Source organism: Capricornis sumatraensis, chromosome 12, assembly GCF_032405125.1.
Source record: "Capricornis sumatraensis isolate serow.1 chromosome 12, serow.2, whole genome shotgun sequence".
Classification (NCBI taxonomy): Eukaryota; Metazoa; Chordata; class Mammalia; order Artiodactyla; family Bovidae; genus Capricornis; species Capricornis sumatraensis.
In genome coordinates, this window is record NC_091080.1 from 31,276,548 (window position 1) to 31,405,905 (window position 129,358).

The window sequence follows — 129,358 nt, forward strand, 5'->3', positions numbered from 1 at the left end:
GGGCTATTTGATCGTGTCACAAGAAATGCTCCAAAAGCGTCCTCTTAACCAGCAGAGGGGAGGTACCTGCTGTGTCAAGTTGGGCAGGTTTCCCTCTGCCCCTGGGCCAGCCCAGGAGCGGCTGCCAGCCAAGCATCCGCGAACTCGGGCAGGCTGCACACCGCTGTATGTATATTTGCTCTTGTTGATCTACCGCACTCAAACCAATTGGCATCCTCTTACTCATCACATTGCATTCAGCACTGGGGATCTTTGCACACAGCCCCATGCGCGCCCAGGGCTGCGTGTATGGGGGGCCCAGGGCCGGGAGTGATCTCCCTACACCCAGCCGTTTCCTCTTGGCCCCGTGCGCTCCCAGGAGTCCAGCCCGGAGGCAGGGGGGAAATACCACTTCCTTTTATTACCAAACTCAGAGCGCTTTCTTGGAATAACTTCAGCTGCCTCTTCCACAGCTCCTGGGTGCAGCTCACTAGGGGAGAAAAGTATTTTCCGGGCCACATGACTTGCATTTTCAAGAAGGTGTAAGAGAATTCCGTGCTTCCTGCAGCTTTGTTCTCCTTGGGACCAACGGCTTGGTTTCTGGACGAACTGACTGCAGGAACTCACCAGGAACAGGGCTCATCCGTATTTTATATGGGGCAGAACAGTTGGCAACTAAGACAAAATTCAGGCGTCTCAGACTACCCGCCGTTCCTCAGGAGGATTAAGAGAAAGACATACAGGACAGTGGGGTAATCTGGGTGGCGTCCCGCTCTGTTGGGCAGCCCTGCTTCCCTTCCCACCCCTCACCCCCCACTCCTCCCCGCCCAGAGACAGGAAGGAGGCGACCTCATTCCCCATAGGAGGAACAGCTCCACCAGCCACTAATCCTGGCAACACCTCCTGCTGCAAGTACGCAAGTATGTGCGGAGTGTCCACGCTGAGGATGGATTCAAGTCAGTTTGGTAAAACTCTGGGTCCCAGCTTAATCCACTCCCTCTGCTGTATGTGCCCTCGGGAGGAAGAGGGGGTCACAGGGGCCTGCACCCCATGAGGGCATTTGGGAACACACGCCATTGGCTCAAGGTCACTGAGGACTCTGCCTCTTCATGGGTTGCCTCCAATCACCCCTCCTCCCCTGTTAAAACTGCCATCGCTGCCCCAGAACTCCAGATTCTTCCTCTGCTTCTGCCCTCGTTTAGTCCTCTGAGAAACTACTTGTTTGCTTCCATTTCTGAAACATGCTCGAGGTGGTCGATTCCCAGCTGTGTCTGGGTTGGCTTCTTATCTCCCATGTGCTCGAAAAAGCATCTAACTTGACCTCCAAGAAATGCCATTTAAATCAGAGCGCCAACAAGGAAGGCCAACAAGGGCCTCGGGCCCCAAAGCCACGCAGGAGTCTGTGCAGATGAGCCTGGTGGGTCTGTGATCACTCAAATCCTGCTTCCTTACCTGTGGCTTCCGTGTTTCCGGATAGGATCTGCCAGGAGCCATATATGCCTGCCCACCCCTTCACATTTCCTCTACTGGGCACTGTAAATGGATTTCCATCTATCTCTTTGAGCACCAGATTTTAAAAGGTTATTTTTTTTTTTTTTTACCATTTTGGGTGGAAATTCTCCCCAAAGGTCATTTATCTTTCTGTTATTTTTTTCAAATATGAGTTACTACTCATAGTTGAACTTGAACTTTTCCTTGGTGGTATGGGACCATGATCTGCTTCTGTGCTGTAGCTATGAACAGCTGTCAGCCTCGTATGTCCCAAGTGCTTCTGAATAGTCCATCCTGTTACACCATGAGCTATGGGAAATCTGAAATACTTTACCGTAAAATCATTTTCCTTCTCCTAAATGGTCACTCAGACCTAGAACACAGCCAGAAAAAGGAGGCTCGGCCAGATTGGGCTGCAAAGGTAGGAAGTTTAGACTTTGTCCTGTGGACGGTGGAGAACGCCAGTTTTGAAGCAGAGGACTAACACGGTTACATTTTGTGATTTAGAAACAGTCTGGGCAGGCCTGAGAACTCAGAGGTGGGGGCGGGGATTACAGGGTTACAAGGAGCAGAGAAAATGAATAGCAGAGTGGGATTAACAGCAGAGGAGGCCCTCGGGCTCCATCATCAAGAGATCACAGCAGGTGACACAAGAGGGGACCTGATGACATTTCCAGTTTGGCAGAGAGGAGGGGGAACAGGGCGGGGCGGGGGAGGGCAGTTCTGGGGATGGGGATGGTTGGATTCACCCTCATTCCCAGAGATTCTAAGGGACCAGTGAAACTACAGGGACGTGAGCCATGCTCCCAGCCTAGAGAATCAAATCCAAAATCCTCTTTCTGGTACCTTCCTCCTTCCTCACACCTGAGCCCTTGGTCCACACCCCCCTCCCCATCTAATCCTCCTTATCCTTTAAGTCCTGCCTCTCAGGGGAGTCGTCTCCGCCCAGCCTGGGGCTCTCCCTTATCTGAGTTCCAGTATCACTGAAGCCAACACCACAGACTTGGCAGGTATTACTGGGGAACCAGTCTGCTCCCAACACTGAAATTGCTCTCAGCTAAGTCAGTACTGAGCCAAGCATGCACTCAGCACCAGGAAACATGTAAGCTCCTGGAAGGCAAGGTCCTTACATCTTATCTGCCCACAGATGTAAGGAGGTGATGAACAAACATCAGATGTTAAATAAATACTGAGCTGGACTGCGTGCTGCAGTCCTTGGGTTCGCAAAGAATTGGACCTGACTGAGCGACTGAACTGAACTGAGCTGGACTACAGACAGATGGGAATGTGCTCTGTACCTGCACTGTCATGGAGTTTTTTGTTCCCCTCATCACGATACAAAGGCAAACTCCATTCAGTTCAGTTCAGTTCAGTCGCTCAGTCACGTCCGACTCTTTGCGACCCCATGGACTGAAGCACGCCAGGCCCCCTGTCTATCATCAACTCCCAGAGTTCACTCAGACTCATGTCCATCAGGTCGGTGATGCCATCCAGCCATCTCATCCTCTGTCGTCCCCTTCTCCTCCCGCCTTCACTCTATTAGCATTCTCCTTCAAACTCCTGCCTACTCCATCTAGAATCACTGGTCTTCACATGTCTCCCTGCACTAAAATATTTTTAGCCTCCTGCCTGTACAAATTTTATCAGCAACTTTACAAAATAAAATGCATCCTGTAACATGGAAACATACACGTTACCATAGTAAAAGAGAGAGCCCATGGGAATTTGTTGTATGATTCAGGGAACTCAAACTGGGGCTCTGTAACAACCTAGAGGGGTGGGATGGTTTGGGAAGTTCAAGAGGGAGGGGACATAGGTCTACCTATGGCTGATTTTTTTCCAGTGGTCATGTATGGATGTGAGAGTTGGACTGTGAAGAAAGCTGAGCGCCGAAGAATTGATGCTTTTGAAGTGTGGTGTTGGAGAAGACTCTTGAGAGTCCCTTGGACTGCAAGGAGATCCAACCAGTCCATTCTGAAGGAGATCAGTCCTGGGTGTTCTTTGGAAGAAATGATGCTCAAGCTGAAACTCCAGTACTTTGGCCACCTCAAGCGAAGAGTTGACTCATTGGAAAAGACTTTGATGCTGGGAGGGATTGGGGGCAGGAGGAGAAGGGGACAACAGAGGATGAGATGGCTGGATGGCATCACTGACTCGATGGACATGAGTCTGAGTGAACTCCGGGAGTTGGTGATGGACAGGGAGGCCTGGCGTGCTGCGATTCATGGGGTCGCAAAGAGTCGGACACGACTGAGTGACTGAACTGAACTGATGGCTGATTCATGTAGATGTGTGGCAGAAACCAACACAGTATTGTAAAGCAATTACCCTTAAATTAAAAATAAATAAATTTAGTTATATTCAAGAATGCATCTCTTTTCTGTATAAAAAGGAAAACCCCTTGGTGTCCAAACAAGCCTATTTTTATGAGAGGCCTGGGCCCACAGGCAGATGGGCAGCTCGTGTTTCCATGATCCTCTGGGACAAAGGACCCCGCTTGGAGGAGGTGCGTCTGGCTCACCTATTTCAGCCCTCACCAAGATTACCAGCTCCACCCAGGGGAGGTTTCTCAGAAAGAACATTGGGCCAGTCCTCCCAAGGCTGGCAGAGGAGCCAGGATCCCATGACGGGACAGGACAGAACCTGACACTAAGCTGCACACTGGGAATCAGTGGCCTGGAAGTTTCCCATACACGGCAGAGGCCGAACAGGAACATAGGAAGGTGAGTCGGCACCCGACTTTTAAGTGCTTCATGCAAAGGAAGACAGACACTTTCTGCCCTCGGGAGTTTATTACCAAGTTAGGAGAGAAGACCAGAGCGGACGGCACTCAAGTAGAAAGAAACACTCCGACTTGAGGAGCCGGGGATGAAGGAAGACTTGCAAAGGGTGAGGTGTCAGCTCACATGGGGAACTGGCCATTCCCAGACTGAAACAACACTGCGTGACTATTATACTAGCTTATGTGCAGGACTTCCCAGGGAGTTCTTCATGCTAAAGAACCTGCCTGCCAATACAGGAGATGCGGGTTCGATCCCTGGGTGAGGAAGATCCCTTGGAGGAGAGCATGGCGACCCACTCCAGTATTCTTGCCTGGAGAATCCCATGGACAGAGGAGCCTGGTGGTCTATGGACAGAAGAGGCTATGGGGTCCCAAAGAGTCAGACGTGACTGAAGGGACTTAGCACATGAGCAGGATATGAAACAAAACCCACAAAACACCACCTCAAAGCTCACTGGAGGGAATGCTCTTCAACAAAACTGCATGTGGCTGAACAGCCCAGAGTGAAAAAAAAAATCACTGTAGTTCTATAAAGAGACTGGATGGAGCCCAAAAGAGAAACACTGAGATGATATCAAAGAGCCAAAACCAACCTTTCGACTCCACAGTTAGTCACATGTTACCTTCAACTTGCTTGGCTGCCCTCCTTATCTGGGGCCAATGCTGCTCACTTCTAAGGTCCTACTGACTCCAGGTCCGTCTCCTTGGAGCTGAACAAGGATGAGATACAACACACCAGCCTGCCTGGCCACGCTCTGATTCCTGACCACTAACCTGGAGAAGCCTTGGTGCCCCCAGCAGTCAAGCTCCATCTCCCTGGTCCTCCTCCTCACTCTCCTCCCTGCTTCTCAGACCTCCATCCCACCCAGCACCCTCCACCCCCAAGGATAAGCCCACTCCTGCTCCCCAAAACAAAGGATCAGAAAAGAACTTGCAAACATCTCAACCACCCACCCACCTACTTAGAGCCTTCCCTCCAGTCAATCCTAAAGGAAATCAACCCTGAATATTCATTGGAAGGACTGACGCTGAAGCCAATCCTTTGGCCACCTGATGCAAAGAGCCGACTCTTTGGAAATGACTCTGATGCTGGGAAAGATTGGGGCAGGAGGAGAAGGGGACGACAGAGGATGAGATGGTTGGAGAGCATCACTAACTCAATGGAAATCAGTTTGAGCAAACTCAGGGAGACAGTGAAGGACAGGGAAGCCTGGTGTGCTGCAGTCCATGGGGTTGCAAAGAGCCGGACATGACTGAGCGACCAAAAGCAACTCTTCTCACTGTCCCCGAGGTCAGTCACCAGGTACCCACAGCTCCTGGTTGTCCTCCTACCCACTGGCGACTCCACTGCAGAGTTCTTCACAAGAGACTAGTCCTCAAACCTCTGAGGGCTGGAGTGGCTCCCAGCTCAGACCTTGGATCCCTTCCCAGTCTATACTACTTGGTGATTTCATTTAGCACAGCAGAAATACCACCTGTAGCCAGGAACTCCCAAACTACACACGTACAGACCTAAGAGCTTAACCAGTTTCTCCTGTTGGATATTCCATATGCATTCAAACATTAACTTGTCTATAACTGAGCTGTCTAAACAGAAAAAAAGGTCACCTGCCATTCCAGTTCAACAGGGATCAAGCCATCAGCTACTGCAGTTGCAAAGCCTCCCAAGAGAGCACACTAACGGGAATTCAGAATGGAGAAAAACAGGAAACATTCCGTGCTTTGGTCCTGAGATAGTTAAGATGCATATCTAGGGAAAAATTTCAATGACTCCCTGTGTGTGTCCAGTTCTTTGTGATCCCATGGACTATAGCCCTCCAGGCTCCTCTGTCCTTGGGATTCTGCAGGCAAGAACACTGGAGTGAGCTGCCATGCCCTCCCCTCCAGGGAGTCTTCCTGGCCCAGGGATGGAACCCGCACCTCTTACATCTCCTGCGCTGGCAGGCAGATTCTTTACCACTAGCGCCACCTGGGAATTCTAGATCGGTGCACCATCTCAGACAAGGGAAAGCACTAAAATCATTAACTTGAGAAGTCTGTTCTTTGTGATATGCCGTGATCTTTCTATGTTTGATTACACGTTTGTTTGTTTTTCCCAGCAAAAAAATTCATACATGTACCCTGGTTCCTCCCTTGCCTCTTTGGAACAGTTTCTCAGAGCAATCTGGAGACTGTCTCCTGGTCTACAGAATTCAATATGGTCCCTGAATAACACTGAAATTCGGTGCTCTAGTGGGTCGCATTTTTTTTAGTTCTCAGGCCGCTTCCCTGCTTCTTCCAGTCCTTCCCACCTTAGTAAAAGGCAACTCTTCCTTCCACTCACGCAGGAAAAAAAAAATCCTGGCTTCATCCTTGCTGGGAATTGTCTCTTCCTTTCAAACTCACATATCCTGTCAATTCTATCTCAAATACATCCAGCATCCAACCACTTCTCAGTACCCCCATGACGACATGGTCCAGGCCACTAGCACATCTCACCTGCATTATTAATACAATCGTAGGGACCTCTTGGTCTCTCCTCTTACCTCCTAAAGTCTATTCGTGAAACAAACGCCAGAGGAACCTTCTTAAAGGGGACATCAGAGGATGCTATGTCACTTCAGTCATGTCCAACTCTTTGCGACACTGTAGCCCGCCAGGCTCCTCTGTCCATGGGATTCTCCAGGCAAGAATAACAGGAGTGGGTTGCCATTCCCTTGATGAGGTTCCCCTAAAAGCCCTGCAGGGGGTTTCCACATATTTACAAGAAAGGAGAAACCTAAAATCCTTTTAGTCAGCCTATCCTCACACCCCTCTCTCCTCAGCCAAGACCAGTTTTGAGATGTGGCTGGTCCTGGACCAAAGCAAGGCCGGCTCCTGCCCAGGGCCTTTGTCCCTGACTGCTGCTGCTGGCTTACAAATGTGCTGTGCTGTGCTTAGTCGCGCAGTCGTGTCCGACTCTTTGCAACCCCACGGACTATGGCCTGCCGGGCTTCTCTGTCCATGAGATTCTCCAGGGAAGAATACTGGAGTGGGTTCCCATGCCCTCCTCCAGGGGATCGTCCCGACCCAGGGATCAAACCCACATCTCCTGCATTGCAGGCTGATTCTTTATCAGCTGAGCCACTCGGGAATCCCAAGAATACTGGAGTGGGTAGCCTATCCCTTCTCCAGCGGATCTCCCCGGCCCAGGAGTTGAACCGGGGTCTCCTGCACTGCAGGTGGATTCTTTACCAGCTCAGCTACCAGGGAAGCCCAAACCCAACAGCCTGCAACCAGCTGACTCACATCCTCGCCTTCTAATGTCCCTGCTCAAAGGTCACCTTCTCAGGGGCTTCCCCAGTCCCCTTGGGTACAATTTCAAACATTCCCACTTCCTATGGTCCTTTCCTACTTATTTTTCTCCAGAGGACTCAACTACTGCCTGATATAACAACATATATTTTACAGACTTCTTTACTTGTCTCCCTAGTTAGGATATAAGTTTCACAAGGGTGGGAATTGTCTGTTTTCTTCCCTCAGCACTGTATTCCCAGCACAAAAACAGTGCGTCTATTTTAAAGTTTCTCAGTAACTATTTGTTGAGTGAATTACAGAGAGTACTAAAAACAGCTTACTTTATTTGCTTGCTACCAAACACTGACTGCTAAACTTTCAGACAGTCAACATTCAGAAAGTGCCCCATGCAAAGCTGGCTCTCTCCTTCACTCACCCATTCCTTTCCCCTCCAAGCCAGCAGTCTAAGCTCAGACATTACTATTAGAAAAAAAATAACAAGTGCCCAACACAGTCATTTGCCCCTGACTCCTGCAAATCAAGGCTTAACTGTAGTTTCAACCCCTCTCAAAAAGGTGACCTATAAAAGAGCCAATCTGAAACTTCCTAATCAAAATTAGTGAGGTCACCTGCAAGATAAAGAGGGGATTCCCTGCACAGGAACAGAGACAGAGAGGTAGAGAAGTGACAGCACTGACGCCCCTGTGGACGAAGCCGGGGGGAGAAGGGGAGGGTGGAATGAATGGGAGATTGGGACCAACAGATATACACGACCATGCGTAAAACAGGTAGTTAGTAGGAAGCTGCTGTATGGCGCAGGGAGCTCAGCTCAGTGCTCTGTGACAACCCAGAGCGGGTGGGCGTGGGGAGTGGGAAGAAGGCTCAAGAGGGAGGGGATATATGTATACACATAGCTGACTCGCGCTGTTGTATAGCAGAAACACATTTTAAAACAATTATACTCTAACTGGAAAAAAAAAAGACCTCATTTTAGAGCAAATATTCTTAAAATATCCCTGCCCCCCAAAAGATGTCCTAGTCCCAAATAATCCCCTCTTTTTTGTGCTAATACCTTCACTGCCCACCCGTCCACCTGTAAGAGCCTTCCGTTTTATTTGTCTGCTCCTTGGAGGGCACTGCCAGTGCTGGGTGAGATGCTGCCAAACCCTCGTGCTCCTGCTCAGTCGCGGCTAACTCTCTGCGACCCCATGGATCATGGTCGTGCCAGGCTCCTCCGTCCATGGGATTCTCCAGGCAAGCATACTGGAGTGGGCTGCCATTTCCTTCTCCGGGGGATCTTCCCAACCCAGGGATCAAACCCGAGTCTCTTGTGTCTCCTGCATGGGCAGGTGGATTCTTTACCACTGCGCCACCTGGGAAGCCCAGTACCAAGCAAGATAGACTTTAAAGCAAAGACTGCTATCAGAAAAAAAGGGACATTTTATAATTATAAAAGTCAATCTGCCAGGAAGATAGAAAAGTTATAAACATATGCATCTAATAACAGAATACAAATATAGATGAACCAAGAACTGACAGAAATGGAAAGAAAGATAATTCAACAGTATCAGCTGGATACTTCAATATCCACTGTTAATAATGGACCAAAAAAACTAGGCAGAATATCAAGCAGAAAATGTGTGATACTGTTGTCTTATAATAAGACATACGTATTTGGTCTCCATTCCCTTTCTGGTACAGAGGTCCTAAAACTCTTGGAATTTCCAAAGTAAGTGCTAGAAAAATGATAAGGGTGTCTTTTGTCACAGCTAGAGAGGTGACTTCTAAAAGATCCAAGGATAGGGGATGGTTGCCAGGGGAACCAAGAGGTGATTACAGGGTTCAAACATTTAGTCTCACCGAACACTCTGGGGAGGGTGGAGTGGCTGGAGATCAAGTTCAACCACTGACAGCCAATGATTTAAGCATTCGTGCCTCCATAACAACCCAAGGACTGGTTTTCCAGACTTTCCAGGCTGGTGACCACATGAAGACTTGGGGAGAATGGCATGACCAGAGACCACGGAAGCTCTGTGGCCCTTCCCACATGATATGCCGAATGCACCTCTGTCTTCCTGCAGTTCCTGAGTTGCATCCTTTTGTAACACACTGCTAACCTTGTAGATAAATGTTTCTGAGTTGTGGGCCCGCTTAGCAAATGAAACCCAAAGAAGAACAGGTGACAGCCTGGACTTATGACTGGTGTCTGAAGTGGAAGGGCAAAGGCGCCCGTCTTGCAGGACTGAGCCTCTAACCCACAGCAGCTGATGCTCTCTCCAGATAGACACTATCCCAAATGCGTTGAATTGTAGGACACCCACTGGTGCCCGGGAACTGTTTGGTGTAGGAGGAAGAAAACATGCACTGAAATTGGTATCAGACCCACAAGAGAGAAAACATGAAGAACTAACATACCTCCAGAACCCTCCTCCCAACAACAGGATAATATTCATTCTTTTCAGGTACACATGGAACAGTCTCTAGGCTTCACCACATGCTAGGCCATAAAACAAACCTCAGTTCACTTAAAATAACAGAAATGACACTAAGTATGATCTCTGACAACAATGGAATCAGAAATCAGTAACAGAAAGAATTTGGGGACATTTACAAATACATGGAAATTAAACAACACACTCCGAAATAACCAAAGGGTCAAAGAAGAAATCATCAGGAGATTAGGAAATATTTTGAGATGAATGAAAATGAAGACACAACACACGATAAGACAAAACATATGGGATGCAGGTAAGGCAGTGCTTAGAGAGAAACTTAGAGCTGTGAACTTCTCCATTAAGAGAGAAGGATCTCAACTCAATCATCTAAATTTCTGCCTAAGATACTGGAAAAGAAAGACGAAACCTAAAGCAAGCTGAAGGGAGGTGTATCAGTGTCCTATGAGGGAACAAAATACCACACACTGAGTATTAGAAATTTCATCTCTCACAGCTCTTGAGGCTAGAAGTCAAGATTTTCCTTTTTGGGACTCTGAAGAAGCTCTTCCACATCCCTCTCCTACCTCCTGGTGGATGCTGGCAAGCTTTAGCATTTCTTGGTTTATGGAAGCATCACTCCAATCTGTCTCTGTAACCACACGGCCTCCTCTTCTCTGTGTGTTCACATGGTGTCCTTATACCAACATCAGTGACTGGACTCAGGGCCCACTATAATGCAGTAGGGGGGCCCTCCCTGCTGGCTCAGATGGTAAAGAATCTGCCTGCAATGCAGGAGACGTGGGTTCGATTCCAGGTTGGGAAGATACCCTGGAAAAGGAAATGGCAACCCACTGCAGTATTCTTGCCTGGAGAATCCCACAGACAGAGGAGCCTGGCGGGCTACAGTGTGTGGAGTCACAAAGAGTCGGACACAACTGAGTGACTAAGCACACACACCCATAATGCAGTAGGACCTCATTTTAATTTAACTGATCAGATCTGCAGAAGATCCTATTTCCATGTAATATCACATTCACAGGTACCAGGACTCAAGACTTCAACATGTCTGTTAGAGAACACAGTTCAACACACTCAAAAGAAAATAAAAAAGGTTAGAGTGGAATAGCAAAAGACAGAATAGAAAAATAGAGGAAATTGTCAAAACCAAAAGCTGACTCTTTGAAAAGACCAACAGAATTGACAAAGCTTTAGCTAGAATGATCTATGAAAAAAAGACAGAAGACTAAAATGATTAGAATTAGAAATGAAAGATGATTATTACTTCTCTTACAGAAATAAAGATTATAAAGGAACACCAAGAAACAGCTTTTTGTTGTTGTTCAGTCACTAAGTTGTGTTCGACTGTTTGCAATCCCATGGACTGTGGCGTGTGAGGCTCCTCTGTCCTTCACTATCTCCCAGAGTTAGCTCAAACTCATGTCCATTGAGTCAGTGATGCTATCTAGCCATCTCTCTGTTGTCCCCTTCTCCTCCTGCCCTCAATCTTTCCCAGCATCAGGGTCTTTTCCAATGAGTCAGTTCTTTGCATCAGGTGGCCAAAGGATGGGAGCTTCAGCATCAATCCTTTCAATGACTGTTTTGATCTCCTTGCTGTCCAAGGGATGCTCAAGAGTCTTCTCCAATACCACAGTTCAAAAGCATCAATTCTTCAGCACTCAGCCTTCTTTGTGGTTCAACTCTCACATCCATACATGACCACTGGAAAAACCAGAGCATCAACTATATGAACCTTTGTCGGCAAAGTGCTGTCTCTACTTTGCAATACACTGTCTAGGTTTGTCATAGCTTTCCTTCCAAGAAGCAAGCATCTTTTAATTTCACAGCTGCAGTCACCATCCACAGTGATTTTGGAGCCCAAGAAATGAAAATCTGTCACTGCTTCTACTTTTTCCCCTTCTATTTGCCATGGAGTGATGAGAGCAGATGCCATGATCTTAGTTTCTTTTTAATATTTTCAAGCCAGCTTTTTCACCAAGAACAACTATATACCAACAAATTAGACAGCTTAAATGAAATGGACAAATTCCTAAGAAGACACAAACTACCAAAACTGACTCAAGAAACAGATACTCTGAACCAACCTGTAACAAGATACTCAATTAGGAATAATAAAAAATTTCCCCAAAAAGAAAGCTCAAGTTCAGACGGCTTCAAAATTCAATTCCACCAAACACTGGTAAGAAGCGAGCACTTCTCAACTCATTCTGAGACCAGTATTACCCTGATATCAAAACCAGAAAAGACATGATGAGGAAACAAGAAAACAAGAGAAATGAGAAAAAAAATCTAGCATCTCTCATGAATATGGACACAAAATTCCTGTACAAAATAGCAGGTAACCAAATCCAGCAACACAAAAAAAAAGGGCTACAGGCCACGACCACGTAGGATTTGTCCCAGGAATCCAAGTTTGGCTTAACATTCAGAAATGAATTAATGTAATACCCCATTTGGAGCAGGAAACGGCAACCCACTCCAGTATTCTTGCCTAGGAAGTTCCATGAAGTGAGGAGCCTGGCAGGCTACGGTCCATGGGGTTGCAGACACAACTTGGTGACCAAACAACAATACATCATATCAACAGAATAAAAAGTAAAAGACACATGGTCACCTCAATAGACACTGAGAAAACATCTGACCAAATCCAAAATCTTTTCATATAAAAACACTCAAGAAATCAGGAGGTAGAGGGAACTTCCTCAACCTGATAAAGAGCATGAAAAACCCACAGCTAACATCCTACTTCATGGTGAAAGGCTGAAAGCTTTCCCCCTGAGATCAGGAAGAAGACAAAGACTCCATCTATACAAAATGTTCACAACAGGAAAATCTATAGAGACAGAAAGTAGAGTAGAAGTTGCTCAGGCACAGGGGTTGTTGGGGAGATGGGGGGTGATAGCTAGCCTGGGCAGGATTTCTTTCTCAAGTGATGAAAATGTCCCCAAATTGATTGTGAAGATGTTTGCACATACCTGGGAATTTCATGGTATGTGAATTATATCTCAATCAAGCTTTTTTTTTTTTTTAATGTAGTAGCTGCTACTGCTAAGTCACTTCAGTTGTGTCCGACTCTGTGTGACCCCATAGACGGCAGCCCACCAGGCTCCCCCGTCCCTGGGATTCTCCAGGCAAGAACACTGGAGTGGGTTGCCATTTCCTTCTCCAATGCATGAAAGTGAAAAGTGAAAGGGAAGTCGCTGAGTCGTGTCCGACTCTTCGCGACCCCATGGACTGCAGTCCACCAGGCTCCTCCATCCATGGGATTTTCCAGGCAAGAGTACTGCAGTGGGGTGCCATCGCCTTCTCCGTTTAATGTAGTAGAGTGACCATTAAAATAAGAATTAGAGAGGATATGCCTTTCACATTCATGGAAGCCTAAACAAAAAAGGTTTCGGGAGCGTGATGAGGCAACAGAAATGGACAGACTGCAGAAACACACAAAGCTCACCAAGTCTTTCAAGGAGAATGGATAAACCGTGCTACCTTCCCAACAGCACACTGCACTGCCGTGGAGCTTAGAAACACAGCATTCTTCTGAGACAAGCTAGCCCCAGAAAACTAAACACACTTTAAAATCATTTTGGCAAAGCTCAGAAATAAGCAAGCGACTAAATAATATATCGTTCAGGCATTCATACATGTGATAAGACCCCCCCCCAAAAAAAAAGCTGGGTTACAAGAAGCACAAAATTGAGGATGGTAGTTGCCTCTGTAGCGGGTATTTCTCCGGGTGACACAAGAAGACAAGGAGGGAATAGCTGAGTTCCCTCAATGCCAAGAAGCCACGGCTTTGATAATTCTCCTGTTCTTGGGTCAGGTGCTCTCCGGTTTATTATGCTTTATAACTATCTACGTATGTGTGCACGTTTATATATCAATGTCTTTTACATTCAATAAACTAATAATAATAAAGGGAAGGTGTCAAAGTGAGTGGAGGCGTGGAAACAAGCAAGTACAGAGGATTCTTCCTCAAAGGCTGAGGAAGAGGAGAGAGAGAAGTAGTCCAACAGGCAACGGGAGGCACGAGGCAAGGAGACTTCAGGGTGAAGGCAGACGCACGGCTTTATAAGGCTGAAGGAGAGAAGCCTGCAGAGAGAGGGAAAGACTAGAGGCGAAGAGAAGACCAAGCAAGCCCTGATCAGACCAACAGAGGCTCCAGAGCCAGCAGAGAGGAGGGAAGATGGGAGGACCTTGAAAATGAAGGTGGGCTTCCTGAGACGAGGGATGGGCAAGTGAGCTCCACAAAATCTGGAGGGAAGGCGCAGAGAGACGGGCAGAAAGTTGAAGAAAATCACACGCGGTGGTGTCAGTTTTCTCCAGGTAAGAAGTGCGGTCATTTGTTGAGAATAAGGGAAGACGGACTGAGCAGAGGGCTCGCTGCCGGTGGCAAAGGCTTGAAAGACTGACTCACAGGTTGACTAATAAGACAAAGGCATTTGCAGTCACCATCGAGATTAGAAGCAAATTGTCAGGGGCACTGGCCACGCGGTTGCCTGAATTTCCGTGGCAATTCTGTGGCTCCGGTGAGGAGCAGAGAGGGCAGTCTGTATGCTGATGCTGGAGCAAGAGGATGGAGGGGCAAGAAAGTCCAGCATGCCAGTGAAAGAATTATTCAAACTAAACCAAGAGTCTGTCAGGACAGAGAAAGAAAGGTCAGAGACTCGATAATGGTAATAATAACAACAGACCCATTGATGGACAGCTTTTAAAACGGTTTTTAAAAGGATATCTATAATGTTGGTACCACTGGGTTTAGAGGGAAAAAAATGAAGAGATTGGGATAAAATATGACAAAGACATTAAATGCCGGTTCTCTTCGAATTGCAAGAAAGTATGTCTTAATTCTAAAAACCAACAGCTAGTGCAGCAAAAGCAAACAAAAGAAGTTTACCAACAGACTTATGACAGTCATCCTGTTAAAAAAGAAACGACACAACCCTTAGGGAGTCACCTGCGCTTAACCCTACATCAGCAAACAAGACATAATATGTAACCTAACTGCACCTTCAGTCTCTTCTGGGAACATCATGACCTTCAACCAGTCAAGTCTGCAACTAGCTGGGCAGCACTAGGCGGGTAATCTGCCTGACAGACCCCTGCTTTCCCCAATAGGAGGGTGACCTGACCTGAAACAATCGTCTCTTTGCTAGAAAAACTAATTTGCTCTGTCTCTCCTATGCCTATAACGTCCTCCACTTCGTAAAGCTCCTTGGAGCCCCTTTCTTTCTGTGAAGATAGGAGGATGACTGATTCGTGAATAATTAAATAAAGCCAATTAGATTTTTTTTTTTTAATTTGGCTGCACCAAGTTTTACTTGCAGCATGTGAACTCCTGTTTGCAGCATGTGGGGTCCCTGAGAAGGGACGGAACCCAGGCCCTCTGTATTGCTGCTGCTACTGCTGTTAAGTCGCTTCAGTCGTGTCCAGCTCTGTGCGACCCCATAGACGGCAGCCCACCGGGCTCCCCCGTCCCTGGGATTCTCCAGGCAAGAACACTGGAGCGGGTTGCCATTTCCTTCTCCAATGCATGAGAGTGAAAAGTGAAAGTGAAGTCACTCAGACGTGTCTGACTCTGTGCGACCCCATGGACTGCAGCCCACCAGGCTCCTCCGTCCATGGGATTTTCCAGGCAAGAGTACTGGAGTGGGGTGCCATCGCCTCCTCTGGCCCTCTGTACTCGGAGCCCAGAATCTTAACCACTGGAACACCAGGGAATTCCCCATCAATTAGATCTTTACTCCAGTTCAGTCAGTTCAGTCGCTCAGTCGTGTCCGACTCTTTGCAACCCCATGAATCACAGCACAACAGGCCTCCCTGTCCATCACCATCTCCCAGAGTTCACTAAGACTCACATCCATCGAGTCCGTGATGCCATCCAGCCATCTCATCCTCTGTCGTCCCCTTCTCTTCCTGCCTCCAACCCCTCCCAGCATCAGAGTCTTTTCCAATGAGTCAACTCTTCGCATGAGGTGGCCAAAGTACTGGAGTTTCAGCTTTAGCATCACTCCTTCCAAAGAAATCCCAGGGCTTATCTGCTTGAGAATGGACTGGTTGGATCTCCTTGCAGTTCAAGGGACTCTCAAGAGTCTTCTCCAACACCACACTTCAAAAGCATCAATTCTTTGGCACTCAGCTTTCTTCACAGTCCAACTCTCACATCCATACATGACTACTGGAAAAACCATAGCCTTGACTAGATGGACCTTAGTTGGCAAAGTAATGTCTCTGCTTTTGAATATACTATCTAGGTTGATCGTAACTTTTCTTCCAAGAAGTAAGCGTCTTTTAATTTCATAGCTGCAGTCACCATCTGCAGTGATTTTGGAGCCCCCAAAAATAAAGTCTGACACTGTTTCCACTGTTTCCCCATCTATTTCCCATGAAGTGATGGGACCAGATGCCATGATCTTTGTTTTCTGAATGTTGAGCTTTAAGCCAACTTTTTCACTCTCCTCTTTCTTTCATCAAGAGGCTTTTTAGCTCCTCTTCACTTTCTGCCATAAGGGTGGTGTCATCTGCATATCTGAAGTTATTGATATTTATCCTGGAAATCTTGATTCCAGCTTGTGCTTCTTCCAGCCCAGCGTTTCTCATGATGTACTCTGCACAGAAGTTAAATAAGCAGGGTGACAATATACAGCCTTGACATACTCCTTTTCCTATTTGGAACCAGTCTGTTGTTCCATGTCCAGTTCTAACAGTTGCTTCCTGACCTGCATACAGATTTCTCAAGAGGCAGGTCAGGTGGTCTGGTATGCCCATCTCTTCCAGAATTTTCCATGGTTTATTGTGATCCACACAGTCAAAGGCTTTGGCATAGTCAATAAAGCAGAAATAGATGTTTTTCTGGAACTCTCTTGCTTTTTCCATGATCCAGCAGATGCTGGCGATTTGATCTGTGGTTCCTCTGCCTTTTCTAAAACCAGCTTGAATATCTGGAAGCTCATGGTTCACGTGTTGCTGAAGACTGGCTTGGAGAATTTTAAGCATTACTTTGCTAGCATGTGAAATGAGTGCAATTGTGCGGTAGTTTGAGCATTCTTTGGCATTGCCTTTCTTTGGGATTGGAATGAAAACTGACCTTTTCCAGTCCTGTGGCCACTGCTGAGTTTTCCAAATTCGCTGGCATATTGAGGGCAGCACTTTCACAGCATCATCTTTCAGGATGCCATCACCTCCACTAGCTTTGTTCGTAGTGATGCTTTCTAAGGCCCACTTGACTTCACATTCCAGGATGTCTGGCTCTAGGTGAGTGATCACACCATAGTGATTATCTTGGTTGTACAGATCTTTTTTGTACAGTTCTTCTGTGTATTCCTGCCACCTCTTCTTAATATCTTCTGCTTCTGTTAGGTCCATACCATTTGTGTCCTTTATCGAGCCTATCTTTGCATGAAATGTTCCCTTGGTATCTCTAATTTTCTTGAAGAGATCTCTAGTCTTTCCCATTCCATTGTTTTCCTCTACTTCTTTGCACTGATCACTGAAGAAGGCGTTCTTATCGCTTCTTGCTATTCTTTGGAACTCTGCATTCAGATGCTTATATCTTTCCTTTTCTCCTTTGCTTTTCACCTCTCTTCTTTTCACAGCTATTTGTAAGGCCTCCCCAACCAGCATTTTGCTTTTTTGCATTTCTTTTCCATGGGGATGGTCTTGATCCCTGTCTCCTGTACAATGTCACAAACCTCATTCCATAGTTCATCAGGCACTCTTATCTATCAGATCTAGTCCTTTAAATCTATTTCTCACTTCCACTGTATAATCATAAGGGATTTGATTTACGTCATACCTGAATGGTCTAGCGGTTTTCCCTACTGTCTTCAATTTGAGTCTGAATTGGGCAATAAGGAGTTCATGATCTGAGCCACAGTCAGCTCCTGGTCTTGTTTTTGTTGACTGTATAGAGCTTCTCCATCTTTGGCTGCAAATAATATAATCAATCTGATTTCGGTGTTGACCATCTGGTGATGTCCATGTGTAGAGTCTTCTCTTGTGTTGTTGGATGAATTTTTTTTTTTTTTTAAGAATCCTGAGAGTGGCAGGAATAGAAGTAAATTGCTCCTTTTGGTCTTTATCTTCCAGATTTTTGTTATAGAGGTAAATTACTTTTATAATAGCAATTTCCCAATGAATTTTAAATGTTTCTAATGCCCGATGCTGGGGGTGGCTTTTAGTTTGGGGAGGAACCCGGCTTTCAACAGTTACAAGATTCAGGCACCATGGATTTCACAATTCCTGGTGTTTTAAAACTCTTATTTGCAGTGTTAGTTACATCACAATAAAAGAGTCACTCTCTGCTCTGCCCTCTACTTTTATCTCATCAACCTTTGATCCACTCAGATTTTCTCCTTTAACCTAATTAAGAAAAAAAAAGTCACAAACATTCCCGAATTCCACTTGGCAGGGATTCCAACTCTACAGATAGAAATAACACTGCACACACCTGATCTCGGATATGCCCTCGCTATCTACACTATGCTATCAGTGAACAGTGCTCATGTCACTGGCCCATCCCCATGCTTGCAATGGAGAAGAGAATGCATGTCAGATAAGCACACATTTATAAAGCCAGCACGCTCACACCCCTGTAATGTAGTCCCCAGTTACTAGAGTACCAAATGTGCTCTGTGTTGGGGCTGTCAGCATAACCACCGGCCTCTGACATTAGGACCCTCAGGAGTGTAGAGGCCACAAAAAAAGGGACAAACAGTCATCTCCCAGTTCCCCTTTAGGCTCTTCAGCCACCTGCGGTCTGGATGGTGCAGGTCATTGTCCAAGGCCGCTAGCAAGGTTCCAACAGCTCCACTCCCTTGAGGAGTGTCTCAAGACTGTTGTCCTATGCTCAAACTCTCCAATCTTGGGCATAAAGTCCGAACCCCTCATCTGAAAAACCGGGCCTTCTATAATCACTTTCCAAGCCACTCACAGCCTCCCAAATACATCCTTCCAGTCCTGTCCTTGGGCCTTTGTACATGCTAGTCTCCACTGGCAACATCCTTCCTTCCAGTCCACTGTGAGTCCAGCCAATGCCCACTCCTCCTCCAAGACCTCACCACTGCCTCTGGAGTACTTTCTGCACCCCTCCCTCCCAAGAGAGGCTGGTCACCCTTGTCTGTGCAACCTACACGGTAAGGACACCTCTGGCCCAGCACCTATGACTGCCGGCTCCAAGAGCACGGGGAGGACCTCTGTTCATCTCTGCATCCCTCTACTCGGCCCCCACAAGTGAACAGAAGGTGCTCCAGTGTTTGTGGACTGAAGGCCAATGGCCAGGTCACAGGCCACCTCCTATTCAGGAAGGGTCACTGCTGCCCCACAGGGAGGCCTCTAGGGAAAAGAACAGAGGAGGGGATCATGGTCTAATTCTTTATTCAATAGCCACTGTGGTGCACCTACTATGTGCTGTGCAGAGTGGTTTTTAGATGATTCTAACCTGTTACCTACTTTCAAGAAGCACAGAGTTGCAAAGGAAAGCTCTGTTTCAAAACCATATTGCAAAGAAAAGTTTGATAAAAGGCATGTGGTATACAACCAATTGTCAAGTAAGTTTGGAAGAAAATATATATCTGAGAAGGCAAGAAAGGCCAAGCTGAGTGGGACTCAATCCCAGATCTGGCCCTTACCAGCCACAGGACTTCCAGTGAGGTACCTAACTTCTCTCTGCCTCAGTTTCCCCGTTTGTAAAGATGATGAACACTGACCTCGTGTTCTACCTCTTCCCTCACCTCCCTCTGCTCCAGCCACTCTGGCTTTCTTATTGCTCCTCAGACATTCAGGTCACTCCTAACTTAGAAGCTTGACACCCCCTGGTTCTTCAACCTAGAACACCTTCCCCCAAATCAGAATCATTTGGGTCTCCACGCAAATGGCACCTCCTCCAGGAAGAACTCCCCAATCACCTGCTTAAAAGAGGCCCTCCACTTCCATGCCATCCTAATGCCGCTCCCCTGATTCATCTATTTCACCACACCTCTTAGCATCAGAAAAACACTATTTGTTTACTCTTCATAGGAACATTCATGACTCATGGGTTTCCCTGGTGGTTCAGACAACAATGTGGGGAGACTGAGTTCAATCCCCTGGAGAAGGAAATGGCAACCCATTCCAGCATTCTTGCCTGGAGAATTCCATGAGCAGAGGAGCCTGGTGAGCTACAGTCCATGGGGTTGCAAACAGTCAGACACGACTGAGCAATTACATACACACACACAACTCATGGGAACAGGTCAACATACCAATATTGTCAGGAATTTGGAAGAAATTGATTCTAACCCTCAAGGATGACTTTGAGGGGTTCAAGACTTTAATGAGGAAAGTAACTGCAGATGTGCTGGAAAAGCAAGCATGAGTGAGTGAGTGAAAGTCACTCAGTTGTGTCCGACTCTTTGCGACCCCATGGACTATACAGCCATGGAATTCTCCAGGGCAGAATACTGGAGTGTGTAGCCTTTCCCTTCTCCAGGGGATCTTCCCAACACAGGGACTGAACCCAGGTCTCCCGCATTGCAGGTGGATTCTTTACCAGCTGAGCCACAAGGGAAGCCCAAGAATACTGGAGTGGGTAGCCTATCCCTTCTCCAGGGGATCTTCCTGACCCAGGAATCAAACCAGGGTCTCCTGCACTGCAGGCGGATTCTTTACCAAGTGAGCTACCAGGGAAAAGCAAGTGAAGGAGAATTAAAGGGGAGCCTGAAGAAGTGACTGAATTGCTGCAATCTTATGATACACTTTCATGGAAGAGGAGGTGCTTCTTTATGGATGAACGAAGACTGTGATTTGCTCACAGATGGAATCTACTCCCAGTATAGATGCTGTGAAGACCCGCTGAAATGACAAAAAAGGATTCAGAATGTTACATAAACTTTATCAAACTAGTTGATCAAGTCGTGGCAGGATTTGAGAGGACTGACTCCAATTTTGAAAGTTCTCCTGTCGGTAAAATGCTATCAAACAGAGAAATCGTTCATAAAAGGAAGAGTCAATCAGTGTGGCAAACTTCACTGTTGTCTTATTTTAAGAAATTGCCACAGCAACCCCCAACCTTCAGCAAACACCACCCTGATTGGTCAGCATTCATTAATGATGAGGTATTGACCAAAAAAAAAAAAAAAAAAACTGCTCAGACTGAGAGCTGTGAGTTAAGTTTCATGTGGGCCTACAATGAGATAGCTCTGAGGAATTGCTGCACAGTGCGGGGAGTCAGTATATATATATGATTTTAGGGACGGGGGATACATGCAGTTAAGCATACATCTTTCAAGAAGGTTGCCTGCTGCCAGTCACAAGGAGCAGAGGTCTCCACTAATGATTTTAGTGTTTTCCTAGGTATGAGAAGATCCAAGAAACTGGGCTCATAAAATCTCCTGAAAGTATCTAACTATCTGAAGGCCTGTTCTGCTAGTTTTCTGAGAGCACAGAGTACCTCATTCCTGATCTCTGCCCTGAGCTCTTTGCAGGGTGTGCTGAAGGGCAACGGTTGCAGGGGCCAGTGACTTCATACATGTAGAATCATGTGGCGAGTGACAATTCTTAGCTGGTAGTGGCAAGACCCTCCACTGGCAAAAAGGTTATGACTCATTGAAGGTTCAGATGATGGTTTTTTAGCAATCAAGTTATTTTTAAACTAGGATGTGAACTTTTTTTAGACATAATACTATTGTACATTTTGTTGTTGTTGTTGAGTAGCTCAGTTGTGTCCAACTCTTTGCGACCCCATGAACGGCAGCACGCCAGGCCTCCCCGTCCCTCACCATCTCCCAGAGCTTGCTCAAACTCATGTCCATTGAGTTGGTGATGCCATCCAACCATCTCATCCTCTGCAATCCCCTTTTCCTCCTGCCTTCAATCTTTCCCAGCATCAGGGTCTTTTCCAACGAGTCAGCTCTTCGCATCAGGTGGCCAAAGGATTGGTGCTTCAGCATCAGTTCTTCCAAAGAATATTCAGCACTGATTTTCTTCAGAATGGACTGGTCTGATCTCCTTGCAGTCCAAGGAACTCTCAAGAGTCTTCTCCAACACCACAGTTCAAAAGCATCAATTCTTTGGCGTTCAGCCTTCTTTACAGATGACAGCATGGTGTAAACATAACTTTTATATGTACTGGGAAACCAAACAAAGCCTGTTTGCTTTACTGTGGTGGTTTGGAACTGAGGCCACAGTATCTCTAAGGTATGCTTGTACTGAAACAAACTGTCAAATAAATGGTGAAGACAAGAAAATACCTACATCAAAAGGTTTTATGAGGATTAAATGAGCGTGTACAGAGAGGAATAGAAAGTGCTTCAACACAGTGCTCAGCACATAGGAAGCTCAATAATGTTGGCTGGCAGCATTATCAGTGGAATTCAGAAGAGGGTGAGGCATGGTATGAACAGAGACAGTTACAGAGTTTCAAGAAGAGGCAGGTCTCGAGCTTGACCTGGAAAGATAAGGACTTTTTTTACTGGACAGAGCGGTGCAGGCACCCTAAGTGTTCTAAGTCTCCTCTCCTCTACGAGTTGCCCCTCCCCCACAGACGCTCTCCCCGCTCCTCCATTAAATGCAGAGTCATCCCAGTAAGAATCAACTATTGAGCAGCCTCTCTCTGCCCATCCATAGTCCATTTTTCCTTCCTTTCTACACAACCAGGGCCTAGATGAATTTCACCCCCTAAGGGAGTGCAATAATGCTGTCCAATGAATTTCAGCAATCTGTAGGAAAGGCACAGTCTACTCTTCATATCAGCAACCCTGGCCTAGGCATCTATCCTGGGCTTCCCCGGTGGCTCAGCAGTAAAGAATCTGCCTGCAACGCAGGAGATGCAGGAGACTTGGGTTCGATCCCTGGGTCAGGAAGATCCCCTGGAGGAGGAAATGGGAACCCACTCCAGTATTCCTGCCTGGAGAATCTCTTGGACAAGGGAGCCTAGGGCGGGGCTACAGTCCATAGGGTTGTAGAGAGTTGGACAGGACTGAAGTGACTAAGCACAGGTATCTATCCTAGAGAAATACTCAAAGGTCAGCATGAAAAATCACATACAACAATGTCTACTACAGCATGATTTGTGAGAGAGAAAAAACAGAAGCAATCAGAATGTCTACCCATGGGAAAAGAAGAAATACACTATGGAGCATCCATACTACACAGAGGTGAAACTAAGTTACACGGACACTTATGTGCTAACATGAAACAATCTCCAAAATACACTGTTAAACTGGAACACACACACACACACTATGTGATCTCCTTTAGGTAAAACACACACACACACACACACACACACACACACACTATATGATCTCCTTTAGGTAAAACCTTCCCTGGTGGCTCAGATGGTGAAGAATTCTCCTGCAATGCCTGAGACCCAGGTTCAGATCCCCGGGTGGGAAAACCCCCTGGAGAAGGGAATGGCCACCTACTCCAGTATTCTTTCCTGGAGAATTCCATGGACAGAGGAGCCTGGCAGTCTACAGTCAGTCCATAGGGTCACAAAGAACTGGACACAACTAAGCAATTAATACTAACAAATATTCTAAAACTGTTAGGGGAAGCACACTGATTGAAACCACCCACCTTGGCCAGGTACCATAGTAACTATTTGCATGAGTTGTTTTATGACAGGAGATCCTGATAAGCAATAGGGAACTAATAAGCCACCAACAACAGGAAGAGTTCAGGAAAGGTCTAAAGGAGACACTGCGTGTCCGTCCACTTCCTAGAATCCCTCTCGCTAGCATCCATCTTGGCTGAGCGATGCGTGCAACACCAGGAAAGACTCTGAATTAGAATGATTGGTCAAAGACCACCCAGAAACTAATCCCATCACCGTAAAACCCAAGACTGTGAGCCACATGGCAGAGCAGTTCTCCTGGGTTTCCTTACCCTACTGCTCTCCACCCGGGTGCCCTTTCCCAATAAAATCTCTTGCTTTGTCAGCACATGTGTCTCCTCAGACAATTCATTTCCGAGCGTTAGACAAGAGCCCAGTTTCGGGCCCTGGAAGGGGTCCCTCTTCCTGCAACAAAACCACATACACAAGAACCTAAAAGATTTCTCTGGAGATATAGGTATGCATTAACATAACAGATATATGAACACCACTGCATTTCCTTTTCCAAAACTGTGCCTGAGAAATGATAAGTTTTCAGTAAGTATTTGCTGAATGAATGAAGATCTGTGAATATGAGCAGAAAAACATTGGAAAATAGATTTGCTTTTCGTGCTAAATATTTGTGTCCTGTTTTTAAGAGACCACACTAAAATTACTTGCATAATTTAAATGAACTCAAAATAGTTCTTCAAAAGCAAACGACAACAACAAAACACCACCGCAGGACCCGGATAGACCATGAAGGGGTCGACGCATCAATTCTTGAGGACCTTTTCAGGACAGCTAATTTACTCGAACTAGGCAATTAGGGATCCTACAGAACAAGTCAGCTCTCACTTTACCTCTCCAGCATCAAACTCAACATCCGACGAACAGAAAAGTGTTGGGTTTTAAACTGTTACTGAAAACCAGTTAATAGCACGCCCTTTCTAAAGGGTGTTCTCTAACAAACCACGCGCCGAGGAGCCTCCCCCGCGCACACCACGCGCCGAGCGCAGCAAGGATGGTAGATGAGCGCCGAAGGTCCTCCAGGCAGGTGTGCGCACACAGCACCCGGGGAAGGTAACTCACTCTCCGACTGGCCTTTTCGCGATCTATAATCGGTCTCTCCTCCTCTGGCTTCATCTCGCGGAGGAACTAATTTCTTCTGTGATTCAGCCCGGAGCCCAAGGTCACCTGGTCAGGGGACAAGAAGCGCGGTGTTAAAACCCAGGGAGAGGAGGAGCGCCCCGTGGGTGGCATCCTCGTGGTTCGGTTCTAACCTAATCCGGCACCTGCATTTCAGAGGAGGAATCTGCAGCTCGACCCCCACCGGCTAATTCAAACTTGCGCGCCACTCCCCCTGGCCCTGGGGGGAGCCTGGATGAGAGCTTGAGGGGAGGGTGGGCCGGAGACCCTCACCCACACCCGGAGACCCTCACCCACACTCGGAGACGGGCCTGTCGGTGCCCGAGTGTACTCGGCCGAGCTGAACCCAGGCGGGGCGGGCCCGTCCCCCCTCACCGATCTCCGCTACCTCCTGGACCGGTGCGCTCTGGCCTCGGTCTGTCTTCAGCCTTGGGCGTGTGCCAAGGGAAAGAAGGAGCCAGGGCGAGCCGCGTAGACCCGAGCCGGAGATGCAGATCCCCAGGCTCGCCCACTGCCGGCCGGGAAGGTGCGGCGTGGCGGGGGTCACAGTCGGGTCCGCTCTGCGCAACTCCCTCTGGGGCTCCGCGCCTGACTCCAGGGCGCCGCGGATCAGAAACGCTGCAGCTGCTGCGGTTGTGAACTCCGCACCTGGAAAATCGATCCCAGACGAGCAAGAGCCTCCCATTGGTTTTCCACCAGCGGCGGGACTCTAGAATAGGGGCTGGGGCACCCGAGCGGGGGCTTCGGTGGGGGAGGGGGCCGAGGGCGGGTGCACCGACTGTCCATCACAGGCCACGCCCCCCTATGCCCAACTCCCCCCACGGCTCCGCCCACGAGGGGGCCGGGACCCAGGGCGCCACGCGGAAAATTTGTCCACTCCCCTGGAGATTCTATTGGCTGGAGGGCCGTGGGAAGCTACTACCGGCAACCAATTGAGGTGCACAGTCGGCCCCGTGTGGGCGGGCGGAGTGTCGCAAGGTTCCTCAGGAGCCAATAGAGAAGAGGAACGACGAAACGCTTCCTGAGTTCGAGGGTCGGCGGAAGATGGCGGCTGCTGAAAAGGGCTGGTGCTTGTGTGAGTTATTGAGGTGAGGAGCAGGTGGTGTGGGCTCGCAGGCGTTTTCGGTACTGAAATGCTACGTATCTGCCCAGTGTGACTAATGTGTGTGGGCAGGGGCTTTCCTTGTCATTAATTTGAGCTATTTTCTCAAGGCCAGTGAGCATTCCCTTTGGGGTCTTGTGGATACACGAGCAGGTTGAGTTGAAGACCCGGTTTACCGCATTTACTTTCACTGCCTCACTGCTGTCTGAGAGCTCGCTTTCCCTTTGCTTTAGCTTTTCCTTTCTCTTGCTTTCGCTCCAGTTAGTCTGTTATAAATTATTCATATTCGTTCCTCATTTTCCTTTATGATTGAGCCACAAATTCATTCTCCATTCTGTCATGCTCTTTGGTGAAGAAACCGGATCTTCTGTTGTCTTAGTTTGCCGTCTTTCACTCATCCAAACTATCATTGTTAACATATGTCATTTTAATGTCAAGTTTATGTTGAGTCCTCGTCTTGATTTTCCTTTGATTTCTTTTCTGATTGATGGAAATGTAGTTATATATTTTCTGTGTGCTGTGCTTAGTTGCTCAGTCGTGTCCGAGTCTCTGCGAGCCCGCCAGCCTCCTCTGTCCTTGGGGATCCTCCGGGCAAGAATACTGGAGTGGGTTGCCATGCCCTCCTCCAGGGGATCTTCCCAACACAGGGATCCTACCCAGGTCTCCCGCATTGCAGGCGGATTCTTTACTGGCTGAGCCACCAGAGAAGCTACCTTTTTGTCTTTATTGTATAGATAATATATTGTGGGGTTTCTTTTGGTAGTAAAGTTAGGAAATAGATGTGCAAAAAATAAGTCTTCAGAAATGCTACAATCCAGAAATAACTATTGATAACATTTTGGTGAAAAACTCCCAAACCTTTTCTCCACGTTTGTTGTTGTAATACTACTGTATTTTGTATGTGTTGACTTACACTAATAAAACAGAAGACCTAGTATATTCTATCTACACAGCTCTTTTAACGCCTATGTATTTCTGTTCAGGTTGAAAATTTATCATTAATATGATAGCATCCTGAATAGCAGTGTATATGTATTCTCTCCAGAATTCAGGTATTATTTCTTTTTCACTTTTGTCCCCCCTACTTCAAATTCTGTAATGATTATTTAAAACATTCCAACAAGAAAGTCTATTTTCAGAGCCTTCATATTCTTCTCTGCTATTTGAAATATGCTTAACTCCCTGCTTTGCACATGATAATGACTAAATAAAAATTTGCTGAATGGAATGGCTCACTGTTGATTATACTTACCTTTTTAAAGTCTTGTGCTTGAATATGAATAAATATTTAATGACACTTTTTTTTTAATGACACATTTTAGTTATATTTAAACAAATTCTGTGTAGGTAGTTTTGATGTACAAGTACGGTAGGATGTTTGATAAATTTCTTAATAGAACCTGTATGTGTGTCTTTGAAACTAACAGATTGAAAACAAAAGAACTGGGTTAACTTTAGTGATTAATATGATTCTTTTCTGATTGTAAGTTGGATAGTTCGGTTTGAAAATCCTATCACATTTATTTTCCCACTTAAGTCATTTGAAGAAAATGTCATGGAAATCTTTGGATTCTGAGTCAGCAACATTTTAAATTAAACAGCTTCTTGTCTTGTCCTGGGAAAGGAAAGCTAACTAGTTAAGATAATATTGCTTTCCTGAACTGACATATTCCAAACGTTGTGGCCAGTCTTACCACTTCTGTCAAACTTTTGTCCATTCTTCCCAGCAGTGGTTCTTAAATTGTGGTTCATTGTGGCTCGTAGGCACCTGAGAGTCCCTAAGACCCTTTCAGCGACTCCTCTGGGTAAAAATTATTTTTATATAATGTTAAGATATAATGTTTAGAGGACACAGTTTCTGTTTTGTTGACATTTGCACTGATAGTGCAAAAGTCTTGGTGGATAAAACCACTACTTAGCGCAAATCAAGGCAGTGTTCTCAAACCGTACTAGCAGTCATTGTGTTTTTCATCTCCATGCGCTTGATAAAGCCAGTTTTTCTTTAAAATGTCCTTAATGAAGCAGTAAAAAGTATTAATTTTGTTAAATCTTGAGTACATACCTTTCTAATATTCTATATGACAAAATGGATTGAACACATAAAGCACTTCTCCATACTAGAGTGAAATAGTTGTCTTAAGGAAAACCTCTTGTATGACTGTCTACGTCGCAAAGTGAAATAGACATACTTTTTAGAGGACACAGTTCTTGTTTGGAAGAACAACTGACAGACAAACCATGATTCCTTTGACTCGGCATTTAGTAGGTATTTTCTGGAAGATGAAGGAATTGATTCTTGCTTCAAAGAAAACAAGTGACTGGGACTCCATGGCGGTCCAGCTGTGAGGACTCCGCACCTCCACTTTCTGGGAGTGTTCAGGGATCCTCAGGCTGCATGGCAGCTAAGAAAAAAATAATAAGTAACAGGTTCAGAAACATTTAGGGAAGCAGTGGTTTCAGGGGCATATAAACAGATCAGACATGGCACTCAGAATAGAACTGGAGACATCTAAGTTTCCTCTTCCCTCAAAACTTGTTCTACTTGAGGTGAAGTGAGAGGAGAAAAATGATTTAGTATCTCACCAAACTTTGAACTGTGGAATATTCAGCATTTGGAAGACATATTGCTTTGGATTACATGTTGTCATCTTGTGGTCAGATGCCATTCCCAGTCATATCTTGTTTAGGTTAATAATTAAATTTATTTTAATCCTTTAATACATATACTGAATTAGGAGAAAGATGGATCGACATTGATTTTTACTGCTGATTAAAAAGAAAAAGTACATTGACTTGCCAGCACTCTGTGGAATTAAAGGGGACTTGCACTTTTGTACATTGACTTGCCAGCGTGCTGTGGAATTAAAGGGGACTTGCACTTTTGACATTAGATATTCTGTAGCATTAGAATTTTAATAGCTGTGTATTTTGTTAGACTCATAAGCTATAAAATTTTCTTTCTTTGCTACTAATATATAAAACAGTTATGTGAAACTAGACTTCAATTTGTAGCCTCTCATTTTTTCCTATTATTCTTTTGATTTATTTATTTTTAATTGAAGGATAGTTGCTTTACAATGTTGTATTGGTTTCTGCCATACGTGAATCAGCCATCCGTGTACATGTGTCCCCTCCCGCTTGAACCTCCCTTCCACTTCCCACCCCATTGCACCCCCTAGGTTGTCACAGAGCACCAGGTTGAGCTCCCTGCATCATACAGCAAATTCCCACTGGTTGTCTATTTTACATAGGTAACATATATGTTTCACTGCTGCTGCTGCTAAGTCACATCAGTCGTGTCTAACTCTGTGCAACCCCATAGAAGGCAGCCCACCAGGCTCCCCCGTCCCTGGGATTCTCCAGGCAAGAACACTGGAGTGGGTTGCCATTTCTGTCTCCAATATATGTTTCACTGCTCTCTCAATTCGTCCTACCCTCTCCTTCCCGTGCTGTGTTCACAAGTCTGTTCTGTATGTCTTTGTCTCTATTGCTGCCCTGCACATAGGTTCATCAGGACCATTTTTTAATGACATGATATCCATTTTCACCATTCCCCTCTCGTTTCAGGTTTTTTTATTCATTAATCTTCCCCTGGCTATTTGTATGTGGAACTTTGTGTGTGTGTTTACTTATTATTGTCCTTTGGAGACTCCGACTGCTGCTACAGAGAAAGAAAAAATCAGCGTCATCTAGCAAAACTGGGAAACATCAAACGGTGATTGCATTTTTCCATCCATACTGCAATGCTGGCGGAGGAGGAGAAAGAGTGTTATGGTGTGCCTTAAGGGCTCTACAGAAAAAGTAGGTATGCATCTTCCTTAGCTAATTTGGTATATTATTACTGTTTTTAAAAAATCATTACCCAGAATGTGTCTTTTCTGGTACCTTATTCCTAGCCAGGGATTCCTTTTGTAAACTGTTCTTTAGCAAGGAAACACTTCTTTCATATGCCGACCTATCTTTTAAGATCCTGTTGAAGGGCTTCCCTGGTGGGCTAGAGGTTGAGAATCTGCCTGCCAGTGCAGGGGTCACAGGTTCAGCCCGTGGTCGGGGAAGCTCTCACGTGCTGTGTGAACTAAGCCCTGTGTGCCGCAGCTTACTGAGCCAGTGCTCCAGAGCCCCCATGCCACAAGTGCTGAAGCCCACGTGCCTGCAGCCAGTGTTGTGCAGCAAGAGAAGCCACTGCTATAAGAAGCCCGCTCACCACAAGGAAGAGTAGCACCCCCCACTAGCCGCAGCAAGAGGAAGCCCGTGTGCAGCACCTAAGGCCCAGTGGAACCAAAACTACGTGAATAAATAAATCTTTTTTTTTTAATATCCCATTGAATTTTACCTTTACCACTGATACAATAAAGAAACAGAAAGTATCTGCCCTTTTATGGCGTAATTTAGTGGGGATAACTGGTCACCTTGGGAGAGTATGTGGAAGAGATTGAATAATAAACAGAAATTGACCAAATACTATGAAGCGTTTAATACTTTAAATCCGAATACCTTTAGTCTGTGGTGATACACAGCAAATATTCTCTATGAAAGCATCTGATTCTGATTTTCATATCATTACCAGTTGGATAGTCTTAAGTAAGGTACCATGTTATTTAATAGAAAGAATTTGGTTTTACACATCTTTTAATGTTTTAGGCTTCCTTCTCCCCACTCCAGTCCCACAAGAAAAAGCAAAGCAAAACACAGGTTCCATTATTGTTTTATCATATAAGGAAGACTGTTATCTCTCCATAGTGACCCTACTTCCTGGCACATGCCCTTCATTCAGTTTCAGAGTCCTCATGAGTAATGCCCTCAGCTCTCTGTTTCTCCACTGTAAGCCCCATCTTGGCTTCTCGCCACCATTTCTGTGTGTCCTCTGCCATCTCCCATAAATCCCTAAATGCAGAGAATTTTCTTAAATCCTGTTATTGATCCCCACCTCCTTGAAGCCTTCCCTCCTCTGGCCCATGCTCTTCTTCTCGGGACAGTGTGCATTAGCCTTGTCTCTGGATTGCTGAACTCAGCGCAGTGGTCAAGTGTCACGAGATGTGTATGCGTACTCCCCAGCAGCCCTGTTACTCCTCCAGCTCACTAACAAACAAAAAACTCCAAATAATGAGTACGACATGGAAGATACTTTTACATCTTTCTCTTGCCACTTTTTGTCTCTCATCCCTCCCCACCCCCCTCACACATACTTTGCTCCAGCCTACTGAACTCGGGGCACATACCTTTATAAGATTCCTTGCCTTTTCATCTAGTGTTCCTATTTTTTCCTGAAACAACCTGTTTCTCCTTAGTTAATTCCTACAAATCTTTCCTGACTCGACACAAGATCCAGGACACTGGATTTTCAATCAGTCTCCCCATTCTCTCTATGACTCAGAGAATAGTTGTAAACACAACCAGAGTGCGGCCAAAGTGTTAAAATCACAAGAGGGTATTTTTCTATATTTTCATTATATATAATTGTGATGCAGGCTCAAGGCCCAGCTTTTAAAACCTTTGTGCATTTCTCAGAATAAAACCCTGAGTAAATGTTACATGGCAGCCTGGATGGGAGCAGAGTTTGGGGGAGAATGGATACATGTGTTTGTATGGCTGAGTCCCTTCACTGTTCACTTGAGACTGTCACAACAGTTAATTAGCTATACCCAAGTACAAAATGAAAAGTTAAAAATAAATAAATACATGATGAGACACACACAGAAAATCCCTGAGTAATGCTTTAGCATTTATGATCCTATTTAAAGATACTGTGCTGTGCTGTGCCCAGTCACTCAGTCATGTCTGACTTGGCAGCCTCATGGACTGTAGGCTCCTCTTTCAATGGGGATTCTCTAGGCAAGAATACTGGAGTGGGTTGCCATGCCCTCCTCAAAGATACTTTTAGTGAAGGTTAACTCTTGTTTATGAATATTTTATTAATATTTCACTACCGGCTCAGTGGTAAAGAATCCTCTTGACAATGCAGGAGATGTGGGTTTGATTCCTGGTTCAGGAAGATCCCCTGGAGAAGGAAATAGCAGCCCACTCCAGTATTTGCTTGGAAAATTTCGTGGACAGGGGAGCCTGGCAGGCTCTAGTCCTTGGGGTCGCAGAGAGTTCAACATGACTGAGCACAGGCTAAATCACCATTTTAATACTGAGAAAGTTGTCGAAATAACATTTTTGAACATTTCTTAAGAATGAAAATGCCTCGTTTATAAATGGGCTATTTTGCTGATGTCTGCTATATGCAAAACTCTTAGTAGAGGGAATAGCAAAGAACTAGAAGTTTCCTTTGGAAGACTAACGTTTTCGTTGTAGGGCAGTGAAAGACCCAGGTAGAGTGGAGTCATAAAATCAGTGGAAAACATTTTTTTTAGTCTGAAAATAAGCTTCTTTATGATCATGAGAAAAATGATGATCTATAATGCTTTGCTGTTTTCACCTAACCTACTGAAATTCTTACCTTATTTTAGGTATCCAGAAGCACTTTATGTTGTTTATACTGGTGATGCTGATGTCAGTGGCCAACAGATACTGGAAGGCGCGTTCAGAAGATTTAACATCAGGTTAACTCGCCCAGTGAAGTTTGTTTTCTTAAGGAAGCGCTACCTTGTGGAAGATTCACTCTATCCTCATTTCACACTGCTGGGCCAAAGTCTGGGATCCATTTTTCTGGGCTGGGAAGCTCTAATGCAGTGTGTTCCCGATGTTTACATTGATTCAATGGGCTACGCTTTCACGCTTCCTCTGTTTAAGTATCTAGGTGGTTGCCAAGTTGGAAGCTATGTTCATTACCCCACCATCAGCACTGACATGCTCTCCGTCGTGAAGAATCAGAATGTGGGATTTAACAACGCAGCCTTCATTACCAGGAATCCTTTTCTCAGCAAAGTAAAGCTCATCTACTACTATTTATTTGCTTTTATGTATGGGCTTGTTGGTTCTTGCAGTGACATCGTCATGGTCAATTCTTCTTGGACACTGAACCATATTCTCTCACTGTGGAAGGTTGGGAACTGCACTAATATTGTTTATCCACCTTGTGATGTGCAAACATTCTTGGATCTTCCCTTACATGAAGAGAAGGCAACCTCAGAACACTTAGTGGTTTCGATTGGCCAGTTCAGGCCTGAAAAGAACCATCCTTTGCAGATCAGAGCCTTTGCTAAATTGTTGAATAAGAAGGAGAGTGAATCTCTTCCTCCACTTAAACTTGTGCTCATTGGAGGTTGTCGTAACCAAGATGATGAACTCAGGGTAAACCAACTGAGAAGGCTTGCTGAGGACCTTGGAGTTCAAGAAGATGTGGAATTTAAAATAAACATTCCGTTTGATGAGTTAAAGAATTACTTGTCTGAAGCAACAGTCGGTCTGCATACCATGTGGAACGAGCATTTTGGGATTGGTGAGTTTGTGCTGTAAACAGTTTGTGGTGGTGCGATGAGATAACACATTTTCAGTGGTTTTGAAAAAATAATAGTACTCTGATTTCATCCAGTCCTCAGTCTCTTCCCGGAGTCCACCAAGTTTGTTTTCCTCATTTGAGACCCTGTAAAACATATTCCCTGTTGGCTCAGATGTTAAAGAATCTGCCCACAGTGCAGGAGACCTGGGTTTGATCCCTGGGTCAGAAAGATCTCCTGGAGAAGGGCATGGCAACCCACTCCAGTATTCTTGCCTGGAGAATTCCTTGGACAGAGGAGCCTGGTGGGCTACAGTCCATGGGGTCACAAAGAGTCAGACATGACTGAGCGACCTAACACAAAACATTTAACCAATGATAATATTTTTTGACCACTCACTGTATGGTGGTTACTTTCAAGGTCTTTACAAGTATTATCTGATTTAATCCTCTCTAGAACTTTACTCGATAGGTATTATGGTTATTTCCATCTCATCAATGACACAGAGAGGGTTTAGAACTTGCCCAGTCCCACAGTAAGAGAAGAGGGCAGATTCTAATCCAGACAGCGCCTGCTCTTAACTCCCACATTTCTCTCCACACTTCACCCCGTCTGTGTGCTGGTTCAGATCCCTGGACCTCATCCTAGCCTCCCACCCAAGGGCCACATCAGGATCCCTGGGTGGGTGCAGGCGGAGATTTGGTAAAGCCCCTCAGGTGATTCTGTGGTGCCCCAGGAGCCAAGAACCCCTGTCCCCTGGGGGCTCTTCCCAGTCACTTTTGATTCTTTTGTTGATTCTGATGGTTCTTTTATTCATTATTTGATGCTGTTATTGGAATGGCTCAGGTGTTGGGTTTGGACAGCCGTGTGACAAGTGAAGACTTTGACCCAGAGAGGCAGCTGAGAGCAGAGGCCGGTGAGGCGCTGAGTTCGAGCGCGTGGAGTGGGAGTTGGCTGTGGGGCGTGTGAGTGTGTGTGCGGCCGCTGCAGCCTATGTGAGCCTGAAGGAAGGAGAGGGGCCTGACCTGGGAACGGAGTGAGGAGCTGTGCAGTGAGTGACCGCAGCCCTGTGGCAGTGGCCGGGGTGGCATAGGAGAGTCTGGAGAGCGAGAGGCTGCCCGGAGTGTAAGAGCGACAGGTCACAAGTTGGCAGAAGAGCGGCCAGCGAAGGGGAAGAGGGGCCTGCCAGGCAGAGCAGCCTTGGGAACCGCGGGAGGGGAGGGTGGAGGGAAGAAGCAGAGCAGCGAAGGGTTCAGTGCTGCTGAGAGGCTGGGCAAGACGAAGACACGGTGGGCTTCACCATGGGTGAGGGTGGTGTCAGTGGAGCAGAGGGCAGAGGGCCAGGGGGCGGTGAGGGAGCCCTGAGTGCAGGTGAGCCGGCGGAGCTGGTGAGCTCAGACCACACTGGCCCCGAGCTGTCTGCCAAACAGAGACGGAAGGAGAGACAGTGCCAGGGGAGGACGTGTGACCGGGAGAGAGGGCTGGGTGTGTGTGTACTCGCTCACAGGGGACTGCTTTCACAAGTTTGAACTAGCTTAAGTGCTGATAGGAAGGGCCAGTAGAGAGGGAGAAGTGGAAGTTTCTGGAGAGAGTAAAACTGATTAGGTCAGGGTCTCTAAGACTTTGTGTAAGTACAGAGGAATGGTACTCAGCCTTGAACAGGGAATGGTGTAATTCATATTTTTCAAATAAGAGTTCAGATCAAAGCATTAGCAGAAGATTCTGTTCTGTAGAGATTCACCAGTGTTGAAGAGAGTTGTGGTGGTTCCATTTCTCTCCCGTGTGGCTGGGATGATAGCAGCTCTGTACCCCCCTTTGAAGTAAGAAAGCAGTCACCTCAATCATTTGCTGAAGGGCTTAGTTCTCTCCAGAAACGGATCAGAAAGGCAGGCCAGGTTTATATCCTCGGCTATATCATTGGCAGAGACTAACCAAAACTTTGATGTAGTTAAGCGCTGCTTTTGGGCGCACAGTTCTGTCTAATTTGCTGGAAATCCAGGCAGTAGCATAAACACCAGCCTCACTTGGAATGTGTCCCTAAGGTGGCTCACTTTCCCCCTTTTTTCTCCTAGTGCTGTAACTTGAACTCTTAACATACTGGGGTTTTTTTAAATCTTTTTTTACCTCTTTTATCTTTTAATACCTATTATCTGCCATCTTGCTAATAACGTTCTCCAGTCTTGTTTTATTATCTGAGACAATTCTTGTGTCTACTTGTCTGTTTTAATAAAGAACAAAGCAGCATTATTGTGAAGCCTTGAAAACTAAAAAACTTACTTTTTATTTTGCACCAGAGAAGTTAAATGAGTAAATTTGGAAAGACACAGACATTTACTTAAATTGCTCGAGTCTTTTGAAATTTGTAAAGGGCTCTGCTCCTCCTTGTTCTATGAGCACATTCAGAGACTTAAAAGACGTGATTTCTGTTCCTCAGGAATTGTTGAGTGTATGGCAGCCGGCACGATTGTCCTCGCACACGATTCGGGGGGCCCGAAGCTCGACATTGTCGTTCCTCACCACGGCGAGAGGACTGGGTTCCTGGCTGAAAGTGAAGAGGGCTATGCTGAAACTATGGCCCATATTCTTTCCATGTCTGCAGAACAGAGGCTCCAAATCAGAAACAGTGCCCGTGCGTCCGTAAGCAGATTCTCCGATCAGGAGTTTGAAGTGGCATTCCTATCGTCTGTGGAACGATTATTCCAAAAATGCCACACCTGTACAAATTAAAGATGTTTTGTATAAAATGGTTAGATACTTTCATATGTTAATACTTTTCTGAACTCATTCCTTGTTGTGATAAGGTTAGGCTTATCCTGACTCTTTTGAAAAGACCCTGATGCTGGGAAAGATTGGGGGCAGGAGGAGAAGGGGACGACAGAGAGGATGAGATGGTTGGATGGCATCACCGACTTGATGGACATGAGTTTGAGTAAACTCTGGGAGTTGGTGATGGACAGGGGTGCTTGGCCTGCTGCAGTCCATGGAGTCGCAAAGAGTCGGACACAGCTGAGCGACTGAACTGAACTGAATTGATCCTCATGCAAGGCCCTTGCTTATCCATAAGCAAGGCCCTCAGCAGTATGTACATATAGCCAAGGTATTTATTTCAATGGAAAAAGGCAAAGTTACCTAAATGGTAACTTATATAGTTTAAATGTAAAAATTTTAGATTAGAGTTTGGGCTTAAATTCTGAAAGAAAAGAAACAATTTTAATTTTGGTATAATCTATTATTTTAAAAATTCTATTTGTCTGGTTACTTTAGAAACCAGGAAAGAGAATTTCCCTTTAGAAAAAACAAATGTTGAAAAAAAAATGGATGACTAATAATTGATTAGCACTTTAGAATTGTTCTGATATGTTGGAAACACAAAAAAATTCTGGTACATTTAAATTCAAACAATATTGTGGATAAACTTTTTGAATACCTCTAATGATCCTTTAAAAGAACAAAAACTTTAAGCAGGCTTAATCATGTTCTAAAAGCAGATAGTCAAAAGACAGGCTGACTGTGGTTGCTCTATGGGTGTGCCTGGGCATGTAAGTAACGCGTTCCATCACTAGGTACTTGTGAAAATAATTTTCTCTTTAGTGCTGTCAGTGTGTTTTTACAGCCCTCTCATTATCCGTTACCATTTTCACATCCCAGAGGCTAGAAGTCCGCTTTTTAAAGTCATCTAAGAGGTCTGAGTCAGAACATCGCGACAAGTGTTTTTCAGATGGTGATGATGTAAGATGGGGAACCATCCGCATGGTCTCTGTAATCAGCATCATGCATTGTAAGGTGACGAGGTGGCAGTTTGCACAGAGCACTGGACTAGCAGGAAGGGTAGCTGGACCTGACCTCAGCTTCATCATCTACAAACATCTGACCTTTTGACCCAAAAGCTGCTCCCTAATTTTTCTGAGTCTCAGCTTCTTTCACTGTAACCTGGAGATGTATTGGCTGTCCTCACTGCCTTTCATAATTGTAATGAAAACACAAAACACAGAAGGCATGTGAAAAATTGTGAAGTTACTTTAATTAAAGGTAACTGTGGTAAATGTCTTCTGTACTCCTATCTTTATCAGCGCATTATGACCCTAGGTAAATTCTTGTTACTAAGCCAGTAACTAGGAATCAGTATAATTTAACAGGACTTCCATCCTGAATAACTGATAACTAGCATGGAAAAATGAATATCTGTGTGTGCAGATATGGTTATTGAGAGCTACAACTTTGAGCATTTGCTCCACACATAATCAGTTCCTTCTAGTTCAGTGAGTTGACCTCCTTCACAGTCTGACACATCTCGGTCTTACGGGCATGTGAAAGAGGTAAACTTTTCCTTTCCAGTCGCCTCCTGTCCATTCATGGAGCCAGCCAGCTTCATTATCTGCTTCGAGTTACATCGCTGATGTGTTGTCTGCCGGCCGTCTTCTGTCATCAGACCAAAAAGCACCAAAACAGTCCAGGCATGGTGATGTACCAGAGTGGCCTTGTGCTGGAGACTGTTCAGTTTAGAAGAGAAAAGCTTGTGGGAACTGGAGCCGGAAGGAGCCCTGCAAATTCTCTAGTCTCGTTTCTCTTATTTTCAAATTTACAGACAGGAGCGAGGTGAAGAACTTCAGTTCCGTCAGCATCCCAGAGCTGGTTAGCGACAAAATCAGGATTACCACCTGGATGCAGAAAGCTCAGTGCATTTTCTTCTCTTACAGCTCTTCTTTGAGATAAGATCCATGACCATTCCCACGCAGCCTACCCATCTACCTAGGGAAAATCACGGGACTAAAGAGAAAATGGACAGAGCAAAAGTAGAGGATGTATTAAAGGAAGAAAGGGTCCTGAAATTTCACAAAATATTATTTAAACTCATTTCTTCAAAATGATCTTCATTTATCACAAACATATCACTGAAACTGTAATGCACATATGTTAGTAGGTTCTCTTTCAGTGTTCCTAACGCAGTACTAAATGCTTGTTTCTGAATACCTGACATGAAGAATGACAAAGCAATATATCAGCTACTGTCTGTGTGGAGAAACTGAGCGACTTTTAATTCCTATAAGATGTTGCTTTCCAGTGGTCCAAACATGCTGTTTTGAACCCACAGCACTGGTGATTCACATTTCATTTCTAGTTGTGCATAATAAACTATATTAACATATTCTTTGTATAGTAATCTAGTTGTATCTTAAATATGATATAGATTTAATAGATATAAAATCTATATCTACGTATGATTGAAAGAAGTGGTTTTATTATCTTTCTTTTCCCAGTATGGCGCCTTTATAGTCTCCCAGTTCACGTAGTCTCCCGCCCCTCACGTAGTCTCTCAGTTGTGAATTATTACCCACTGAAATGGCAGCCCACTCCAGTATTCTTGCCTGGAGAATCCCATGGACAGAGAGGAACCTGGCAGGCTACAGTCCATGGGGCTGCAAGAGTCAGACACAACTTAGCGAACAAACCACCGCCACTATTTCCAAGTACCCATGCCAAGAATATTTTTTAAACAGAAAAAGTTTTTAAAGGCAAAACAAGAACTGTCTTGTCTCGTGTACCCACAAGAAAAGTAGGTTGTCAGGTTTAATAGATTTTTTTAATGAGTATTTCAGACCTGTAACATACTGCAGAGCTTCATACCCTTTAATAATTTCCAGGATAATTTCCAGTCATATTCTAGACAAAATTATGAGATAGGGGCCAGTGTGATTATCAGTGCTTTCAGAATATTTGTGTATTGTATTATACAAATGTACCCTAGACTCCAGAACTATGATGTGAATAAATAAGTGAAAGTGTGTCTGCTAAATCTGTCAGTGGGTACTATGAAAAAGTTACTTTCCACACCGTTGTATATAAAATACAGATAACTCATGAGAACCTACCATATAGCACAGGGAACTCTACTCAGTACTCTACAATGACCTATATGGGAAGAAATTCTTAAAAAGAGTGGATTCATGTATATGTATAGCTGATCGACTTTGCTGTACAGCAGAAGCTAACACAACATTGTAAAACAACGATAGTAAAAAAAAATTTTAAGTTACATCCATTAAACCACAACAAGAAGCCGTGCATATTTCTCGAGTCAAATTCTGCCCCTATGATTTACCCTTCGTCTCCACTATTCCTCTGCTGATTCTTACCCTCTTTCCCCACCCTAATTAAGGCCGCCCTTGGCTTTAGAGAAGCATCAGTTCCAGCAGCCTGGTGCTGTGTGCTCACTTGGATCATACATAACTATTACAAGACACTTAGAAGGGAAGTTAAGGGTTGATATACTTCTTGGTATCATTTAAAGAATGATCAAGTTGATAGATGCATACATAGTTACTGAGACACATGAATTTTCTAACAATTCTGAAGGCATGCAGGTCTGATCAATAGTTTCTTTGTTTTTTTGGTTCGGCAATGTATCAATGTGCCATTTTAGTTTTACTTTCATTAAAGACCAGATATTACAGTCAGAATTCTACCGCTTAGCTATAACCACTCTGTCCTTCATAACAGCAGATACAATAAATCAGAGTATCTACTAAGCTCCAGACATAGGTTCAACACTGGAATTGTTATAATTAATACAAAAAAAAGTTGAAGTCTAGGTTCCTGTCTCAAGGAGCTTACAGTCTTAATAAGAAATTATATTAGTTTTTTCAATTAAACATTTCTGGCACTGGGCTAACCGCTATATATAAAAAAGACCATCATGAAAAATAAAGACCAGATATAGTCCCTGCCTTCCAGAAGTTTATACATTTGAAACTATTAGAAAATAATTCAGTGAGACACTAAAATGATTCTTTGGTACACAATTCCTCTCCTTGCTCAGTTACTTACTTCCATCAGTGTCAACATCAGCTTCAAAAAAGCATATTCAGTATACCCTAAGAAATGTCAGAAATCATGGTTTTATAAAATGACATTATTTTAAATGAATGAATCTATATTAGCTTTCTATCACTAACAAATGACTGCAAACTTGGTTAAAACAACAAAAAGGTATTATAGTTCCATCGGTGAGAAGTCTAAAGTGGATTTCATGAGGCTAAAATCAAGGTGTTGGCAGGGCTGCATTCCTTGGCATGAGGCCCCTTCCTCCATCTTCAAAGCCAGCAGGATCGAGCTGAACCATCCCCTCAGCTGCCACCTCTCTGGTTCACTTCCTCTTCCACCTTCAGAGACTCTTGTGCTGACACTGAGCCCATCTGAATAATCCAAAATAACCTCCCTATTTAAGGTCAGCTGGTTAGGAATCTTAATTCTACCTGCGATATTAATTCCCCTTTGCCAGGTAAAAATATATTCACATCTTTGGGTATGCTTGGGGTGGGGGGAGTCACGTTACTATGCTGACCACATACAGAATCTGAAAGATTTCTTAATAGAAATGTTAAAGTAAAAATATGAATTTCTACATTCAAAAGTTAGTCCCATTGTCTAAATTGAGAGAAAAACTAATAAAGCCTTGGGATTACTGGAAAACCCTACAATAAATGAATATTTATGACTTGTTCCCAAAGAGACACTATAACACATACAAACATCATTTAAGAAAAAGTTCAACAATCACAGTTGAATATTTTGACTGTTGGTTGATATTCCTTGATCTTCATCACCAATACAAATTTTGTCATCAGATGGAATAAAAATACTCTCCAAACCTTCATTTAATTCTGAATATTTCTGCATGCCTATCCCCTCTGTTTCTTCTAAGTTTCCAGCATCTTTAGAAGAACTAGAAACCTCTTCTCTTTTTTCTGCCTCATTGAAAGTAGCCAGTTTTTCCAGAGATTCTACTACTTCATTTCTCAATTCATCTTCAGATTCTTCAAAATTTCTGAAATAATAAAACAGTGAAAATATACTTTGTGGTATCAAAACACTGATGAAGACATGAAAATATGTCCCTTCTTAAGCCCCAGTCCCCAACTGAGCAATATTAAAGTTGCTTTTTCAGCCAGGTAATAAATTGTTTATCAGTCTGGTTTTTCTTAGGATGATTAACATCCAATGTTGGGAGAATCAATATTTTGTTAAGCTGGAACTGTGTTCTACAACCTTTATGATATTTATGAATATCTATTAAACTCATGTTTAAAAGAAGAGGCAGGAAGAGAAAAAAGATAATGAAATGTCTGCCATATATTAAGCCCTTCCTATATGCCAGTCACTGCCCTAAAGCACTTCCCATATACTGTGTTTCATCTAATAATAATACTTGAGGTAGACATTATCATCATCAATTTACAAAGAAGCTGGGCTCAAAGAGATTTTGAAAAAGTGCCCAGGGTCTCGCAGGTACTACCCAGAGAGCCACCCATTCTGAAATCGGACACGACTGAGCGACTAACACACACACGCACACACTGGTTTCCTTAGCTGAGTCTTTGAGGCTATCTTTGATGCCTTGACAGCAGCATTTTAACTTTTTACCATTTTGACTATATTCTGTGCTTCATGCAGGCCTCTGTGAATGATCTACTTACGTATCATCATCGTCATCAGATCTTGGATCTGGTTGTCCTGCATCTACTTCGATGTCAGAGGCCACTTCCACCTTCCCCTTATCTTCTTTCAGTGATCCCACTGTTAAATAAATGACAGAGATTAAAGCATCCCAGCCTATACACCTCATGAGGGGCATGCACCTAGAGTCTATATTGAACATCAGTCACAATGGTAAAACCTTTGAATAATTCCATTAAAGCAGAGAATAAGACAGACAAAAATGGACAGCAACTATTCCATGTTGTACTGAAAGTCGCAGGCAACACAAGAGAAGAAAAAGGAAGTGAGAAATAATGATCAGAGATGAAGCGACAAACTAACCCCACTTTCAGGGTAGAAGTTTGATTGCATAGAAAATTTAAGGAGATCTTGGAAAAACGTAAGACTTGCCAACATTATTTGTGCTCAGTCATGTCTGACTCTTTGCAGCCCCATGGACTGTAGCCCATCAAGCTCCTCTGCCCACAGAGTCTTCCAGGCAAGAATACTGGAGTGGGTTGCCATTGCCTGCTCCAGGGCAGCTCTTCAACCCAGGGATCAAACCCCTGTCTACTGCATGGGCAGGCAGATTCTTCACCACAAGCGCCACCTGGGAAGCCTGCTAACATTATTGGACCACCTTCACTGTTTGGGGGCTTCCCTGATGGCTCAGAGGGTAAAGCATCTGCCTGTAATGCAGGAGATCCGGGTTTGATCCCTGGATCAGGAAGATCCGCTGGAGAAGGAAATGGCAACCCACTCCAGTACTCTTGCCTGGAAAATCCCATGGATGGAGAAGCCTGATAGGCTACAGTCCATGGTGTCGCAAAGAGTCGGACACGACCGAGCAACTTCACTTTCTCTTTCAGTGTTTTTATACACAGTATTCAGCTTATGGTTACAGTAAATCACTGATGTCTGCAGGGAAAACCCAAAGCACATACCCACAACTTTATCTTTTTTTTGGTGAGGGTGGAGGTGAGGGGGTGAATTCATTGTTGTTATTTAAAGTGTACTTTCGTTCCTCTTGGGGAAAAGATTAGACTGAAGATAGTAAAATATTTCATTTCTTTACAGGAACCAGCATCCCCTCAACAGCTCTAAAATTTCAATGATTGTAAGGTACACTTATTTTATACCCTAATAACAAAGAAAACGTTCCCAATAAAATGGCACAATGTTTTCTTAGCCCTTAAAATTTATATTTTATAAATATAAATTACTATAAGAACTCTTTTAGTCTTTCTTAAGCACATATCTGGAGAAGAGAATGGCAACCCACTCCAATATTCTTGCCTGGAGAATGCCATGTACAGAGGAGCCTGGCAGGCTATAGTCCTTGGGGCAACAAAGAGTCAGACATGAGTGAGCAACTAACATTATACTACTACTATATAAGCACACATCTCTAACTTTATGTCACTCTGGTATATTCATAAAAATGAAAATATAAGGTGGAATTAAAAGCAGAGATATTTTTGTAAACTTTTACATGACAACCCATGTATACGCTCACAAGTTGAAACTTCACTGCACAGTATTTACCTATTTTTAATGAACACAGTTCATCCCAAATCACAGCTCATATCACTTCCTAAAGTGCATTAAATAAATGAAGTAGATTCATATATCTCATTTATGAGTTAGTCTGGCTACTAGAACAGAGTATTCTTCTTGGTATGGGAATCTGATAGTTTTACTTTCCTGTCTCAAGAAGGCAGTTTTAGGAGGCCCTTAGTTTTGTTTAACAGGATAGAAGAAAGGATGAAAGGCTGACTACAGAAATGGAAATCGGCTGTTATCAAGATGTGCAACTATGATGTTACCAAGGCAACTGTGTACCCTGAAAACTGACACCAGAAGAACAGAGGCTGCCTTCCCACCAAGGACTCCCTGGGAGTGGCTAAACTATAAACAAAATTCCTGACCTGAATTAATTATGCACATGTTAAAAAAAAAAAAAAACTTATCCTCCTTAAAATAGTGTAGTTTTTACTAGTAAGATTCATTTAAAAGGATTTTATAAAGTCTTACTATTTTAAATTTTCAAAATAGGACACGGAGACATAGAGAACAGACTTGTGGTCCCAGTGGGGGAGGAGATGGAGGGATAAATTGAGAGAGAAGCACTGAAACATATATATTATCATCTGTACAACAGCTGGTGGGAAGGTGCTGCATGGCACAGGGAGCTCAACCTGGTGCTCTGGGTCAACCTAGACAGGTGGGATGGGTTGGGGGGTGGGAGGGAGGTTCAAGAGGGAGGGGATATATGTATCCTTATGGCTGATTTATGCTGTGGTATGGCAGAAATCAACACAACATTGTAAAGTAATTATCCTCCAATTAAAAACAAATTAAATACATTAGGACTAATTAAACATGTACTTGATAATCTTTCCATTTTAAATGGAATTTAGAACAAGATGCATCAGAGGAGTTTATTTTCAAGAAACTGAATGTTTAAGCCAAAGATATGACAGAGGATATATGAATTGCAGTTAAATGTATGACAACGAATCCATAAATGCCTTTATAAATTGTGTCTATTATACATGTAATCAAAGTTATTAGAATTTACACATGCAGACAGTCTTCATAAAGAGTCTACAGAACCGTAAGAATAATTTTCAATGTTGTAATTTCCTTATCCAGCTTGATGGCAATACAGCCATTGGCAAACCCATGCCTTTACATAAAGTGATAGTAAAAATTATGCTGTGACTGTATTCTCACTCACAGAGACACGGTCACCTACTAAGTTCTGGACATGGTAGCAGGCACCACGGATAGAGAGTCGGAGTGGGGTGGTGATCAAGACAAAGCCCTCAGAAGCTTGTAGCCTAGCGAGGAAGAAAGCTATTAAACAGAAAATCAACATGAACTTGATTTTTATGATCAGAGAATTAGTGTCTTGTAGGATACGAAGCAGGGAACCCAAACTCGGATGAATACAAAGGAGACATGCCACAATGTTTTCTCAAGCACTTAAACCAGTGGTTACCTAAGACTCCCTGGTGGTCCAGTGGTTAAGACTCTGTGCTCCCGATGCAGGGAACCCAGATCCAATCCCTGGTCAGGGAACTAGATCCTGCAAGATGGAACTAAAACCCAGCCAGACAAAGGAAAAAAAATATTTTAATATTAAAAAAAATAAAACAGTGGTTGCCTGTCAGTGGTACACAGGCAGTAATTTAGCTGAGATCCAGGTTTTTCATAGCAATCAATAAAAATTCAAATAAAATCACTACTACATCTTCTCATGGCCTGAATTCACATAATAAATATAATAAGGAAATGTATTTCATGCACTTAACCAATATTTGAGTGTGCACGAATTTCAGTGTGACACCGAATGAATGTGGAACTGTCAGAGGTAGCTAAAAGAAAAGTCAGAGAGACAGTAGACAGATTGGAGGAGTTACAGAAAGCTTAGTAGAATTTTTTGGATTAAAGGGAAGCATGTCAATCAAGTTACAGGCTCTTGAATTCATTCACCCAAATTATTAACTTATTAAGAATCTTCTATATTCCAGACACTTTTGCCAGCTCTGTCTGGCAGTACAGGGAAAAGTATGGAGGGAGGGTAACTGCTGATAAAACATCGCTACAGAAGTGAGCAGGAGTTCCATCAGAGAGGAATCTTAAGGGAGAATTACTCTGGCAAAGGAAGGAAGGCTTGCATTCTAAACAGAAGGAAGAATAGTTGAAGACAAGTGCCAGGGGCTCTGACGTTCATTGGGAGGGGCCATTTGGTCTTAAAGGCGCTTAGAGTCTGCACAATCTGGGTTTTATCTGGAGGGTGAGGGAGAATCTTTTGCAGGATTTAAAGCAGAGAAGAGACTTGGTCCTTTTTAGTGTCAATATTATCTGGCAGGGGTGCAGTGTGCGTGTCCGTGCTTAGTCACTCAGCTATGTTAGACTCTTTGTGACCCCATGCATGAATCACAGTCCACCAGGCTCCTCTGTCCATGGGGTCTTTTCAGGCAAGAAAACTGGAGTGAGTTGCCATTTCCTCCTCCAGGGATCTTCCTGACCCAGGGATACAACTCATGTCTCCTGCGTCTCCTGCATTGCAGGAGAATCCTTTACTGCTGTCACCAGGGAAATCCCAGGTGCGGAGGGATAGCTAAAGAAAGACAACCAGAGATAGGAAGTCAAGCTTGCTCCTGGGATAGGAAAGATGAGGTGAGGCCAACCACAGAGTTAGAGGCTGAAAGACCAATGAAAAATCCAGCCAGGGACTTTCCTGGTGGCCCAGTGGCTAAGCCTTCTGTGGTCCCAATGCAGATGGCCCAGGTTTGATCCCAGCTCAGGGAACTAAATCCCACATGCTGCAACTAAGAGCTTGCATGCTGCAACTAAAGAGCCTGCATGGCAAAATCAAGACCTGGTACAACCAAATAAAAAAATATATATATTAAAAGAAAAAGCACAGTTGGAGTGGGAGGGGGCGCCCACACCCTTAACAGGTTACAAAAGAAAATATCCACGCTTTGCTTTGAACGCCACCCTGAGAGGCAAGTTCCTATCTTGCGTCCCACTTGTTGGATCAGTTACTCATATATGCCTAATGTAAAGCTGTCCATGCAAAAATACAGTAAGTTCATAAATAAATTCATGTGGCGTGCAAGATCATATGAAGAGTTTTCTATGATTCTTTCAAAGAATTGCAGGAGCAAACGCAAGAAGACAAATCATCGCCACCAGCATGTCGCTTCGCTATCACAGTGTTCTGAAAGATGGGCACCTCCATCCTCCCTGGTCTGGGACCCCAGCCCTTGGCCTCCAGTTTAATGCAGGACGGCCCAAAGCTTCCTCCCAACCCCGCAGCCTCCGGCCCCATCTTACAGACAATGCCTTTATCCCAGGATAGAAGGGGAAGAAGCTGACCAGCAATCAGACTGCAGCCTGTGATTTGAAGTTACTAGAAAGAAAGCCTTGAAGACAGAGAACCATTTTTCTCTCTCTCTCCCCACCCCCTCCACCCAAGCGTTGAGTTTTAAGTGTGGCAGCTGAGATAAGTCATAATATCGAAGAACTCCAGCTACTCAGGGAACCTGGCTCCTTCTACTGCTGCTAGATTTTAGTTATACTTTCTCAGTCTCTCAGGTGGGTAGATCTGCAAATCCTTCCCACCTGAAATGTTCCTTCGACAATAAAATGCCGTCTCTGTGAAAGACAGCTTTCACAGAGATTCCCCTTTTCTTGCACTTCACACCCTGGCAGACTCACTCTTCAGAAACAGTCAGCTATGCCTCTTGCATTATTCTCAATATACTTTCCTGTTGTTCTTTCACCTTTTAAGCACTCATTAGCCTCCATTACTCTCAGGTTGGTACCCAGTCCCCCCTGCCCCCTCAGCCTCGCATCTCTGAAGCCCCAAAACCCTGCCTGGGCAGGTGTTCTTTGTTTGATACCTGCCTGTCCCAGATGGCTTTTCTCCTGGCAGTTCACACCAGATCCTCACTGTGATGCAAATTCCCTTACCCTTTAGAAAACAACAACTTCTGAAGCCAACACAAGCATAATCTTGCTAAAAGTTAGAGGCAAAAAAAAAAAAAAAATCCCCAAAGCCAAAAAAAAACTATATTAAGACGTATTTTATTGCCCACTGCATGGTAATTTGAGTCTGCTGAATAGCTGTCAGATTAAATAGACTCTGTCAAGTAGAGCTAAGCCCTAGCTCATCATTTACAAAGCCACCTGCCCTTACTACCTAATTTTCATCACTCATCAACCGATCCCGTTACAGAAAATGACTCCACTTTTTTCAGAAGCTCAAGTCTTTCATTAATGCATCTGGAACAGGCTTGGACAAAGTAAATCAGCTTCTGAAAAGGTTTTGACACCCTCTCAATTCTCTCTCCAGGCTATTCTTATCCCCATCCTGCATTTCCATGTCTGACAAAATTCTGCAGGGGGTTGGGGATGTACTTAAACTACATACCACATTCTCCATCGTTGGCAGAAAGCGAGCTACTGGTTAGCTGTGCTCCTGCCAAAATACTCAGTAAAGTTCCTGGGGCTTCTCGCTGCCACCGTCTCCTGTTTTCTGGACCGCCTTCAATCTCAATCACTCGGCCGTCTGAAAAGGAGACTGGATTAGTGACAATAAAAATGCTTCTTCAATGGAGTTTTTAAAATCATAGAATGCAAGAACCTTGGAGATAACCTAATCCCACTCCTCATTTTATGAGTAAAGAAGCTAAGAAAAGTTCAGTGACAGTATGACTGTCACAGAGCTACTAGGCAGGAGAGTCATTTTTTGCTTTGCAAACTGGCTATTTTGGTACGTTGACATTTCTATTCTATAGTTTATTTTAAATTCGGTTTCCCTCCTTATTGTTTCACTGGCTTAGGATGGATTAAATTGTATTATGTTTGCAAGCCCTTTTCTGTAAATTTAATGATATATTTTCTAAGAGTATAAATATGGGTCCATTCAAACACTTTTAATTCCTAACTTCAGTAATACTTACAGACTTCAACTTATAAGATGGACATAAATTTTAGCTCTCCCTCAGCCCCACATGGGCTTCCCAGGTGGTGCTAGAGATAAAGAACCAGCCTGCAATGTAGGAGATGTAAGCAAGCTTGATTCCTGGGTCAGGAAGATCCCCCGGAGGAGGGAAAGGCAACCCACTCCAGTATTCTTGCCTAGAGAATCCCATAGATAGAGGAGCCCGGCAGGCTACAGTCCATAGGATCGCAGAGTCAGACACCACTTAAGTGACTTAGTACACACGGCCCCACGTTATCAAGAACATAGGAAATAAGCAATAAAAATCTCCACCACCTGTGAGATCACACCCAGGTATTGCAGGGACTCTCTGATGAGGAAAGACTGTGCCAGAAGCTCAGATGTAAACAAAAGAATTTACGTTGAAAATACCATCACATTCTAAACTGTCCCAACACTGAAATAGTACATTGGCTTACAAAGCAATTTAATGTGTATCTTTGCACTAACTCTCTAAATCTTGTGGGATAGCTAATATTTCAATTCTGATGTTACTGATGAAAAAAATGGCCCTCCAAGACATTGCAAGAGAGTTATTGGGCTAGCACAGGAAAGCAGATGAAGCCACCTGCCCCTCCTTGAGAGGGAGGTGGGAGCCTGGATCTTTCCTCCCTTACATTCTCACAGCTACAGTGGTCAATTGTCTAGAATAATTAGTAGGCAAGTCTCTGCAGAGGTAGGAAGCGGAAGCGCTGGTTGCTCAGTCGTGTCTGGCTCTTTGCAGTCCTATGGACTGTAGCCCACCAGGCTCCTCTGTCTATGGGATTCAACAGGCAAGAATACTGGAGTGGGTTGCTATTTCCTTCTCCAGGGGATCTTCCCGACCCCAGGATCAGACCTGGGTCTCCTGCACTGCAGGCAGATTCTTTACCATCTGGGCCACAAGCCTAATCTAAAACAGTATCTTTTGACAAGTATTTGATACAAACCTATAGGGACTGTAGGGCTTCCCTGGTGCCTCAGATGGTAGAGCGTCTGCCTGCAAAGCGGGAGACCCGGGTTCAATCCCTGCGTTGGGAAGATCCCCTGGAGAAGGAAATGGCAACCCACTCCAGTACTCTTGCCTGGAGAATCCCATGGACAGAGGACCCTGGTAGGCTACAGTCCATGGGGTTGCAAAGAGTCGGACACGACTGAGCGACTTTTCTTTCTTTCATTCTTATAGGGCTATACTGAAAAGCGAGAACTATCAGGTCAGAGTGAGCACTGGCATTTGGGATGAACACAGCTGTGTCTGGGGCCTCTCTCTCCTCTTGCTGATGATTTAAGCCACTGATGTCAGCCTCACCCTCAGGCATGGTGGAGCAGGTGGAGCAGGTGGGGCAGGTGGAGGTGACATCGGCCGAGGCCATCATTTGCAGCAGCGTCTGAGGAGCTCCTGGGGCCCACTGTCTCCTGTGCCCTGCAGCAGCGGCATCCGGAACACACAACTCTGGGTATAAGGAAATAACTCGTTCATCTCAAAGCAGCAAAGGGTGACTAATAGCACCAAATGGTTCTTAGGAAACCTGGAATCCATCAGCTGGCACATTCAAAAACAGAAGTCACCACCATCCTTCTAATACAGATTATTATGGACTGAATGTTTGCACACCATCCCTCCCTTACCCGCACCCCACCCCCCACCCCCCCCCGCCCACCAATTCAGATGTCCAAACCTCATGCCCAAGGTGATGGTATTAGGAGGAGGGACTGTGGGGAGGCGATTAGGTCACGAGGGTGAAGCCTCATGAATATGAGTAATGCTCTTATGAAAGAGACCCCAGAGAGCTCCCTCATCTTTTCCACTAAGGGTTGTAGTTCAGTCGCTGAGTCCTGTCAGCGACCCCATGGACTGCAGCAAACCAGGCTTCCCTGTCCTTCACTCTCTCCTGGAGTTTGCTCAAATTCATGCCCACTGAGTCGGTGATGCCATCCACCCATCTCATCCTCTGTCGTCCCTTTCTCTTCCTGCCTTCAATCTTTCCCAGCATCAGGGTCTTTTCCAATGAATCGGCTCTTCGCATCAGGTGGTCAAAGGACAGGAGCTTCAGCTTCTGCATCAGTCCTTCCAATGAATATTCAGGACTGATTTCCTTTAGGATGGACTGGTTTTAGGAGGACACAGCAAAAAGATGGAATTAGGCCCTCACCAGACCCTGAATCTACCAGCATCATGATCTTGGACTTTCCAGCCTCCAGAAATGTGTGAAATATTGAATAAATGTTAATAAGCCATCAAGTTTATGGTATTTGTTACTTCAGGCCACTGAACTTTTAAGTTCTGAAGTTATAAACAGGTTTAAAATTGTTTCATTTTTATTATTAACATTTGGTTGACTAGACAATATATTTAATGCTAAAGAAATACTAACAGCACTGAATGAATGGGTATTATGTGAACTTTAGTAGTTTCCACGGAAATGCAACTATTCCATTACCTTACTTTATGTTTTGGCCACACTGTGGCACTCGGGACCTTAGTTCCCCAACCAGGGGTTGACCCTGTGCTCCCTGCCGTAGAAGCCCATATTCTTAACCACTGGACCAGCAGCCAAGTCCCCTACCTTAATTTCAAAAGTAACATGGGTTTTTAGAAAATTTGTTGCTATGTTTCATTATAGGAAATTTGGAGATCAGATAAATAAAGAAGAAAACCAAAATTTCCACAATCCCACGGTCCAGAAGATGATTACAGTTGCAAATTTTCCTTCCTACCTTTTGTTTTCGCTTCGTTGTGAAACAAAAAAAAATGGGCCAAATACTACATACCCTTTTATAATTTGTTCTTTCCAATTAGCAATATATCCTATCTGAATTATTAAATATTGCTCTATACCACTTTTAAAGCAAACTGGGTATCCTGTTTTATGAATACATTTTAACTTAATTCTCTTTTGTTGGATTTTTAGATTGCTAGAATTTTTTACTACAATAAACAACACTATAATGAACTCATTTTTTACATTTATGACTATTTTCCCTAGGTAAAATATTGAAAATGAGAGTTCTAAGAGCTAGTAATATTTGCTTTACCAAAGCCTTTCATTGTTAAAGCTGAATCTATTACTAATTTATTCTGTGATTTTTTTTCCTATATATTTTGAATAGCGAATTCTTCCCTATTTGAAAAATACGTTTTCTTTCACTTTATTTTATAACATACAATTTCACTTATAACATATAAACCCTTTGATTTTAGCTTGGAATTTGTTTTGCTGTATCATTATCTAGAGTCTGATTTCATAATTTCCCCCCAAATTGTTAAGCAATTAGTTCTAGAGCATTTATTTAATTCTTTTATTTAATTCATTTATTTAATTCCCATTAACATGACGTGACTTTTAGCATATGCTAAATTATAATACATACTAGAGTTTGTTTCTAAACTTTGTCTTTTTTCACTAATTTTTAAAAAATTTTGTATCATATTGTTTTAATCACTGTAATTTATATAATACAGTTTGATATTTGGAAGACAAGTACCACTCACTGCTCTTCTTTTCTAGATTTTTTTGGCTAGTTAAGAATCTCCAAGGGACTTCCCTGGTGGTTCAGTGGTTAGGAATCTGCCTTCCAATGCAAGGGACAGGGGTATGAGCCCTGTTTGAGGAATTAAGATCCCACATCCCATGGGGCAACTAAGCCCTCAAGCTGCAAGTACTCAGCTCAAGCACTACATGTAAGACCCGACACAGCCATAAATAAATACATATTTTTTAAAAAGGATCTCCAAGATTCCACAATCTGCCAAGATCTCTTTACACCAGAAAAAAACTCCTATTGTGCTTTTGATTGAAATTGCCCAAAATCCACATATTTATTTGGAATGAATATTTCTAATATATAACAGTACTGTTGTTGTTGTTCAGTTGCCCAGTTGTGTCCGACTCTTTTCTCTACATTTATTCAAACAGTCTTTAACTACCTCAGTAAGGTTTTATGGTTTCCTTCATTTGCTCTCCATGATTCTTATGGAGTTTATTCCCAAGTTATAAGTACACACACATATACACTCACACACATATTTGCTATTGATACTGTCAATGAGATCTAAACACCAACTGGGGAAAATATTTGCAATAGGTATTTCAGGTAAAGGTTCTACTTAAATGAGTCTTATAAATTAAAAAAATGACATAGATAAAGGATATGAGCACATAATTCACAAGAGAAAGACAGAGGTCAAGAAACACATGGGGGATTGTTCAGCCTGAATAATAATTACAGGAACCCAGTTTAAATTGAGTCCATTTTCAGTATCAAACTAATGATTAGTACTGGGGCTCAAAAAGCAGGTTTTGTGCCGCCTTTCACTGGTTCATGACAGTTTTATGATTGTGAAGGCAGAGTCAGGTGTCACTCATCTCTGAGGTCCCTTCCACCTAGCAGTCTGGCAGAAGCTGGGGATTCTCTGCTGAACTGAATACAGATTCTTCCACGTGGAAGTGAGGCAACGGGTATTATTCTAGGAAGAGGAAACTGAGCTGAGTCAGGCTGTGTAAATGCTCACATAGCTGCAAGAGAAGATGCAGTTCCAACAGGCTGTGTGGATCCCATCATCAGTGCAAGAAGAGAGGGGGGTGATCGAGCGGGATCACGTGATGCAGCGTAACAAGTGTTACTTTGTGCAATGAACTGTATCTCATGGGCATTATCAAAACAATTTGAGCAGGGAACTCTACTCATATTTCATTTTGATAATGCCTCATTTCCACCTGGAAAAAAAAAATCTTTATTCGATTCAGCACAGGGAACTCTACTCAGTGCTCTGTGGTGACCGAAATGGGAAGGAAATCCAAAAAAGAGGGGGTAGACGTGTACATAGAGCTGATTCGCCTTGCTGCACAGTAGAAACTAACACACCACTGTAATACAACAATACTCCAGCAAAAATTAATTTTAAAAATTTGAGTAGGATAATAATATGACAAGATGACTATAGCAATATTTACAGAATGAAAGGGAAAGACTAGAGAAAAGGTGGGTGCATAGGAGACTAAAGCAGCTCTCCTATGAGTAAGGGGAAGGGAAAGGGAAAATTAGGGAAATCGCATCTATTAAATTAAGCACCTAATATGTCCATTTTCACGTTAGTCTTTGCAATAAGTCTGTGTGGCAAGCATTAGTATCCTCATTCCTAAGGGGAAACTGAGGTTCAGAGATTTTTTTTTTTTTTTTTTTTTGGCCACACAGCATGTGAGATCTTAGTTCCCCTACCAGGGATAGAACCCTGTGGGCCCTGCACTGGGAGTGTGGAGTCTTAACCACTAGCCTACCAGGGAAGTGCCTGAGATTCAGAGATTTGAAGTAACATGTGAAAGGCTGCACCATCAAAAAGCAGCAATACCAGCTGGGATTGGAACTCTGTCTCCAAAGCCCACGCACTTCCTACTACATACATGGCTGAGACAGGACAGGGCAGAGAGGATGGAGGAGGAAGGGGGAGACTCAGGGTCATCTCAGAGTAGAACCCACCCCAGGCATGACAGCAGGACCATCAGCCCGGTGAGGGCATCGCCCAAAATAAAGACTCCCTGGGAAGAAAGGGCTCAGAAGATCGATCGTGCACACACCGAGTTTGAGATAACAATGGGACTCGTCCATGGAGCCATCTAGGAGATCCTGAGAAAGCCAGACGAGCGTGGAGCTGCTGGTGGAGGAGTGGAAGCTGGGGGAGTAGCTGAAAATGCCCCGGGAGCAGGGCGGAGCAGAGAGGAGGCGGGTCTCTGGGGCTGTGATCTCTGCGGCGGGTGGAGTCAGGCCAGATTCTGCCCAGCTCAGGGAGCGGTGGGGGGCAGGGGACAGTCAGGTCACAGGAGATGAGTGAGGAGGGCATACGAGATGGGTTGTCAATAAAACAGTACCTTTTCATCGGCAGCCTTCAAGGGACACATACCTGCTTCTGGGCAACAGAGTTCTTCAAATGCTTTGTCTGTATAATCTTCCTGCCCCTTCATACATTTATATTCCATGAACTTCACGCCATCCTCAGAGGTCAAAGTTTCATTCAGTATATCCACTGCCTAAAGCAATTCCACAGTGTTTCATGAGAAATAAGCCACATTTGGGGGGGAAAAGTTTAAAAATTATTCTGTATTCCCAGTAGTAGCATTTACCAAGATATGCAACGAGTATTCAGTATATGTTTATTACATGAATCAATAGGCTTTTAAAGCTGGAACTCTTTCGGAACAAGGTAGAAACAGGAATGTGTCTGTCCATTTCTTCTCCTTGTTAACAGTGATGAGCACTGATCATGTGGCAACTAACCTGATGCAGACGTCCTGCCTTCTATCTTATCCCCATACTGTTCCATGCTACGGGACTCTAAAGATGAGTTCATCCACGCCCTGCCTTAAGCTTTACCATTGCCAGTCAGGTCCCTAAAACTGCTCCTGACATTCCATTATTAATATTAAAACAATCACTCTGTTTCAAGCATATCACAGCAAAGAAGAACAAAGGATGAACAAATTGGTACATAAAATGTTTGGGACTCCATTCTTTTTTCTAGAAGCCCAACTTTGAAAATGTTAGTCACTCAGTCATGTCTGACTCTTTGCAGTCCCATGGACAACAGCCTGCCAGGCTCCTCTGACCATGGGATTCTCCAGGCAAGAATACTGGAGTGGGTTGCCGCAACTCCTCCAGGAGATCTTCCCGACCCAGGGATCGAACCCTGGTCTCCTGCATTTCAAGCAGGTTCTTTACCATCGGAGCCATCAGGGAAGCCAATTTCAGCACCTCATTTCACAGAAGCACTGGAGGGACGGGTCCTCAGCTTCCAACTCAGACTCTGGGTCCCCAGAGCTAATCCCTCTGGTACTCACAGCTCCGGGACACTTACAGCCTAGCAGTTAGAGGTGAGTACTAACTACCAACACTCCACTGAAGTCTTTATGTAGCAAAATGCTGGTAAAATCTCAAAACTTAGTAGAGCACAGAGGATTTTTAAGGCAGTGAAAATACTCTGTATGATTCTAAATGCTCTGTATGATTCTATAATTTTATTCTAAAATTTAAAAACTATTACTTATTTTTATTTTATTTTTAAAACTTTTTATTTCATATTGGAGTATAGTTGATTAACAATGTTCTGTTAGTTTCAAATGCGTAGCAAAGTGACTCAGTTATACATACAGATGTATCTATTCTTTTTCAATTTCTTTCAGTTATACATATAAATGTATCTATTCTTTTTCAATGGTTCTATAATGATGTCATTCTACACTTGTCAAAACCCACAGAATGAGTGAATTCTACCATAACCTATGGACTTTGGGTGATTAGTATGGACCAGTGTAGGTTCATCAATATGCAATGAGTATTCGACATATGTTTATTACATGAATCAATGGGGTTTTAAGCTGGAACTATGTTGGAACAAGGTAGAAACAGGAACGTATCTGTCCATTTCTTCTCCTTGTCAACAGAGATGAGCGCTGATCACGTGGCAGCTAATTTGCCATGGATGTTCCACTCTGGTGGGAGGTGCTGATGGGAGGGAAGGCTGTGTGCGTGTGTGTGGCAGGAGCTATATGGGAAATCTCTGTACCTTCTGCTCAATCTAACCATGAAACTAAAACTGCTCTAAAACGTGAAGTCTATTTTTTTAAAACAATGGACCTTCACCACACACACAAACACACAAATCTGAAAGAAATGATAACATTTAAGAATTTTTAAGCTAATAAAAAAATGAAAGAAATTGAGTATGTAATGAATATACATAGAGATATACACATTCATACTTAACTTTTGATAATTTAAAAGGCCAATTTGGAGAGGTGAAATGGAAACACAAATCAGTTAATTTTCATACTGGTTAGCAGCTTTAGTAAAAAATGGGATTAAAAAAAGATGCTGAAATCAAGTCATAAAATGAGGTTTGAGTCTACTGTATTTGTGCAATTATTGCTGTTTCAATGAGATCCCTAGTACATAACTGAGATTTACCCAAAGACCAGTACAAAGTTATCAATAACTAATCAATATCCAAAATAAATCTGCATGGTTTCAAGATACCAGCTCACTTATTTATTTTTGTTTTTTAAATTTTTTATTTCATATTAGAGTATAGTTGATTAACAATGTTCTATTAATTTCAAATGCATAGCAAAGTTTCTGTAAGAACCTAGTTAGAAATTGAAAAAGAATTATACATATAAATGTTATCTATTCTTTTTTCAATTTCTAACTAGGTTCTTACAGAATATTGAGCAGGGTTTCCTGTGCTATACAGTAGGTTCTTATTGGTTATTCAACTTAAATATACATGCTCATTTATTTTAGGTGAGTTTATTAGCTGTTGACTATATATTAATATTATATCTTCTACTTTAATCTGGCTATAATTTAAAAGTTACTGTTGGGAGGAAAATATCTTCTTTATAATAGCAAAGTAAAATGGACTAATCCATTTATATGAATAATCTAAATTTTAAAAAGAACAGAAGGTTAAGTATTTTGGAAGACTTGTCTGAACACTAGAGATCCTTCTAGGAAGTGTTTAGAAAATTTTCCCTACCCTCTACGGGAAAACTTCATGAAATGTGCCACTAAGACACTTAGTCTCTCATCTCTACTAATAGAAACTTAACTTAACGGCATACCTCTTCCTCTTGGAGGGTGTTTTCATCAGAAATACATTCGTCTAAATTAATTTCAAACTTTACCCCTCTCTAGAAGAAAGCAAGAAAAAAATCTTAGTAATGACGACCTTAAAATTACAACTCCCAATTTGACATTACAGATACTTAAAACCATTAGTCTAACATCACAAAATAAGGCAATTCCATAAAATAGTAGCGGGTGAAATCCTGTAGGTGACTGGATTACAAGCTGCAGAGACCCAGCCAGAATTTTAATACAAAAATTTAAGACAAAATGTTTATTACCTGCGCTTTATGTTTTTGTTCCAAGCTTTTACTTTCCTTTATGTTCTGAGGTTTAATTTGTTTTAAGTCTCTTTCGATATCCTGAAACTTAGAGAAAAAATAAAATCTAGCATTTACTATTGATCAAACAATTATATTTTCACAATTGCTGAATTCACAGCAGGGTCTATTTACATTATTTGATTTCTTGAATGAATCTGACGGTTGTTTTGAGAATAAAAGCATGCATTTTGCAAAGGAAAGTTAATGATAGACCACTAAAAGCTTGGCCACAAGGTCCATTAACTTGAAATATTAATGCATTTAACACCAGTATTGCAACTCTATGGTGTGACAATATTTATCACTTCAGTCCCATACAACCTAATCTAATTCAAGAGTGTAATTTGGGGACTTCCTGGTGATACAAGGGATAAGAATCCGCCTGCCAATGTAGGGGACATGAGTTCGATCCCTGGTCTGGAAAGATCCCACAGGCTTTGCAGCAACTAAGCCAGAGTGCCACAGCTACTGAGACCCGAGGCCCAGAGCCTGTGCTCTGTGGCAAGAGAAGCCACCGCAATGAGAAGCCCGCCCACCGCAGCGAAGAGTAGCGCCCGCTTGCCGCAGCTAGAGAGAGCACGCAAGCAGCAATGAAGACTCAATGCAACTAAAAGTAAAAAAATAAAAAATTACAGAGATTATAATTTTGACTATAAGATCCTTTCCTTAAGAAGCTTATGATCTTAATCAGGAAAACAAAAAAGTGCACAGCTCGTGATACTACAAAGGAAGGAGCTGCTGCTGCTGCTAAGTCGCTTCAGTCGTGTCCGACTCTGCGCGACCCCATAGACGGCAGCCCACCAGGCTCCCCAGTCCCTGGGATTCTCCAGCCAAAAACACTGGAGTGGGTTGCCATTTCCTTCTCCACAAAGGAAGGAGGGGAGGGTCTAAAAATTGATGGGTAATTTAAAGGAGAAGAGAAGACTGTAAAAGTACTGACAAGAATTTCCAAAGAATGGTCAAGAGGTGAACTTGAGACCCTGAGCTTTCTTGGGGTTCAGTGCTGGGCCCTCTGCCGTTCTCTTCCTCAGTACACGGATGGTGGTGGTTTAGCCACTCAGTCGAGTCTGACTCTTGCGACCCCATGGACTGTAGCCCACCAGGCTCCTCTGTCCATGGGATTCTCCAGGCAAGAATACCGGAGTGGGTTGCCTTTTCCTTCTCCACAATACCTGGAGGTCTCAGTAATTTCCAGGGATTTAAATGTGATCTTTATGCAATGACTCTTAAACGTGTCTTTAAGAATTGTCTTTCAATTCAGCTGCCTACTTGGTACCATCCTCACTTTAACATTCACCCCACAATCTCATATAGAGCACCCACCGTGGACCAGACACTCCCTGCACGATGGGATGGTGCAGAACGTGAACATCCCTACTGACACACAGCTTACATTTTACTGGTAAATGAGTCAGCAAAGCAATGATGTCATTTCAGAAGGTGTTAAGTGCTATAAAGAAAAGAAGGTCAGAGTAATAGCTCAGAAAGTGAGTAGAGCAGGACAGTAATGTAGGAAAAGCCTACCTGGCATTTGACTGAAGCTCTGGAATGGTGTTGGACCCTGGCTAAGGATGGTCTGTGGAAAGCATGTTCCAGGCGGAGGGAACAGTGGGGCAGAGACCTGAAGCAGGGATGTGGTCTCTCAGATCTTCCTGACTCAACACAGCCAAAGCGCAGCTCTTGAGGGCCCACCCCTGACATACAAGCTTGCTCCCTTCTCTTCCACATCTTGGTAAACTGTACTATTCCTTGCAAGCCAGAAATTTATGAGTCTCCATGTGTTTATATATATATATTCCCCTGGAGAACGGAATAGCAACCCACTCCAGTATTCCTGCCTGGAGGATCCCCATGGACAGAGGAGGCTGGTGGGCTACAGTCCATAGGGTTGCAAAGAGTTGGACACAACTAAACGACTAACACATACCTACACATAGATGTTAATTACTGCCTCGTCTGTGGGCCACACCCTTTGTATGTACTTCACATCTATCAGTTTGAATTGTTATTGGCTGATTGCCCCGCAACCCTGGGAAGGGTGTTTTCCTGCCTTGCAATATTATACACTCTGAAACAAGACTCTGACTTCTGCTCTCTTACTTATGTTTGTGAGGTTGGTTGTCTGATTTGACTGTGTAGTCTGATTGTCTCAATTGCATGAGAAGTGTCATATTTAGTGTGTGCATGCTAAGTCACTTCAGTCGTGTCCGACTCTTTGCGACCCTATGGACTGTAGCCCAGGCTCCTCTGTCCGTGGGATTCTCCAGGCAAGAAGACTGCAGTGGGTTGCTACATCCGCCTCCAAAGGGATCTTCCCGACCCAGGGGAAATTCATGTCAAACATTATTAGACCTTGAAGCCCCATTCATCACACTGGGTAGAAAATTCAACCTCAGTCCACTTTAGAGCTCTGGGCAACTGCCTCTTGTGAACGTCCCCAGGTTTTCACAAAAACAAACACTCAAGGAGGCTGTTCAGGCTTCACTTCACTCAACATGGCTTCCTCTCACCTGCCCCCAATCAAGCCCTTGGGGCACCGCATTGAAGATGAAGGGGAAAGACCTCCCAGAGGAAAAAAGAAGTCCTTTGTGAGCCATTTGATCATTCAGCTCTGCACAGTTCCTTATGCTCTGCTAAGTCGCTTCAGTCGTGTCCGACTCTGTGCGACCCCACAGACGGCAGCCCACCAGGCTCCCCCGTCCCTGGGATTCTCCAGGCAAGAACACTGGAGTGGGGTGCCATTGCCTTCTCCAGTGCATGAAAGTGAAAAGTGAAAGTGAAGTCGCTCGGTGGTGTCCGACCCTCAGCGACCCCATGGACTGCAGCCTTCCAGGCTCCTCCGTCCATGGGATTTTCCAGGCAAGAGTACTGGAGTGGGGTGCCATTGCCCTATTAATGCCAAAAAAGTAAGTCTGAAGATAAACTAACCGTGAGATTTATTGAGAGGTGTCTTTGAGACTCAGATTCAAACACCATCGGACAACAGAAATTTCTTCCACCCCGGAAGCAGTTCTCAAACTTGGCTGCACGAACTCACCAGCTAGCTCTTGACAACAAGATGCCTGGGTCCCACCCCAGACCATTTGGGATGGAGTCCAGGTGTTTTATTTATTTATTTTTTGATTGCTCTGTTTTTTTGTGTGTTTTTTTTTTGTGGAGCAGCACCCCATGCAACGTGCCAGATCTTAGTTCCCCAACCAGGGATGGAGCCCACACTCCTGCACTGGAGTCTTAACAACTGGACCACCAGAGAGGGTCCTGATTGAGTTTTTTTAAACTTTCCCATGTGGTTCTACTGCACAAGGAGGGATGGGAACACCAGGCTGGAGCAGACTCACTGGAAAACACAGCATTGTCTAACAATAACCATCACCTGCACAGGGGCTTCTTCCTCAGATGCTTCATGGTGGATGGGCAGGTCACTCTTCTTCACCAAGTAGGTTTTCCAGCTCATTTTTGAGTCCTCCTTCAACATAAATTATACACAATCAACAAGGTTGGTTCTGCATCGGTTCTAAAGGCCACTTGCTGACCCTCAGCTGCTAGACCTGAATGGGGTCTCGTGAGGACAATGGCCCGGGGAGGATCTGGGGGCGTGGCTGGAGAGAACTCCCTTATGGCCTCTGTCCTATGTGACCTTCCGTTTCCCTCGGGGGCTCCTTTCCTGGCCGCTCTAGAAAAGTCTGCTGTCCATCTTTCCTGCATGCAGGCTTCCCATCCCAGACCTGCCTTAAAAAACAGGGCTGAGGATAACACAAGGCTCACCACCATTAACCAAACCACTGCTCTGGGCTCCCAGGTGGCACTAGTGGTAAAGAACCCACCTGCCACTGCAGGTAGAAGAGGTAAGAGATGGGGGTTTGATCCCTGGGTCGGGAAGATCCCCTGGAGGAGGGCATGGCAACCCACTCCAGTATTCTTGCCTGGAGAATCGCATGGACAAGAGCCTAGAGGGCTACAATCCATAGGATCGCAACGAGTCAGACACGACTGAGCGACTTAGCACGCATGCACTGCTCTGATGATAAGCACGTCCAGCCTGCCCCTCCCACGGCACCCAGGCCTGAAGCTTTGTGTGGTTCCTTCAGATGCCCTCCTCCTTAGCTCTGCCTCTCCAAACTCCACTCTGCTTCTCAGGCCCAGTTTGGGCCCCATCTCTCTTCTTCCAGAAAATTCCTCCACCAGCTCATCCCACTCATGTTTACTCCCATGCACTCACAGGGCTTAACCAGATTCAGTTACCCCATCACTGCTTCACACGTGGGTGTCTTATCTTTACAACTATTTATGGGTAGAAGTGTCTATGCTAGAAAGGGTACAGGTTTTAGAATCAGTTGCGTATTTGTGTTGTGTGTGTTAGTCACTCAGTCACTCATCCTTAACGTGCAAACTCAGGGTATAAAGACCTGCTTCATACCCGAGCTTGGTCTCTCTGTCTCTCTCTCGCCAAGACAGTTGAGTTTGCATGTTAAGGATGACCAAGCAAAAGTTAGTTTAACATTACATCAGTTTGCCCTTTACGACACCCAGGATGTTTTCTGCATACTTCTTGGTTTGCTGCTGCTGCTGCTCAGTTGCTTCAGTCGTGTCCGACTCTGTGCAACCCCATAGACAGCAGCCCACCAGGCTTCCCCGTCCCTGGGATTCTCCAGGCAAGAACACTGGCGTGGGTTGCCATTTCCTTCTCCAATGCATTAAAGTGAAAAGTGAAAGTGAAATCCCTCAGCCGTGTCCGACTCTAGCGACGCCATGGACTGCAGCCGACCAGGCTCCTCCGTCCATTGGATTTTCCAGGCAAGAGTACTGGAGTGGGATGCCATTGCCTTCTCCAGCTTCTTTGTTTACAAGGGTCTTATTTTATGTACATTATCTTCTGGCCCTAAGGCCTACTGACATTCTTTCCTGCAGGCCAGGTGAATGTAAAACCAGTTTCCTGTTACTTATTCTTTATTGTTCCATTTGCCTTAAGCTTAACAAAAACCAGAAAAGTTGCAGTCTCATAGGGTAAAGGTGCAGCATGTAACAGAGAGGTCAATTCTTTTGCAGAAGTCACCATCTAAATTTATACTCTTGGCTAAAATTAACAATTGTTTTATTGTTTTCACACTAGGGCTAAACTCTTATTTCCTAAATTCCTAACTATATTAACCATAGTTTTTATTGTACAACCTCAGCACATTAAGAGCACAGCAAGCAAGCAATGATCCAGTAACAACTCTATAGAATAATATTTTTTATGTTCTCTAATAGGGCTTCCTCACCCCCCGAAGGGCTCTGTGCCTATTAGGGCCTTTTGTGTGCTCAGGTTCTTTATGCTGTTTATGATTAAGGTGTTGTGAACAGTCATGGGCATTAGTACTAAGGGCATAAACACATTTGTCAATCAAACTAAAATGCTAGCAAAAAAGGGTTTAGATTGAAATATTCTTCTCATCCTGGATAATCTTATAGGATGCCACCGTCCGGGGGACATATTGATTAAAGTTGATTTTGTTTGGAAAGAGATTGGGGAAGGCCTTCTGCCTGTGTCACAGAAATTAGGGAGCAGTCTAATACAGCAAGCATCAGAAAGATAGATATCATCTTTAAGATGAGCGCCTGGGGCAGCTTTTCAAAATCCCTGGAGTCCTGATCTGCCTGCTTGTCAGGTCTTCTCCTCATGACCTTGTCATGGGTGGGATCTTGTGTGCTGGCTCCCGGCACTGTGTCTAATCCGGTTCTGGAATAAAATACCTGCTTGGTCAATACTTATTGACTGACTCACAGGGAACACGATCAACCATATTTAATAACAGGCACTCTTCACTGAGACTCTCAGCCCCATCACCTTGTGAAGCCTCAAGTAAACCATATTAAAGTGGGGCTTCCATTACACCTGACAGTTTTCCTATTAAAAAAAAAAAGTTTGCATGATACAGTTTATCTTGTTGATGAGAAGATCATTACTCCCATGGGCCACAGTTAATCAGCCTGTACTCTAGACTCTGGGAACTGCAATTACTAAGTCCACGCACACAGTGACTGAAGCCCACATGCCCTAGAGCCTGAGCTCTGCAGAGCAGCCGAGCAGGTAATGGAGAGGAGCCCCTGCTCACCACAACTAGGAAAAACCCGCACAGCAACAAAGATCCAGCACGGTCAAATATAGTTAAATATCTAAAATTATTTTTTTAAAAGATCATTACTGTTAATATCTGCTCAGTTTAGTTAGCTCTGAATCAATAGAGCAACATTTTGTTCCCGTTTTTTAAACATTTTGTTTTTAATGTGGGTCATTTTTAAAGTCTTTATTGAATTCATTACAATATTGTTTCTGTTTTATGCTTTGGTTTTTTGGCCACAAGGCATGTGGGATCTAAGTTCCCCGACCAGGGATTGAACCCACACACCCTGCATTAGAAAGAGAAGTCTTAACCACTGGACTGCCAGGGCAGTCCCTCAACATTTCCTTTAGAAGAATGAATTTACCTACCTCCACTTCACACCCCATCTTCTTTCTAATTTCCTTCATGTCATGGTGATACTGTTGGCGTACTTCCTCTAACTGCTTCCAATATTCCTGGAAAGCAATCCCAATTCGGAAATGTTAAATGTTTGCGAACAACTTGACAGAATACTCCTAGACAGCCTATGATTTTATTTTTATTTTATTTTTTGTTTTTGGCTATGCCTCACGGCACGTGGGATCTTAGTTCCCTGACCAAGGATCGAACCCACAGCCCCTGCATTGGAAGCATGGAGTGCTAACCACTGGACAGCCAGGGACATCCCCAAGACAGCCTATGATTTTAGAAACGTGTGATACGTAGTAAGGGAAAAGTCAGTGCTCCCCAAAATGATAATCTGCCTTATACTTTGCCTGGGGTACTTCCACCAGTGAGGATAAGGTCTCTTGGAACAATCTCTTTTGTGTATATAACCCCAAATATGTTACTGACATACAATGTCTGTACATATAATCCTGTGATAGGCTGAGTTTTGTGCCCCAAAACAGATACGCTGGAGTCCTAAGCCCCAGGACCTCAGAATAAGATCATATTTGGAGACAGTGTCATTGCAGAGGTGAATAGTTAAGCTAAGATGTGTTCACAACTGGGGCAGAGTGGGTCCCTAATGCATACAGCGGCTGTCCTGTTAAGAAGATGGCCAGGGACTTCTCTGGCAGTCTAGTGGTTAACACTGCGCACTTCTAATGCTGAGGACTCGGGTTTGATCGCTGGCCAGGGAACGAAGGGCCCCACACCATATGGTGTGGCCAAAAATAAAAAATAATAATAATAAATTAAAAAAAAAATAAGCAGACTCCTTTAAAAAAAAAAAAGAAGACGAAGATGGTCACACGAGGAGGATGGTCACTGGTCACACGTCCAGTGGCAGAGACTGAGTTGGTTGAGCATCACAGACCAACTACCAAAAGCCAGAAAAAGGCAAAGAGGTACTCCTCTCCAGAGTTCAGAGGGAGCATGGCCCTGCTGACATCTTGACTTTGGACTTCAAGCCTCCAGAAAATTTGAGACAGTAAATTTCTGTTGCTTCAAACTGCCCAGCGTGTTGTACAGCAGCCTGAGGGAACGAATACAAATTTCAAAAATGTTCAGGATGGACAGTTACTTGATCAATCCGAGGTAAAAAGCCCTATGAACTCAGCTACACTGCATTCTCTGAGAAGGTGAAATACACGTCTCTGTCTCCCCTGAGCCCTCAGCCTGGTACATCACACCGTGTATCCAGCAAGTGTTTGTATAGTGAGCTCTCTCAGGTGCACCATAGATGCTAAAAACAATAATACCCAGCGTGTGTGCGTGCTAAGTTGCTTCAGTTGTGCGACCCTATGGGCTGTAGCCCCCCAGGCTCCTCTGTCCATGGGCTTTTCCAAGCAAGAATATTAACACCAGAGTGGGTTGCTGCACCCTCCCCAAAGCAACACAGTATTACAGTACAAAGACAACGAGAGAAATAGAGCGGCAGCCCTTGGAAGCAGACAGTTCCTAACCTGCTCCTTCATTTCATTTCTCCTGAACTGCAGCCCCCAGAATCTAGGTCCTTCCCCATCGCTTCTTAGCTTTTGTCTCTGGTTGTCATTTGGCTCAGCAGAAGACGGACGAAGGCCCTGTTATTGGAATAAAGTAATTTATCAAGTGTATTTGCATTCTGGAACCATCTTATGACTTGACCTGCACTTCATCCTTTAAACAATAATTATATTATCAATCTCACTATTTGATAATAATTATATTGAGTTTTTTTTCTATAGTGAGCAGAATTTTCTTAAACATGAAACTTTTAAAAAAGTAAATGAATAAAACCATTGGTATTGTTTATTCTAAGCAATCAATATTTTATGTTACCCTGGAAGACACCTAGATTTGTTTTCTGAACTGGCAAACTGTAATTGTGGAATCAAATATCTATAAAAGTTCAGCAACCCCTGGAGCTTGGGGTTAGATAGGGGAAGAGAACTAAAGCTTTTGAGCAGCTCAAAGTAAGAGCAATGCAAACAGGATGTATATCCAATTTCACTCAGCCCCAGCATTTTGACACTATACTTAAGGGAATAGTTTAACTTTCATTTCAAATCAAATACGATAATCCATTTTTAAAAATGTGTAGAATTCTAATAAACTAGAATCAAAGAAAAGCAGCACTGAAGGGGACCTTGAAGCTTATCTACAGCTTTTATAGAGAAAGATACTGAAGCTCAGAGAGGCTGCATGTTCTGCCTAACGTCACACAGCAAGTAATGGAGCCAGGGAAGGGACTAGGCTTCTCAGACCCTAACTGAAGCCTATTCCCAATATTCTTCTTTAGCTGTTAAAAACTAGTCTTAATCTTCTACGTGGAATGAACTTCAACTTAAGGAACCATGAATATTTGAGAACAGAGAAAGCGTTAGAAATTTCTGATGGCCTCTTATATTTGGTTTTTACTTACCAATTGCTTTTCCACTTTCAACTTATATTGTTGAGCTTCACATTTCCTCTGAAGGTATTCAGCAAGCCTTAGGAAATAGAAACGTTCAGCTTGAGTAGAAATTTTAACTTGTTATAGGCAGCAATTTGACAAGTGGATTTTCAGCTTCACGATGAGATTCACAAATCAACTGTGACATTCTGAGTTCAAAGTGAAAAGTGAAAGTCGCTCAGTCATGTTCAACACTTTCCGACCCCATGGACCATACAACCATGGGATTCTCCAGGTCAGAATACTGGAGTAGGTGGCTGTTCCCTTCTCCAGGGGATTTTCCCAACCCAGGGATCGAACCCAGGTCTCCGGCATTACCAGAAAGAAGAAAACAATATGAAAAATTCAAGAGTATGAATCTGTGCCCACAGTCAAATGGCAACATGAATAAGACTAGTTACATCAAACTTGAGATGAAAAAGTGTCAAGGGAACGGTGAATTAAGTATTTTAAATGAACAGTCTGGAGATTCCTCCTGGATGTTTTAGGAGAATTTGGACAGACTTCAAAATAAATGCTGATATAGCAAGATATATTCAGAGGATGAAAGTTTAAGTTAGACTATGACATTACCATTGACTTGGAGGTGGACTGTGGCTTTCTTCCTGATCATAACTCTCCTCATCTCTGCTATCTTTTTGAGGAACATGGTGGTAATTTGGTCCGTGCGCTCTCTCCCTCAACAAGTCAAGTTGAGCATAAAAATGATGATAATGTCCACACACTGCAGGAAGTTTGGGCCTTTCTACCATTTTTACCTGAGGGATTAAAAGGAAGAGAGTTGTATTTTTTAATACAGGATTAAAATCTATAATAACTGACTGCTTGGTAGTGACCACAGCTAAGACAAGGCATAGAAGTTATCTTGTTGTTCTTGCTCTAGACTCGTTTTTCAGTAATCTTACAATCCCCAAATCCTAGAACTGAAAAATGTTTTAGAAGCCAAAGGCCTGCAGCACCACAGTTAATAATTTTGCTCAGGTGAGAATATGAGTCACGTGTACTTCATGGCTAGTATATCAAAAATACCTAGCGATTATCTATCCAACCCAAGATATGAAACTAAACTGTGTTATTATTTCCTGTTTTTCATAAACTTATTTGTTGTTGTTCATATACACAGGAAGAGCCCCTGGAGGGGGAAATGGCAACTCACTCCAGTATTCTTGCCTGGAGAATCCCATGGATGGAGGAGCCTGGTGAGCTACAGTCCGTGGGGTTGCAAAGATTTGGACACAACTGAGCACACACACAATATATATGTTAGATTAAATATGAAATTATAGATATTTGACCATCTTTAACTTACAAAAATGGCACATTCACATAATCCTATTCAAATATTAAAGTAAATGTGTAAAATCTGGCTAATCAGTCTAAATACAAATTAAACATTTAAAGTGTCAAGTTGTTTTCTTAGTTTTATAATGTTTACCTATGCACAACCCAAAAGAAGGTACTACTAGTTAGTTGAAAAATGGCTAGAAATACAGAAAAGTATTGGAAGGAAAAAACAGCTTCTTTAGGATTTTCTCTAAAATCCCAAACGGTAATAACAACATCCAAGATAGTTCCTGCGGAGACCTCCCACTGCACTGCATTAGCAGAAGCTTTCAGAGGATTGAAGAACCAGCAATATGTTCTCCTAATATCATCCACCTACAAATCTTTTAGATGTTTCTTCTTGTTTTTTTTTTTTTTTTTAGCCTCCTGCAGGTTTGCTACAGAGTATTCTAAATTACAACATACTTTCAAAATTCTTTAATAAGTTAAGCCACATTCCATCAAATAAAGGGCAATAATTTAATAGTTTCAAAAATCTATCTGTACACCAACATATTTGCTAAAACGTCTGCTGCTGCTGCTCCTTAAGTCGCTTCAGTCGTGTCCGACTCTGTGCGACCCCATAGATGGCAGCCCACCAGGCTCCCCCGTCCCTGGGATTCTTCAGGCAAGAACACTGGAGTGGGTTGCCATTTCCTTCTCCTGTGCATGAAAGTGAAAAGTGAAAGTGAAGTCGCTCAGTGGTGTCCGACCCTCAGCGACCCCATGGACTGCAGCCTACCAGGCTCCTCCGTCCATGGGATTTTCCAGGCAAGAGTACTGGAGTGGGGTGCCATCAAATGTCTAGATAGCAAGTAAACACTTAGGAAATGTACTTCAAATGGTCCTGTAATTATACCATGAGCCTTCTTTAAGAATATCATTCTTCAGTTAAAATACAACAGATATTTTATATGCCAGAAGCATTTCACTAGCAAAAACTAAAAGATTCAACATTCTGATGAAATGGATTCAAACAACTGGCATAAAGCAACTCAGGAAAAAAAAAAATCAATGATTTTATAATAATTCCTCAATTACATACAACATCAGAATTAGGAGTATGAATGCAGAAAGTTTTCTGCTGCTATTCTACTCACTTGTCCTATATAGAAAAACTTTATTTATTTAAAGACATGAAAAGGAATTGAATTACTAAAAAAACTAATACATACAATACCTATAAGAAAATACAGCATTGTTAAAAATATATATAACAACTAGAAGTTGTCCCATGAACTACCACTTTAATGCTAATTACAGAATTTTATTATAAGTACAAAACTAGTGAACCTCGTACCTCATGAGCATGTGCAAGTAGTTCTGTAGAACAGACCATCTGCTAAAACAACAGGAATGCTTTAGCATGACTTACAGATACGGGCGTCTGGGCTCCAGCTGGTGGTCTCCATTCATTTCTATATAATACGTCCTTCCTCTTATTTGGCACTGTTATCCTTGATCCTGGTAGGCACTTTCCCTGGAATCTCACTTTCTGTATTTTAGAATCTATTTAACCAAAAGAAAACAACTTCATTAAAAAAATTTTTTATACTTGTGAGAGTATAAGCATATGGAGCATTTCATAACACACTTTAACCAGAAACATTTATGTTCACTTGAAACATAAGTTCACTCTGCTGCTGCAGCTGCTAAGTCGCTTCAGTCGTGTCTGACTCTGTGCGACCCCATAGGCGGCAGCCCACCGGGCTCCCCCGTCCCTGAGATTCTCCAGGCAAGAATACTGGAGTGGGTTGCCATTTCCATCTCCAATGCATGAAAGTGAAAAGTGAAAGTGAAAGTCTAACCAGAAACATTTATACTCACAAAGAGAAGGGCTGATGGAAAATGACTACGCATTTTCTTTGGATGGAGGAAATCATTCTTGCCAGGGTTCCTTTACATGGTTCCTCTCTCTCTCTCTTTAGTCGCTCAGTCATGTCCGACTCTTGTGACCCCATGGACTGCAGCCCACCAGGCCCCTCTGTCCATGGGATTCTCCAGACAAGAATACTGGAGTGGTTTGTCATTTCCTTCTCCATACATAGTTCTAGTAATATTTAATTATTTAATCGTCTACTATTTAAGAACTTACGAGCGAATATTAACATTTACAGAAACAATATGCATAACATAATGGCATGTTTAGTAGTTCAATTATTAACTAAATTAATTACAAGTAATTAAATGTAGTCATCAGAGCTTGGGTTATCAGGCTGCAGCATTCAGGTCCCACTGTTGTTTGAAATGGATGAGTGAGTGGGTCTTCTAACATGTTGGTATTTATCAGCTTTACCCACGTGTTCCTGTTTCCCCGTCTGTCCTATACTGGAAATGTAGACAATACACTTTCTCTCATGCTCTACTTATCTACTTTCTAAACATTCTCAATCTAGACCAAAACATAATGATGTCAAATCAAATTAAACATAGCAGAATTATCCATTCACTTTCCCTTTATAACTTTCTTAAGTTTATAACAATTTCTCCATCACAGTGGGTAATATTTCTCTCTCACTGGTTCCTCCTCATCCTTGAAGCTGAGATATTTGGTTATGGCTAAAAATCCTGCCATTTAATTGAATAACTTAAATTGAAGAAAGTAGAGAAAACCACTACACCATTCAGGTATGACCTAAATCAAATCCCTTACAATTTTACAGTGGAAGTGACAAATAGATTCAAGCGATTAGACCTGATAGACAGAGTGCCTGAAGAGCTGTGGATGGAGGTTTGTGACATTGTACAGGAGGCAGTGATCAAGACCATCCCCAAGAAAAAGAAATACAAAAAGGAAAAACGGTTTTCTGAGGAAGCCTCACAAATAGATGAGAAGAAAAGAAAGAGAAGAGAAGCAAAAGGCAAAGGAGAAAAGGAAAGATACAGCCATCTGAATGCAGAGTTCCAAAGAATAGCAAGGAGAGATAAGAAAGCCTTCCTCCGTGATCAATGCAAAATAGAGGAAAACAATAGAATGGGGAAGACTAGAGATCTCTTCAAGAAAATTAGAGATACCAAGGGAACATTTCATGCAAAGATGAGCACAATAAAGGACAGAAATGGCATGGACCTAACAGAAGCAGAAGATATTAAGATGAGGTGGCAAGAATACACAGAACTATATTAAAAAGATCTTCACGACCAAGATAATCACAATGGTGTGATCACTTACCTAGAGCCAGACATCCTGGAATGTAAAGTCAAGTGGGCCTCAGGAAGCATCACTAGGAACAAAGCTAGTGGAGGTGATGGAATTCCAGTTGAGCTGTTTCAAATCCTAAAAGATGATGCTATGAAAGTGCTACACTCAATATGCCAGCAAATTTGGACAACTCAGCAGTGGCCACAGGACTCGAAAAGGTCAGTTTTCATTCCAATCCCAAAGAAAGGCAATGCCAAAGAATGTTCAAACTACCACACAATTGAACTCATCTCACACACTAGTAAAGCAATGCAATGCTCAACATTCTCCAATGCAATGCTTCAACAGTATGTGAACCGAGAACTTCCAGATGTTCAAGCTGGATTTAGAAAAGGCAGAGGAACCACAGATCAAATTGCCAACATCCATTGGATCAGCAAAAGAGCAAGAAAGTTCCAGAAAAACATCTATTTCTGCTTTATTGACTATGCCAAAGCCTTTGACTGTGTGGATCACAAGAAACTGTGGAAAATTCTGAAAGAGATGGGCATACCAGACCACCTGACCTGCCTCTTGAGACATCTGTATGCAGGTCAAGAAGCAACTGTTAGAACTGGACATGGAACAACAGACTGGTTCCACATCAGGAACAGAGCATGTCAAGGTTGTATATTGTCACCCTGCTTATTTAACTTCTATGCAGAGTACATCATGAGAAACGCTGGGCTGGAAGAAGCACAAGCTGGAATCAAGACTGCCGGGAGAAATATCAATCACCTCAGATATGCAGATGACACCACCCTTATGGCAGAAAGAGAAGAAGAACTAAAGAGCCTCTTGATGAAAGTGAAAGTGGAGAGTGAAAAAGTTGGCTTACAGCTCAACATTCAGATAACTAAGATCATGGCAATCTGGTCCTATCACTTCATGGCAAATAGATGGAGAAATAGTGGAAACAGTGACAGACTTTATTTTTGGGGGCTCCAAAGTCACTGCAGATGGTGACTGCAGCCATGAAATTAAAAGACGCTTGCTCCTTAGAAGAAAAGTTATGACCAACCTAGACAGCAGAGACATTACTTTGTCAACAAAGGTCTGTCTAGTCAAGGCTATGGTTTTTCCTGTGGTCATGTATGGATGCGAGAGTTGGACTATAAAGAAAGCTGAGCGCTGAAGAATTGATGCTTTTGAACTGTGGTGTTGGAGAAGATTCTTGAGAGTCCCTTGGACTGCAAGGAGATTCAACCAGTCCATCCTAAAGGAAATCAGTCCTGAATATTCATTGGAAGGACTGAATATTCATTCATTCATTCAACGCTGAAGCTGAAAATCCAATATTTTGGCCACCTGATGCAAAGAACTGACTCGTTTGAAAAGACCCTCAGGCTGGAAAAGACTGAAGGCAGGAGGAGAAGGGGACAACAGAGCATGAGATGGTTGAATGGTATCATCAACTCAATGGACATGGATTTGAGTAAACGCCAGGAGTTGGTGATGGACAGGGAAGCCTGGCTTGCTGCAACCCATGGACTTGCAGTCAGACACGACTGAGCAACTGAATTGAAAGGAATTGAAAAATCCTGCTGTTCTTATTTCACAATGTTAATTGAATTAGTAATTTTTCTCTTTAATGTCTGTCTGTCTTACACATACACACAAACACACATACAGTATTTCATCAGCTGATTCCTGATACCGTCACTAAAGCAGCTCCCCTGTTTCTCATTACCATTAGGTATCACCTGCTTTCTTTGGGAATCACATAGTAACAATTCTCCTACTGTTACCAGTTAGGTCCAAGATCCTAACTTCAGCTCAAACCAGCCTCTGCAAGAGAACTCTTAATCTTCAGTCCATTCTCTCTAGTTCAAAAATACAAGCTTCATCTCATGATTCCATGTCTGTCTGTGACCCTTCTCTGACTCTCTACCCCTTCCCTACACAAAAGTAAAGCTTGGATCCTACCCCTTTGAGCCTCTCTTTATCAGCAAATCCACTGCTTCATCAAGTTCTCCTGACTGATGAGAAGAGAGGAGATGAATCCTCCAGGTCATGAATGAGCTGGATGTACAGGCACGCCCACAGGTCACCACTCAACAAAAATTTTTCTCCTGTTCATAATGCTCGTGCATGCTAAGTAGCTTCAGTCGTGTCTGACTCTGCGACCCTATGATCTGTAGCCCACCAGGCTCCTCTGTCCATGGGATTCTCCAGGCAAGAATACTGGAGTGGGTAGCCCTGCCCTCCTCCAAGGGAGCTCCCTGACCCAGAGATCGAAACTTCATAGGCCGATTTGGGCAGATTTTCCAGTTGCAGCTAGTACGAGGCTTCATAAAGGTAGGCTAGAATTGTCTGGGTTTAATATAAAGATGTGTTGTAGGTCTCAGGCATTGAGATTAATAAGAAATCATATTATTGCTATAATAAATTCATCTCATGTCTCCTGCATCAACAGATGGGTTCTTTAGCGCAAGCACCACTTGGGAAGTCCTGCTTATAGTGCTCATATTTTTTAAATGTCCACATTCAATAAATCTGGAGGAATTTCCCTGCTAATGTTGTCAACCATATACTATAAATCACTGCGTGAGACACACACAATAAATATCTTCTGATTGCACACTTAAGTCCTTCTTACCAGGGGCCACCTTCCCAGCAGGTCGAGAAGCAGATGGTCTTGCTTTATGTAAGAGTGGGTGACTGAATTCTTCGTGAATGACCTAAAATATAACAGTGTATCAGGACTCACTAGCCAAAACTCTCTGTCAAAATCCAAACAGAATCACCTCCAAACTCACCTCGGGAGTCAAGTATTTGGCAATAAGATTCTCTAAAAAGGGCCTTTTCAAAATGGAATTGATGGATGGCCGATCTCGGGGAGATACTTCAAAGAGCTGGGATATTAAGAACTGTAGGTCACGGGAAAACCTTGGCGATATCGGAGGAACATGAGCTTGACAAATCTTCAGAACGAGCTGCTGTAAGTTGTTACCCTCAAACTGAAAGGACAAGGAATGGTGATACTAAGTCAGAGAAAAATTCAATGCGCATATTTAAAGGAATACCAAGAGGGACTTCTCTGGTGGTCCAGTGGTTAAGAACCCGTCCTGCAATGCAGGGGACATGGGTTTGCTCCCTGGCCAGGGAACTAAGATTCCATGTGCCACGGAGGGACTAAGCCTGCATGGGGCAACTGCTGAGCCCTCCTGCCACAACTAGAGAGTCTGTGCAATGAAAGATCCTTCAAGCCACAACTTAAGACTTGACACAGTCAAATAAGTAAATAAATAAACATCGAAAATAAAGAAATTAAAAAAAGAGGAGGAAGTGAAGTGAAAGTCGCTCAGTCTGTGTCTGACTCTCTGCAACCACATAGACTGTAGCCCGCCAGGCTCCTCTGTCCATGGAACTCTCCAGGCAAGAATAGTTGGAGTGGGTAGCCTTTCCCTTCTCTAGGGGATCTTCCCAACCCAGGGACTGAACCCAGGTCTCCCATGTTGCAGGCAGATTCTTTACCAGCTGAGCCAGAAGAGAAGCCCAAGAATACTGGAGTGGGTAGCCTACCCCTTCTCCAGCAGATCTTTCTGGCCCAGGAATCAAACTGGGGTCTCTTGTACTACAGGGGAATTTTTTTTACCAACTGAACTATAAGACAAAGCATTTAAAATATTTTTAATTTTTAAAAAGTAAAATAACTTTGAGAAACAAAACAATGTTAAAAGCTTTCCTTAAGAGTACCATGGTCTGCCCTGAATTGTTTCCATCAACATGTAGGCAGTTATTCAATGAAACATCATATTACTTAAAACAAGGGGCTTTTTAGTTTCTTTATTATCAAAATGTTTACTCGTTTCCCAAAACTAGAAGGTATAGGAAATTATAAACAGGGAAAATACATACAATTCCACCACCCAGAGATATATTTTCTTCCAGTCGTTTAAAAAATACTACTTATTTTAACCAAGTTGAGACCATACGATATGAAATTTTATCTCTTGCTTTTTTAAATGACAAAGGAGCCTGGGATCACAAAGTGTCAGACACGACTGAGTGACTAACACTTTTTTCATACTCTATGCACTATTCTTCAACTTGGATTTTGTACTTAATAATATAGCTTGGATATTGTCCCATGTTGGTATATATGGAGCTATCATTCTTGTTAATATCTTGTTCATATAATTTTTAACAATCTAATAAAACCAAACAAAAGACTGTTCTATACATCTGTGTCTCTTTTGCTGTCACTGGGATGACCCAGAGGGATGGTACGGGGAGGGAGGAGGGAGGGGGGTTCAGGATGGGGAACACGTGTATACCTGTGGCGGACTCATGTTGATGTATGGCAAAACGAATACAGTATTATAAAGTAATTAACCTCCAATTAAAATAAATAAATTTATATTTTAAAAAAACCTTTTTCTTTCAGAGGTTATTTTCATTTATATACTTTTCAATAATTCAAGATAATCTGATGATTAATATACTTACAGGATGTCTGAGTGTGCAGAGCTCATATAAGACACAGCCAAGAGACCAAATATCCCTGGGAAAGATAAGAGTTTATAAGCCAAGAATTATGGATAATTCTCAATTTAAACTTTTATCCTTACAGTCAATTATATTTGTGTATCTTTACAATTTTATATAGGGTGACAAGTTTTCACAAATGCTTTCAGGACATTATCAATTCTTACTCTTACTAAGACTAGAGAAAAAATTGTAGCTTGTCAGATTCCCAGCAGAGAAAAGGTACACAAGCTTTGCTACAATCTGATGGCTCAATACTTACTTTAACTTCATGTGATGAGCTCAAAGAAAATGTGTATGCATATGGAATTTTGAGAAATTTGGAGGAGGGAGGAAGAACTCAAATGTGGATTACTTGATTCAATAGGTAACATTTGGTTGATTTAGAAAGGAACGTTCTACTCAAGGCTATCAGTTCAGTTCAGTTCAGTTCAGTCTCTCAGTCGTGTCTGTCTCTTTGCGACCCCATGAATTGCAGCATGCCAGGCCTCCCTGTCCATCATCAACTCCTGGAGTTCACTCAAACTCATAGACAGAACCAAAGTTAGATTAAGTAATAAACAGAATATCTGGTACTCAGTGAACTTAAAATGTGCTAAAACTAGGCCTGTGCAGGTGTCCAATAAATGACCTTTGACCTCAGAGGGCCAAAACCAATCCCCCCTCAGATCACGCTAAACATTTCCATTTTTGAACATGCATCCTATGAAGATGCATGAAACTCAGCTATGTCTGCATAGAACACCAGTTACCTCACCTCCAATCCCCTTTCCCCATGCCTAAGACCATCCTGCATTGCAGGCGGATTCTTCACCACCGAGCCACCAGGGAAGCCTGCCTAAGACCATGCTGCTTCTTCATCCCATAAATATCTCAAATCCCTCGCTGGCAGGGAGGCAGATCTGAGACCTGTTCTCCAGTCTCCTCATCTGGCTGCCTTGTGTATAAACCCTTTCTTCCTCTGCTGCAAACCTCAGTGTCTCAGCATTTGGCTTGCTGTGCATTATGTGAATTAACCCAGTTTGGTAATGATTTATTGCTAGGATCTTCCAATTATTCAAAGCATCAAATCAACATATTTAAATGTTGACTTAGATGCTTAAAAAGTAGTGCAAGGCAACAAAACAATGCTGCTGAGCCAGGGGTCTCTCTTTGCAGCACTGAGTGCGCTCTGCTCTCGAAAGCCTGTCCTTCCACCCTGGCTACACTAGCTGCATGCCTGGTCAGCTTGAGGCCAACCTCCTTCTCTAGGTCAGAGGATAGCTTCCAAAAATGCCCATTCTTCTACTATGTGGAGAAATGTTCACCACTCTTCTTTAGGGCTTGGCTTTTCATTTATCTCTTTCAAAGTCAGTCAAATATCACTTGGGTACTCTTGTAAACAAATAGACAATGAACTCCACAAAGGAACTTGGTCTTCCTGCAAAGCCAACAAGTTCAACTGGAAGATAGCTTTGAAAAGTGAAATGTTTTCCTTCTCCTCCATGGAAGTAAAGACTATCTTGGCTTTATCTTTTATCACTGTGTATATTAATATTAAGGCTGTCTGCGGAGCTAGTGGTAAAGAGCCCACCAGCGAATGCAACAGATGTGGGTTCAATCCCTGGGTCAGGAAGATCCCCTGGAGAAGGGAATAGCAACCCACTCCAGCATTCTTGCCTGGAGAATTTCATGGACAGAGGAGCCTGGCAGTCTACAGCCCATGGGTCGCAAAGAGTCGAACGTGACAGCGACAAACACTTTCACAAACTATATTAATATTACTCCTAAACAGTAGGCTCTAGTACCACAAACGTCAAAGCTTGTTGATCTTTAAAGCTGGAAGATGCCTTAACAATCACCTAGCTAACACCTTTGTTGAAGACAGGGAAACTGAGACCTGCAGAGACTGACTGACTTGCTCAAGTCGCTGACCAAGTCAGGGTTAGGATTTCTGGCTCCGAAACCTGTGCTGTGTCACCAGACCTTCCACCTGACCCATCCACAACACTTCGCTGCAACAGGCTCAACAGTGCTTAGAAAGCCTGAGAATCAAGTACAAAGATGCACATCACAGTGACCTCAATTCTCAAGGCTACTCTACCACTTCTATCATCAGAGGAAGAGACATATCTCTTTTCTAAATAAATGTGAAAGCTTTAGGAAACACTGAAGTGGTCAGAGGCAGTCACAGCGATTCTCATTTCACAGGTGAAGAAAAGGAAATTACAAAGCACCATAAAAAAGAATCCATAAGATTTTACTAAGACTTTCAAACCAAAAGCCAGCAACTCACGTTTTATTGTTGTAGGGTTTATTCTGACAGATCTCTGGGGACAGGTAGTATGGTGTTCCAATGCAAGTTCTAGCAAGTTCCATGGTACTAGGAAAGTTATATTAAACAATAAAATAACATAGTGCGTTACTGAAGTAAGGAAAGGCTTAAGATATACACATACATGTAAGAAAAATGTATAAAAAGTAACACAAAATTTGATGTATTCATATATTAAAATAAAGCATTATTATTATTAAAATATAGTATATTAATAATGTAGTAATAAAATTAATTGATTTTAAGCTTATAATTCATTAACCCAAACTCTACACAATAAAAAAAAACTTATGGCTTAAAGACTGCACGAAAAGGTACCATTGTTATTTTGCAAACTCTCACATGTAAAAATTTCCCTCATTCCAATAACGAAAGTAATGCACTCTCATGATTTAAAATTTGGAAAATGGAAAAGGGAATAAAGAAGAAAAAAATTACCAAGAATCTTACTACCTTCAAACAACTAGTGCTAAAATTCTGATGTATATCCTTCTTGTCTTTTTTCCATGCATACTTTCCACATAGCTGTGATTATAGTGTATTTGAAATTCATAATTCTTGTTTTTAAAATTTTAAATTTAATACAACAAAGTTTGTTCTCACATTATCAAAAAGTCTTCAAAATCATAAATGTCAGTGGCTAAACGATATTCAGGTACATGACTGTGCCAAGTTTTATAAAATTTAGCTATTACCCAATTTTTAGGCATTTAAACTATTCCAAATTTCAAATTATTCCCTTAGGACAAATTCTCAGAACATTTAAAATCTCTTGGCATTTATTATCAACAAACTGTCTTTTGAAACAGTTGCATCAATATACTCTCCTAAGCAGGTGTTAATTTTCCTGTTTCACAAAATGCTCACTAACTTTACATACATTTCAGTCACATCTCATTTGACCAGCTTATATCACACTATACAGCACTGCCAACATTTCTACTATGCCAAGATATGTCTCGCAAATTTTAATCTCAATGTACCATTTGAATACTTTAACATACTTATATAAACAATCATCCAAAATTATTGAGAAACCAAGCTCTTAATACCTTCTTAATTCTTGATACCTAAAAATACATATTTTGGCTGTTATGAACAGAAGGAAAAATGATTTTTAAAAGTACTTACTTGTTCAAGACCCTTGCAATACCAAAGTCCCCAAGCTTTGCAACCATTCCGTTCTTGCTAAGAAAAATGTTCTATAAAGTGGAGAAAAGTCTATGTTGTTGGAGATATTTCAAGAAAATAAAAGATCTATTCTCTTGATTTTGTCTCTGAGCTGTTACCTGTGTTTTTATGTCCCTGTGTAAAACCTTCCTGTCGTGAATATGTTTCAGTCCTAGAGAAATCTGTACAAACCAACTCAGAATCTGTAGAGGGAACATAAAACAAAACCAGTGAGCAGTCTGCTGATCACTGAACTACCTTCAATGATAACAGGCACGAAGAGAGAAATAATACATTTGTGTGTGTGGTTATGCGAATGAAGTGAATAGATATACCATCATCCCATCCTATGTTCTCCTTACAGCTGGAAAAACGAAGTGTGAAAAGGCAATCCAAACATGTTGGTATGAAAAGGAATACTACACACAGAAACAGGGGACTTCCCTGGTGGTCCAGTGGCTAAGACTGCACTCCCAAAATGCAGGGGGCTGAATTTTATTTCTTAGATATGGTTTATTTCTTAGTTATCATTTTATTTTACCTTAGCTGACCATGAGTCTTTTTATTAAACTGTTCTGCTGCTGCTAAGTCGCTTCAGTCATGTCTAACTCTTTGCCACCCCATGGACTGTAGCCCTTCAGGCCCCTCTGTCCATGGGCTTCTCAAGGAAAGAATACTAGAGTGAGTCACCATGCCCTTCTCCAAGGGATCTTCCTGACCCAGGGATCGAACCGGGAAGGTAGATTCTTCACCACTGAGCCACTGTAGACAGCTTCTCAGGTGGTGCAGTGGTAAAGAATTTGCCTGCCCATTCAGGAGACACAGGTTCGATCCCTGGGTCTGGAAGTTCCCCTGGAGTAGGAAAACACAACTAGGCATACACGCTTGCACTCAGATGCCTACAGAGATTTATTTAAACAATTCTAAACTTTCAATGGTTCTTTGTCCACCAAAACAGAGACAGGAAAACAATTGAGGGAAAAAACTATATTCCAGATACTAAGATTCACTTCTAATTTTTTTTTTTGGCTGTGCTGTGCAGCATGTGGAATCTGAGTACCCAGGGCATGTGCGTTAAGTCGCTTTAGTTGTGTCCAACTTTTTGCGATCCCATGGACTGGATCACATGCCAGGATCCTTTGTCCCGGGGGATTCTTCAGGCAAAAATACTGGAGTGGGTAGCCATTCCTTTCTCCAGGGGATCTTCCTAAACCCAGGGATTGAATCCGGATCTCCCACATTGCAGGCAGATTCTTTACTGTCTGAGCCACAAGGGAAGTCCTTAGTTCACCAACCAGGGAACTTGTCCCCTGCACTGGAAGTGAAGAATCTTAACCACTGGATCACCAGGAAAATCCATCAGTTGTAATTTTAGTTCTTTCTCAACCATGGGAAATGTAATTCAAACTTACGTAAAGTATTTTTATTAAATGTGGCAAAATAATACCCAGATCAGAAGAAAGGAGAGTTTCTACAACTATAGAATTTAATATATAATGTCAATGAGCATAGGGAGAATGCTTGATTAAATTTACAGAGGTTAGGGATACTGCAGAGAATGGAATGGCACCCCACTCCAGTACTCTTGCCTGGAAAATCCCATGGACGGAGGAGCCTGGTAGGCTGCAGTCCATGGGGTCGCAAAGAGTCAGACACGACTGAGCGACTTCCCTTTCACTTTTCACTTTCATGCTTTGGAGAAGGAAATGGCAACCCACTCCAGTGTACTTACCTGGAGAATCCCAGGGACGGGGGAGCCTGGTGGGCTGCCATCTATGGGGTCGCACAGAGTCGGACACGACTGAAGCGACTTAGCAGCAGCAGCAGCAGCATTTAAGAGCTCAGATAATTTCCTCTTTGATTTAAAGTTCAATGTCGTGAATGTATGAATGATTAAAGAATAAATATTCCTGCTGCAGCTGCTGCTGCTAAGTTGTTTCAGTCGTGTCCGACTCTGTGCGACCCCATAGACGGCAGCCCACCAGGCTCCCCTATCCCTGGGATTCTCCAGGCAAGAACACTGGAGCGGGTTGCCATTTCCTTCTCCAATGCATGAAAGTGAAAAGTGAAAGTGGAGATGCTCAGTTGTGTCCTAAAAGAGAACAGAGAAACAAAGGGCTTGAAGAAAGCTGGCAGGCCATTCTTATGTCCTGCTGTGGCTGAGGCCTTTCCCTTCAATCACACAGGCCGGGAGTCCAGTTCTTCCCCACTACAAACACCTGTCTCCTTCATGAATAAAAGTTCCAAGAGGGTATCAGAGGATGCTCAATGTACAGGAGAAAAATGTGTTTGTGCTCAGAGAAAATCGGAATTGAGGCCGTTACTCTTCACCTTTTCTCTTCTCTCTCTTAATAACCAGGGAAACTAAATAGCCATTGCGAAAAAGAGCTTCTATCCTCCCCAGCAAAGTGGGAAATCTATTTTAAAACAGCGTACTCACTGGTAAAAGGAAGATGAGTGAAGCTATAAATACATCACATTTGAAGTGGCTAAGGAACATTCTCATTCACTTTTTTTTCAGCCATTAAGATCCATCTCAGGGGCACCCTACATGAGACTGTCCAAAAATAAGACGCTGTCCTTTCTCAAGCAAAGTTCACTCTCAAACAGAGATTCAATTTAAGTTCAAATGCAAACATGTTCTCAGTTCAGTTCAGTTCTGTCGCTCAGTCATGTCTGACTCTTTGCGGCCCCATGTATCGCAGCACGCCAGGCCTCCCTGTCCATTACCAACTCCCGGAGTTCACTCAAACTCATCATCGAGTCGGTGATGTCATCCAGCCATTTCTTCCTCTGTCATCCCCTTCTCCTCCTGCCCCCAATCCCTCCCAGCATCAGAATCTCTTCCAATGAGTCAACTCTTCGCATGAGGTGGCCAAAGTATTGGAGTTTCAGCTTCAGCATCAGTCCTTCAAATGAACACCCAGGACTGATCTTTAGGATGGACTGGTTGGATCTCCTTGCAGTCCAAGAGACTCTCAAGAGTCTTCTCCAACACCTCCGTTCTAAAGCATCAACTCTTTGGTGCTCAGCTTTCTTCACAGTCCAACTCTCACATCCATACATGACCACTGGAAAAACCATAGCCTTGACTAGACGGACCTTTGTTGGTAAAGTAATGTCTCTACTTTTGAATATGCTATCTAGGTTGGTCATAACCCTTCCAAGGAGTAAGCATCTTTTAATTTCATAGCTGCAATCACTATCTGCAGTGATTTTAGAGCCCAGAAAATAAAGTCTGACAGTTTCCACTGTTTCCCCATCTACTTCCCATGAAGTGATGGGACCAGATGCCATGATCTTTGTTTTCTGAATGCTGAGCTTTAAGCCAACTTTTTCACTCTCCTCTTTCACTTTCATCAAGAGGCTTTTTAGTTCCTCTTCACTTTCTGCCATACGGGTGGTGTCATCTGCATATCTGAGGTGATTCATATTTCTCCCAGCAATCTTGATTCCAGCTTGTTTCTTCCAGTCCAGCGTTTCTCATGATGTACTCTGCATAGAAGTTAAATAAGCAGGGTGACAATATACAGCCTTGGCGTACTCCTTTTCCTATTTGGAACCAGTCTGTTGTTCCATGTCCAGTTCTAACTGTTGCTTCCTGACCTGCATACAGATTTCTCAAGAGGCAGATCAGGTGGTCTGGTATTCCCATCTCTTTCAGAATTTTGCACAGTTTATTGTGATCCACACAGTCAAAGGCTTTGGCATAGTCAATAAAGCACAAACATATGTTTTTCTGGAACTCTCTTGCTTTTTCCATGATCCAGTGGATGTTGGCAATTTGATCTCTGGTTCCTCTGCCTTTCCTAAAACCAGCTTGAACATCAGGAAGTTCACGGTTCATGTATTGCTGAAGCCTGGCTTGGAGAATTTTGAGCATAACTTTACTAGCATGTGAGATGAGTGCAATTGTGCGGTAGTTTGAGCATTATTTGGCATTGCCTTTCTTTGGGATTGGAATGAAAACTGACCTTTTCCAGTCCTGTGGCCACTGCTGAGTGTTCCAAATTTGCTGGCATATTGAGTGCAGCACTTTCACAGCATCATCTTTCAGGATCTGAAATAGCTCAACTGGAATGCCATCACCTCCACTAGCTTTGTTCGTAGTGATGCTTTCTAAGGCCCACTTGACTTCACATTCCGGGATGTCTGGCTCTAGATGAGTGATCACACCATCACTCAGATGGGTCGTGAAGATCTTTTTTGTACAGTTCTTCTGTGTATTCTTGCCACCTCTTCTTAATATCTTCTGCTTCTGTTAGGTCCATACCATTTCTGTCCTTTATCGAGCCCATCTCTGCATGAAATGTTCCCTTGGTATCTCTAATTTTCTTGAAGAGATCTCTAGTCTTTCCCATTCTGTTCTTTTCCTCTATTTCTTTGCATTCATCGCTAAGGAAGGCTTTCTTATCTCTCCTTGCTATTCTTTGGAACTCTTCATTCAGATGCTTATGTCTTTCCTTTTCTCCTTTGCTTTTCGCTTCTCTTCTTTTCACAGTTATTTGTAAGGCCTCCTCAGACAGCCATTTTGCTTTTTTTGCATTTCTTTTCCATGAGGATGGTCTTGATCCCTGTCTCCTGTAAAACGTCACTAGGCTAGGTTAATTTCTCATTTAAAGCTTTTTTCTCTGCAGTCACCCTCTGGTTTTTCAGTCTTCTAACTTTACTGAGGCCTTTGATGGCTAAGTTGAAGATCTCTCTTGGTAAATGTCAGACTGCACTTGAAAATATGTGGGTTATTTTCAAATATCTTTTGATGTTGATTTCTACCAGGATTCCACAGTGATAACAGACTCTGTATGATTTCAATGCCTTTAGACCATGAAATTTCTTCACCTTGTTTTATGTCCCTGGATCTATTCCCATGGTCTCCTAGTTTATGGTCTATGGGAACTTGAACAGAATTTGTATCCTACTATTGTGTGAAAATTGTATAAATCTTAATTATGTTGAATTGGTTCATGATGCTTTTAAGGTCTACCATATCCTTCCACTTTTATGTATATTCATTCTATAAATATTTGAGAGTTTGATATTGAAACTCCCAATAAAAATCTTAATGTATCTATTTAAAAAAATAATTGTATTAATAATATATAGAAGGACCATATGTAACTTTGCCCTGTATTTTCCAAGTCTCCTATAAATGTTTTATCATACTTTTCATAATTTAAAAGATAAAAAGAAAAAGAAAAAATAAATGAATATTGACACTGTAAAAAAAAACTAAGCCATTATTTTTACCAATCAAGGTTCATATAAACACTCTATTATTTATGGAATTATAAATTTAATCCCTAATATAAATGAAAAGGGAAATTGGAAGAGTTTATACCTGATCTTCACTAAATAACACTCCCCGTTGCCTTCTGATCCTTTTCATGAGATCCCCGCCATCACAATACTCCATCACAATAAACAGTCTGTTGTTCTCTGTAAAAAAAGGCCTCATTTGATGCTGGATAGGTTTCAAATATTTACTAATTACTTGCCTTTCAAGTTCTAGTAGGTAGAGAATGCAACAGAAAAATGCAGAATATAATAGCAAAAAACTGGCTGTAGAATCAAGATGGACTGGGCTCTAATCCCACTTCACCACTTAAATTTCTTAGCTCTGTGACTCTGGGCAAGTTATTTTAATTTTTCTGAGCTTCATTTTCTCATCTGTCAGATGGAGATAATAATGTAGACACTCCTCTTGGGATCGCCTTATCTTTGTTCACTTCATCTTTTAAATGAGTTAATCCATGTCACATATTTAGAACAATACCTGCCCATAATGAGAGTTCAATAAATGTGAGCAATTATTTTTAATAAATGTGAGACTGGAAATGGGCTGTAACACAACAGCTGTGAATCTTTTTCAACACCGCTAAAAGAATGATCAGACCCTTCACTTGAAGTAGAAACTTCTATTTATACTGTTGAGTACTGGTGACACTCTTTTTTTAATGTTTTATTTATGTATTTGGCTGAGTCAGGTCTTAGCTGCAGCACTTGGAATTTCACTGTGGCCCATGGACGCTCTAGTTGGGGCACATGGGCTCCAAAGCGCTCAACCCTAGTAGTTGCGGTGCGCGGGCTTAGTTGCTCCACAGCATGTGGGATCTTAGCTCCCCGACCAGGAATCGAACCTGCATCCTCTGCATCGCAATGTGGATTCTTAACCTGGACCATCAGGGAAGTCCCAGTCAAATTTCTTTTAACCGACCTCTGCCTGACCTACACACTAGATTGCTGGGCACCCCCCATGACTGCTGCTGCTCAAGGTTACCCTGGTGGTGCCTGGACTCAACTGTGCTCCCTCTGTTCTCACTGATTCTTACCAAGCTCATTGCATGCATTCCCAAATCTATTAGAAAAGACCCTGATGCTGGGAAAGACTGAGGCAGGAGGAGAAGGGGACGACAGAGGACGAGATGGTTGGAGGGCATCATTGACTGGATGAACATGAGTGTGAGTAAACTCCAGGAGTTGGCGATGGACAGGGAGGCCTGGCGTGTTGCAAAGAGCAAAGAGTCGGACACGGCTGAGCAACTGAACTGAACTGAACTGATACTTGTTATCATAATTTTTATACAAAGTGATGAGAGGTGAATGGAAAAAGATGTGATTGTTTCTACAAGAACGACACTGAATGCCCTGAAGGACCCAGTAAAAGTGAGTAGCTTAAAAAACAAAATCATTAAGCCAAATGCTGGGTGGGACAAATGGAAAATAACTGGGAAGCTTTCAAAGGAATGTGCACAGAGAGAGTATCTGTGTATTCTTACTCCACTCTAAAGAACAGAAACTGGAAATTATAAATTGCACATGACGGGCACCTATGAAAGAAAGAATACTCAGATCTCCAGTAAGTGGATTCATAATCAAAGACAAGGCTTTGATCTTACATCAAAACTCTGGCAAATGATTGCGCATTTACAGATTAAAATAAGTTTGTATGGTTTTCTGCTTCATCAGCTTTTTTCATTACCAAACAACTATTAGATGGGTTCTTATTAGGTTAAGGACTTCGATTAACTTGTTTGTTTCTCCCACTGGTTTGTGCCCTGAGGAGAGACTCCATACTTGGATCTTTTGCATTCCCTGTACCTGGCACATGGAAGGAGCTTAATAAAGCAATCGCACAAAATCAGGCTTGCTACCAATTGTTAATCTTTCTAGCATTTTGCTCTGTAGTTATTTGAGTATCCACTAAATGTCAGACTTTTCTTGCCAAATTCTATCATTTGCTACCTCTTTCTTTCAAGTAGCTTAAATCAGCTTTAAAGGGGTTATCAGGGACATCCTGGATGGTCCAGTGGTAAAGACTCTGAGCTTCCAATGCAAAGGGCCAGAGTTTAATTCCTGGTCAGGAAACTAGCGCCCAAATGCTGCAACTAAAAGCTCACATACTGCAATGAAGAGATCCTGCAGGCTACAACTAAGACCCCGTGAGGCCATATCAGTAAAATATATTCTTTAAAAAAGAATTTTTAAAAACAAACTACATAAGGTACTTATAGTTGTATTTACATTTATTGCCTGTCTAGCGCTAGTGCTAAAGAATCTGCCTGCCAATGCAGGAGACATAAGAGACACAGATTCAGTCCCTGGGTGGGGACGATCCCCTGGAGGAGGAAATGGCAACCCACTCCAGTATTCTTGCCTGGAGAATCCCACAGACAGAGGAGCCTGGCAGGCTACAGTCCATGGGGTCGCAAAGAGCCAGTCACGACTGAAGCAACTTAGCACACAGCACCCCTCATTTTACCCCTGGAATGTGAACACCACAGCTGAAGAGCAGGTAGAACTCTCAGGTGACCCTAATGCACACACCCTGTGAACTCTGAGTGAGAACAGAACCTGTAAATACGGGATATCACTCCATCATTATGTCACATTGCATAGCAAAGGGGATTTGCTGATAAAATGAAAGTTACTAAGCAGCTGGCTTTGAGTTAATAGAAAAAGAGATTATACACCTGGGCTTGACCTAATCACAAGCGCCACTTGAATCTGGATCTAGAAGTCAGAGCCACCATGCTGGAGAGGGCCTGTTGCAGGGGTCACGTGACAGGGAGGGAGGCTGGTCTCTAGCAGAAGACGACGACCCCCAGTTAACAGTCTGCAAGAAAGCCGACATCTCAGTCTTACAAGTGCAGTAAATGAAACCTCCCAACAACCTACATAAGCCTGGAAGAGAACTCTGGGCCTTGGGTGAGGGAGGTTGCAGACAGAGTTACCATCTTGATTTCAACTATGTGAGACCCTGTGCAGAGAATCCAGCTAAACCAGGCCCAGGCTTCTGGAAGAGCTAGAGAAATTGGGCGGCGCCTGTTTAAGCCACTACATTCCTGTTCGCTGGTTATACAGCAACGGAAAAGAGCAGTGTGGGGATGTGGACCCATTTTGCTCATTGATTTACCCCCAAGACCCAGGCTGTGTTCAGCCTATTAGAGGTACTTGATAAATATTTACTGAAGGAATTTAAGTGGAATTAACTGAGCCTGATGGGGCCTTCTCTGGTGGTCCAGAGGCTTATGACTCTGAGCTCCCAGTGAAGGGGGCCCAGGTTCAATTCCTGATCAGGGAACTAGAACCCACGCACTTCAACTAAGAGTTCACATGCCGCAACTAAGACCTAGCACAGCCAAATAAATACATATATAAGTATTTTTTTTAATTTAGCCTTAAGAAAATCTTCCTGCATTCTCCTTATTTTCCTCATGCTGCCTCAAACTTATAAAAACTTCTACTCTCCATTGACAAACATGTAATGCACTAGAGCTGTGGCTCTTTTGTTTAGAGATGAGCTGTTGGAGGATAAACAAAGGCCTTCCCCATACTCTCTACAGCCAGGTGTTACAAGACCTCTGAGGCTTTCAGACAAGCTCAGTGTTTCAAGTTCCAACAATCTGCCAGGCAAGACACGAAGGCATCACAATAGCTCTGGTTTTCCTAAACACAGGGGCGCTCTAGTTATGAAAAGGAAGAGGGGGTCATAAGAAATTTTAGGTTTACAACATAAAACAAAGTCAGCGAAGATTATTGATGCTGTAAAAAATGACCTCTCATTTGATCAGGGTATCCAGTGTAAACCAGCCTCAAATGTCCAATTCGCATGGTGTAAGGACAGACTCCACCTTCCTAAATGGTCCAGGCAGCCCAAGTAGTCATTCTACTAATGTGCCTGAGCACCTACTATGTGCCAGATGCTGAGGAGCAAGTGGTGAGCAAAAGAATCCATTCTGTTTACTGTCTCAAAGGGAGACAAATATTAGACCAATTCCTAATGTTGTACATGAATGGACACATTCACAGTACCGAAGTGCTGGCAAGATCCTGCACAGGGGACTGTAGCTTGGATTGTGCTCTCAGAGAAGGCCTGACAATGAGTAGAGACTTACCAGACGGAGAGAGCCACAAAAATAACCCACAGAGTGAGGGAAAGGAAGGCTGTCGTCTGGTGTCACTGTAGGAACCAATGAACAGGAATAGAGGGCACCTTACTCAGTGGCTGCCCCTTAAAAGTTACTCGATACAACTCGGCTCCCTGCTCATGTGTACTGTCGACTCCCAGAGACTTCAGACACTTCCTGAGCAGTCTTTTAGAGGCTGTACTCAGTTTTCATTTGTAAGAAACACAGAAAGCTATTTTGGATGCAGTGGTTTAATTTGTAAGAAACACAGTGCCCCGCAGAGTGCAGAAGCTCAAAAAATAGCTTTTAAATTTTGTTGACTGGGGCTTCCCTGGAGGTCCAGTGATTAAGACACTGCGTTTTCACTGCAAGGGTGTGGGTTCGATCCCTGGTCAGGGAACTAAGGCCCTACATGCCACAGTGAAGCAAAAAAAAAAGAAGTACTGATTTTTACTAATACACCCCTGATGGTGCTTGAAGATATCTAGGTAACATTCCTGCTCCGTGAACTACTTCCAACCTCTGAATTCCAGTCCACACTGCCCCACCCCCTTACCCCTACCCCGTGCTGGGTGCCAGGTGAACTGTGGGGATATACAGCCCCGACACAGCCTGGAAACACCTGACATGCTGCCTGTGTTTACGGTCTGTCTCTTCCCACTACAGTGTAAGAGTCACAAAGGACAGGGGTTTTTGTTTGTTTTCTTTGTTCACGGATGTATTCCTGGTACCTAGAAAAATGCATACAGTAAGCACTCAGTAAATTTTTGTTACGTGAATGAATGGTCTCTGACCATTGCTTTTTTTTTTTTTTTTTTTTAACCTCTGGAGTCGAGTAATGGATGAAGGCAGAAGAAATGTACTCAGGTGCACAGAGGCGAAGGCTTGCTTCCTTCAAGTTTCCCCTCTATTTTGGCCAGTGGCTTGGCTGCCTCTCTGAAAGAGGACTGCACTGCGCCACTCACTGGCCCTGGACACATAAGGACTCTGGGTCAGCGCACCCTCTGCCAGCATCAGCCCGTTCTCAGGGTTGGCTGAGTGTCTGCTTTGCACCCAGAACGCGAGCACATGGGAGTGGTAAGAAGCATGCCACATGCTAGCAGGGCTCTGAGAGTGAGGACGTGGTGGGCTCTGTGTCCTGCCCTTTTGTTCAGAACAGCCTGCTTCCTATCTGAGCTGCTCCTTCAGCTTTAAAATCCCCATCAGGGAATTCCCTGGCGAGACCAGTGGTTAGAACTTGGTGCTTTCACTGAGGTGGGCCCTGGTCGGGAAGATTCCTTGTTGGGGACAGCTAAGATCCCATAAGCTATGTGGTGTGGACAAAAAAAGTTCTTAATTTTTTAATTAAAACATAAAAAAGACCCCCCTCAACCACAGCCAATGTGTAACATGAGTGAGACACAGATGGTATTCTTGTAGGCCACTGGAAGTTCTTACTGCAGCAAAGCTAAGACAACCATTATTAACTATTTGAGGGAGTAAAAATTAAAGACAGGTGGGAAAACTTAAAGAAATTTAGGAAAACTGTCTACAAAAACTCAGCAGAGTATAAACCAAGATGATGAAAAATAAATTTAAGTAAATGGGACAATGAATCCAGTCACAAAAATTAATTTATACACAGTTCTCAGGATCCTATCTTATATGGATATCTACATGCCGACACTTAATTAAAATACTTTAAGAATATAAGAAGTCAAACCTTGAAATGAATTGAAGAAGGTTACAATGTTGGGATGTTTCATCTTTGCCAGAAGAATGACTTCTTTCTTGGAAGCTTCTTTTTCTTGGATGGGCATCTAAATTATATTAAGAGACAAAGTAGTCTATAAAGATAATTGCTTTCATGAATAGGCTTTCTGCTCACTGTCATCAAAAATTCTCCAAGATTTCACTGACTTTTAATGGCATTTCTGAAACTGATCTCTCAATGGCAGGAAATGACCTTTCTAGAATTAAGAGTGTTCTGTATCTAGTCTACGGTTTGCCAATGACAATCAGAAACAAGAAAATATTTCTGGTAAAGTTCTGCTGTGTTATAAGCTCAGTTGAATTGGTGTACTGTGTCAATTATTTTGGAAAAGGAAATGGCAACCCACTCCAGTATTCTTGCCTGGAGAATCCCATGGACTGAGGAGCCTGGTGGGCTACAGTCCACGGGATCGCAAAGAGCCAATTATTTAGTCATCTCAAGGAAAGTTATTTAAATATTTATCTTTCGGCAGCAAAGTGAAAGTGAAGTCGCTTTGCGATCCCGTGGACTGTAGCCCACCACGCTCCTCTGTCCATGGGATTTTCCAGGCAAGAGTACTGGAGTAGGTTGCCAAGAATTGGTTAAAAAAAAATGCAATGTTCCAGCAGCAATCACAGCTGAGAAGAAACAAATGAAATCTGAAAAAATTAAATGTCACAATCACGTAAATCAGACCAGTAAAGTTCTATGTTAAGATTACTACATTTTCCGTTTTCAAATAAAATTTGTCTCTTGTGACTTCATTTTCTACTTGATATATTTTCTTTTCTTTTAAAAAAAACGAATTAATTTGCTTTTATTATTACCTTTCCTCCCAGTTTTATTGAGATATAATGACATACAGCACTGTATACTTTTAAGGTATATACCATAATGATTTGACTTACACACACCACGAAATAATTCGAACAGTAAGTTTAGCAAACATCTATCATCATGTTAGGTAGGCAGAACAGGGAAAAGGAGTCCAAAATGGCAGTGGCTACAGAGAAGGAAGGGAAAAGCCCTCGAAAATGAAACAGAAGAAGGTCCAAGGACCTCAGGTAAAACAAACAACACTCCTGGCTGGCCCAGTTTACATAGGACAGGCCCAGGGAGAGATAAACGTATAAATACAGGAGCCAGAGCCAGCTCTCTCTCCTGTGCGCTCTGGGGCGCTCTTCTCGTGTCTTTAGAAAGACGTGCCCTCACGCCTCGAAGATGGATTTTCCTGCTATCTTCTAAATAAAATAGAGCTGTAACACTGATTTGTTTAAGAGGTATAACATGGTCTATTCGAGACCCGAGAGCTATAACACGGTCTATCCAAGACCTGAGAGCTGCGACACGCCGAGGGGGCTTTAATGTCCGTCACTCCAAATCTTTGTTGTGACGAGACAAAGAATCGAGGAACATACACTGGCATGACAATCACATATACATACAAAATTAAAGAAGTAGAAAAACGATTTTTTTTAACCTTGTGACAATAGTGCAGGATTTACTCTCTTAACAACGTTCATACATAACAAACAGCAGTGTTAATTGTATTTACCATGTTGTACATTACATCTGTAGTTCTTATTTATTTTATAACTGGAAGTTTGTACCTGTTGACCACCTTCATCCAATTCTCCCTCCCCATACCACAATTTTGATCTAATTGACCTATAACACTATGTCAGTTTTCATCACATAACATAGTGATTTAAACTTTCTATGCATTTCAAAGTGATCTTCATTAGTTACCATCTGTCACTATATGAAGATATTACATAATTACTATGTTCCCCATGCTGTACATTTCATACACATAACTCCTTTATTTTGCAACTGGAGGTTTGTACCTCTTAATCTCCCTCACCTATTTCTCTCCTGCCCTCACTCCCTGATGTATCTTCTTATTCTATTACTCATCTATGGACAATATTTTTCAAATGTTTTGGTGCCAGTGACAGTGGCCACATCTCATTCCTACCTCTTCTTCCCCATTCTTGATACTTCATCGTTTCTACGCTGACTTCTGGTCAGGCTGTCCCACCCTCCGGGTCACTGGTCGTCTCCACTGTTCCCTCTTGTAGTGACCTTCAACATTTGGCTCACACATAATGTGTGAGTTCCCCGATTTCCCATCCTCATTTAGATTTAACAATTAAAAAAAAAAAAAGTTAACATTCTCAATCCAAGCTTTACTGTCTCCTAGGTACGTATCCTTCAGTAAATTACTTAAGTCTTCTGAGCTTCAGTATCGTTCTCCCCAGTTTAAATTGCATAACTAGTACATATGAATTTCAAAATAAAAATAACTGAATTATGCCTACTGGGTGAACAGACTTAGCTACTTAACTACGTTAATTTATAACTACTATTTTTTCAAAAGAATATTATAAACAAAATTGAAAGGAAAGCATAGGCATAGAACTGCATTTTTATAGTTAGGTAAAAATACTGACAATATGTATGACAGATTCTTGTATTTATAACAATTAAGGAGTTCTGGCAAATCAAAAGAAAAAAAAAGCAACTATGTATGCCAATAGAAATAAGGGAAAAGACATGACTAGACAACTCTCAAAAAAATAAAAGAAGTTAAAAATGGCTCAGAAATAGAAAGATTCAACCTCACTCAGTAGTCAGAAGAAAAAAGACTAAAACAAAATTTAATATAATGTTTCATCTGTGAAATTGGTGAAGACAAAAGAATGTTAATACCCATAGTTAACCAGAAAGCAGAAAACGGCACTCGTATATTTCTGGGGTAAATATTTATATAAGATGGTAAAAAATCTTTCCAGGAAAACAACTTTTTAATGTCTAAAAGAGACTTTAAAATGCTCCTATTTTTAACTTATTAATGCTTCTAGAAATTTATCCAAAGAAAATAATCAGAAACGTATGTCCCCAAATGTTCTCATACAAAAGCCTTCATTACAGTGCTTTACTATTAGGTTTTTTATTATTAGTTTTCAATTAACAATATATACTTATGATTTGAAAAAATATTTTAAGTCAGACAGAAGTGAATAAGATAAAAGTTAAAACTTCCTCCTCTCCTTCCAGCTGATTCCTTAAACGTAATTGCTGTAAATTGTTAGACCTTTTTATTTAATGTACATGTAGATAAACATAAATACACAGTTTGCTTAAGAAAAGTAACTTATTCTATATATTAAATGCTATTTAATCATAGCAAAAAACCAAGTAATATAATTATCTGAAAATAGAAAGAGTTAGATAAATTATGGTACAATATTTTGAACCTAATGTCACACTATGCAGTCATCAACAATCCAGGGAAGAACAGTGTTTCAGCAGAAAGAGCAGGGGAAGAGTTAGAAGGGTCTGTTGGTCAGTAAGCAAATCACTTAACCTCCTTGAGCCCCACCCCTTTCACCTGAACAATGAGGATGATGAGATCCACCTTTTAGGGTTGTTGTGAGGCTTAAATAGATTAATATAAGTAAAACACTTGAGATAACACGACTTATGCTAGGTGTCCACTACTACTGTAAACATTTGATGTTACTGTATGAGAACATTTTATTACATGAAAACATTGAAATGAGAAAATGTTTACAATATACTAAGGGTAAAGGCTGATATAAAAGAGTATATCCAACATGACATCAATCATTCTAATATAATCTAATAACTTATAAGTACATTTATGCATTAAAGTAGCCTGGAGAGAAGTTCACCATAATGTTAACAGTGATAAAGAGAGGAGTTGTGATTTTTTATTTTCCTCTAAATAGTCTTATTTTTCCCTACAGTTTTTTCAAAATTTTTTCAATGAATATTTTAATGTTCACAATAAAAAGGATACATTTTTGAAGGCAAGATATAAAAGAATATGCTTGATAATGGTAGGATGATAAGAGAAAATACATAGCTTTTTGGTACCTGTTAAAAAAAAACTGGCAATTTAAGTTCTGGAGTCTAGAGTTTGTTTCATGGAGAGGTGCTGGAGAGCTGAGAAGACACGTAAATTTCTCTAGATAAGAATGAAAAACTACAATAGGGTAGAAAAGAAGAAGTAATAAATATTAATTCTGTGACACAGATGTTGCCAGGCAGATTTGGTAACACAAAGACATACAGGAAAACAATGATAAGAACAGCCTCCCTCATATAACTTCTACTTATTTACAGCATGGAGACTAGGGTCTTCACGAGTGAAAAAATTCAGTGCTCTATTAGAAATATATAAAATCAGTTTGTTTAATTATATATACTAAAGAATAACAGAGATGTTAAAAACGCATTAATATATATTTCTATAGAGGATTCACCTCCCACATGGCTTTTTCTTTACTTAGAATTTAAATGGTTTTATAATTTTTAACACTGGTGCTTTTGACACCGAAGAATTGATGCTTTTCAACTGTGGTGTTGGAGAAGATTCTTGAGAGTCCCTTGCACTGAAAGAAGATCCAAACAGTCAATCTTAAAGGAAATCAGTCCTGAATATTCATTGGAAGGACTGATGCTGACGCTGAAACTCCAATACTTGGCCACCTGATGTGAAGAGCTGACTCATTGGAAAAGACCCTGATGCTGGGAAAGATTGAAGGCGGGAGGAGAAGGGGATGACAGAGGATGAGATGGTTGGATGCCATCAGAGTCCATGAGGTCACAAAGAGTCGGACACGACTGAGCAACTGAACTGATAATTTCTAAGACGCTTGCTCCTTGGAAGAAAAACTATGACAAATCTAGACAGCATACTAAAAAGCAGAGATATAATTTTGCTGACAAAAGAATGTATAGTCAAAGCTATGGGTTTTCCAGTAGTCATGTACGGATGTGAGAGTTGGACCATAAAGAAGGCTGAGGGTCGAAGAATTGATGCTTTCGAACTGTAGTGCTGGAGAAGACTCTTGAGAGTCCCTTGGACTGCAAGGAAATGAAATTAGTCAATCCTAAAAGAAAAAACCCTGAATATTCATTGGAAGGACTGACGCTGAACCTGAAGCTCCAATACTTTGGCCACCTGATTCGAAAAGCCAACTCATTGGAAAAGATCCATTGAAGGCAAAAAGAGAAGGGGGCAACAGAGGATGAAATGGTTGGATGGCATCATCGACTTACTGAACATGATTTGAGCAAACTCCAGGACATAGTGAAGGACAGGGAAGCCTGGCATGCTGCAGTCCATGAGGTCACAAAGAGTCAGACACAACTGAGCAATTGAACAGCAACAACAAAGTATGTACCAGCTTAACAACAGAGCTAGAAGGCCTCAAGTATCTATGCATTGAATTGTCAATCCAATAAGGGTTTACTGAACCGCTGCTGGTGCGAAGCATTCTTAGCTGCTGTTTGGAATACCAAGATGAAAAAGACATGGATTCTGCCTGCTAAGAGCATAAAGTTTGGAGAAGATACAAAATAAACAGCTAAAGCACAGCAAAGTAGAAAACATTCAGTATCATAACAGCATTAAGAATAAAATCTATGGAGTTGACAAAGAAAGAGAGATTTACTTAGAGTGGGAAAGTCCTAGAAACTCTCCTAGGGCTCAGCCCTGAACAAGTCGAATCTTGCTGGGCAGGCAAAAACCTTCTTGGAAGAAAGAGCCCCTTGGGCAAGCACAGAGGCTGGAGTGGGAGGGATCTGTATGTAGCAAAAAAGAGGAGGATGTGAAGAGGAGGTTGAAACGAAATTTGCGAACAAATCAGAGGGTTGTCAAAACTAATCTTCAGAGTGAACTGATACAAAAGCACAAGGCAAAAATCACTCACAAGCCCATATTCCGTCTAGGTGAGGCTATCCAGTATGCTTCTTATACCTCTGGGATACATCTATGGGAATACACATACCTATAAACAGAGAGAACGCATGTATTTTTACAAAAATTGCATCATTCTACACCTGTTGTTGTTCAGTCGCCCAGTCATGTCCGACTCTTTGTGACCCGATGGACTGCAGCACACTAGGCCTCCCTGTCCCTCACCATCTCCCAAAGTTTGCCCAAGTTCACGTCCACTGCATCAGTGATGCCATCCATCCATCTCGTCCTCTGATGCCCTCTTCTCCTTCTACCCTCTATCTTTCCCAGCATCAGGGAAAGCATGAAGGCAGATGCCCTCTTTTCCAGTGAGTCCGCTGTTCACATCAGGTGGCCATTCTACACACACTATTTTCTTAATTAGCAAAAGTTTCTAGGGAATTTAGCCAAAATAATTCCTCTTAAATTAATTTTCCAAAAATACCAGATTAATAATAATATATGGTTTCCTTCCATTCCTTCAATGCATTTCGTAAATATTTTTGAGCAACATTCTTGAGCAATATTATGTGCCAGCATGGTTCTGCATGCTAGAGGAGACAGATAAGAAATAAATGAACAGAGTAATCCCAGATCATTGTAAATGCTACTCAGAAAATAAACCAGGCTGGTGTGATAAGGAGTGATTAAAGTCAGGGAGTTGTCTTAGATAGGATGTTTGGGGAAGTTCTCCTTGTGGCTGCTACTGCTAAGTCGCTTCAGTTGTGTCCGACTCTGTGCGACCCCATAGACGTCAGCCCAACAGGCTTCCCCGTCCCTGGGATTCTCCAGGCAAGAACACTGGAGTGGGTTGCCATTTCCTTCTCCAATGCGTGAAAGTGAAGTCACTCAGTCGTGTCGGATTCTTCAAGACCCCATGGACTGCAGCCTACAGGCTCCTCTGTCCATGGGATTTTCCAGGCAAGAGTACTGGAGTGGGGTGCCATTGCCTCCTCCTTGTGGAGGTGACCTGTATTAGGAGTCAGAGAGGAAATGCGCCACCCTTGTGCAAAATAGAGGAGTCAGAGCTAGGGAGGAGGGGCCTCCCATAGACATGCCATAGGATATTAAAAAAAGATGTTATCACTGTAAGGAGTACCATAGTAGACAGGGTGATAACATTGTTTTTTCTTTTCTTTTCGGAAAAAAAACCAAAATCATTTCAAACTTTCCTGTTGGTCCAGTGGTTAAGACTCCCTGCTTATACTGCAGGAGGCACGGGTTCAATTCCCGGTGGGGGAAAATAAGATCCCTCATGATGACAGTTGCGGCCAAAAAGTAAAATAAAATTTTAAAATAAAAACAAGATCACTGGTTGCTGTTTGGATGACGGATTTAGAAGACGGAACAAACAAAAGTCAACTCACTCATATGTGTTAAAAAAAAAAAGAAAAAGATGCGTTTCCTTGACAAATTGGATTAAAAGCCAGCTGAATATAGCCCTGAAAGTGAACAGGAATTGTAACTTCTTAACTTTACCTTTTCAAAATTGATCTCTTTTATAACACAGGGCTCGCTATCCGATTTCCTTTTGGCCAAGTATGCTTTCCCAAAGGCACCTTCCCCAATGGCTTTAATCATGTCATATTGATCCATGGTCTCCAATCCATGGAGTTACCTGAAATGAGAGCAATGAAATTTTATTGCACATGAACTCAGAAAATTGACCACTACAATGTAACAGAACTTGTTTTGCTAAAACTTTCATTCTAATTTTGCCAAGACTAAATCATCTAACTTTCCTTGTGGCTACAGGTAAAACTTTCTTTCAAGGAGTAAGCATCTTTTAATTTCATGGCTGCAGTCACTATCTGCAGTGATTTTGGAGCCCAAAAAAATAAAGTCTGACATGGTTTCCACTGTTTCCTCATCTATTTCCCATGAAGTGATGGGACCAGATGCCATGATCTTCGTTTTCTGAATGTTGAGCTTGAAGCCAACATTTTCACTCTCCTCTTTCACTTTCATCAAGAGGCTTTTTAGTTCCTGTTCACTTTCTGCCATACGGGTGGTGTCATCTGCATATCTGAGGTTATTGATATTTCTCCTGGCAATCTTGATTCCAGCTTGTGCTTCTTCCAGCCCAGCGTTTCTCATGATGTACTCTGCATAGAAGTTAAATAAGCAGGGTGACAATATACAGCCTTGACATACTCCGTTCCTGATTTGGAACCAGTCCATTGTTCCATGTCCAGTTCTAACTGTTGCTTCCTGACCTGCATACAGATGTCTCAAGAGGCAGGTCAGGTGGTCTGGTATGCCCATCTCTTTCAGAATTTTCCACAGTTTATTGTGATCCACACAGTCAAAGGCTTTGGCATAGTTAATAAAGCAGAAATGTTTTTCTGGAACTCTCTTGCTTTTTCGATGATCCAGTGGATGTTGGCAATTTGATCTCTGGTTCCTCTGCCTTTTCTAAAACCAGCTTGAACATCTGGAAGTTCACGGTTCACATATTGCTGAAGTCTGGCTTGGAGAATTTTACTTACTCCTTGGAAGAAAAGTTATGACCAACCTACACAGCATATTGAAAAAAGAGACATTACTTTGCCAACAAAGGTCCATCTAGTCAAGGCTATGGTTTTTCCAGTAGTCATGTATGGATGTGAGAGTTGGACTGTGAAGAAAGCTGAGCACCGAAGAATTGATGCTTTTGAACTGTGGTGTTGGAAAAGACTGTTGAGAGTCCCTTGGACTGCAAGGAGATCCAACCAGTCCATTCTGAAGGAGATCAGCCCTGGGATTTCTTTGGAAGGAATGATGCTGAAGCTGAAACTCGAGTAATCCGGCCACCTCATGCGAAGAGTTGACTCATTGGAAAAGACTCTGATGCTGGGAGGGATTGGGGGCAGGAGGAGAAGGGGACGACTGAGGATGAGATGGCTGGATGGCATCATGGACTCGATGGACGCGAGTCTGAGTGAACTCCGGGAGTTGGTGATGGACAGGGAGGCCTGGTGTGCTGTGATTCATGGGGTCGCAAAGAGTCGGACACGACGGAGCGACTGAACTGAACTGAGCTGAACTGAACAGGTAAAACGATCAAAGTGAGACAGAGCAGGCCCAGAGGTCAGACTTGGGCTACAGTTCACATTTGATACAACCTAGTGTGGTGATCTTGGGCAAGTCACTTAACTTCATAAAACCTCACTTTCCTAATTTCTAAAGTGGAAATAACAATTCCTGTTTTTCAAGCTTGTTCTGAGAAAGAAAAACATAATATCTTGATCTTGGCACCTCTAGGAAGCACAAAGCTTCTGCTTGTGTGGTTTTACAGTTGCCTTTCTCAAAGGGGAAGCACTGCCCCCTATGGGACATTTTGGAAACTTCCAGAGTTTTTCCTGTTGGCAGAGATGGGAGAGGCAGATACTATCTCATTTTGAGGCCATTGGCTTCCCTGATGACTTAGACGGTAAAGAATCCGCCGGCAGTGCTGGAGACCTGGGTTTGATCCCTGGGTTAGGAAGATTCCCCTGAAGAAGGAAAAGCAACCCACTCCAGTATTCTGGCCTGGAGAATTCCATGGACAGAGGAGCCTGGCAGGCTACAGTCCCTGGGGTTGCAAAGAGTCAGACATGACTGAGTGGCTAAGCAAAGCACAGCAAGGTCTGAGATAGGACTTCCCAGGTGGCTCAGTGATAAAGAATCCACCTACCAATGCAGGAGACACAGAGGATGTGGGTTCAGTTCCTGGGTCGGGAGGATCCCCTGGAGTAGGAGATGGCAACGCATTCCAGTAACCTTGCCTGGAAAATTCCAGGGACAGAGGAGGATAGCGGGATACAGTCCACAGGGTAGCAAAGAGTTGGACACGACTGAGCACACATACAAGGTCTGAGATACTAAGATTCTGTGATGCAAGGGACAGCCCTGCGTAGTAAAGGATTATCCGGCAGCCTCACCACCTTAGAACATCTCTGAACACATTCGTGTGCATGGAAAAATCGGTTTATAACTGTCTGTGGCTATTAGCAAACTATTTTACACCTAAATGCAAAATACGACTAGTGCAATTTTAATTAATACTGAATTTTCAGGGAATGCAACTACGTGTCAATTGAGGCTTGACTGGACCTTGTTTTGCTCAGATATTTACCAAGAACTGTTCACCTTTTTGGAAAAATCATTCCTCCACTGGCCAGACTGCTCCTGGGAGCAGAGATCTAAAAGTCTGTGGCTCTCCTTGGCAGGTGACTCCCTGCTCCTTCACTCCTGCTTCTAATGTGGTAGTACCAAGCATTGGCAGACTGAAATATGGACTTGATAATAAAGACAGGCACTATGGCATTCAGACTCATCTGATAAGATGCAGGATGGCAAGAGGCCCCAAAAGCCCCATCCACGCCTACTGGGTCAGTTACCTTCAGTTTTTAATATAAGGCCTGAAATTCCTTTTGGCACTTAAGCTCCTTTGGTTTGGGTTTGTCATCCTCAGCCCAGGATCCTGGCTTCTTGAGAGGGGAAGATGAATTCCCCTGGGGTAGTAAGTGGGGTGATCCCTTCTCCTCTACTGTCTCCTGGGAAACACTGTGCTTATAACACAGACACACCCTCAATAGCCCGTGGGCAAGAAGATGGGTCAGTGATTCCCTTCGGGTCGTTTCTTTTCTTTTTAATTTTATTTATTGTGGCTGTGCTGGGTCTTCAGCGCCGCGTGGGTGTTCCTCTAGTTGCAGAGGGCAGCGGCCACTCTACAGTGGCCTCTCTCGTTGCAGAGCACAGGCTTCAGGGCATCTGAGCGTCAGTGCTTGCAGTTCCAGGGGCTCTAGAGCACAGGCTCAGGAGTTCTGACTGATGGGTTTTGACTGCTCCCCAGCATGTGGGATCCTCCAGGGCCAGGGAGGTGAAACTGTTTACCTCCGATTAAGACTCAAACCCATGTGGCTGGGACTCAAACCCAGCCAAAACCCACGGTACCTGGTTTCAGGACCTAATGAAGCTCAGGTTCTTGATGCCTCATCGCTGAAAGAATTCAGTGAGAGACAAAGTGACAGGTAAGAAGTGGATTTATTCAGATTCAGAGAGAAGCACACGCCACAGACAGAGTGTGGGCCATCGCAGAGGGCAAGTGTGGCTGTGAAGTGTGGCATGGTTAGTTTTTACAGGTTGGGTAAGTTCATATGCTAATGAGTGGGAGGATTATTCCAACTATTCTGGGGAAGGGGCAGAGATTTCCAGGATTTGGGCCACCACCCACTCCTTGGTCTTTTGACAGTGCCTAGGGCTTCCCTGGTGGCTCAGAGGTTAAAGCGTCTGCCTCCAATGTGGGAGACTCGGGTTTGATCCCTGGGTCAGGAAGATCCCCTGGAGAAGGAAATGGCAACCCACTCCAGTATTCTTGCCTGGAGAATCCCATGGACTGAGGAGCCTGGTGGGCTGCAGTCCACGGAGTCACAAAGAGTTGGACACCCGACTGAGTGAATTTACTTACTTTTTTGGGGAACTGTCATGGCGCCTCTGGGTGTGTCATTTCACTTGCTGATTGAGGGTCAAGGTCTAGTCCTGTCTGCCAGCTTGTCCCATTTGATTCTAATCAGTTTTGTGCTGTGTCTTTGGGCTATGTCATTCTTTCAAAAGTTGTGCCCTGCTCCTTTCTCTCCTGTTACAGAGGGACCAATCCCTCTCCTGCGTCGGCAGGCCACTGAGCCACAAGGGGAGCTCCATAGGGTTATTTCTGAACTGTCTTTGGCAGGTCCTGGAGGCCCAGGACTTGGCTCTGATCACCTCCCACCTCTCTGAAATCTGCCTGGTCTGGCGCCCCTCTGCCAGCCACCAGCCTTGGGGGCTTCGGGTAAACTGTTCCATTCCTTTCTCCCATTAGACTGTGGTAGCCACTACTTTCTTTGTATCTCAGAAGGCAAAGATTCTGCCCTGAGCAGACAGGTTATGCTTCTGAGTAATCTGTGTCAGTATAGGAAGAGGGGACGATTCGGGGTATAGACTGGGAGCCTGCTTCGCAGCCAGGGGAGGCTGGGGACACCTGAGGGCCCGGTGTTGAGGGAGGCGGACGCGGAATGGGAACTTAAAGCCACCAGCGTGGGAACTGAGCGACCGAGAGGCGCCCGCCCAGGAGGCACCAGCGCGTGGAAGCCCGTAAGTTTCGTGGTGGGGGAAAAATCTCGCTCCGTTAGGAACACTCCGGATGGCGGCGGGCTGGAGGGCTGCAGACCTCCGAGGAGCCAGGAGCCTGGAGCGCCGCGCGTTGCCATGGAGACCGACGCGGCGCGGGACCCGAGGCAGCTCCCCAGCAGAGCGCGCCTTCCCAGGCGGGGGCTCTACCCTTCCCCGCGGCTCCCGGAGGCCTGCGGGGAGGGGTCAGCTCCGGGTCCAGACTGAGGGCGCCGCCCGTTGCTTACCAGCTTCGCGGAGCGAGAGAAGCGTCCTGGGTGGAGCAGGGTTCCCTGGGCCGTGGCGCCTACGGGCGGGCTGTCGGGGCGGAGCTTCGAGCAGGACGGGCGGGGCGCGGGGCGCGAGCGCCTACAGGGTCCACCGGAAGAGGGCCAGGGGCTGGGGAGTTTGCTTGGTTGCCCGGACGCCTCTGTTAACACTCCACAAGCATTCGGCTCCCACTCGCTGGAGGTGTACCAGATGCTTTGCATATATTATCTCTATACTTTGCAACCACCGAGCAAGGAAGGCCGTTTTGCAATTGAGTTTTTCCCAGTTTTAGAATTGAGCGGGATTTGGAAAACTCAGCAGTGGCCTCGGGACTGGAAAAGGTCAGTTTTCATTCCAATCCCAAAGAAAGGCAATGCCAAAGAATGCTCAAACTACCGCACAATTGCACTCATCTCACACGCTAGTAAAGTAATACTCAAAATTCTCCAAGCCAGGCTTCAGCAATACATGAACCGTGAACTGCAAGATGTTCAAGCTGGTTTTAGAAAAGGCAGCGGAACCAGAGATCAAATTGCCAACATCCGCTGGATCATCGAAAAAGCAAGAGAGTTCTACTTCTGCTTTATTGACTATGCCAAAACCTTTGACTGTGTGGATCACAATAAACAGTGGAAAATTCTGAAAGAGATGGGCATACCAGACCACCTGACCTGCCTCTTGAGAAACCTGTATGCAGGTCAGGAAGCAACAGTTAGAACAGGCCCTGAAACAATGGACTGCTTCCAAATGGGAAAAGGAGTACGTCAAGGCTGTATATTGTCACCCTGCTTATTTAACTTCTATGCAGAGTACATCACGAGAAATGCTGGGCTGGAAGAAGCACAAGCTGGAATCAAGATTGCTGGGAGAAATATCAATCTCCTCAGATATGCAGATAACACCACCCGTATGGCAGAAAGTGAAGAGGAACTAAAAAACCTCTTGATGAAAGTGAAAGAGGAGAGTGAAAATGTTGGCTTCAAGCTCAACATTCAGAAAATGAAGATCATGGCATCTGGTCCCATCACTTCATGGGAAATGGGGAAACAGTGGAAACAGTGTCAGACTTTTTTTGGGGGGGGGCTCCAAAATCCCTGCAGATGGTGACTGCAGCCATGAAATTAAAATACGCTTACTCCTTGGAAGGGTTATTACCAACCTAGATAGCGTATTGAAAAGCAGAGACATTACTTTGCCGACTAAGGTCCATCTAGTCAAGGCTATGGTTTTTCCTGTGGTCATGGATGGATGTGAAAATTGGACTGTGAAGAAGGCTGAGCACCGAAGAATTGATGCTTTTGAACTGTGGTGTTGGAGAAGACTCTTGAGAGTCCCTTGGACTGCAAGGAGATCCAACCAGTCCATTCTGAAGGAGATCAGCCTTGGGATTTCTTTGGAAGGAATGATGCTGAGGCTGAAACTCCGGTATTTTGGGCACCTCATGCGAAGAGTTGACTCATTGGAAAAGACTCTGATGCTGGGAGGGATTGGGGGCAGGAGGAGAAGGGGACGACAGAGGATGAGATGGCTGGATGGCATCACTGACTCGATGGATGTGAGTCTGAGTGAACTCTGGGAGTTGGTGATGGACAGGGAGGCCTGGCGTGCTGCGATTCCTGGGGTCATAAAGAGTCGGACACGACTGAGCGACTGAACCGAACTGAACTGAACTGAATGTATAACCCACAAGCACAATGCACACTAAAAAGGGACAGTGGTCCAAACTGGCAGAGAGAAATTTTTATGGTTAAACTGTTTCTTATCCTGACTTTAAAATAATTTTATTTCATCAATCCTCACTTTAATCTCTTTTTAAGCTGCAAGTCCTGAAAAGCTTCATTCATGTAAGTAAATGGAATTGAAAGTTTCACTAAAAGTGGTTCTCAATTCTTGTCTAGTTGTATGTCAAGAATCATATAATAATCTATGACTAAAATAGGGTTCCAATCATCTACTCAGTTTAGTTCAGTTCAGTCGCTCAGTCGTGTCCGACTCCTTGCGACCCCATGAATCACAGCACGCCAGGCATCCCTGTCCATCACCAACTCCCACTAGAGTCTCTTGAAATTCTGTTATAAGCCAAACCCTTGTAAACTATCTTTTCCATCAAAGTTCATTCAGCCACTCAGTAACTATACATAGTTTCAAGTTCCCTTTGTTGATTAGTTTGGAAACGTTCACATGCAGGACAGTGCTAAAATTTGAGATAACTAAGAGGTATCAAATACAGTATTTATGGAAGCTGATTACCTGGAAATATCCTTAAAACCATCCCTGCCTACGTTAATTGTTGAATGTCTTCAAGATCAGTCAGTTCAGTCACTCAGTCGTGTTCAACTCTTTGCCACCCCGTGGACAGCAGCATGCCAGGCTTCCCTGTCCATCACCAACTCCCAGAGCTTGTTCAAATTCATGTCCATCCACTCAGTGATGCCATCCACCCATCTTGTCTTTTGTTGTTCCCTTCCCCTCTTGCCTTTAATCTTTCCCAGTATCAGGGTCTTTTCCAATGAGTCAGTTCTTCCCATCAGATGGTCAAAGTATTAGAGGTTCAGCTTCAGCATCAGTCCTTCCAATGAATATTCAGGACTGATTTCCTTTAGGATGGACTGGTTGGATCTCCTTGCAGTGCAACGGACTCTCAAGAGTCTTCTCCAACCCCACAATTCAAAAGGGTCAATTTTTTGCTGCTCAGCTTTCTTAATGATCCAACTTTCACATCCATACATGACTAATAGGAAAACTATAGCTTTGGCTAGACAGACCTTTGTCGGCAAAGTAATGTCTCTGCTTTTTAATGTGCTGTCTAGATTGGTCATACCTTTTCTTCCAAGGAGTAAGAGTCTTTAATTTCATGGCTGCAGTCACCATCTGTAATGATTTTGGAGCCCCCCAAAATAAAGTCTGTCACTGTTTCCACTGTTTCCCCATCTATTTGCCTTGAAGTTATGGGACTGGGTGCCACGATCATCGTTTTCTGAATGTTGAGCTTTAAGTCAGGTTTTTAACTCTCCTCTTTCACTTTCATCAAGAGGCTCTTTAGTTCCTCTTCACTTTCTGCCATAAGGGTGGTGTCATCTGCATACCTGAAGTTATTGATATTTCTCCCAGCAATCTTTGATTCCAGCTTGTGCTTCATCGAGCCCGGCATTTTGCATGATGTACTCTGCATATAAGTTAAATAAGCAGGGTGATAATATACAGCCTTGACGTACTCCTTTTCCTATTTGGAACCAGTCTGTTGTTCCATGTCGAGTTGTAGTGTTCTTCCTGACCTGCATACAGATGTCTCAGGAGGCAGGTCAGGTGGTCTGATATTCCCATCTCTTTCAGAATTTCCCACAGTTTGCTGTGACCCACACAGTCAAAGGCTTTAGCATAGTCAGTGAAGCATAAGTAGATGTTTTTCTGGAATTCTCTTGCTTTTTCAATGATCCAACGGATGTTGGCAATTTGATCTCTGGTTCCTCTGCTTTTCTAAATCCACCTTGAACATCTGGAAGTTCTTGGTTCACATACTACTGAAGCTTCACTTGGAGAATTTTCAGCGTTACTTTGCTAGCATGTGAGATGAGTGCAACTGTGCAGTAGTTTGAGCATTCTTTGGCATTACCTTTCTTTGGAATTGGAATGAAAACTGACCTTTTCCAGTCCTGTGGCCACTGCTGAGTTTTCCAAATTTACTGGCATATTGAGTACAGCACTTTCACAGCATCATCTTTCAGGATTTGAAATAGCTCACCTGGAATCCCATCACCTCCACTAGCTTTGTTCCTAGTGATGCTTCCTAAGACCCACTTGACTTCACATTCCAGGATGTCTGGCTCTAGGTGAGTGATGACACCATCATGATTATCTGGGTCATGAAGATCTTTTTTGTATAGTTCTTCTGTGTATTCTTGTCACCTCTTCTTAATATCTTCTGCTTCTGTTAGGTCCATACCATTTCTGTCCTTTAATTGTGCCCAGCTTTGCATGAAGTGTTCTTTTAATCTCTAATTTTCTTGAAGAGATCTCTAGTCTTTTCCATTCTATTGTTTTCCTCTAATTCTTTGCTCTGATCACTGAGGAAGGCTTTCTTATCTTTCCTTGCTATTCTTTGAAACTCTGCATTCGCATGGGCTTATCTTTCCTTTTCCCCTTTGCCTTTTGCTTCTCTTCTTTTCTCAGCTATTTGTAAGGCCCCCTCAGACAACCATTTTGCTTTTCTTTTTCTTGGGGATGGTCTTGATCACTGCCTCCTGTACAATGTCATGAATCTCTGTCCATAGTTCTTCAGGCACTCTATCAGGTCTAATCCCTTGAATCTATTTCTCACTTCCACTGTATAATGGTAAGGGATTTGATTTATGTCATACCTGAATGGTCTAGTGGTTTTCCCTACTTTCTTCAATTTAAGTCTGAATTTGGCAATAAGGAGTTCATGATCTGAGCCCCAATCAACCCCTGGTCTAGTTTTTGCTGATTGTATTAGAGCTTCTCCATCTTTGGCTGCAAAGAATATAACCACCATGATTTTGGTATTGACCATCTGGTGATGTCCATGTGTAGAGTCATCTCTTGTGTTGTTGGAAGAGGGTATTTGCTATGACTAGTACATTCTCTTGGCAAAACTTTGTTAGCCGTTGCCCTGCTTCATTTTGTACTCCAACGACAAACTTGCCAGTAACTCCAGGTACCTCTTAACTTCCTACTGTTGCATTCCAGTCCCCTATGATGTAAAGGACATCTTTTTTGAGTGTTCTAGGTCCTCATAGAACCATTCAACTTCAGCTTCTTCAGCATTAGTGCTTGGGACATAGACTTGGATTACTGTGATATTGAATGGTTTGCCTTGGAAATGAACAGAGATCATTCTATCATTTTTGAGTCTGGCTACTCCATTTCTTTAAGGGATTCTTGCCCACAGTAGTAGATGTAATTGTCATCTGAATTAAATTCACCCATTCTGGTCCATTGTGGTTCACTGATTCCTAAAACATCTATGTTCACTCTTGCTTTCTCCTGTTTGACCACTTCTAGAACTATGGACAGAAGTTCGTGACATTGTACAGGAGGCAGTGATCAAGACTATCCCCAAGAAAAAGAAATGCAAAAAGGAAAAATGGTTTTCTGAGGAAGCCTTACAAATAGCTGAGAAGAAAAGAGAAGAGAAGCAAAAGGCAAAGGAGAAAAGGAAAGATAAACCCATTTGAATGCAGAGTTTCAAAGAATAGCAAGGAAAGATAAGAAAGCCTTCCTCAGTGATCTGTGCAAAGAAATAGAGGAAAACAATAAAATAGGAAAGACTAGAGATCTCTTCAAGAAAATTAGAGATTGGTTTCTAAACCCATGAAAGGAACCAGCGCTCCTCAGAGAAATGGCTGATTCTGGCACTGAGGCAGAGAAGGTACTAGATGAACATCTTCTTATAGTGCCAGAAAGTAAGGAGTTGCTCAAAACACTAAAGGATGAGGGCATGTCAAAGGGACATAGGAGTCAACCTGAAATAATTCCTAATGGCCAAAGCTAGAACAAATCAAGCCACAAAGCAAATGACTTAGTATTGGATTATCCACCCTCTTCAGGAGGTGGGGCTTAATTCCTGTCCACTTGAATATAGGCTGAACTTAGTGACTCACTCAGAGTGACCAGAACATGGAAATGGAAAATTAGTAACTGACACTGAAGACCCTAGTAGACCAAGGACAACTAAATGAGTATAAATAATGGAGGGGGTGTGAGGGTGAGGTCTATACCAGTTTTTGTATGTTAAGATTAAAAACATATATTTGACTCTTTAAAAGATATATGTATCCCACATTTCAGCAGATCTTTATTAATGATCCTACTGTAGTCTCACAACTCTCTCCCCGTGTTGACTCGAGCACTGTTCGCTACACCAGGCTGATGCTATTCTCATGATTGCCTATGTGGGCCCCTGGAAAGAGTCAGTTTCTTTGGTACAGGCTTCTCCCCTCACTAAAGCATCACAGCATGGAATGGCAGGCCCCAGAACACACGTGTCATGGTGACCCATGCATGTTGGGGTCCTGCCCCTCCATGAGTTCCACAACACTCTGGCTTCCTGCTACTTCCTGTATGGGCCCCTTACCTTTGGCCCCATTCCTTTCTTGTATACAGGACCACCAACTGGCCAGATCTGTACCTTACCCTACTCTTCCCATGGCTGATCCTCCGATCTGGGCTCTTTCGTAGATCCTGTGAGGGGCTGTATTTAATGACAGCGGGTAATCACTGAAGATGATTGATGACTACCCGGAAATAGGTCTTATAGAAAAACACACTTTATGATGTTATAATTAAATATATTTAGATCCTCAAAGATTTTAGGAGATATAAAAAGAGCTCCATAGTAATAAATCACAACAAGGTAATAAAGCAGAAATCATAATGCAAATAATGCTATGGGCTGTCGTGATGGTCTAAGGTCAGCATCCATATGAGCTAGGCATTGTTATCCTCATGTTGTAGTTGAGGAAATTCAGGCTCAAAGAGGTTAAGTCATTTCTCAAAACCACGCAAGCAGTAGGTGGTAGCATTCAACATCTGTTCTGACTGCAAAGCCTAAACCTCAGACCCACTGTGCTATGCGTTCTCCTCTGAATTCAAAAACCTAGGTTTTTTTATACCCTATCTTACTAACCAGGAATAATTTTAAATATTCAGTTTCCCTCTCTTCACTCTGTTTCCAAAGGAAAACACGTATCCCGTGAGTTAAGTATTATTCAAATATCAGTTCCTCCTGTTAAACATCCCCTCCGGGTGACTAATGAATATTTCCTTGGGCGTTATCCATCAGATACTCCTTGCCAGCCAGTTCGCTGCTTCAGTTCTGATACCCAATCGGCACTGTCGTCTTCCTCGAAGTCCCTGTGAAAAAACAATTTGGATGTTAAGCTTCCATTTAAGAAGCACAGTAAATATTTGTTGATGGGATCAAAGCAGAATCCCACCATAACAATACTGACATTTTTGAAAAATGAACTCCATAATGAAACTGAACAGAGGAAAAAAAAAATTGGTTAGCCTTCCAAAGGTTCCCTTCTATCATTGTTTCTCTAAATGTTTCAGTATAAAATCTTGTCTACTAAAAAATAAGTCCAAGCTGATTATAAACACACAGCTCAGGCAAGAGTTCTATGAAAATACCGTAGCACATTACCTGTGCCAGATAGACCATCAAGATGTAAACATTCATTTATGATGTAAAGTCACATGACCCGCTCCTACTAAACCAGGAATTATTATGGTACAACTTAAATGAACACGCGCACACACTGCCAACTGTCTGGGTACTTCACGTACGTATCCTCCTCATCCAGTCCAGGTTCAAGTCTCTCTGGATCCAAAATGACAGAATCCCAACCTCCATCAACATCGTCCGATGCTTCTGTTTCCTCAGACAGGGGGCCTTTTAAGAATCCTTCTGCACCTTCAGAGGAATATTAACAGAAATTATGCCAAGTTAAGCTGTCTTTATTTATTTCATGCATATTTCTGCATTAAACTCCTCCAAAGGTTTGTTGGCTAATTGAGAGCACGGCCATGCTCTGAGGTTTTCTGTGCATATGTGTTCAGTTGGATCTGACTCTGTGAGCTCATGGACTGCAGCCCGCCAGGCTCCTCAGGCCATAGGATTTCCCAGGCAAGAATACTGAAGTGGGTTGCCATTTCCTCCTCCAGGGGATTTTCCCAACCCAGGGATCGAACCCAAGTCTCCTGCATTGACCGGTGGGTTCTTTACCACTAAGTCACCATGGAAGCCAGCATATGAACCCGTATTAAAGCATTAAAAGTTGTCTTTGGACAACTGGATGACAGTTGACTGTTTTTCCTTTGAGCTCTTCCCTCTCCCTCAAGTCTTCCCAATGGAGGGAATAAAATTAGGCAGTTAAGGGCACATGCACACTATAAAAATTTTTCTCCAGATGGTATTATAATTACTTTCAGGGTTTTACTTATAAAACAATAACCTAACATAAAAATACGGGTTCAGTCTTTATAAAAATCCTTTCACAACAGAGCTGTAATGCCTTTTTTATATAGTAACTTTCCTGAAATGACAAAAACTTTATGGACCAGAGACAAAATCTGGGACCTATACTGCTAAAATGAAAGTCAGTCATTGGGAATTCCCTAAACATTCAGTGCTTAGGACTTTCCAGGGTCCAGTCCCTAGTCAGGGAACTAAGAGCCCGCATGCCAACAAAATAAAATAAAAGTGCAATCATTAGCCTTGCTTAACGCCTGCCTCCCAGGCACCCACCTCCCCTTGGGGCCCATAACTGTCTTCACACAGCTCTATCAGAACATGTGACACACAGCTCTGCAATGCTCTGCTTGTTTGCTGGTCCCCCAAATTACAAACTCTCTCAGGGAAGGAACTATATTCTTTTTTTTTTTTTTTAATCTTAAATCTTAACCTAGTATATGTTAGGCACTCAATAAACACTGACCAAGTAAACAGTAAAGTGAACCTGTTATAATATCAAGTTGAGACTTGCCACACCGTGACATGCTCTACTTGGCACAATTTATCTTAGATCTTAAACCAAGCAAGGTGGCTTTAGTAACTGCATTGTGAAAATTACACACACATGCACCCCCCACGTACACACCCTTAATGTAGTCCTTTGGCCTAGATTGCTAAGGGTAGTATCATAAAACGTCATGCTGTGTAACTGTAGTGAAAATGTCTGTTGAAACAATAAAAAAAAAATTAAATCCTAATTGTTCACCTTTTTCTGTGTTCTATTCAATATAACAATCAAGTACAGAGCCAAAGAAATCTTGAAGTTCCTCAGTTTACCGGATGAAGTCTGAACTGCAGAGCCAGAAAGTGGAGTGTATCTGCATGATAAAAACGGACCACCCTCAAAGTGGCTACGTGATTATTAAAATAAGCAAACAGGGACTTCCCTGATGGTCCAGTGGCTAAGAATCCATGTTTCCAAAGCAGGGGGCCTGGGTTCGATCCCTGATGGGAGAACTAGATTCCACATGCCACAACTAAGACTTGGCACAGCCAAATAAAATAAATAGAAATATTAAAACAAGAAAACAGGCAAACAAATGAGCAAACAGAAGGAATGAAGCACTATAGGAAATTTTAATTATGCCTTCAGACTGGCTAGAAAAGAGTCAAGGAAACTAAAAAAGACAGTGCTCCGAAATATTTTATGACTTTAAGATTGAAGGGTTTCTGGGAGTGGGGAACAGGGAATCATCTTATGGGTACAGAGAATTATCTAATGGGTACAGTGTGTCTGTTTTGGAAAAATTCTGGAGATGGACCGTGGTGAGGGCTGCACAGTGTGAATGTACTCCATGCTCCCAAACTGTACACTTAAAAGTGGCTAAGATGGTAACTTCTGTAAATCAAAGGGTTTACACAATTATATAACAGACATGAATCACCTGGTCTATATATTGTGTATGTTTGAAAGGCCAAGCTGAGGTCAGCATTCTTAAGGATGTTCAACAGGGTTTCAGGGGTCTCCTTGAGCCACTGCTTACGGGTATTGTTTTCACTGTACTTTATTACAGAACCACCTAGTTGGGAAAAGACAAAAAAATTCATGTCAAGTGAAAAAAGATTTCCACATATAATATCTTCTAGATTATATTAAAGCCCCATATTTTAAGTGAAACTCTCTACATAAATCTATTTCACTTGCCTAGATAAGCGAAATACACGTGCTCTCACGTGTGACACCAAATACCTTCAAAGAGGGACATTAAAAAAACACAACTCTAGCTCAATAAACAATGATTAGAGAATGTTCTATGATAAAATAATAGGATTCAATCTGACTACTCACCTCTGTCATCTTCTGCCGTTAAACTGGAGGTGAGTATGGGTGAGTTTTCCAAAGCTCTAAGAGCTGTACTGGGTACATTTTTCTCCCACTGCCGTCTGAGAGGGCCTGGTGAACTGGCTTTTAAAGTGTAAAGAAGAATTGCTGAGCATATTCTTCTACTTATTCGTCTATATACACACACAATTTCTCTAACAACACTAGAGAAGTACTTCTTTTCTCTTTCAGATTCGGATCTAACACTCTTCCAAGTCTAAGTTCAGTTCAGTTGCTTAGTCGTGTCCGACTCTTAAGTAGTAAAGGGAATGAAAAAATCCAAATGGAAAGGTAAAGCTAATCATTAAAGTGAATTTTAAAAAATATTGTGTATATACTCACATATTACACAATATATGAGAATAAAGGCCCAAGACGACTTACAGGTACACACTGTATGCTGTGCTTTTTCAAACATTTTTTGGCTGTACCCCACAGCATGCGGGACCTTCATTCCCTGACCAGGGATAGAACCTGCGCCACCTGCCTTAGAAGTCTTAACCCCTGGACCACCAGGTAAGTCCCTGTATGCTGTGCTTTTTATAGCAAAGAGCACGACAAACATTATTAATACTTTTTTCTGAAGGCTCTTATTAGTAAATAGAATTTTATCTTTTAATAGGTAAATAAAATATCTCTGTAACATTAAATAAATTACTGGATAGTAAGTAAATAAAGTCGCTCAGTCGTATCCGACTCTTTGCAACCCCGTGGACTGTAGCCTACCCGGCTCCTCCCTCCATGAGATTCTCCAGGCAAGAGTACTGGAGTGGGTTGCCATTTCCTTCTCCAGGGGATCTTCCCAACCCAGGGATCAAACCCGGGTCTCCTGCATTCCAGGCAGACGCTTTAACCTCTGAGCCACCAGGGAAGCCCAAATTACTGGATAAGCAAATATAAATATGCCTGTCTACTTGCTTATGACATATCTGACCTAGTAAGGCAGAAACTGGTATTCCTTCTATATCCCCAGTGTCCCACCTATACAATGATTAGAACTGGAATAACTTACCTTTCTCCTCTTTGTTTACTCTCCTCAGTGCACTTTCAACCAAATTTTTATTAATGCTTTCTAAGTCAGTGTGGCTACACTTTCCACCTGGTTCTTCCCTTTGCTTTAAAAGAAATTTAAAATAAAGATTAAGATACTCTTGAATTGTTACCAAAAAAAGGTAAACAAGTAGAGATAAACAGCTACTTAAACTTTAAATAAATGAATAAAACATTAACCACAGAACCTCATACACATATGTACATTAAGAGCCATAACATCATATATTATCTGTGTGTATATTAAAAATCATATATGTGCACATACATAGGCATACATATATGTATATTAAGTCATATACCTTAATAGCCATTAATATCAGTCATTGTAAATATGAAGAAGATATATAAAAATGACAAATATTTGAGAGGTCTTTATAGAGAAAACAAGCAATGAAAAATTTCAGTATGATTTGCTATATTGGGCTTCTCAGGATGGAAATACCAAAATGAAATATTTTATAAAGTTACTTTGGGGATTTGGCTCAGCTGTAAAGAATCTGCCTGCAATGCAGGAGATGCGGGTTCAATCCCTGGATCAGGAAGATCCCCTAATCCATGGGTCAGGAAAATCCCCTGGAGGAGGGCATGGCAACCAACCCACTCCAGTATTCTTGCCTGGAGAATCCCATGGACAGAGGAGCCTGGCAGGCTACAGTCCATAGGATTGCAAAGAATTGGACATGACTGAGCGACTGAGCATGTATGTACACATAAAATTACTTTACAGATGGTCCTTGACTTATGATGGTTTAATTTATGATTTTTTTCACTTTATAATGGTGTGAAAATGATAAACACTCAGCAGAAACTGTATGTCAAATTATGAATGTTGATCTTTTCCCAGGTTAGCAATACGCCATATGATACCCTCTTGTGATGCTGGCAGAGAGCTGAAGCTCCCACCCAGCTGTGTGATCACAGAGTAAACAGCAGACAATACACTTACAGCCATTCTGCACCCAGACAGCCTCTGATTTTCACTTTCAGTTCATTCTTCAATTCAGTTCATGCTGAATTCAAAATTCAACATGACTATCTCATGTTGACACAACATCAGTTCAGTTCAGTTCAGTCGCTCAGTCGTGTCCGACTCTTTGCGACCCCATGAATCGCAGCACGCCAGGCCTCCCTGTCCATCACCAACTCCCAGAGTTCACTCAGACTCACATCCATCGAGTCAGTGATGCCATCCAGCCATCTCATCCTCTGTCATCGCCTTCTCCTCCTGCCCCCAATCCCTCCCAGCATCAGAGTCTTTTCCAATGAGTCAGCTCTTCACATGAGGCGGCCAGAGTACTGGAGTTTCAGCTTTAGCATGATTCCTTCCAAAGAAATCCTAGGGTTGATCTCCTTCAGAATGGACTGTTTGGATCACCTTGCAGTCCAAGGGACTCTCAAGAGTCTTCTCCAACAACACAGTTCAAAAGCATCAACTCTTCGGCGCTCAGCCTTCTTCACAGTCCAACTCTCACATCCATACATGACTACTGGAAAAACCATAGCCTTGACTAGACGGACCTTAGTCGGCAAAGTAATGTCTCTGCTTTTGAATATGCTATCGAGGTTGGTCATAACTTTTCTTCCAAGGAGTAAGCGTATTTTAATTTCATGGCTGCAGTCACCATCTGCAGTGATTTTGAAGCCCCCCAAAAATAAAGTCTGACACTGTTTCCACTGTTTCCCCATCTATTTCCCATGAAGTGATGGGACCAGATGCCATGATCTTCGTTTTCTGAATGTTTAGCTTTAAGCCAACTTTTTCACTCTCCACTTTCACTTTCATCAAGAGGTTTAGTCAGCACTTTATTATAAAATAGGCTTTGTGTTAGATGATTTTGCCCAACTAGAGGCTAATGGACGGAGAAGGCGATGGCACCCCACTCCAGTACTCTTGCCTTGAAAATCCCATGGATGGAGGAGCCTGGTAGGCTGCAGTCCATGGGATCACAAAGAGTTGGACACGACTGAGCGACTTCACTTTCACTTTTCACTTCCATGCATTGGAGAAGGAAATGGCAACCCACTCCAGTGTTCTTGCCTGGAGAATCCCAGGGATGGGGGAGCCTGTTGGGCTGCCATCTATGGGGTCACAGAGTCAGACACGACTGAAGCGACTTAACAGCAGCAGCAGCAGCAGCAGAGGCTAATGGAAGTGTTCTGAGCACATGTAAGGTAGATTAAGCTAAGTTAGGAAGTTTGGTAAGTTAGGTGCATTAAATGCATTTTCATCTGGGGGGATCGGATTTCTACATCTTGATTGTGGTGCTGGTTATATGACCACATACAATCACCAAAATTCATCAAACTGCATGCTAAAAATGAGTAACTTTTATTGCATATAAATTAGGCCTCAGTAAAGCTGGAAATAAACAGATACTATGCAAATAAAAAAACATAGGGGCAGAATAGAGTCCATTTGTAGCAATATAAAGGGGTATGGTGTTATTTATTTACAACCTAAGGTTCATTCAAAAATTTACAAGTTTAATTACTACTATATACCATAAACAGAATTGCTTGTTGTTACTACATCTTTAAAAAAGGTGGGTCAAAATGATGAAGAAAGAAAAAATTATCAATAGGACATGAGTTACTGGGGTAGGTGTGGCAACTAGAAGTGGATTGGCTGTTACTATTCATGACTTAACTGCAGCTAACATGTAAAAGGGCACAGATGCCTAAGGCCAAACAAGATGAACAGGACCTTGAAAACTAGGCTAAAAAATGTCCACTCAGTTCATGGGATAATAGTGAGTGAAGTGAAAGTCACTTAGTCATGTTGGACTCTTTGCGACCCCATGGACTATACAGTCCATGGAATTCTCCAGGCCAGAATACTGGAGTGGGTAGCTGTTCCCTTCTCCAGGGATCTTCACAACCCAGGGATTAAACCCAGGTTTCCTGCATTCAGGCGGATTCTTTACCAGCTGAGTCACAAAGGAAGCCCAAGAATACTGGAGTAGGTAGCCTATCCCTTCTCCAGCAGATCTTCCCAACTCAGGAATCGAACCGGGGCCTCCTGCATTGCAGGAAGAGTCTTTTTTTTTTTTTTTTTTCTCATTAAACTTTTTTTAATGGGTCTCAAATTCTGTGACAGATTTTTGGTCAAGTTGTTTTCATTAAAAAGTACTGATTTTAAAAACTAATAACTTAAACTGCCACACACAAAACATATGGTCCACAAAAACATTCTCCTTTCCTTCTGAAGGTTTTACGATGCATTGTTATCATTAACCAGTCTTTTACTATTAAACTTAAATGGCCAATTGAGACAAACAGTTCTGAGACCGTTCTTCCACCACTGATTAAGACTGGGGTGGCAGGTATTGGGGATAATATTCATTTAGCCTTCTGAGCTTTCTGGGCAGACTTGGTGACCTTGCCAGCTCCAGCTGCCTTCTTGTCCACTGCTTTGATGACACCCACAGCAACTGTCTGTCTCATGTCACGAACAGCAAAACGGCCCAGGGGAGGATAATCAGAAAAGCTCTCGACACACATAGGCTTGCCAGGAACCATATCAACGATGGCAGCGTCACCAGATTTCAAGAATTTAGGGCCATCTTCCAGCTTTTTCCCAGAACGACGATCAATCTTCTCCTTCAGCTCAGCAAACTTGCAAGCAATGTGAGCTGTGTGACAATCCAGCACAGGTGCATGTCCAGCACTGATCTGGCCTGGATGGTTCAAAATAATCACCTGAGCTGTGAAGCCAGCAGCTTCCATGGGTGGATCATTTTTGCTGTCACCAGCCACATTGCCACGACGGACATCTTTGACAGACACGTTCTTGACATTGAAGCCCACATTGTCCCCAGGAAGGGCTTCACTCAGTGCTTCATGGTGCATTTCTACAGACTTCACCTCAGTTGTTACATTGACTGGAGCAAAGGTGACCACCATGCCAGGTTTGAGAACACCAGTCTCCACACGACCCACAGGGACAGTACCAATACCACCAATTTTATAGACATCCTGGAGAGGCAAACGCAAGGGTTTGTCAGTTGGGCGAGTTGGTGGCAGGATGCAATCCAGAGCTTCAAGCAGGGTGGTCCCACTGGCATTGCCGTCCTTACGGGTGACTTTCCATCCCTTGAACCATGGCATGTTAGCACTTGGCTCCAGCATGTTGTCACCATTCCAGCCAGAAATTGGCACAAAAGCTACTGTGTCGGGGTTGTAGCCAATTTTCTTAATGTAGGTGCTGACTTCCTTAACAATTTCCTCGTATCTCTTCTGGCTATAGGGTGGCTCAGTAGAATCCATTTTGTTAACGCCAACAATTAGTTGTTTCACACCCAGGGTGTAAGCCAGAAGGGCATGCTCACGGGTCTGCCCGTTCTTGGAGATACCGGCTTCAAATTCGCCAACACCAGCAGCAACAATCAGGACAGCACAGTCAGCCTGGGATGTGCCTGTAATCATGTTTTTGATGAAGTCTCTGTGTCCTGGGGCATCAATGATGGTAACATAGTACTTGCTGGTCTCAAATTTCCACAGGGAGATATCAATGGTAATACCACGCTCACGTTCAGCTTTCAGTTTGTCCAAGACCCAGGCATATTTGAAGGAGCCCTTTCCCATCTCGGCAGCCTCCTTCTCGAACTTTTCAATTGTTCTCTTGTCGATCCCGCCACATTTGTAGATCAGATGGCCAGTCGTGGTAGACTTCCCTGAATCTACGTGCCCAATGACAACGATGTTGATGTGGGTCTTCTCCTTTCCCATTTTGGCTTAGGTTTAACGGTGGTTTTCACGACACCTGCGTCCTGGCGGCAAACCCGTTGCGAAAAAGGAGGAAGAGTCTTTACTAACTGAGCTATCAGGGAGAATGGGGAGGCACTAAAAGTTTTTGAACAGAAAAATGTCAAGACCATATTGTTGTTGTTCAGTCACCAGGTCATGTATGACTCCACGTGACCACATGGACTGCAGCAGGGCAGGCTTCCCTGTCCCTCACCATCTCCCAGAGTTTGCCCAAGTTTATGTCCATTGCATCGGTGATGCCATCCAACCATCTCATCCTGTTGCCTTCTTCTCTTTCTGCCTTCAATCCTTCCCAGATCACATTAGCCATCTACATATTATATAGTCATAAAAAGGAAGGAAATTCTGATATAGGCTGTAACACGCATGAACCTTAAAAATATTAAGCTAAGCAAAAGAGGCCAGACACAAAAGGACAAATATTGTGTGATTCCACTTACCTGAAATATCTAGAATAAGCAAATAATGTTTCTTTCATAGAGACAGAAAGCAGAAAAGAGGTTATCAGGGCCTGGGGTGGGAGTCGGGGTACGGAGGAATGGATAGTTACTGTTCATTGAGTTGCTGTTTGGGATAATGAAAAAGTATTGTGAATGTAATTAATGTCATTAAATTCTATGCTTGAAATGGCTGAAATGATAAGTTGTATGTTATATATATTTTACCACAAGGAAACCAACCAACCACGGCTAAAACAAGACTTTCATGACTGTAAGCAGAGCTAAGTTGTTCACATCTAGATTGAAACCACTTGTCATCAATGATTAGAAACGAGAAAACAAAATAAAATAAATGCTGGTCTAAAGTGGTTGGCAGCACAGAAAACAGCCATCAATTACTTCACAGGCCCAAAGACAAAAAACCCCTGAACCCAGGGACCAGGCAACAGACTTCCAAATATCTCACAGCACCCAATGATGCCAGGTACCCCAGGAGATGGTTTCAGAAATTTAACTTTTTTTATAGATTTTTTTTTTTTTATGTGGACCATTTTTAGTCTTTATTGAGTTTGTTACAATTTTGCTTTTGTATTATGTTTTAGCTTTTTGGCCACAGGCATGTGGGATCTTTGCTCCCAGGCCAGGGATTGAACCCACATCCCCTGCATTAGAAGGCCCTGGACTGCCAGGAAAGTCCCAGGAAATTTACCTTTAAAACACTTACCACTGTGCTTGCTTCATTTCCCAAAGTTATTCTGGTTCTGCTGGGATCTGCTCAAAGAGAAAATAGAAGGTAAAAAGAAAACACAAAAAAGGCTTCTAATGTGATTTGCATAAAGCTTGAGAGACAAAAGGAAGTTTTTAAAGTCAAAGAACCGAAGCATTAGCCTGTATGGTGGTATCAAGCTTTAATCACCTAATAACACACCTCAGCTGTTAAAGAGATTATTTCTGCTGTTTTATTCTGACTGTGAACATCTCAAAGTTAAGACATCTCTAATTCATTTATGCCAACCCATTTAGGCATCAGGAGGTAAGACACTCTACATACTCGAAAGGTTATAATCATCTTCAGCCCAAGAGCTACCTGACTGTGATTTTCCTGACAGCTATAATAGCAGGTGGAATAGCTAACCCTCCCAAAGCCAGCTGCTTGTTCCCTGACGCGGAGCCAGTAGCAGTCAGGGAAAACCCCGGCAACCCACCCCTTGGGTGAGGATGGCTCTTGCCTGATTTTCTGCTGCCAGAGCCTGGGGTCCGTCTTTCCCCATTCATTAAGCATTTTAAGCAATTGCTACTGAGCATCTATGATGATGGCACTGAGGCTACAAGAGGGAGCACACTTGACACGGTCCCTGCCCTCACCCAGCCTTCATTGTTCTGACGTCTCACTGTCTACATCCTCGATGGAGATGCCACCCGACACGTGCTCTGGACATGGTGGCCCTCCCCACTGGCTTACTCTTTTTTTTAGAAATTGTAAGACTACACTTTCCTATCTTGAAACTTTTCTTAGACTGTTTTTGGTGTTTCTGTTGCCCAGTATTTTAAAACTAATTTCCCACATCCCCTGGGATGTGAACCGGAGTTATGAAATGGTACGTAAAATAAAATAAACACTAAAACAAACTGCTGAAGCAAAGGTAAGTGGCTGCCTCTTACATAAAGGAGAAAAGGCTGAATTGTAAGACTGGAGGATTTACGTTCTTACGAAAGGAACATTTAAAATTTAACTTTAAGAAAATAGTATAGTTTAGAAAAGTTTCTGTTGAAACCAACAGGACACAGTAAATCAACTACACTTAAAAAAACACTTAAAAAATAAATAAAAATGTTTCTTTTATGGTATAGAACACTAAGATAAGAGGCACTAATAAAGGAGGTCTTACAACATCTCCCTACAGTGGGTGGTCTTTCACTCATCTTAACTCTTCTTATTCTGGTCATTGTTAGATTTCTCCAGATGGAAGATCTGAGTCACTGATGTCACAGGAAAAGGAACAAAAATAACTTTGAAAATAGAGATGACAACTTCCAAGAGACAATAAATTACATGTGAAATTTGCTCAGGATTGACTACGTGTATGGAAATTTTATGCAGTTGTAATGTGGGCAGTTCCAACTTTCAAAATGACTTCATTAAAAGAAATTGTTTATAAGATCTTAGGGATAACATTTCCTGTTATATTTTCATGGTTAGATTCCTAGGTGAGCCCACAGAAGCCTTCTATCTGACCCAAAACAAACTAAATACAGGTCTAATAATGAAGCAGAGAACAACTTTTACATCACTACAATCTTCAAACTAGGCTTCTTTTTTGATCCCTGGCAAACTAAATGTGTAAGATTCAGTTTGGATTTATGTCTGAAGGAACAAGTAGAAAATTTTGATTTGAGGAGTATCTCTGAAAATCATCTCTAATAACTTGAAAATTATATTTTTTTCCTTTTTGTTATACTATATTTTTAAACGAACACTTAAAATAAGCTTTTCAAAATTCTTACCCTTTTTTCTTGCTGTACTATGCATAGATTTTTTGGTTTCTTCTAACACCTGTTCACCGTATTCTGTGATGATCTGAAAATTTAAAGCAGAGAATTTAAAGACACGAAAGATGATTTTCTTTAGACACCACCATAATGTCATTCAATTATCAATGTTCTTCCCCACAGTAATAAAGTTGAAAAGGAAAAATGCCATTTAAAAAATCCAGGTAATTTAGATAGACAGATAAACAGACATTGATATATGTCCAGGAAGATCTGAAGGGATAATGCAAATTATATCCATGATTATATTTGAGGAATAGCATTGTGAAAAGAAGAGGGAAAGGAAGCTTCAAGCTTTTAGTTTTTTTAATCACATCTGCATTATTTGAATTGTTATGAGCATGTGTAACATGTAATTGTGTTTAAAAGGAAACAAACACTTGAAAACTGTTCACAGTCAGTTCCACACACACTGTACCTCTGGGGGTAGGCACTTCTGGATAAGCCGAGCTAAAGAGCCTCTAGAGAGAAGTGTTGTAGCTGAAGGACGATGGGAGGGATTCTTTTTAAATATCTGCTTGATCAGATGCTGCAGCTCATAGGAATAATGGGATGGCAGTGGGTTCATGGACCCCTGACATATTTTGAGGATAAGACTTTTCCAACTATTTGCCTGAAACTAAAAAGCAAAATTGAACTGTAAAAGCAGATACTGGGAAAGAGAATGGAAACAAGAAAATACCAGCTGAACTGAATTCATATGAATTATTTTAATTAAAAAACCTTTTCTTTCTAGATGTGTTGTTAGGGTACTATCCTGATTTTTGGTTGTTGTTAATCATACTTTTGTTAGTACTTTCAAAAATTGTATTTTTTTGAAGTATAGTTGATTTACATGGTGTTAACTGCTGCTATATGGCAAAGTAATTCAGTTATACATGTGTATACATTCCTTCTTATACTATTTTCCATTATGGCAAGCCACTCCAGTGTTCTTGCCTGGAGAATCCCATGGACAGAGGAGCCTGGTGGGCTGCAGTCAGTGGGGCTGCACAGAGTCGGACGTGACTGAAGCAACTTAGCACCAGCACCATTATGGTTTTATCACAGGATACTGAATATAGTTCCCCATGCTATATAGCAGGACCTTGTTGTTTAACGCAAATGTAATAGTTTGCATCCGCTAGTCCCAAACTCCCCCACCCCTACCCCCTGTACTATTCTAAAATCTTATGGTTGTTCAGGAAAAAGGTAAACATAAATAGTTAAAGATGCTCGCATCTTGAGGAAATCTTACCATCAGTCCCCACGTGGGTACTTTATTACTCAAATCAGTGTTTTTGCAGATACACATTTTTAATATATTTTAAAAATCAAAGCATCAATAATACATATTTATGGGCTTTTAAAAATTCAAATGACCCTAGGGCTGACAGTAACTGCAACGTTTCTTCACTTCCCTCCTCCTCAAAAATCCCCAGGTCTGCTCCCTGACAAAATGTACTTTAGACTTTTCCCATTTTAAACTTCTACTGCAAAATCCTTTTTACCTTGCATGTCATCAAGGTAGTTATTATGGTTTGACAAGTAATAGAGTGGGATATAAAATGACACACCAGAATAACATTTTAAAAGTTTTCACTGTATAATAAACATACTGCAATTAACATCAGGTTTCAGCCTTAGCATCACTTATGTGAGAACATGATGGCATTCTGCCTTGGGGGTGTATCACCCTACTAATACATACAAGTGAAGACATGAAAAAGTACTTAGCCCAGCACAACCAAACGCTGCCTTTTCCATGCTGCATGCCATACTTACTGGATGCTTAAGGGTACAAAGTTCATACAGAATGCATCCCAAGGACCAGATGTCACTGGAAGCAAAAGAAGCAATGTAATGAGTAGGTTATGAGCTATCACACAAAATATATGTATTTTCTAATACTCCAAAATGAAAAATTACCCTACCTTTAATAAGAACAGATATCATAAGGACTTCTTAGTTACTGAAATAAAATATGCAGCAAGTTTGATCGAACACTTAGACCACTTACTCACAGTGATGTTCACAGAAAAACTCCCTGCTCCCCAAACCCTGCCCCTCCAAATCCAGTGGTTCAGGTATCACTTCAGTAGTACTTGGGGTAAGAGGAATATCTGCGAACTCAGATTACCATAGTTGAAAGAAAGGCTTTAGAAGTCATCCTGTACAGCCTCCAGACCCTCTGGGCTCTCCAGGCCTTTGCTTCCCTGGTGGTGCAGAGGTTAAAGCAATGTGGGTGACCCGGGTTCGATCCCTGGGTCGGGAAGATCCCGTGGAAAAGGAAATGGCAACCCACTCCAGTATTCTTGCCTGGAGAAATCCCATGGACAGAGGAGCCTGGTGGGCTACAGTCCACGGGTCGCAGAGTCTCGGACACGACTAAGCGACTTCACTTCACTCCTGATTGACAGCTCAGTGTTCCCCCTGGCTGCCTCTAGGGGGCGCATTCTTATTCTTCCACAAAAGCTCTTCAGAGCTCAGCCGAGTTCTACACTTTGCCCTACACGCCCACCCTTCTTCAGACTCAACACCTCCACTTTCCTCCATCATTCTCACCACCTAGTTGTCATCCTCCAGACTTTTTCTAAATGATAGCCTTTTCACTTTAACAACGTTTTTTTTAAAACCAATTATTTCCCCCAACTTTTAATTTTTCAAAGCTTGAAACCTACAGAAAAGTTTTAAAGGCCCAAACGCTCCTTCCTAATATCCCCAGTCATTAGCATCTGCCTGCTGGCCCCTCTTCTGTCTACATCTGAACCTCTTGAAAGAAAGGTTTCAGATGTCAAACACTTCACCCCTAAGCATGTCAGCATATACAGCCTAAGAGCAAGGACATTCTCCTGCATGAATACAGTACCATTATCGCATCCAAGAAATCGAACCTTCAGTTCAGTGCAGTTCAGTCGCCCAGTCGTGTCCGACTCTTTGCGACCCCATGAATCGCAGCACGCCAGGCCTCCCTGTCCATCACCAACTCCCGGAGTTCACTCAGACTCACGTCCATCGAGTCCGTGATGCCATCCAGCCATCTCATCCTCGGTCGTCCCCTTCTCCTCCTGCCCCCAATCCCTCCCAGCATCAGAGTCTTTTCCAGTGAGTCAACTCTTTGCATGAGGTGGCCAAAGTACTGGAGCTTCAGCTTTAGCATCAGTCCTTCCAAAGAAATCCCAGGGCTGATCTCCTTCAGAATGGACTGGTTGGATCTCCTTGCAGTCCAAGGGACTCTCAAGAGTCTTCTCCAACACCACAGTTCAAAAGCATCAATTCTTCGGCACTCAGCCTTCTTCACAGTCCAGCTCTCACATCCATACATGACCACAGGAAAAACCATAGCCTTGACTAGACGGACCTTAGTCGGCAAAGTAATGTCTCTGCTTTTGAATATACTATCTAGGTTGGTCATAACTTTTCTTCCAGGGAGTAAGCGTATTTTAATTTCATGGCTGCAGTCACCATCTGCAGTGATTTTGGAGCCCAAAAAAATAAAGTCTGACACTGTTTCTACTGTTTCCCCATCTATTTGCCATGAAGTGATGGGACCGGATGCCATGATCTTCGTTTTCTGGATGTTGAGCTCGATCCCTGTTGAATCAAACCTTAATTCAATACTATTATCTAGTATTTTGTTCAAACTCAGGTTTCCCCAATTATCCCAGGAAGTTCCTTCATAGCTGTTCTGTCTCCAGTTCAGTCAACGTCACCTTATAGGAGTCTGTTTAGTATGGAGCATTGTTGTCGTTTTTAGTTGCTAAGTTGTGTCTGACTCTTTTGCAACCCCATGGACTGTAGCCCACCAGGCTCCTCTGTCCATGGGATTCTCCAGGCAAGCTGCCATTTCCTTCTCCAGGGGATCTTCACAACCCGGGGATCACACCCACATTTCCTGTATTGGCAGGTGGATTCTTTACCACTGAGACACTTTTGGAAAGCAACTTGGCAGGAGGTAACAAAAGCCTTTAGGTGTTTCTACTTCTAGGAATTCATGCCAAGAATGTGACACTTTTATGTATTAAAAGGCATAGTAATTCAGAGTCTGTAGGAATTTAGGACACTGAAAACTAGAACCATATCAAAAAGCCAACAACAGAGGAATGTGAAATAAATTTTGGAAGAGCCATATATTAAAATATTATGCAATCATTAACAATAATCATGAAGAGTATAAATACAGGGTAAAATGAATATGATATAATGCAAAGTGAAAAAATAGGATACTAAATTATATAGAGTACATAAACTAAGTTCAGGGAAAAAAGAGGATGGATGGGGAAAAAACCCAAAATGTTATCAATAGTTTCTGCAAAACTGGGTGATCACCATGTCCTTTCTTGTATATCTCTACATTTCCAACCCACCCACTGCCCATCCAGTCCATCAGTGAGCACATGTTACTTGCATTCAGAAAAAAAATGCATTTTAAATTATAAGGACTTCATACTATCTTCCCACGATCAACAAACCTATCAGTCAAGTGCTTATTATCTAGCCCTTTACATGTCACCTCAATGACATTTGGTTCCCAAATTTTGCTGCACGTAGGAATTACTTGGTGATCCTGGAAAATGATTGATACCTGGTTCCCACTCCCAGACATTCATATTTAACTGGTATGGCTACGACCTGAGCTTCAGGATTTTTAAAGTCGAGAGCAGCAAAATAAGAGAAGCAGTAATATAATTCATACTATCCCCAGAAATGATTAACTTTTCTTTCAGCATTTACATGTAGCTCCTCTCAGCTCTGATGAAAACAGCTGGAAAATTTATGACTTTCACCTAGAGGCCTGGGAACTTCAATTCTACACTGCTTTCTTTTAACAACCAGACTTCATCTGTAGGCTACAATACTAGCACCAAACGGTCACCCCTTCACCAACTACATACATCACTTACCTTTTATTGTTATAAGGCATGTTTTCCCAAATTTCTGGGGGCACATAATAAGGTGTTCCCACGTATGTACAAGCAAACGCCATGGGGCTAAAACCATAAAAAGGTACAGAACGATTACAGAGCATTTCTGAATAATGATGTTTTGGCAACAGTCACTACTACACAAGAGAAAGACACACACATACCTTGAGAGAAGACGGGCAGATCCAAAATCACCCAGTTTTACTTTTCCGTCTTGGGTGAGGAAGACATTCTGCATTGAAAAAGAAGAGCTCAGATCACATCTGCCATATTTCAAACATAAGGCAGAGAGCTCCGAGAGAAGCTGTCTTTCAAAGCCTGCTGATGGTGGAGATTATATGTAGAAACACTGACAGCCGAGTCCCCAAATGGAACACAAAACAACAAGACATCCTCTGGACAGCGACACTCCTCTGCTTGGGAATTTAGGATGACTGCTTAGAAATCTAAGGCAAGCGTCATACCGTATCAGCAGACCCTGATCAACCAGGCAGGGAGCCTGTTCAGGGTAACTCCAGATGGCAGGCTCCAGTCTCAATCATTTTCCATCTGAGAATACATGGTCTTAGGAAGCAGCCTCTAAGAGAGCTGGAACATATTAACATACACTACTAAAGAGATTTACTGACCTATTTTCAGGTCGTACCTTATTGTGCTAGCATGAATAGTATATTAAGAAATATTTCTGGACTTCCTTGGCAGTCCAGGGGTTAAGAATCGGTGCTTCCAATGCAGGGCTCATGGGCTGAATCCATGGTCGGGGAACTAAGATACCACATCCCTTGGGGTGCAGGCAAAAAAAGAAATATTCCTAAAGATTAAAATGCACCCAAAAGAAAATAGAATAAAACAGAAAAAGGATTGAAAGAAATCGTTTTCAATTTTTTTTAGGCCCCAAATGTATTCTATTTACCTTGGACTTGATGTCTCTGTGTAACACACGTTTCTTGTGAATGTGATTTACTCCAAGACACATCTGTGTAAACCAATGAAGTATCTGTAAAAAAAAAAAAAAAGCATGCAAGAATGCAATAACTGGGGCATGGTAACCCCATCTTTAGGCCTTAGCTGACCTGGGTTTTACATAATGCAAATACAGAATCTAAAATTACACAGTTCAACTAAATAAGATTCATTGCTGTCTGAAGAAATTGAGAAAAGCTGTGACTCAATCCCAATGTATCATCTCATGAATGATCCAAATAACGATTCATTTACTTGGCCCTGCTGTGCAGCTTGCAGGATCTTAGTTCTCTGACCAGATATTGAATCAGGGTCCTCAGCAGTGAAAGGGTGGAGTCCTAACCTTTGGACAGCCAGGGAATTTCCAACAGTTTATTTTAATAAAACTCCCACTATATTTTTCTTGTGTTTAACCAAATAATTTCTTAAATACACATATAAAAGTAGTTCACCACTTAAAATGAATATGCTATAACTTTTTATAGTGTAATCATTACATCAGATTTCATTCACTTTTTCAGAATATTCAGATATTAACATTAAAATATTTCATTATATTTCCAACAATCTTTGGAAGCCAAGGCTGGCCTCCTACAATGGAACCCATATTCTTAACAACACAACTTCTAAATGAAAAATATTTATACTAATATACTCTTAAAACATGTTATACCCTATATCAAACTTAGCCCCAGTAAAGCTATTTATTTAAATATTTTCCTTGGTCAATTCATTCCAATAATATTTAATATGCAACTTTCCACTAAAAAGGCACTAAGCATTTAAAGAGAATATGCTAAACTGTGAAAGAAAAGAGACGAATAGGGACTCCTGAAAACCAGAAATGCAGGTTTCATCCTTCAGATGATGGAGAATTACAAAAGAAATCCATGTGCCTTCTAAAATTTCAATACAAAAAGTAAAAATTTTAAATATCTAGTACAAAATATGATGGGTAAGACAACTGTGAAATTCTAAACATGGAAGTGGTTATTCTTTGATATTTCATAAGCCTATACCTACTTTACCTCTTAAAAACATCCCAGGCAGTCACATCCTGACAACACACTAACGAACATCATGGATACACAAAGCCATTACTAACTGATGTGCTAGGTAACCACAGACAGCAATGTTTTTAACTTATTCAAATTTTATGAGAAAAGTTGCTTCTAAACCTTGAGGGAAACCTGGGGACTTCCCTGGTGGTTCAGTGGTTAAGACTCTGCCCTCACTGCAGGGCACATGAGCTTGATCCCTGGTCAGGGAACCAAGATCCTGTATGCTGCCTGGTGGGCTTCCCTGCTGGCTAAGCTGGTAAAGAATCCGCCTGCAATGTGGGAAACCTGGGTTCGATCCCTGGGTTGGGAAGATTCCCCTGGAGAAGGGAAAAGAGTTGGACACGACTGAGCAACTTTCACTTTCACGCTACCTGGTATGGCCAAAAAGAAAAAAAGAATTAAAACAAACAAACCTTGAGGGAGACTTATGTAACTTAGTCTCTTACCATATCTTCAGGAAACAACTTCCCTTTCTGATGTTTTATCTTCTGCATTAGGTCCCCTCCATCACAATATTCCATTACAATGTACAGATGTCCTTCAGCTGCAACAAATTAAAGACTCTTAGGAAAGTCCCAGTGGCCGTGAATTCTGAATGAAATTCAGAAATGCATGTATTGGGGGAAATTCATATTTACCTTCAAATGATTCTTTAAAGGCAACAATATTGGGGTGTTTCATTTTGGCTAACAGAACAGCCTCCTTCCTAGAAATCCGTGTGTCAGACAAAGACTAGAAGAAGGTTTAAAGAAGTGTAAATGTAGTACATTATTTAAAAACTGACAGTAAAACAGTATTATAGTAGTTTGTATGATATTTTAATGTGACACAATTGAAACTGTGTCTCTTTCATTCAGGCATAATTTTATAGCACTGTTCAGTTCAGTTCAGTCGCTCAGTCGTGTCTGACTCTTTGCAAGCACTGTACTTTGACCCAACTTAAGTTTATCAAATCCCACGAGGAAACATGTGGGGATTTTTCAACTATGGCTATATGTATTTTGCCTGCTTAAGCTGACCTCTTACACCTTTACGAGTATAGAATGTAAACTAGTTTTAACATTAACCTAAGCACAGAGGGATTGCGGGCAGGAGGAGAAGGGGACAACAGAGGATGAGATGGCTGGATGGCATCACCGACTCGATGGACATGAGTTTGAGTGAACTCCAGGAGTTGGTGATGGACAGGGAGGCCTGGCATGCTGCAGTTCATGGGGTCGCAAAGAGTCGGACACGACTGAGTGACTGAACTGAACTGAGTGACGGAACTGAACTGAACTGAAGCATAAGCTGACTTATGCTTAGGGGCAGTATGCCATCAACCATAGGAGCTTCATGTGGGGAATTCCCTGGAGGGGGCCATAGTAACCCACTCCAGTATTCTTGCCTGGAGAATCCCATGGACAGAGAAGCCTGGTGGGCTACAGTCCCTGGGGTCACAAAATCAGACACAACTGAAGCGACTGAGCAGAAGCAGGAAGCACAGAAGACAGATCAAGACCCTGTAAAGCTAGTGAATAAATCTGTTAAATCTTTCGCACAAAAGAACGATCCCATGTTAAATTTCAAGAACTTGCTTTCCGATACAAACAACATGTACACTTTCAACATGAGCTAACTGCTTTAGCAGTGACCTTGGGAAGCCTTATTTCCTTCATGGCAAACATCCGATTACTGCTCTCCTGCTGAACCAAAAGGGCTCTGCCGAAGGAGCCCTCCCCGATGACTCTCAGGACCCTGTAGCCGTCCATGCTGGGCACCGCACAGCTGGGCCTACTTTCGCAGTCACCGTCGGCTCTCCCAACCTGCATTCAAAATCAGAAACAAGGGGGAATTCAATTTATTTTCAAAAGGCAGAATGAATTCAAAGTAGCTCTATCCTCATGATAGAACAGCTTATTCCCTTTATTCATTCAACAGGTGGACATGGAGTATCCATGCCAGGTTTTATAAT

At 42.7% G+C, this 129,358-nt stretch overlaps 3 protein-coding genes, 1 non-coding gene and 1 pseudogene across 6 annotated transcripts; 1 reads left to right on the forward strand and 4 right to left on the reverse strand.

Annotated features, from left to right (window-relative positions):
* Positions 1-25,666: 25,666 nt before the first annotated feature.
* ALG11 (ALG11 alpha-1,2-mannosyltransferase) lies at positions 25,667-38,785 on the forward strand. The gene is made up of 4 exons (XM_068984430.1): positions 25,667-25,767; positions 29,349-29,582; positions 32,234-33,165; positions 35,598-38,785. The coding sequence occupies exons 1-4, from the start codon at positions 25,724-25,726 to the stop codon at positions 35,888-35,890; spliced, it is 1,503 nt and encodes a 500-aa protein (XP_068840531.1). The 5' UTR covers positions 25,667-25,723; the 3' UTR covers positions 35,891-38,785.
* A 1,932-nt stretch (positions 38,786-40,717) lies between these two features.
* Positions 40,718-97,027, reverse strand: NEK5 (NIMA related kinase 5). The gene is made up of 22 exons (XM_068984667.1): positions 96,911-97,027; positions 89,632-89,728; positions 83,861-83,958; positions 78,642-78,725; positions 78,484-78,554; positions 77,314-77,400; positions 75,000-75,054; positions 73,307-73,507; positions 73,147-73,228; positions 68,742-68,875; positions 66,617-66,801; positions 66,014-66,080; positions 65,076-65,192; positions 63,555-63,641; positions 60,456-60,548; positions 57,041-57,121; positions 56,756-56,824; positions 54,040-54,166; positions 49,450-49,593; positions 47,589-47,726; positions 41,638-41,737; positions 40,718-40,988 (listed from the first exon to the last, which is right to left on the reverse strand). Exons 1-22 carry the CDS (start codon positions 97,025-97,027, stop codon positions 40,718-40,720), a joined length of 2,505 nt encoding a protein of 834 aa, XP_068840768.1.
* An 11,393-nt stretch (positions 97,028-108,420) lies between these two features.
* Positions 108,421-129,155, reverse strand: NEK3 (NIMA related kinase 3). 3 transcript variants are annotated; one of them, XM_068984468.1, is made up of 15 exons: positions 129,039-129,155; positions 128,043-128,136; positions 127,851-127,948; positions 126,294-126,377; positions 125,545-125,612; positions 125,360-125,446; positions 122,241-122,295; positions 120,895-121,095; positions 120,432-120,504; positions 118,651-118,697; positions 112,679-112,781; positions 111,634-111,750; positions 111,230-111,364; positions 109,118-109,244; positions 108,421-108,682 (listed from the first exon to the last, which is right to left on the reverse strand). In XM_068984468.1, the coding sequence occupies exons 1-15, from the start codon at positions 129,153-129,155 to the stop codon at positions 108,601-108,603; spliced, it is 1,488 nt and encodes a 495-aa protein (XP_068840569.1). In that variant the 3' UTR covers positions 108,421-108,600. The 3 variants fall into 3 exon arrangements, with proteins under 3 accessions (XP_068840569.1, XP_068840568.1, XP_068840571.1); XM_068984467.1 differs by having other exon boundaries at positions 111,634-111,791; positions 112,675-112,781; positions 118,651-118,700; XM_068984470.1 differs by lacking the exon at positions 118,651-118,697 and adding an exon at positions 119,856-119,859 and having other exon boundaries at positions 111,634-111,791; positions 112,675-112,776.
* Positions 112,466-112,537, reverse strand: TRNAS-GGA (transfer RNA serine (anticodon GGA)). Its single transcript has one exon. It is a non-coding gene; the product is annotated as a tRNA-Ser (tRNA).
* Positions 115,782-117,485, reverse strand: LOC138088958 (elongation factor 1-alpha 1 pseudogene; annotated as a pseudogene).
* Positions 129,156-129,358: the final 203 nt, after the last annotated feature.

Coding starts and splice junctions, on each gene's coding strand:
- ALG11 (XM_068984430.1), top strand. CDS start 25,724: ATGGCGGCTGCTGAAAAGGGCTGGTGCTTGTGTGAGTTATTGAG. Junction 25,768..29,348: donor TGCTTGTGTGAGTTATTGAG/GTGAGGAGCAGG, acceptor CTCTCGTTTCAG/GTTTTTTTATTCATTAATCT. Junction 29,583..32,233: donor TTAAGGGCTCTACAGAAAAA/GTAGGTATGCAT, acceptor ACCTTATTTTAG/GTATCCAGAAGCACTTTATG.
- NEK5 (XM_068984667.1), bottom strand. CDS start 97,027: ATGGATCAATATGACATGATTAAAGCCATTGGGGAAGGTGCCTTTGGG. Junction 89,729..96,910: donor AAGAGATCAATTTTGAAAAG/GTAAAGTTAAGA, acceptor AATATAATTTAG/ATGCCCATCCAAGAAAAAGA. Junction 54,167..56,755: donor ACACCCTCCAAGAGGAAGAG/GTATGCCGTTAA, acceptor GAATTGCTTTAG/GCAGTGGATATACTGAATGA.
- NEK3 (XM_068984467.1), bottom strand. CDS start 129,155: ATGGACGGCTACAGGGTCCTGAGAGTCATCGGGGAGGGCTCCTTCGGC. Junction 122,296..125,359: donor ATGCCTTATAACAATAAAAG/GTAAGTGATGTA, acceptor TTTTGCTTCCAG/TGACATCTGGTCCTTGGGAT. Junction 121,096..122,240: donor TTTGTACCCTTAAGCATCCA/GTAAGTATGGCA, acceptor TTTGCTTTTTAG/TTTCAGGCAAATAGTTGGAA.